General features: G+C 36.5%; 1 annotated feature.

The window, feature by feature from the left end:
- Nucleotides 101569-102110: an enhancer, noted in NCBI's record as "OCT4-NANOG hESC enhancer chrX:112963371-112963912 (GRCh37/hg19 assembly coordinates)". NCBI's record gives its function as "activates a minimal SCP1, AML or CMV promoter by ChIP-STARR-seq in primed H9 embryonic stem cells {active_cell/tissue: H9 hESC(primed)}" and the evidence as "EXISTENCE:reporter gene assay evidence [ECO:0000049][PMID:30033119]".

The following is a 144179-nucleotide window of genomic DNA, read 5'->3' on the forward strand; positions in this document are numbered from 1 at the left end:
GTTGAAAAGGGGTAATTCATATAAAGTATATATGTTAATTGTCAGTGAAATAGAAGAACAAATGAACTGAATCATCCAATTAACCACCCGGACAAATGAAGATTTATTTGGGTCAAATAAAGGTACTCAGCTCAGTTTGAGGAATCACTTAAAGGGAGTTTGCTTACTGTGGTGTAAACGAACATTTAATACTTTTAGAGGTGCCCGCCTGGGCTGATACCCAAGCTATCTCAGCAAGGTCCTATTTCTCTATTGCTTGACTCATATGACTAAAATCTCTAAGAAGTAATTTCTCCTGAATTTACAGAATATGTATTATCATCTATGTTAAAGCAAGGTTTTTAAAAACGGAGTTAAGATTTTCATTTCCTTCATTATATTATCCTGTTTTTTTAAGCATCTGTCAGCCTGTGTAAAGCAGGGAAAATGGTGTAGTATTTTAAAATGTATGTAGGACTAAATGTAAAATCAAATAATATCCCTTTATAGCCAACTGTTATGATAATCTCTTTACAGCCAACTGACTGTTATGGTAATGTCTCAAACTCTAAATAAATAAACAAACTAAAAGCAAATAAACATAGCATGAATGATTGATTGCAAATGGAAAATAATTTTTAACAAATTGACAAAACAATGCAGTTTAGGGAATTATCTTCTTTCATCTTCCTCAGAATTTATAGGTTGACAAAGAGTGATTACTTTCATGATTGAGTTATATAAAATAATTTTACCAGTCTTTGTACAAATCAAAAACTTGTCATCCCTCAGACTCACAGTGCTTTTTTTTTTTTTTTTTTTTTTTTTGTTTGAGATGAAGTCTCGCTCTTGCCCCCCAGGCTGGAGTGCAGTAGTGTGATCTCGGCTCACTGCAACCTCCACCTCCTGGGTTCAAGTGATTCTCCTGCCTCAGCCTCTTGAGTAGCTGGGATTACAGGCACCTGTGACCACGCCTGGCTAATTTTTGTATTTTTAGTAGAGACAGGGTTTCACCATGTTGGCCAGGCTGGTCTCGAACTCCTGACCTCAGGTGATCCACCTGCCTCAGCCTCCTGGGATTACAGGCATGAGCCACCGCACCTGGCCCATAGTACTTTTTAAAAATAAATATGTTATTCCAGAATCAATTCAAGTACTATGAGATCTCTTACTTTTCTGGCTATGGACTGAATTTTGCTCCCCGAAAATTTATATGTTGAAGTCCTAACCTACAATGTGATGGTATTTGGAGATGGGGTTTTTGAGAAGTAATTAGGTCAAAAGGAAATCACTAGGATGGGGTCCTCATAATGGGATTAGTGCCCTTATAAGAAGAGACAAGACAGCACTCTTTCCCTCTCTCCTTCTCTCTCCAAACCTCTCCCTCTCTTTTTGCCATGTGAGGACATGGCAAGATGATGGCCATCTGCAAACCAGGAAGAGGACTCTCACTAGGAGCCAAATAAGCTGATACCTTTATCATGGAGTTCCCAGCCTCCAGAACTGTGAGAAATAAAGCTTTCCTCTTCCCTGGTTCTCCCACTTTTTTGTTTAAGCCATCAAGATTAACAGGAAAGCCCTGTGAGATGATTGTTCTTCCCTGGAGAAAATGGATAAAATATAGAAATCCTACTGTATCTGATAGGTTCGTCTCATTTTCCACAGTTCCTGTTGATCCTTCTTGGACCAGTACAATAGACATTCTAGCTGAGTGTCCTCCAGAGTTTCAGAAATTGGTCAGTATAGGAACTTAATTAACTCTAAGGGCTCCCTATTCCTGAAGCTGAATGTTTATCTCTTATTTTTTAGTTCAACTAATAATGTGTAAACCTACACTGTCCTACCTAATTCTTCAGAAAAGGTTATAAAATGAGTAGCACATTGTAGAAGAGCTCATATCAGAGGCTGATATGGGCAGTTGGTATAAGGTAGAATGAAACCTGCACAATACTGTTCACTATAGCCATGGCTGGAATCAGAGTTCAAGTTGAGATTATGTGAGGTGACACAAAAGAGATGACTGACACTACCATGCCCTCCATTAAGTGGAATAAATCTTGAAGTTGATGGCCAGTCACAATCTTTATGATAGTCTTAATACAGAAAGGTTAGTGGAAGAAGGTTAGTATCTGCTTGCTATTACTGATTTGGAGGCATAATTGATATTCATCCCCATCCTTCAGCATGTCACTTTACATGGTGATTAACAGTAAATAAGAGGGTGCATTTTCCAAACTCTTACCAATAATAGATATTGCTAGTAAAAACAAAAGTTACAATATCAGATGAAAAATTGAATCTTGTTCCTTTAATTTTGTTGCTTGATTTACATTGAATTTAAGCATATTTTACAGTGTCCTTTTACATTTCTTCATTTTTGAGGAATATATTCTTTTTTTTCTTATTTTTCTGTTGAACCTTTCTGTAAATTGTGTTGATTTTTAAAAGCTCAGGTACTAAGTTATACTGTAAGTCTGGAAAATGTGAATCACTCTTGGGAAACAGATGTGGGGCAATGGCAGTTTCATATTGGCTTTTAAATTGTACTGAATAGGTTGTTACTTATTCCTCTGCACTAATTGTAAAATAGACTGATATAATGAACCAGTTTGAATCACTAAACTTGAGCTTTAACCTGGGATTATGGTGAGTAGGTCATTCTGCCTACAAAAATTAAAAGAAGGGTACTTTTAAAGTGTATGCTATATTGATATTTCTGGATTCAGGTGTCATTAATTATTTGAACATATTTTCTAGCTCTGTTTAGATAATAGTGTGTGAATGAGATATGCTCATGCCCATTACTCTAATTTTCCCAATTGGTTATTACCAAGGTAGGGTATCAATTGAGTTTGCAGGTTTATCAGTCACCTGCAGCACTGTTTATATTATGTTGGCTTCTTTAAAACTCATGTCATGGAACCAATTTAATTTTCTACTCAAGAGCGCTGTTTAATTTACATTCAGTGTGTTCTGTTGTTTGAGATTTAGGCTTTTTCAGAAAATAGTTTTAGCAGAACACTTCCTGAGGCAGGTAATAAATTCTAAGTTGCAGAATGTCACTGAAGAAATTTATACAAGTGCCTGTTCATTAACTAAGCTCATTATGTAAATTAGCTTTTGAGTGGAGGTTACAGAAAGGCAAGTTTTGGTTCAAAACAAAGAATATTTAATAATTTTTACTGCTTAAAATTGGAGAACATTATTTCAAGATAGTGAGTTCTTAGTCATTATCAGTGTTAAATGTCCAGAGACTCAATTGTTTTAGAGGGAGACCCTGCTAGGAGTGAGGATTGACTGACTCACTGGTGTCTGTATAAGGATGGTCTAGGTTCAGCCACATTAACAAATAACCCTAAAGGAGGTTTAGAACAACCACATTTTCTCATATGCTAAAATCCAAAGAAGTTGAGAGGTGGAGCACAGCTGGCTCTGCTCATTCCCCTTGCTTCAGGACTCAGTTTGACAGAGGCTTCATCTTGAAATGAGCTTCTGTTCTTACTAGTGTATAGAAAAAGAAAGGTGGTGAACAAAATAATGGCTCTTAAAGGTTTCTCCCGTAAATGACACTCTATTTTTTTGGCCAAATATTATTCAGCCTTGAAAAAGGAGGAGATCCTTTCATTTGCCACAACATGGATGGACCTGGAGAACATTATGTTAAGTGAAATAAGCCAGAAAGAAAAAGATGGCATGATCTCAAAAAAGGTCAAATATATAGATAGAAAATAAAATAGTGGTTAGTAGGGTCAGGGAGGGGGTGGAAGGATGAGAATGGGGAGATGTAGATCAAAGGATACAAACTGGCAAATATGTAGGGGAAACAAGTTGAAAGATCTAATGTACTAACTATATCTAATAGTAGTGTATTATATTCAAGATTTTTTTCTAAATGAATAGATTATAGCTGCTCATGCCATGGGGGTGGATGGGTAACTATGGGAGATGATGGATATGTTAATTAGTTCCACTACAGTAACCATTTTACTGTACACATATGTTTCATAACATCATATTGTATACCTTAAATATGCACAGTAAAATTTATTTTAAAAAAGACAAACAAATAAAAACACATCGCTTAACTTCAACAGCTGCGAGTGCCATCCTACCACATTCCCATACGGAAACCAGATTTGTGAACAGCTCTACAAGCAACCAGAGTCTCCAATTGTCATTCATTTGTGAAATGACTTTGAGTCCAAATAGCAGAAAGCCAATTATAGGATATGGAAATAGATCCTCCTTTAATACAGCAGACTCAACTTTTCTGCATTCTCTGTGCCTTTGAAAGGGTTTCATAAAAGCAAACAGTAAGTACAAACAAAAATTGAATGACTGTGGTTTATTGCCATATATCATATCTGCATGAATATTGCCTTTTAAATTTTTTATTTAAAATTGTTATGGATACATAGTAGCTGTACATATTTATGAGGTACTAGATATTTCAATACAAGCATACAATGTATAATGATCAAATCAGAATAATTGAAGTATCTACTACCTCAAGCATTTATCATTTCTTTGTATTAGGAACATTCCAATTCCATTCTTTTAGTTATTTTGAAAATTACAGTAAATTATTGTTAACTGTACTTGCCCTATTATGCTACTGAACACTGGATCTTATTTCTTCTATCTGTATTTTTGTGTCCATTAACCATCTCCTCTTTATCTCCCTCTCCCCACTACCCTTCCCAGCTTCTGGTAACCAACATTCTACAGCATAAGTCCATAAGTTCATTTTTTTTTTTTAACTCCCACATATTATGGAGAAAGTGCAAAGTTTCTCTTTCTGTGCCTGGCTTATTTCACTTAACGTAATGACCTCCAGTTCCATCCATGTTATTAAAAATGACAGGATTTCATTCTTTTTTATGGCTGAATAGTACTCCATTGTGTATTTGTACCACATTTACTTTAACCATTCATCCGTTGATGTTTGATTCCATATCTCGGCTATTGTGAATAGTGCTGCAATAAACATGGAAATGCAGATATTACTTTGATATACTAATTTCCTTTCTCAGTGGGATTGCTGGATCATATAGTAGCTCTATTTTTACTTTTTAAAAAAATTTTGAGGAATCTCCATACTGTTTTCCATAGTGGCTGTACTAATTTACATTCCCACCAACAGTATGTAAGGGGTTCCCCTTTCTCCACATTCCCCACAGCATTTGTTGTTGCCTGTTTTTTGGATAAAAGCCTTTTATTTCTTTAGAGACAGGGTCTTCCTGTGTTGCCTCGACTGAATTCAAACTCGTGGATTCAAGTGATCCTCTCACCTTCACCTCCAGAGTAGCTAGGACAGTGCCTCGCCTAAAAAGCTATTTAACTGGAATGAGATTATAGCTCATTGTAGTTTTGATTTGCATTTCTCTGGGGATTAGTGATGTTGAGGTTTTTTATATACCTGTTGGGCATTTGCATGTCTCCTTTTGAGAAATGTTTATTCATATTTTTTGCAAATTTTTAAGTTGGATTATTTGGTTTTATTCTTATTGTGTTGTTTGAGCTCCTTATATATTCTAGTTATTAATCCCGTCTCAGATTAGTAGTTAGCAAATGTTTTCTCCCATTCTGTAGATTCTCTTTTCACTTTGTTAATTGTTTCCTTTGCTGTGAAGTAGCTTTTTATCTTGGTGTGATATCATTTATCCATTTGTGCTTTGATTGCCTGTGCTTTTAATGTCTTACTCAAGAAATCTTTGCCCAGGCCAATGTGCAGGAGTGTTTGTTCAATGTTTTCTTCTAATAGTTTTATAATTTGGGGTCTTACATTTCAGTCTTTATTTTTTATTTGATTTTTGTATATGATGAGAGATGGGATTCAGCTTCATCCTTCTGCATGTGGATATCCAGTTTTTTCTACACAATTTATTGAAGATGCTGTTCTTTCCTCAGTGTATGTTTTTGGCGCTTTTGTGAAAAATGAGCTGACTATAAATGCATGAATCTATTTTGGAGTTCTCTGTTCTATTTCCTTGGTCCCTGTGTCTGTTTTTATGCCAGTACCATGTTGTTTCGGTTACTGTAGCTTTATAATATAATTTGAAGCCAGGTAATGTGATTCCTCCAGTTTAGTTCTTCTTGCTTAGGATAGCTTTGGCTATTTTGGGTCTTTTGTGGCTCCACATAAATTATAGGATTGCTTTTTCTATTTTTGTGAAGAACATTATTTTGATAGAGATTGCATTGGATCTGTAGATTCTTTTGGGCTGTATAAACATTTTAACAACATTGATTCTTCTAACCCATGAACATGGAATATCTTTCCATTTTGTTGTTATGTCTTTAATTTCTTTCATCAACATTTTATAGTTTTCATTGTAGAGATATTTCACTTCTTCGGTTAATTCCTAAGTATTTAATTTCATTTGCAGCTATTGTGAATGGGATTACTTTCTTGGTTTCTTTTTCAGATGGTTTGTTTATGGCATACAGAAATGCTACTGTTTTTTTTGTGTGGATTTTTTATCCTGAAACTCTACTGAATTTGTTTATCAGTTCTAACAGTTGTGTGGTGGAATCTTTAGGTTTTTCTAAATATGAAATCAGATCATCTGCCAACAAGGCTAATTTGACTTCATTTCTAATTTGGACGTCCTTTATTTCTTTCTCTTTTCTAATTTCTCTAGCTAGGACTTCTAGTACTATGTTGAATAAAAGTGATGAAAGTGGGCATCCTGGTCTTGTTCCAGATCTTAGAGAAAATGCTTTCAGTTTTTTTTTCCTATGCAGTGTGATACTTTCTGTGGATTTTTCTTATATGGTTTTTATGATGTTCAGGTATGTTCCTTCTATACCCAGTTTTTTGAGAGTTTTTATCATGAAGGGATGTTAAGTTTTATTGAATACTTTTTCTACATCTAATGAAATGATCATATAGGTTTGTCCTTCATTCTGTTGATATGATGAATCACATTTATTAATTTATGTATTTTAAACCATGCTTGCACCTCTGGGGTGAATCTCACTTGATCAAGATGAATGATCTTTTAAATGTGTTGTTGAGTTCTATTTACTAGTATGTTGTTGAGGATTTTTACATCTATGTTCATCAGAGATGTTGGCCTGTAGTTTTGTTGTTGTTGTGTCTTCATCTGGTTTTGTTATCTGGGTATTACATCTGTCTTGTAGAATAAGATTGGAAGCATTTCCTTTGCCTCAATTTTTTGGAATAGTTTAAACTGGATTGGTATTAGTTCATCTTTAAATGTTTGGTATAATTCAGCAGTGGAGTTGGTGAAACGCTGGTATGGACACTCCTGTGGCCAACACAGCTGGCACTCCACATTGCTGCACCTGAAGCTTTGCAGACCAGCACAATACTGGCCTGTGGCCACTGCTGCCTGGCTGCTGCTGCTGTTTATTCAAAGTCCAAGACCACTTTAGTCAGTGGATGGTAAATTCTTCTGAAACTGGGTGCATCTCATCAAGGCAATGGATTCCTTTCTGGCCACAGTGGGTCTGAAAATGCTGTCCAGGAGCAAAGATCTGGACTCTGGAGCTTCAGGAATATGCCTGCTGCTTTTTATTACTATTACTATGGTACCCAGGTTGCAAGACAAAGTTATCTGTATTCTTCCTTCTCCTTTCCCCAAGTGGAAGGAGTCTCTCTCAGAGCTGTACTGCCTGGAGTTGGTGGAGGGGCGATGCAGGCACTCCTTTGCCTGACACAGCTGGTGTCACTCTGGGTCATGCACCAAGTCCACTGCCTCCAAGACTGTTGTAGCATCAGGGCTTGCCCTAGGACTGCAGTCCTTCTAACCTGACTGCCACTCAAATTTATTCCAAGCCCCAGGTCACTTTAGTCAGCTGGTGGTGAAGCCAGCCAGAACTGTTTCCTCCTGCTGGGGCTGGGAATTTCTAGCCCAGGGCTGGTCTAAATGCTCCCTTCATGGGTGCGAGCAGAATTCTTCTCTGTATTGTGTTACACTGTGACAGGACAGCACTGAGTTCCAAAGGTCCACTCTCACTTTGGTCTTTCTTGCCTAAGTACACAGATTCTGTCTTCATGCTATACTACATGGGGTTCAGGGAGGGGTGCTGTAGGCAATGCAAGACTGTCTTTTCTACCCTCTTCAATGACTCTTTCCTTGATAATATAGTCAAACCAAGTACTGTGGTTGTCACCTATTTTGGTTTCTATGAAGGTGCTTTCTTGCATGAATAGTTGCTCAATTTGGTCATCCTGAGGGGAAATGATCACTGAAGGGCTATATTCAGTCGTCTTGCTCCAGCTCCCAAATATTGCCTCTTTTAAGTATCGAAAAAGAGGAAAAATACATTAACCACTCCCCACCCAACTCCCCTCTATAGTGACATAAAACACAACAGATAATGTCAGAGTAGCAGAAAAAAATATAACCCGGGCCACCTCAATGGAAACTATCAAAGTATTTTTATAATCTATGTACTTATTTTTATATTTATTGTTACCTTTCAAGTCCAAGCCACAGTAATCTCTAGTTTGAAGTACTTCAGTAGTCTCTTAATTGGTCTTCCTGGTTTCTCTTTTACTACCCCAACTACTCTTATTACCAAACTGCAAACATACTGGTATTTTAAAAAATGCAAACCTCATTTTATCAGTCCTTAACACACGTCAAGGCTTCCAATGGCACTTAGAAAAGACCCAAACATGTATATATGAAAATGTATGCACTCACACACATATTTTTACCATAACCTACAGGGAAATAAGTAATTTTGTCTTTATCTGACTCTCCAACTCCATGCCAATGGGGTATACTTACTTCACTAAACCAAATAATGGGGTTTCAGAGGAGATTAATATGTGTTGCTTTGGGGGGATATCTTGAGGACAAAGGTGCTGGTAACTGATTCATGTCTGCGAAATCTAAAGGTGAAAGACTGGATCACGCATTTAAGTAGTAGAACAGAAAGACACTGCTATTTGGAAATAGTCTTCACCTTCAGAGATTGGCTTATGTATATAGGTGTATGCTTCCAATGTTTTCCATGGACTGGATGTGAATCCCATATAAAAAAAAGTTCAATTTGTGTTGTCTTCAGGGAAATGCCTGTAGAAGCAAAGTAACCACAAATTTAACAGTGATATGTATTTTTCCTCCCTCTGACTGCTTTTAAAATAAAAAATTCAATTTAATGAGTTTTATTATGAGGAGCCTACCTGCATTTTTCTTTGCATTTATCCTACTTGGGGTGTGTAGTACATCTTGAATCTGTAGCTTGATATTACCTATCAGTTTTGAAAAATTCTCAGCCATTTCTCTGTAATTATTGTATCTGCCCGATTTTCTGATTTCTCTCCCCTTCCATGATGCCAACTACACATATATCAGAATTTTTCCCACGTCCCATATGTTTCTTGAACCTTTTTGTCTCAGTGCGTCAGTCTAGACAGTTTCTCCTCAGTCCTCACCCATACTTCGGTCTGTTTTCTTTTTTTTTCCTTCATCTCTAATATGCTATTAAACTCATCCATCTATTCTTAGTTTCAATAATTATATTTTCTGATTCTAGACTTCCTATTTGGTTGTTTTAGTTACCAGCCCTCTGCTGAATACTTCACCTTATCACTGAATTTCTTAAACTTGTTAATCATTTTTAAAGGTTCATGTCTAAAAACTAAATAGCTAGATTCTACATGAGTTTGTTTATATCGTCTGCTTATTTTTCTTGGTTTTCAGTTAATTTTTGACTTTTTCCATGCCTGATGGTTTTTTTATTTGCTGCCGATTATTGTATATGAAAAATAGTTGAGATTATTTGAAGCTCTGGATATTGTAATACTTCTGGGATAATTTAATTTTGCTTCTGGCAAGCAGTTAGGCTAAGGACAGATTGTATTATTCCAATCAAGGATTTAACTGATTTAAAGTTGGCCTTTAGTTTTGGTGAGGGCTATTCTATTTCTCATTCACCCTTACCCTTAGAATATAACCCTTCCAGGTCCTAACTTAAAGCCTCAAGTGTTTACCAAGTCTTCTCCTTCTTGTCAAGTTTTAAACTCCAATTTTTCTCCTGTAGATCTGAGATCCTGAAAACAGCTCTCTTATGTTTTCGGTCTTCAGTCACTGCATTTGGCTATGTCTGCATAAATCCTTTAAGGGACTTAGAGGTGCCAAATTGGTCTCACCTTCTAGGTTTCCCTTCTCTGAGATATCATGTCTCTACAAATGCGAACTGTCTTGGTAGGTTGCTTTGCGCTCAAATAGATGTTATTTTATATGTTATCCAGATTTTCTAGGTTTCTCAGAAGTATAATTGGTCCAAACAAACTACTCCACGACTGCTGGAAGTGGTAGAGTGCTATAAATCTTTTACCTCTAATATTCCAGTTGATTTTATAATTAAAATTTGTCTTGGCACGAATTATAAATATCTGCATAACACATTTTAAAAACAATCTATTTAAATATTTATAGGTGCACAATCACTTTGGCGTATGAAATTCCTTTCAAAATTAATTCCCATAATTATCTATTGTAGATTAGTTCAACCTAGATATCCTCAGAAATCTGTGCTGTCGACACAAACATTAATTTATTTTTAGCTATGATACTATAAATAACAGTTCTTGTTTATAAATTATGGCCACTGAAAGCAATACTTTTTCCTTTGATTTCTTCTGCTATTCTGAGAATCAATTGAAATTGCTTTAGTAGTGTATGCTTCCTTAAATTAAGATCTCTTGCTTGGCTATCATTATTTAAATACCTACTGTTATGGACTGACTGGTTGATTTATTGATAGATTTAGCCATTCAACAAATATTTTTTGAGCATCCACTTTGTATTAGTCACATTTCTGAGATAATGTGTGTACAGAAAAGAGTGAGATGGGCAGACAAAGGACTAAAATGCAATAATGTAATAGCCACAATTGAGAAATGTACATAGCACAAAAGGAGCATAATTCTGCCTGGAGAAGTCAAGGAAGGAGTCACAGAGTAGTTAACCTTTTAACTGATCCGTGAAATATTTTTAGCAGTTTTCAAGTCTGATAAGTCCTATGGGATCATATAAAGTGGTTACCAAATCCGGCCTTGAGAAGTCTTGAAAAGATTATTAGTTTTCAGCAAATGGTGCCAGAATAACTGGTCATGCACATAAAAGAAAATGAATCAAGACAAAGAGCTTACACCCTTCACAAAAATTACAAAATACTTCGCAAAAATTTAACTCAAAATCCTCATGGAGATAGAGAGTAGAATGATAGTTACCAGAGGCTGGGAAGGGTAGTTGCCGGGAGGCGGTGGGGTGGAGAAGAGTGAGGATGGTTAATGGGTACAAAAAAATAGAATAAATAATATCTAGTATTTGATAGCACAACAGGGCGACTATAGCCAATAATAATTTTATTGTACATTTTACAATAACTAAAAAAGTATAATTCAGTTGTTTGCAACACAAAGGATAAATTACTGAAGTGATGAATACCCCATTTACCCTGATGGGATTATTATGCATTGTATGCCTGTATCAAAATATCTCATGTACCCCATAAATATTTACACCTACTGTGTACCCATAAAAATTAAAACTTAAAAACAAATGAACTCAAAATGGATCACAGACCTAAATGTAAATCACAAAGTACAAAACTCCTAGAAAATAACATAGGAGAAAATCTACATGATCTTGGGTTTTGAGATGACATTTTAGATATGGCACCCATTACAATCAATAAAAAAAGAACTGACAGCTGGATTTTATTCAATTTTCAAAAATTCTTTTCTGCAAATGACCCTGTCAAGGGACAAAATGCAGACTGAGAGAAAATATTTGCAAAAGAGATATCTGACAAAGTGTTGTTATCCAAAATATACAAAATACTCTTAAAACAATGATAAAACAAACAGCTCAATTAAGCAATGAGCCAAAGGCCTTAACAGACATCTCACCAAAGTAGATAAAGTAGATGCACACATGACAAAAAAGTATATGAAGCCGTGGTCCACATCATATGTCATAAGTGAAATGCAAATTGAAACAATAATGAGATACCTGACATACCTATTAAAATGGCCAAAATCCGTAACACTGACAACACTGACTACTGGTGAACATGTGGAAAAACAGGACCTTTCATACATTTCTGGTGGGAATGCAAAATAATATAGCCACTTTGGAAGATAGTTGGGAGTTTCTTACAAAACTAATCATACTCTTACCAGATGATACAGCAGTGACGCTCTTAAATATCTACCTAAAGAAGTTGAGAATGTGTCCACAACTGCTTTGGGTAGATATTTAGGAGCGTCACTGCTGTATCATCTGGTAAGAGTATGTCCAAATCCATAGAAGGTACAACACCAAGAAATAACCCTAAAATAAACTATGGTCTTTGAAAATAATGTGTGTCAAAATACATCCATCAATTGTAACAAATGTGTCCCTCTGGTGGGGCATGTTGATAATGGGGGAGTCTGTACATGTGAGGAAAATGGGGGTATATGGGAAAATGAGAACTTTCCATATTTTCTGCTCTATTTTTCTGTGACCCTAAAACTGTTCTAAAAAATAAAGATTATTAGAGACTTAGCATGTGAAAAGAGCCCAAAGCTAATGAGAAAATACAATGACACTGAGGAATTCTGATTATTTCAGCATTACTGGCTCTTGAGGATAAGACAGTGACAGCAGTGAGCAAAAAGAGGAGGAGAAATGAGGCTAGAGAGAAAAACATAAGTGTGATGAAACTTAAAGGGCATTGTAACAAGCTTGGCATTCATTTTGAAAGAAATGGATTGTCATTAAAAGATTTTCAACAGAGGAGTATAATTCTGGTTGCATCACAGAGAATGGTTTGGATAGATGGAAGACTGGAGGCAGGGAAGCCAGAGAGGAGACTGTTGCAATGATCTAGCTGACACAGGTTTTGAGCATGGAATAAGGAATGGAGAGGGGAGATGATGAGATCACTGCTATCTTTGTTCTATATAACCTCCACTTCTACCCATAGTTCTTTTTCTTTTTCCATACATAACCAGAATTTGAGGCTACCCTCTTTCCAACAAAAACAGTATTTAACTGGCAACCATATTTCTCTATTGTTCTCTCAAATTCATTCCTATCAGGACACCATTTCTTTTCAAATTTCCTAGATTTCACTGAAAGTTTCTTATTTAAATTTCACCAAATTTTAAATTGATCATGACTTTAAATATGTTAACTCACATTTCAACAGTACAGATTTTATAAAGTGTTGTACAAAATGGATGCCTCATAAATATTTTCAAACTATGATGAGGCTTAATTTTATTAATCTATTTTAAGTTCTGCAGTATGAGCACAATTAGAGTTTTGTTCTCTCTCAGCCACACATATATTTCACATGAAAGACATTTCAAAGTTATTTGATAATATGAACCAGAGGAATAAGTGAATTTAATGAAAAAATGTGAAACACTGTACTGCCCTTAGAAGGGAAGAAATACATGACCGAGAAAAGCTCACATTTCTTAAAAATGTCATTTGTCAACTCATTAATTATATTAATAGCTTGCATTTGTAAGGTACTTTAAAATTCTTTCACATTTATTATTCAATTTTAATTACAATAAAAATAATTGTAAAAATTTTAGTTTGTAACAGGCTGCATGGATCTTAATGTGGAACTAACACTCATTATCTCCAGGATCCTGTAATGTGTGCAGGGATTAGGAAGACATTAGCTGAATACCTACTGTGTGTTCATGATTATTCTCAAGATTATTCTCAATGCACTGACAAATAGTAATGGTTTGCATAAAGTCCCTCCCTTGATTGTCTAACAATTCCATCTTTCCCACTGGCCAGGGACAAATTGTTAAATAAAATGTATCATTTACTATTAGCAAGAAAATAGCCTGAGTATACAGAGACACACTTTTTATTAAGTCTGGGATTCTGAGTCACAAAGAAGTCGAGATTTGCATTATAGATTTTCATTTCTAAGCAATTCCTAGGGGGAAAGACTCTCTCAAAATTTAAAGGAATTGCTTTAATGTTAATGTATAAAATTGACAAGACAAGATTTTCCTACGTTACAGTGTACATGACAATGTTTTTTATTTCTAAAATAGTTACTTATTGTTATACTGAGTGGAAATGTTAAGTCTCATATGACAGACAAATCTTAGTTTGTTCAGGAACTGATTAATCAGGTAGGATTTTCTTTTGAACTTTCAATTCCTTGATTTTGTCCATATTCCTATTTCTTATTATTTCTACAAGTAGATGGCTAACAACGCAGAGAAAAGTTGTAAGAAGTCAATTGTATTGAATGCCTTCCTAAATTTTTCCTTCGATTTTTTCTTTAAACTAAGTATATTTCACTGAGAGGTGAAAAGATTTGTGAACATCTGGGTCCTAGTCTGCTGCCACCTGTGACGATCTGCATTAATCTTTAGATCCTTTCCCTGTTCCCTAAAAAACACAGGCAAAGTTAATCAGTGACAAAGTTAATTAGAATTTAGTTCTCCTAAAATGTCTCATCATCAACAGCAATTCTATGTACCACTGGAAGATGCACTTAAGAGAGAGTGTCTGCAGTGATGCTTATCAAAGTAATTGAAAAAGGAGGGTGGGGGTGTTTCAGAATTAATCACTAAAAAAGTGCAAAAATCATCTCAAGTTTGTAGTGTGTTACGAATTGAATTGTGTCCCACAAAAAGATATGTTAAAGTTCTCGCCCCTGGTACCTGTAAATGTTAACTTATTTGGAAATAGTCTTTGCAGATAGAGGTCATTACAGGGGGCCTTCATCCAGTATGACTGATGTATTTATAAGAAGAGAAGAGACACCGACAGAGACACACCATGAGGCCATTATGTGATGACAGAAGCAGAAATTGAAATGCCTGCAGCTGAAAGCCAAGGAATACTAAGGATTGCCAGCCACTACCAGAAATCAGAAAGAGGCAAGGAAGCATTTTCTGCCCAGAATCTCAGGGGGAGTATGGCCCTGTTGACACCTTGATTTCAGACTTTCAGCCTCCAGAACAGTGACAAGATAGATTTCTGTTGTTTCTAGTCACTCAGTTTGTGGCACTTTGTTACAGCAGCCCTAGCAAACTAATACAGAATGTAAACAATACTTTTTTCAAGAGAATGAAAAACATGCAGGCATGTAATACAAGTCAGTAACTCCATGCTTCTAAGACACAGACTCGTTCAGATGGAAGAATGGTTGCTATTTTTTAATTAGCTGCCAGGAGACGGCTGCTCCTTAAATTTTTCTGACTCACTTGTTTTTAAAAGTAAACTTCAGGCCGGGCGCGGTGGCTCACGCCTGTAATCCCAGCACTTTGGGAGGCCGAGGCGGGCGGATCACGAGGTCAGGAGATCGAGACCATCCCGGCTAAAACGGTGAAACCCCGTCTCTACTAAAAATACAAAAAATTAGCCGGGCGTAGTGGCGGGCGCCTGTAGTCCCAGCTACTTGGGAGGCTGAGGCAGGAGAATGGCGTGAACCCGGGAGGCGGAGCTTGCAGTGAGCCGAGATCCCGCCACTGCACTCCAGCCTGGGCGACAGAGCGAGACTCCGTCTCAAAAAAAAAAAAAAAAGAAAAAAAAAAAAAAAAAAAAAAAGTAAACTTCATTTTGACATATTTGTAGTTCCACCCGCAATTGAACTATTTGGATATTGCTATATTTCTCTGAACTTCAGAAAGAGAGAGATCAACGGGTTAAGCAGAAAGGTATGCTTGATCCCATTATACGAGATTCTAGAATACAAGATAATGATTAAAGAGTGTTGAATGTTCTCACAAATAGAATTATGTCGATGATAATATGAATAATGTAGAGAAGAAAAAGAGGAAAGTACCCAAAGCAACCAGTGAAACTGAAAATTAAGCTTTTTGTTGAACCTAGAATTATAAAGTTTTATGATTGTGTCCAAGGTAAGTATGAGAAGAATGTGTAGGCGGGTAATGGTCAAAGTGAATTAAACTCTTAAAGAGATGGTAGAATTTTCATAAGTGACAAGAAAAAGCAGAAAATCTCATTCTTAAGTTGCGTTTTTTCAACATATGTCATAATTGCAGAGCATTAAAAATATTATTTAAAATAACTGAAAAAAAAACATGGGTGTATAAGGTGGCAAAGAGGATTGACCTGCCCTGAAGAAATCTGTCAATGGAATCACCAAACTTTACTATTCATGTATGAGGAATCATAGGGAACTATATGGATGTTGCCAAATTTTAGAGAATAATTGAAGAAGGTGGTGATATCTAACCTAGGAAATAGAAGGTGACAAAATAGTTTTCAAAATCACTGCCTTGGAATTTGGAGTGACGTCAGAAACATGGCATAAAAGGAAACTCCATGCACTTGTTCCCCCACAGGAAGGTATGTAGGTAGATAGATAGACAGACAGACAGATAGACGGACAGACAGACAGATAGGCAGATAGATGATAGATAGATATAGATAGATAGACAGACAGACAGACAGATAGATAGACAGACAGGCAGATAGGCAGATAGACAGACAGACAGACAGACAGATAGATAGACAGACAGATACATAGACAGATACATAGATAGACAAATATTGGCTAAAATAATTTTTTTCGGAGCTCCGAAAATAGTCAAAGGTCTATAGTGGTCAAATGAATGCCTAATCAAGAAAAAGCCACATTCAAAACATTAGGAAATGTGATGTTTTTACTCACTTTTGCCTCACCCATTTCCCAACGTGGCATAATGCAGCAGTGAAAAAGCAACAACCCAGTTCCCAATTCCTTCCCTCAAAATAGAGGGAGCAGAGCAGACATTTTTTCATTGTTCTAACTTGTCTGGGGGTGGCCTGAAAGACTGATTGCAGGACACAAAATCAATGCGCAAAAATCAGATCTCTTTCTGTACATCGATAATTGACATTCTACAAAGGAAATCAAGCAAACAATCCCAGTTATAAGAGCATCAAAAACATAAAATGCTTTGGAGTAAACAACCTAAGAGGTAAGACTTGTACACTGAAAACTATAAAATTCTGCTGAAGGAAAAAGAAAAATAAATAGAGAGATCTCTCATGTTTATGGATTAGAATACAATTTCTATTGTTATGATGTCAATACTACCCAAAGTGATCAACAGCTTCAGTACAATTCCTATCAAATTCAAATTTCTGATGACATTTTTTGCAGAAATAGAAAAATCCATGCTAAAATTCATATGGACTCTCAAGGGATGCTGAGTATTCAAGACAATCTTGAAAAAGGAGAACAAAGTTGAAGGTGTCAGATTTTCTGATTTCAAAACTTAATACAAAGCCACATAGTAATCAAAAGTGTGATACTGGCATCAAGACGGACACATAGGCTAATGGAATAAGGTAGATATTTCATAAATAAACCCTGCATATATGGTCAAAAGATTTTCTTCAAGGTGCAAAACATCTTTTTTGCACCTTGCAACACCTTGCAAAAAAGGTGTTTTGCACCTTTGGGAAAAGTGTTTTTCACCTTTAAGAATGGGGAAAGGAGGATCTTTTCAACAAATGATGCTGGGAAAACCATATCCACATGCATGAAGATGAATTTGGACTTTTACTTTATATCATATACAAAATTAATTCAAATAAAGACCTCAATGTATGAGCTGAAAATGTAAAAGCCTTAGAAGAAAACATATGCAAAAAGCTCCATGACATCGAATACAGCAACAATTTCTTAGTTATAGCCCCCAAAAGCACAGGCAACAAAAGGAAAATAGATAAATTGGATTTCATCAAATTTAAAACTTTTGTCATCAAAGGAAACTATTAACAGAGTGAAAAGGCAACTCACAGAATAGGAGAACATATTTTCAAATCAGGTCTCTAACAAGAGATAAATATCCAGAGTATACCAAGAACTCCTACAACTCAACACAAAAAAACAATCAATGCAATTTAAAAAATAGACCAAGAACTCAAATAGATATTCCCCCAAAGAAGATATACAATGGCCAGTAAACACATTAAAAGATAGTGGGTATCATTTATCATTAGGGAAAGGCAAATAAAAAACACAATGAGTGGCCAGGTGCAGTGGCCTATGCCTGTAATCCCAGCACTTTGGGAGGCCGAGGCGGGTGGATCACCTGTGGTCAGGAGTGTGGCAGTTCCTCAAAATATTAACCATAGAATTACCATATGATCTGGCAATTCTATTTTTGTGTATATACCCAAAAGAATTGAAAGAAAGGATTTGAAGAGATATTTGTACACCAATGTTCATAGCATCATCATACACAATAGCCAAAAAGTGGAAAGAACACACATGTTGATTGACAGATGACTGAATAAGCAAAATGCAGTACATATGTACAAAAGAATATTATTCAGCCTTAAAAAGGAATGAAATTCCAGCACATGCAAAAACCTGGGTGAACCTTGAAGACATTATGTTTAGTGAAATAAGCCAGACGCAAAAGGGCAAATATTATGTGATTCCACGTACATGAGCTATTCACAGCAGTCAAATTTATACAGGCAGAAAGTAGAATGGTGATTGCTAGGGATTAGGGGGAGATGGCAATGGGAAGAGTTTCAAAAATTTGGAAAGATGAAACTTTTCTGGATACAGATGATGGTGGTGGTTGCACAGCAATGTGAATGTAGTTATTGCCACTGAACTATATACTTATCAATGTTTAAAATGGTAAATGTTATGTATGTTTCACTACAATGCAAAAAATTCAGTGGAGACTGAGGGTAGAGAAAAGATTGACCGAAAGGTGCCATTAGGAAAGTTTTAGTAGTGATAAAAATGTTCTACATGTTTACTGCAGTGGTAGTTGAGGGTGTATGCTTTTATGTATTCATTGAGTACATTTTATCTGGTTTAATTTTATTGTATGCAAATTATACCTGAGTAAAGTTGATTCAAAAAATTCTTAAAAATATCACTTGCCTTTAAATTTAAAAAAAGGATTAGACTGAATCAGGATAGGAGTTGAGAACAGAAGTGGACAGAGGCTACAGAGAGGCATATGTCTTCTCTATATACAGGATGCATTGCTTAATAATGGAGCATTGTTAGGAGATATCATCATTGTGGGAACATCACAGAGTGCACTCAACACAATCTTAGATAGTATAGCCTGTCGCTTCTAGACTACAAACATGTACAGTATGTTACTGTACTGAATATTGCAGGCCATTGTAACACAATGGTATTTGTGCATCTAAACATAACTAAACATAGAGAAGGTACATTAAAAATATGTTATGAAAGATAAAAAATGGTACACTTGTATAAGGCACTTACTGTGAATGGTGCTATCAGGATTGGAAGTTGTTCTGGGTGAGTCAGTGAGTGAGTGGTGAGTGAATGTGAAGGCCTTGGACATTACTGTACTCTACTGTAGAATTTATCAACACTAGACACTTAGGTTACACTAAATTAATAACAAAACTTTTCTTTCTTCAATACTAAATTGCCCTTAGCCTACTGTAACTTTTATACTTGATAAACTTTTAATTTTTTTTTTTACTTTTTGACTGTCTTGTAAAAACTCTTACCTTAAAACACAATCATATTTTACAGCTGTACAAAAATATTTTTTTTATATCCTTATTCTACACAATTTTTAATTTTTTAAAACTTTTTAAACATTTTGCTAAAAACTAAGACACACACACACATTAGCCTAGGCCTATATGGGATCAGGATAATCAATGTCACTCTCTTCCACCTCCACATCTTGTCACACTGGAAGGTCTTCAGGGGCAATAACACACACGGAGCTGTCAGGTCCTGTAACAATGACTTTTTCTGGAATAACTCCTGAAAGTCTGTACCTGAGGCTGTTTTACAGTTAATTTTTTTAATAAGTAGAAAGAGTACACTCTAAAATGATAAGAAGTACAGCATAGTAAATACCTAAACCAGTAGTATAATCATTTATTTTCCTCATCAAGTATTATGTGCTATACGTAATTGTATGTGCTATACTTTTATATGACTGGAAGCACAGTAGGTTTGTTAATACAATCATCTAACAATGTAATTGAGTTCTTGCTACAAACCAAGCATTGTTCTAAACCATTTTATATATTATCTAAACTAATACTCACAAAATAGCTCTAATGTTAGGTACTATTATTGCCCTCATTTTTAAGATGAGGAAACCAAAGCTTAGTTTCAACAGTTTCCCTAATGCCTTATATAGATAAGTAGTGGATTCTAATGTATATATTCCATTTTGAGAGCAAAAGTTATTAATCAGTATACTACAGTGCTAAATAGAGATTTTCGTAAATATAACTGCCATGCCAACGAATTGCCTCCAATTCCTGGAAGTATCTGGGCAGCTATTGAGGAGCTATCAGTCAAAGAAATTATAGAGCAGGCATCAGCAAACTAAGGCCAGCTATGAAATCAGGTCCCGCCAGTTTTTGTTGTTGTTTTTTAATTGTGATGTAATTAACATGCCATAAAATGTAGCCTTTTAAAATGATGTTATATTTAGTGGTTTTTAGTATATTCACAAGGTTGTGCAAATATCACCACTATATAGTTCCCGAATCTTTTCATGACATCCAAAACGAAACGCTATATTCACTAGTACTCACTCTTCACTATCCTCTTGCCTTACCTCCTAGCAACAATTAATCCACTTTCTGTCTTTTTGCCTATTCTGAAAATGTCATAAAAATGACATATGCTATGTCTTTAAGTTCACTAATATTTTCTTTTCTGGCTTTGAGTCTGCCGTGAATCCTACCCAGTGTATTTTTTGTCTTAAATATTGTAGTTTTCTTCTTTAAAAGTTTTATTTGGGTATTCTAATATCTTCCATGACTCTACTTAACACCTGTCTTTTTGAATATATAAAAAATTATTATAAGTGCCGGGTGTGGTGGCTCACACCTGTAATCTCAGCCCTTTGGGAGGCCAAGGCAGGCGGATCACCTGAGGTCGAGAGTTCGAGACCAGCCTGACCAACATGGAGAAACCCCATCTCTACTAAAAATACAAAATTAGCTGGGCGTGGTGGCATGTGCCTGTAATCCCAGCTACCCAGGAGGCTGAGGCAGGAGAATCGCTTGAACCTGGGAGGTGGAGGTTGCGGTCAGCCAAGATCACACCATTGCCCTCCAACGTAGGCAACAAGAGCAAAACGCCATCTCAAAAAAAAAAAAAAAATGAAAGCACACAATAAATGACTTTTTGTGACTGGCTTTTTTCACTTGGCATAATGTTTTTAATGTTCATCCATGTTGTAGCATCAGTATTGTATTCTTTTATATGGCTGCATAATATTCCATTGCTTGTATATACATTTTGTTTATCCATTTATCAGTTAATGGACATTTGGGTTGCTTATATTTTTGGTGTTATGAAAATTAAAGCTATGAACATTCATGTACAAAATCGTGCTTGAACCTGTGTTTTCAATTCTCTTGGGTATAGTCTAGGAGTGGAATTGTTGGATCATAAGGTAACCCTTATGTGTGATACTGGCAGTTTAACAAATGAGGAACTGCCGCACTGTTTTCCAAAACTACTGCACTATTTTGTATAACTCTGGGCAATATGTTAGGGGTCCAATGCCTACAGATCTAACATTTGTTATTGTCTATCGTTTTGCTTATAGCTGTCCTAGTGGATGTGAAGTGATATCTCATTGTGATTTTAGTTTGCACTACCCTAATTTATAATTATGTCGAGCATCTTTTCATGTACATATGGACCATTTTATTTGTATAAATGTTTATTCAAATATATTATTATTTTGAGTTGGTTATTTGCTTTTATTGATTTGTAAGAATTCTTTATAGATTCTGAATATTTGACCCTTATTAAACATATAATTTGCAAATGTTTTCTATAATTCAGTAGTTTGTCTTTTCACTTCTTTGAGAATGTCCTTTGATGCACAAACACTTTTAATTTTACTACCGTCCAATTTATTATTTTTTGATTGTATGTTTTTAGGTGTCATATGTAAGAAATCATTGCCTAATCTAAGGTCACAAACATTTACACCTATATTTTCTTCTAAGAAGCTTATAAATTTAGCTTTTACATTTAAGTCTTCAATCTAGTTTGAGTTAATTTTTGGATATGGTAGGTGGAGGTATCCAACTTCCTTTGTTTGTATGTGGAGATCGTTTCCCAGCTCCGTTCTTTAAAAAGACTATTCTTTATTCATTGTATTTTCTTGATACCCTGGTAGAAAAACATAAATGTCCATTTCTAGACTCTATTCCATTGGTCTATGGGTCTATCTTTATGCCAGTAGCACAGTGTTGATTACTGTGACTTTGTAGTAAGTTTTGAAATCAGGAAGTGTGAGTTTTTCAATTTTGTTATGTCTTTTCAAGGTTGTCTTTGGTATTCTGGATCACTTGAATTTTTTGACTTTTAGAATCAGCTTGTCAACTTCTGCAAAAAGCCAGCTGTAATTTCGATAAGAATTGCATTCAATCTACAGATCACTTTGAGGGTTATTGGTATCTTAGTAATATTAAGCCTTCTTATTCATAAACACAAGATGTTTACCATCTATTTAGTTTCTCTTTAATTTCTTTCAATGATGTCTTTTAGTTTTCATTGTACAAGTCTTGCATTTCTTTTAGTTAGAGTGATTCTTAACATTTGACTCTTTCATACTGTTGTAAATGACTTAATTTTCTGATATTTCGTTGCTAGTGTACAGAAATTCAACTGACAGGTATATTGATTTTGTATCCTTAAATCTTGCAGAAGTCATTTATGAGCTCTAATCCTTTGTTTTATAGATTCCTTAGGATTTTCTATATACAAGATTATGTCATCTGCAATAGAAATAGATTTTTTAAAAATAATTACAACTTTTATTTTAGACTCTGGGGGTACATGTGCAAGTTTGTGAAATGGATGTATTGCATGATGCTGAGGTTTGGGATATGAATGATGCTGTCACCCAGGTAGCGAGCATCGCACCCAGTAGTTAGTTTTTCAAAACTTGCCTGCCTCTCCCCCATATGGTACCCCTGAGTGTCTATTGTTTCCATCTTTATGTCCATGAGTACCCACTGTTCAGCTCCCACTTATAAATGACAATATTATTTGATTTTCTGTTCATGTGTTAATTTGCTTAGGATAATTGCCTCCAGCTGCATCCATGTTGCTGAAAAAAACAAGATTTCATTCATTTTTATGACTGCATAGTATCCCACGGTGTACATGTACCACATTTTCTTTATCCAATCCACTTTTGGTCTGTGCCTAGTTTGATTCCATGTCTTTGCTATTGTGAATGTAGGTGTGATGAACATACAAGTGAAGGTGTCTTTTTGGTAGAATAATTTATTTTCTTTTGGATAAATATCCAGTAATAGGATTGCTGGATCGATTAATAGTTCTGTTGTTAGTTCTTTGAGAAATGTCCAAACTGCTTTTCACAGTGGCTGAACTAATTTACATTCCCACCAACTGTGTGTAAGTGTTCCCTTTTCTCTGCAGCCTCACCGGCATCTGTTATTTTTTGACTTTAATAATAGCCATTCTGACTGGTGTGAGATGGTATCTCATTGTGGTTTGGATTTGCATTTCTCTAACGATTAGCGATGTTGAGGCCCTTTGCATATGTTTGTTGGCCACTTGCGTGTCTTCTTTTGAGAAGTGTTTGTTCATGTATTTTGCCCATTTTTAATGGGGTTGTTTTTTGCTTGTTCAATTGTTTGTTAAAAATTCTGGATATTAGACTTTTGTTGGCTGCATAGTTTGTGAATATTTTCTCCCATTCTATAGGTTGTTTATTTACTCAGTTTATACTTTATTTTGCTGTGCAGAAGCTCTTTAGCTTAATTAGGTTCCATTGGTCAATTTTCATGTTTGTTGCAATTGCTTTTGAGGATTTAGTCATCAATTCTTTCCCAAGAACAATGTCCAGAATGGTGTTTCTTCAGTTTTCTTCTAGAATTCTTATAGTTTCAGGTCTTACATTTAAATCTTTAATCCATCTTGAGTTAATTTTTGGAAATAGTGAAAGGTAGGGGTGCAGTTTCATTCTTTTGCATATGGCTAGTCAGCTATTCTAGCACTATTCATTAAATAGGGAGTACTTTCCCCATTGCTTATTTTTATTAACTTCTTTAAATGTTTGGTAGAATTAACCATGGAAAGCCATCTGGTTCTGGGCTTTTCTTTAGTAGGAAGTTTTTACATTTCTAATTTAATCTCTTTGCTTGATATAGTTCTATTTAGGTTCTTCTTGATTCAGTTTCAGTAGTTTTGCATTTCTAGGAATTTTTTCATTTTATCTAAGTTGTACAATTTGTAGATATAAAATTGTTCATAGTATTTTCTTATAATCCTTTCTATTTTTGTAAGGTTGCAAGTAACATCTCTGCTTTCATTCCTTATTCTAATAATGTGAGTCTTCTCTCTCTCTTTTCTTGGTCACTCTTAGCTATAGCTTTGTCAAATTTGTTGATCTGTTTAAAAAAACATGTTTTGAGTCATTTCTTTTCTCTATTGGTTTTTTTCTTCTGTATCACATTTATCTTCTCTCTAACATTTATTATTACCTTCATTCTGCTTCTTTTGTGTTTAATTAGCTCTTTGTTTTCTAGTGTTGTAAGATGGGAAGTGAGGTTATTGATTAGAGATTGTTCTTCTTTTTAAATATTGTTTTCAGCTATAAATTTCCCTCTAAGCACTGTTATAAAACCCTGCTATAGTTTTAGTTTTTATTTATCTCAAAATATTTCCTAATTTCTATTGTAATTTTAATTTGACCCATTGGTTATATGAGAGTGCATCATTAAATTTCTGCATATTTGTGAATTTATCAAATTTCCTTATTTTTATTTCATTTTGGTCAGAGAATATGCTTTGTCTGACTTCAATTATTTTAAATTTATTGACTATTGTTTTATGGTCTATTCTTAAGAATGTTCCATGTGCACTAGAGAAGGATGTCCGTTTTGCTGTTTTTAGAGTGTTCCACAGGTTTCTATTAGGCCTAGTTGCTTTGTTGTCTTGTTTAAATATGTTTTTCTTTATTGCTATTCTGTCTAATTGTTCTATCCATCATTATAAGTGAGATATTGAAGCCTCCAACTATTATATTAAATTGTCTATTTCCCCCTTCAAAGAATGAAGTTTTTACTTCATGTAAAAACTTACTACATGTTTATAATTATTACAACTTCTTTGTGGGCTAAACTTTTTATCATTATAAAATGTTCCTTATTGTCTTAGTAACAATTTTTGTCTTAAAGTCTGTTTTGTTTGATACCAGTATTGCCATTCCAGCTCTCTTTTGACTACTATCTTCTTGGCGTATAATTTTTCTTCCTTTTACATTCAACTTATTTGTACCTTGAGTCTAAATTATGTCTCTTATGGAAAGCATATCATGTTTCTAAATTAACTCTTTCAACCTCTGGCTTTTGATTGAAGTGTTGAATTCATTTAAATTTAGTATAATTACTGATAGAATTTACATCTTCCATTTTGATATATTTTCATGTCTTATGTCTTTTTTCGTCCCTCTATTCTTCCATTGCTGTCTCCTGTTAAATAGATATTTTTTATTGCATCATTTTAATTCCCTTGTCATTTGTTTTAATATGTTTTTAAAAGTTATTTTACTAATTGCCCTGGGGATTGCAATGAACATCTTAACCCATAACAGTCTAGTCAAATTAATACCAATTTTAATAATATATCAGAACTTTTATCCTATACCTCTCTATTCCCACTGCCTTTCATTGTGCTATTACACAGAAATTAATTTTTATAATTCTGTATCCATCAACATGGATTTATAATTATTGGTTTATGTGGTTGTCTTTTATATGAGATAAAAGAAGAAAAATATAACAAGCAAGAATACGTTTTGTCTCTTATGTTTACCTATAGCTACCTTTAGCAATACTACTCATGATTTCATGCAGATTCAAGTTATTGTCTAGGGTCCTTTCATCTGATCCTGAAATTACTGTCTGGTGTCACTTTCTCTCAACCTGAAAAACTACCTCTGGTATTTCTTGTACAGCAGGTCTACTAGCAATGAATTATTTTCCTTAGGAACGTCTTAAGTTTTCACTTATTTTTTGAAGTATGGTTTTGCTAGCTATAGAATCTTTGGTTGAAAGTCTTTTTTTCTCAGTACCTTAAGTATGTCATCCCATTGCCTCTGGCCACATCATTTCCGATGAGAAAGCAGCTGTTAATTTTATTGAGGATCCCTTAAACATGAGTCACTTCTCTCTTGGTGTTTTCAAGATTCTCCATGCCTTTGGCATTCGACCATTTGACTAGGATGTGTCTCTTTGTAGATTTCTTTTTTTTTTTCATCTTACTTGAGATTTGTGGAGCTTCTTGGATAAATTTATTAATGTTTTCTATCCAACTTAAAAAGAGTTTGACTATTATTTATTCACATTTTTTTTCTGCCCAGTTTCTTTTTCTCCTCTATGGTTTTTCATTACATAAATGTTGTCCTTAATGTTGTGCCACAGCTCTGTAAGTCTCTATTCACTTTTCTCCATTCTTTTTTCATTCTGTTCCTTACACTGAATGCACTCAACTGACCTTTCTTCCCACTATCTTATTCTTTTCTCTGCCTGCTTAAATCTGGGGTAAAATTCCTTTAGTTAATTTTTCATTTCAGTTATCATATTTTTCAACTGAAGAATTTCTACTGATTTTTCAGAACTTCTTTTTATTGATATTCTCAATTTGATGGGACATCATTCTTGTATTTTCTATTAGGTCTATAAACATGTTTTATTAAAAGTTATTTAGATATACTTAAAACAATTGAAGTCTTTGTCTAGCACATACAATGTCTGAGCATCCTCAGGGAGACATTATATTAATTGCTTTTTTCCTTTGTGTATGAGCCATATTTTCCTGTATATTTGCTCATCTCATAAGTTTTTGTTGAAAACAGGACTTTTCAAATAATCTAATGTAGCAACTTTGGTAATCAGATTTTCTCCATTTCCCAGGGTCTCTTGCTGTTGCTGTTAGTTGTTATTTGTTTCTTCAGTTACTTTTCTACACTAATTCCTTAAGCCTATATTGTTTATTCTGTGTCACGACTGAAATTTTTGCTAAGTATAGTGGTCATATGGCACCAATAATTTTCCTAGTCCTTGCCAAAGGGCTTTTGTGCATGTTTGGGCCCAAATTCAACACTCAGCCAGGCAATTGAAAACTCCATTTTATCCCTCACTGCCTGCTTGTGTAATGTCTTAAGTTTAGCCAGAAGTGAGAGCTTAAGACCTTGTCATATCTTTCTTGGACATGCAAACAGCTTTACAAAGGCATGTGGCCTTCTACATTCTCGGGAACACATCTGAGCTTTCAAAGCCTCTTTGGTCATCTTAATTCCTAGATTTTAAGGTTTTTGGATAGTTTACCTCAGGCAGCCATGAAGTTAATCAATTTCCTCTCATTTTTATTTTTCGGAACAAATGTCCCTAAGAAAAAGGCTTTTCAAACTGTGCAAGCTCCATGTCTAGTCAAATAAAGAAGGCTTTGCAAGTAGAGTCTTCCAGTTACCAGAAAGATCAAATAATGACAGTGGGATAGAACTTTGAAGAGGCTTCAGATCCATTCTGCCTCCTGGCTGTGAGGCTGTCTGTTTCCAACAAGATTGAGGACCTTAGATTTTCAAGCCTACTGTGGAGGTGGAGGAGGGAAAGATAGGAATAGGGTGAGTTAAAATGGCACAAACTTACTGTTCTTACTAAGACTCAGCTTTTTTTCTCTCAAATAAAACCATTCTTCAGATTGCTGCAAGCTTTCGGTGAATCTCCATTGTTCTGAGAACGTTGATTCTGCTGTCTCTGTTTTCTCATTGATTTTATGGAGGAGAAAATTTTCAGAGATTCTAACTCCATCATTTTTACTGACCTCCCTCTGTTTTTATAAATAATATTTTATTGGGACCGTGAACTCAAAAGTATCTGAGACAGATCTCAATTTAGAAAGTTTATTTTGCGAAGGTGAAGGACATGCGCATGACACAGCCTGATGACATGTGCCCAAATGTGGTTGGGGCACAGCTTGATTTTATAGATTTTAGGGATACATGAGACATGAATCAATATGTGTAAGATGTACATTGGTTCTGTCCAGAAAGGTGGAACAACTCGATGCAGAGGAGGCGGCTTCCAGGTCATAGGGAGATAAAGACAAACGGTTGCATTTTTTTTTAAGTCTCTGATTAGCCTGCTACTGAATACACAATTTGCATGTGAGAGGAGGGTAAAGACATAGTCACTTATGCCTTAGTCTGGCTTAGGGAAACAATAGGGCAGAGGAAGTGATCAAATACGCAAATACGCATTTGTCTCACATGAGCAGAAGGATGACTGTTTTATCCATCCTTTGTCCACAAGGAATTTTTTTTTTTTTTTTTTTTTTTGAGACAGAGTCTTGCTCTGTCGCCCAGGCTGGAGTGGTACGATCTCGGCTCACTGCAAGCTCCACCTCCCGGGTTCACGCCATTCTCCTGCGTCAGCCTCCCGAGTAGCTGGAACCACAGGCGCCCGCCACCACGCCAGGCTAATTTTTTGTATTTTTAGTAGAAACGGGGTTTCACCGTGTTAGCCAGGATGGTCTCGATCTCCTGACCTCGTGATCCGCCCCCCTTGGCCTCCCAAAGTGCTGGGATTACAGGCATGAGCTACCGCGCCCGGCCTGTCCACAAGGAATTTCTTTGTGGGCAAATTGTGTGGGAAGTAGGTAGCTTTTTCACCTTTGTAGCTATCTTATTTAGGAATAAAATGGAAGGCAGGTTTGCCTGATGTCGTTCCCAGCTTGGATTCCCTTTGCTTTAGTAATTTGGTGGTCTCAAGATGTACTTTTTTTCAAGGGCACGGTAGTGTTCATTCATTTTGTGTATTATTTCGCATTACAATGGGAGAACTGAAGAGTCATGACAGACTGTATGCCCTCAAAGTCTAAAATATTTACTATCTTGTCCTTTACAGAACAAGTCTTCCAACTTCTATTATATGACATTTTTATATTGTTTTGGAAGTTAGACTAGTTCAGTTGCTCCTAACCTAGGTTCCCATCAAAATCATTTGCGATGCTGGCTTAAAACTCAGATTTGAGGGCCCCACACTCAGAAGTCTGATTCAGTGGGTATGGAGTACAACCAGCAAGTCTGTGTTTTTTAAAATGCCTCAGGAATCCTGATGCAGATAATTATATTATTAGGAACAAATGAAGTAACTGGTTTCTCGTATTCTTTCTAAATGTATGATTCTGTATGTTAGATTTCCAATAGCAAGCCCTAGTAACATCAAATGGGGAAAATAGTCATATGCTCATTATCAAGCATTGTGTTTTCACTCCTATTATCAACAAAAGTTCCATTTTGTTTAAATGGATTCATCTCTAGTTTATTACAGTCAATAGTCCATGGAGGAAGAATTAATGGACCTGAAAGCCTGAATTTTTCCAAGTGTGTGTGAATTGCCCTTTACTGACATTTTCTTTCAAGGACCCAAACTTACTCAATTTTCTTACTTGACTGACAGATCTCAAGAAGGCTCAGGGCCCTATCTAAGATAATAAACTGTTCTTTTTAAATAATATAACATAATTACAAGTAAGCCTCTAATTAATACAATTTGCAGTAGAGGCTCTCTTTTTATAAATCCATTTCATGTGTATGAAATACACATAGTTATGAATACTTTATTTGATGAATGGGCACTAACAGAGGGACTTACTCATATATGAGAAAAGGCCACTCAAGTTTATGTATTCTTGCTCTGAAGCCCTTTTCCAATACTCCCTGTTCCTAAAAGTCTTTACTAATAAAGTTGACTGATTTTAAGGTATTATTTAACTAAATTTATCCCTTGAAACAGATAAGCAAATTATTTAAATATGTCCTTAAAACCCCAGAATTACTCTTTAAGTTAAATATCAAAAATCTCTAAGAATAAATACTTTTATGTGGGTGGCTAGGGAGTTTAATGAATTTTGATTCCCTAGGCCCACAATTACTAAAGGATTAAAGTGGATTAATTATACACAAAGTTTCATTTTTTGCTTAACAAAAGATAAATAACCAAAACTACCTAAAATTGTACTTGTCTCAGAAGGATGCTTAAGCCAGTTATGACATCGAAGGTAACTTTCGTTTGGCGAGTAATAAAAATTATTACCAAGAATTATGGAATAGCCCGTAAGTAATTCAATAAATCACTAACTTTCTAATTTGGGAAAATTTTTCTTCATTGTAAATACAACTATTTCTCACTATTTAATGAAGAAAAAGTGGGTCCAAATAAATTGTATTAGTTTGGTAGGGCTGCCATAACAAAATACTACAGAATGTGTGACTTAAACAACACAAATTTCTTTTCTTACAGTTCTGGAGGCTGAAAGTCCAAGATCAAGGCATTGGCAAGGTTGATTTCCTCAGAGGTCTCTCTCTTTGGCTTGCAGATGGCTGCCATCTTGCTGTCTCTTCACAAGGTTGTTCCTCTGTGGACACACACCCCTGGAGTCCCTTCCTCTTCTTATAAGGACCCCGGTCATATTGGATTAGGGCCTTACCCTAACGGCCTCATTTTGACTTAATCCCATTTTTAAAGGCCTTACCTTCAAATACAGTTACATTCTTAGATACTGAGTGTTAGAGCTGCAACATATGAATTTTATGTAAATATAATTCAGCCCATAACATGGCTGATGACATAGTAAACTATAATTTACAAAATTAATGTTTATCTGGGCCTGTGAATCTTCTTAAAAGTCACGTAAATGAAAAATATGTAGAAAATAGAGGAAAATGAGGTCAGATCATACAGGAATGATGGAACCAGTAAAGTGAATATTTACAGAAAGTTAGAGTGGAAATCTACTTCATGCAATAGCAGTAGGACCAATGTAGAAATGATAAAGTTCATCACCTAAGTAGTGCTTTAACTGTATTCTACAAGCTAGGTGTAGTGTTTTCATTATCATCTACTCCCAATTATGTGCCCACTTTCTTTCTGATTGTCTGTGGTCCATTAATTATTTGAGAAGTGCCTTTTAAAAAACTTCCAAACAAACGAGATTTTAGCCATCTTTCCATTACTGATTCTAAATTTTAATACACTGTGGTCATAGAATGTGGTCAGCATAGTATTTATGTTTGGTATTTATTAAAAACTGTCTTAGGAATAGGCTATGTGTGCTTGAAAATAATGAATATTTGTAAATTATTGGGGGCACAGTTTTATATATATATATATATATGCACACTAGACTAAACTGTTTAATTGAATTATTCAAATATTTTAGGCTATTATAAATTATTGGTGTACTTAATCATTCAATGTCTGAGAAAGACGTTAAAATTTTTTCCAGTATGACTGTGGACTTAACAACATCTGCATATATGTATAATAATTTTTCCTTATACACTTTGAGGCTATACTGTTTAAGGAGAACAGGCCCAGAGTTTTACAACTTCCTAGTGAAATGTTCCTTATGATTTTTAAGTAAAGATGATCTTTATCTTTTAAAATGCCTTTAATCTAAAAGTCTATTTTGATATTTTTGCTGGGCCGATTTTTTTTTTGGATTGCATCTATCTAGTGTATTTTTTCTTATTCTATACTTTTTTATTTTTGTATTTAAATTTTATTATGAAAACATTCAAGCTTGCAAAAATCAGATAGGTCTAATAAGCTGTCATGTAATTATCTCCATGCTTAAATAGTTGTCCACATTTTGCAAATCTTGTTCTGTCTGTCTCACACCTTCATATGTATCTAGGCACCTTATACATTACAGAAAAAACAGGATATTTTATCCCAGATCATACTCTTTCCAGCTTATTTTTTTCTAGTATTTTAGTCCCTCCTGGTTAGACAGCCACCAAAGTAATTATTATTAAGAGTGGTTTTCACAGTCAGTGCAAAGTTAACATACACATTTACTAATTTCTTTATTCACCAGTGCTTCTTACATTCAACTCATTTTTTTTTTCTGGGGTTCAGTTTTCTTCTTCCCAGGGTAAAACACTGGTAGCTTTAGAATAATTTGAGCTGAGGTATTGGCTATTAATTATAGAAGAGAGAGAGTACAAGCAGATAAAAGGTTTTTACACTATTCCTGTTGTGAAACCCTACGAGTCTGAACTATGGTGTTGCCAATGGAAATGAAAAAGAAGTGGTGAATCTGAGAGACATTACAGGAGTGACTGATTAGATATAAAGGGGGCTGTCATCTAAGGTAAATTTTTTTTTTTACTATATTTTTGGTGAAGTCTCAACCTCTATTCAGAAACACATGAAGAATATTTTTAACCGTGGACATACTAAATTTGAGCTGTTTGGGAGACATTTGGGTAGTAAGCGTTCTATAGACATTTGAAAATGAGCCTGTCTTAATGTAGAAAGTTGAATATGGAGATACACAATTGACAAAAGGAGAACATTGTTGTCCAATATTCTAAATTCACCTCATCTTCTCCACCACCTTCTGAACATGTACATACATCTGTCTTTACTTCCCTGGGGAAGGCGGGGTAGGGGGTGCTTCATTAGATTATCTCTGGTCATCTAATATATCTTAATTTGACAATGGTTTCAAATATTGTTATTCAAAATGCTGTCTGTAGACCAGCAATAGAACTTGGAAGCTTGTTAGAAGTGCAGAATCTCAGCCCTGTCCCAGGCCTTGTAATTCAGAATCTGTATTTTACCAAGATCCACAGGTAATTCAATATGTACATTGATTGTTGAGATTCACTATTTTGAGGTAGTCTTAGAGCTGGCCTTGTTTGGGCATATGACTAGCTCCGAACATATCTCTTCACCTGATTTTACTTTTGAATGAGAAAAACAGATAAAAACATTCAGCCTGAAGGGTCAAAAATTGACATCATAGTTTTTCCTGAAAGTAGATTTGGGTAAGAATTAGGAGACATAATAGTAGATGCAGAGAATAAAAGGTAACTTTGAGGTGCCTGCAAAAGCCGACTTGTGGAAGCCTCTTTGTTAGATTACACATTAGCATTTCAGTTGTTGGATCATGAGGAGGTCTGGAAGTCCAATGGGAGGGGCCAAGCAGGCAGGGTAAATTTGTGGTGGAATATAACACCCAAGGGACTTAAACAGTTATTTGCTAAACCATGGGTAGTATTTCAGTATTGTAACAAATAGTATAACCTTACCCTGGGGAGTCAAGAAGGGAGCGGCTCAGGGATATTCATTTCATAGCCTAATGGCATATATTTCACAAACAGAGATTATCCAAGATAAAACTCTTGGTAGCAAATTTGTAAGGAAGAAATAGAGATATTTGGGGAACTTTTTGGAAATACCCCTTCAATTTCATATTTGAAGCAGCTACTGCTATTCTTATGTTTTTTTATTCTTATGTATGTTTTACTCCTGGAACTTTTATGCTACTGAGGAGGAGATATAATTTTCCCTCAACCCTCATAATTTAGTAGTGTGGAAAAACCCCTGTAATTAAAGACAAATTAACAAGAGAAAAACAAGCAAGTTTATTAATGCATGCAGTGTACATCACAAGGGAGGAACCTCAATAAAAGGTAACTCAAGGCAGTGGCTTAGAACTCTGGCTTCTATAGCATCTCCAATAAGGAACAATAAATTTGTAGAGAAAATACAGGATAAAAGAAAACAGCTTTATGCTTCCAAAGACAGGAAACTGTGGGAAGGTAAATGCAGTACATGGGAAGAAACTAATGGAATAAAGTTCATTTACAGATTCCCCGGGTGTCATTTCTGGGCCGATAAGAATTGTTCCCAATAAAAGAGAATTTACATCCTGTCTTTAGGATAGGGAGAGTTTTTCCTCTGGTTGCTGCTTCTTAATTGCCTTTACCTCAAAAATATTTTTATGCCAAAGAGGTATATTTTGGGGTGACATAGTCTGCATTCCTTTAGTACTATCAATTACACATCTTAGGGACTAAATATATTATAATTGGTTTTGACTTTTTGCCATCACTAAAATGAAAAAACTTCTACTCTCTATCCATATCTATATGCAAACACTTGGCACAAGGCCTGAGAAAACCAATGGGATATAATTACATCTGTTATATTCTCTCCTTATTTCAGGTGAGATACTATCATTGATTTTATGCCATGGGTATTAAAAAATAGTATTTTTCTTCAAAAGATATTATTTCATTTAAATTGGACAAATTACAACATGATTAATATTTTAAATTGCAAGACTAAATATAAAAACCAAAAATAACGTAGTAAACATAATCTAATCTACAAAAATTCAAACTAGAAAAATGGGCAGGAAACATCAGCTCTATGTTTGTTGCAGTGCTTGAAAGTTACTAAATAACAGAGTCAATTTGTGCTATTTACAAATTTACAAGTTTCCTTCTAGGCTAAATTTAGATGTTGTGCTTTAATGGATACAGTTCATAATGAAACAATAACATTTAATAAAATTTATATAATTGAGTAAATCATTGGTGCTTACATTTTTTGCTTAATATAAGTTGGAATATATGGCTCAGTGTAACAGACATTAAAACTGCAAACTAGGTGAAGTCCTCAATATATATACCAGAAAGGAGGAAATGAGGAAGAAATAAAAGTTGAATTGGGGCCATCATTCTAATCTTTACCATCTGCAGTAGATAGATGTGAGCCAGTGAAACATAAAGGTAGCCATTAATAGATTATAATATTAGTTCATGTCAGTTGGTGTTAAAATTGTCTGGAGGAAGGCTTGTGGTTTCAGCTCTAATGTGTAAAGAGCTTAGAAGTCATCACTACATTTCTTATAATAAGAAAAAGCTGAAAAAACTGAAAAGGACTTATTAGAGAGATGAATTTACAGGGCAAACACTAGCCCAAAACTTGGAGTGACAGTTGAACCCAGAGAGTTATAGCTGAGATTTGCTTACCTGGAGTAAAAGCTGCTGTAAGCCATAAACTCATAGAAACACTTAAATGGTGATTTTGATGAATTGCTAGAGACTGAATGTGGTATAGTGTAAAAATGAAAAACTCCTGGCGGCAGCAGTCTTAAGAGAGACACCTACACTTTTGTGGGCTTTATGTCTAGCAACCCCACAAGATTCTCACAGTATAGATTTAAGGAAGATCTCCTCAAGGGTCAAGCAAAGGGAACAAAAGAATAATCCTCATAAGATACTACAGAGCATTCTCCATAACAAAGTCCTACTCTCCAGAGGTAAAGACTTTACCAGAACATTTTCCCAGAGCCATGGGGGTAGAGTCATTCTCTGGCCTTCCTGTTTCACTTAAATTTGGAGATGGGATAAACATTTAAAAAAAAAACAATAAAAAACCACTTGTGAAGGTCATAGGCCAAAGACATAGGCCCACTAAAAACTGAGATTTAATTGGAAGATTATAGAATTCTTCCACTTCTCCATACCTTACCACCATTACAACAGAAATCCAGTATAATAATAATGACTACAGTTGAAAGAGTTGTAATATACAGAATCTCTATAAGGAAGAATACTTAGAAAAGGCCAAGGCAAGACTGGATGTGAAAATAAGGGCACTACAAGAATTTGAAGTCTTTTCACTTATAGATATAATGACTATTAAATACAGCCCAATTTTTAGCTACATTACCATCAATCTTCACATTAGAGACAGATTTACTTCAGTTCCTATTACTTAAAACATCATGCTCAGTCCTCAACAACAACAAAACTCAACAACAACAAAACACAAGGTACACCAAAAGGCAAGTGAAAACAGTCTGAAGAGGTGAAGCATTAGAATGGGGTTCAGATATGACAGAAATGTTGAGCTTATCATACAGAGAATTAAGATAGCTATGATTAGTATGTTAAGGGCTCTAATAGAATAGATAGCATGCAAGAACAGATGGATAATGTAAGCAGAGAGATGAAAACTCTAAGAGAAAATCAGAATTGTTAGACATCAAAAACACTGTAAAAGAAATAAAGCATGTATTTGATGGGCTCATTAGTGAATTGGACGAAGTGAGGAAAGAATCAGTGAGCTTGAACATAAGTCAATAGAAACTTCTCAAATGGTAATGCAAAGAAAAAAAGAATAAATAATAGAACATCCAAGACATGTGCAACAATTACAAAGGTATGATGCATGGGTAATTAGAAAGAATTGAGCAGAAGTAATATAACATAATTATATACGAGAACTATCCAAATAGGACAGACACCAAAGCAAAGATCAAGAAAGCTCAGAGAACACAAAGCAGAATAAACATCAGACATACTAGGCACTGAAGTATCATACTCAAATCGCAGAAAACCAAATATAAAGAGAACAACTTGAAAGAAGGTGGGAGCATGAAACACATTACTTATGTAGAAAAAAGAATAAAAATTATAGCAGACTTCTCATAAAAAAAACATGCAAGTCAGAAAAGAGTGGAGTAGGATATTTGGTGTTCAAAGAAAGAAACTACTAACCCAGAATTCAATATACAGTAATATAATTCTTCAAAAGCTAAGAAATAAAAGACTTTCTCAGACAAACAAAAACTGAAGGAATTCATCACCAGTATACTAGCAGACTTGCCCTGCAAAAAAGTTAAAAGATATTCTTCAGGCAGAAGGAAAGTGATATAGTTCAGGAACTTGGATCAACACAAAGAGAAAGAGTGTTGGAAAAAGAATAAATGAAGGTGAAATAAAATCTTTTCTTATTCTTATTCTTAAATAATTTAAAATATAAGTCTTTATTGTAATAAGAGAACAATGCATTGAATAATTTTAGCATGTAAATAAGTGAAATAAATGACAGCAACATCATAAGGAAAAGGTGGGGGAAATTGTGGATACTCTGTTAGTATGTATTGGCAGTACATGTAATATAGAATGGTATTATTTGAAGGTTGACTTAGATATGTAAATATATATATTATAAACTTTAGGAAAACTTCTATTTTTAATAACAATGATTGTTACACCAAGAGAGATTATACATAATCATATAAAATGTTCAATTAAAGCCAGATAAAGCAGAAAAAGAAGCCTCTGTCACGAATAAAAGCAATTACAAATGCATTTGATGTGAATCCACAATATTATTTCAAATATATCAATAATCATTTTAAATATTAGTGGTTCAAGTGCACCAATTAAAATACAGAGATTACCAGAGTAGGTTAAAAGACAAGACCGTAAGATATAATTCAATAACAAATCTGCTTAATTAGAGTGAGCCCTATGTGTTAAAAGTAGTGGGATGAAGAAAGATATATCATGCTAACACTAAGCAAAATAAACTTGAAGTACCTACATGAATTTCACAAAAACAAAATTCAGAGCAAAAACAAGTAATCAGTGATAAAAAGGATAGTACATAATGATGAAGGGATCAATTTTCTAAAAAGATATAACTATCCTAAACATGTATGCACCTAATAACAGAGCATCAAAATGCCTGAGGCAAAAACTGATAGAATTGAAGGAAAAATAAACAAATCTTTTATTAAAGTTAGGGATTTCATCAGCATACTTACAAACATCTCCATCAGTAATTGATAGATTATACTGGCAGAAAGTGAATAAGGATATATTTGACTTGAACAACACTATCAATGAATTGGATCTAATTGACTTTTATAGAACAACCCATTATCTTACAGAATTAGATGTCATCTTACCATACAATTTAGCAATCATGTGTCTAAGTATCTACCCAACTGATCTGATAATTTATGTCTGCAAAAAAAACCTTCATGTGGATATTTACAGAAGTTTTGTTTATAGTCATTATATTATCATACTCACCAAAGTCAACAAAACCTAGAAGCAACCATAATATCTTTCAATGGGTGAATGGATAGACAATGGATTAACATTCAGTGATAAAAAATAAATGAGCTATCAAAGTATAAAAAGTCAGGGATTAAACCTAAATTTATATTTCAAGTAACAGAAGCTAGTCTATAAAAGTTACATATTGTATTATTCCAATTATGTGACATTCTGGAAAAGGTAAACCCATTGAGATGGTAAACATTTCAGTGATTCCCTGCCATTTCAGTGATTCCCTGTGCAGACAGGGAGGTGGGGGATTAAATCACAGGGCTTTTTTTTAAGGAGTGAAACTGTTCTTTATGATACTATAGTGACCAATAGCACGTTAAACATCTTTGAAAATCCGTAGAATCTTCAAGTCCAGTACTACTATAAAGACACATGCACACATATGTTAACAAATGATAGTGATAGTGTATACCCTTAAAATGATGTGATGGGAGTTGTACTTTATTGCTGTGGTCTTCTTTCCCCAAAACTTTAATCTAATAATGAGAAAAATGCCAGATACATCCCAGCTGAGGGACATTCTACAAAGTACCTGGCCAGTACTACTTGAATTCTCAAGGGCTTCAAAAACATGGAAAGTCTGAGATGTCAGAGTCAGTAGAAGTCTAAGGAAACATGACAACTAAATGCAATAGGATCTGCTGGATAGGATTCTGTAACAGAAAAATAACCTTTGGAAAATTTGGAAAAATCTTAATAATGTACTTTAGTAACATTAATATATCAATATTGATTTATTAATTGTGGCAAATGTACTATAATAAGATGCTAATAATAGGAAAAACTGTGTGAAGGTGTACAAGAACTCGCTGAACTATCTTTGTAATAGCTCTATAAATCTAAAGCTGTTCTAAAATAAATTTTTTTAAGTTTATTTTAAAAATGTGACCTGAGACATATATATGTATCTGTGCCAGATTTAAACTTCACGGCCCCTCACCTGAACAAACACACTTTCCAAGGCCCTAAAATCAATATGCTTACATGGTCTCATATTCTTGTAATGTTTTTAAAACTGAGACATTTTAAACACAATTGGTTAAATAACTGTTCTTTATACTTCAAATCTCTCTCCATCATTTTTTCTCTCATGTAGTTTTGGAGAGGGCACAGGCACTTTGGGGATCATGGTGAAAAGAGGTTGTGTTAGAAATACATTTAGTTTGGCTGTGGAGTAATGTGTGAAATTTTGGTTCTCACTTATTGTCATCTATAATTATAGCTAGGATTACTGGCATAAGAATGGCTTCCAAGTATACTCCTACAGCTCACTGTGCTAACTTACCTTGCATTATGACAGGAAAGTGTAAGGTCATGTTATGTTATGAATGTGTGCTGCAGTGAACAGCCAGAAACATAAGGGTAGTGGGGAATCTAGATTGAAATATACATAGCTAGAAGGTGGTTTTCACATATGCCCAGTTTGCCAATGTCTACCTTTTTATTGGTGTCGTTAGACACTTAATTTAATTATTGATACGGCTGGATTAAAATCTATCACATTGAGAGTTGTTTTTTATTGTTCTCTGTTATAGTTTCTTTTCTTTCTGCCTGCTATTGAATTATTTATTTCATTTGCTTCCACTATTGGCTTATTATTTAAATTCTTTAAGAAAAATGGAATGTTTCTCCCAGCTTTACGTTATGCATTTTTAATTTATCACAGCCTACCCAAATAATATTTAGAGACTGAATTAGTCCATTTTGCATCGCTGTAAAGGAATACCTGAGGCTGGGGAATTTATAAAGAAAAAAGGTTGATTTGGCTAATCATTCTACAGCCTGCACAAGAAGCATGGCACCAGCATCTGCTTCTGGTTAGGACTTTAGGAAGCTTTTACTCATAGCAAAAGGCAAGGGGAAGGGCAGTGGCATGTCGAGAGGGGGAGCGAGAGAGATGCCAAGCTCTTTAAGACAACCAGCTCTCATGTGAACTAATAGAGTGAGAACTCATTCATTACCATGGGGAGGGGACCAAGACATTCATGAGGGATCTGCTCCTATGACCCAAACACCTCCTACCAGGCTCTACCTCCGACATTGGGGGTTACATTGCAACATGGGATTTGAAAAGGACAAACATCCAAACTATATCAGAGCTCCATATTTACTATAAGAGCCATAAAAATGTATACTTAAATTTTTCTCTCTCCTCTTTTGTGCTATTGTTACATAGTTTACTTCTACATATATTATAAACATACAATGTATTGTTACTATTTTTCTTGTATACAGTAAATTACACTTTGGAGTTACTAAAGTAAAAAAATACATTATAGTTACCTTCATTTAAACTATATGCAGTTTTTCATTGTTTTGTCTATGTATGTATATCCAAGTTATTGTCTGGTATCATATTCTTATGCCTGGAGAACCTGCTTTAACCTCTTTTTTTGTTGTAATGAATTGATCCTTTAACCACTCTTTTGGTCTATAATAAATTCTCTCAGCCTTTTTTTTCTGGTTTGCAAAAGCATGTTTTCCCTTTATTTTGAAAAATATTTTCACTTGATATAGAATTTGAGTTGATGGTGATTTTCTTTGATTACTTTAGAGACGTCATTGCATTGTTTTCTTAGTTGCACAGCAGCTGATGACATAGTGAATCTAATTATTTTCTTTCTTCTTGTATATAATGTGTTTTTTCAACTCTGGCTGCCTTCAAGATTTTCTCTTAATCATGGGTTTAAGCCTTTTAACTAGGATGTTTCTAAGTCTGTTATTCTTTATTTTGTTTTGGGTTCTCTAGGACTTTTAGGGTATTATGACTTGATTTTCAGAAACCTCTATGACACCACTTAAATATTTATTCTGCCCATTTCTTTCTCTCTTATTCTGTGATATCACTACTCAGATGTTAGACCATTTGATACTGTTCCACAATTATAGGATATTTTATTATTTTATTCTTTTTTTCTCTTTGAATAATAATTTGGGTAATTTTTGTTGACACCTTCTAATTCATTCATTCATTCCTCAGCTAGATGAAGTCTACCTAAAAAACTGTTTAAGGCATACATCATCTCTATTACCATGTTTTTTTTAGGTCTAGTATTTCAATTTGATTGTTTTATATAGTTTCAATCTTTTTGTTGAAATTCTACCTCTATTCATTTATGTTGCCCTCCTTTTCCACTTGAGCCTTTAATATATTTAACAATAGTTAATTTTAAATCTCTATTTTATATTACCAATATGTAGCTCATCTCTGAAGCTGGTTTTGTTGATTGTTTTTAGAAAATGTTAGTTTTTTCTGGTGTCATCATTTTTAATTGATTATTTAATATCGTGTGTACAATACAGATGGTAGAGTATATATTTTAAATGAATTTTCCTCTATTTCTATTAGGCTTGTATTGTGTAGCATCTAGTCAATCTTCTCAAGAGTTGCACTGGGCTTGGCATTTGTTGTTGCTTGATACTGGGTATGGAAGAAGGGTTTAACTACAAAGATCATGAGAGAAATTTTTGAACTGATAGAAAATATTCTGTATCTTAATCTTCATGGCAACTACACAATAGTATGCATTTGTCAAAACTCATGAAGCTGTACACTAAAATTTTTGAATTTTATTATGCACAAATTATACTTCAGTAAGCATTTTTTAAAGTACCATCTATGTACCTAGACCTTGAAAAACACTACTAAGTGTTACAAAAAGTGTAAAAAATAAAATCTAGAAAGTTCTCAAATCAACACCCAACATCACAACTAAATGAATTAGAGAAACCAAACAAATTCAAAAGCTAGCAGAAGACACGAAATAACTAAGATCAGAGTAGAACTGAAGGAGATAAAACACGAAAACCCCTTCAAAAAATCAATGAATCCAGGAGCGGGTTTTTTTTTTAAGAAATTAATAAAATAGACCAACTGGCTAGACTAATAAAGAAGAGAAGACACAATAAAAAATAGTAAAGGGGCTATCAGCAATGACCCCACAGAAATACAAAAAATCATCAGAGAATACGATAAACAATTATACACAAATAAACTAGAAAATCTAGAAGAAATGGATAAATTCTTGGACACATACACCCTCCCAAGACTAAACCAGGAAGAAGTCGAATCCTGAATAGACCAATAACAAGTCCTGAAATTGAGGCAGTAATAAATAGCCTACCAACAACAACAAAAAAAGCCCAGGTTTAGACGGATTTACAGCTAAATTCTAACAGAGGTACAAAGAAGAGCTGGCACCATTCCTTCTGAAATTGTTTCAAACAGTTGAAAAGAAGGGACTTCTCCCTAACTCATTTTATGAGGCCAGCATCATCCTGATACCAAAACCTGGCAGAGATACAACAAAAAAAAGAAAACTTCAGACTAATATCTTTGGTGAACATTGATGCAAAAATCCTCAATAAAATACGGGCAAACCAAATCCAGCAACACATCAAAAAGCTTATCCACCAGGGTCAAGTCGGCTTCATCCCTGGTATGCAAGGCTGGTTTAACATATGCAAATCAATGAACATAATTCATCACATAAACAGAACTAAAGGCAAATACCACATGATTATCTCAATAGATGCAGAAAAAGCCTTCAATAAAATTCAACATCTCTTTATGTTAAAAACTCTCAATAAATTAGGTATGGATGGAACAAATCTCAAAATAATAAGAGACATTTATGACAAACCCACAGCTAATAGCATACTGAATGGGCAAAAACTGGAAACACTCTCCTTGAAAAATGGCACAAGACAAATGCCCTCTCACCACTCCTATTCAACTTAGTATTGGAAGTTCTGGCCAGGGCAATCAGGCAAGAGAAAGAAAGGAAGCAAATTCAAATAGGAAGAGAGGAAGGCAAACTGTCACTATTTGCAGACGACATGATCCTATATCTAGAAAACCACAGTGTCTCAGCCCAAAAGCTCCTTAAGCTGATGAGCAACTTCATCAAAGTCTCAGGACACAAAATCAATGTGCAAAAATAACAAGCATTCCTATACATCAACAATAGACAAGCAGAGAGCCAAAATGACAACTCCCATTAACAATGGCTACAAAGAGAATAAAATACCTAAGAATACAGCTAAAAAGGGATGTGAAGGACTTCTTCAAGGAGAACTGCAAACTACTGCTCGAGGAAAACAGAGAGGACACAAACAAATAGAAAAACAGTCCATGCTCATGAATAGGAAGAATCACTGTTGTGAAAATGGTCATACTGCTCAAGGTAATTTATGGATTCAATGCTATTGCCATTAAACTACCATTGACATTTTTCACAGAATCAGAAAAAACTACTTTAAAATTGATATGGAACCAAAAAAGAGCCTGTATAGCCAAGACAATCCTAAGCAAAAAACAAAACAAAACAAAAAAACAAAGCTGGAGGCATCACACTACCCAACTTCAAACTATACTACAAGGTTAATGGTAACCAAAACAACATGGTACTAGTACAAAAACAGATACATAGACCAATGGAACAGAATAGAGATCTCAGAAATAAGACCGCACATCTACAACCAACTGATCTTTGACAAACCTGATAAAACCAAGTAATGGGGAAAGGATTCCCTATTGAATAAATAGTACTGAGAAAACTGGGTAGCCATATGCAGAAAATTGAAACTGGTCCCCTTCCTTACACCTTATACAAAAATTAACTCAAGATGGATTAAAGACTTAAATGTAAAACTTGAAACTATAAAAACCCTAAAAGATAATCTAGGTAATACCATCCAGGACATAGGCACAAACAAAAATATAATGACAGACACCAAAATCAATCACAACCAAAGCAAAAATTGACAAATGGGACCTAATTAAACTAAACAGCTTCTGCACAGCAAAAGAAACTACCACCAGAGTGAACAGACAACCTACAGAATGGGAGAAAAATTTTGCAACCTATCCATCTGACAAAAGTCTAATATCCAGAGTCTTCAAGGAACTTAAATTTACAATAAAAAAAAACCCCATCAAAAATAGTGCAAAGGATATGAACAGACACTTCTCAAAAGAAGACGTTTATTCGGCCAACAAACATACAAAAAAAAGCTTAACATCACTGATTATTAAGGAAATGCAAATCAAAACCACAATGAGATATCATATCACACAAGTCAGAATGGCTATTACTAAAAACTCAAAAAATATCAGATGCTGGTGAGGCTGTGGAGAAAAAGGAACACTTTTACACTGTTGGTGGGAATGTAAATTAGTTCCACCATTGTGGAAGACAGTGTGGCAATTCCTCAACGACCTAGAGTCAGAAATACCATTTGACCCAGCAATCCCATTACTGGGTATGTACCCAAAGGAGTATAAATTATTCTGTTTTAAAGACATATGCACGTGTATGTTCATTGCAGCACTATTCACAATAGCAAAGATATGGAATCAACCTGCATGTCCATCAGTGATAGACCAGATAATGAAAATGTGGTACATATACACCACAGAATATTATGTAGCCATAAAAAAGAATGAGATCATATCTTTTGCAGGGACATGGATAGAGCTGGAGGCCATTATCCTTTGCAAACTAACACAGGAACAGAAAACAAAATACCACGTGTTCTAACTTATAAGTGGGAGCTAAATGATGAAAACACATGGACACAGAGGGGAACAACACACACTAGGGCTTTTTGGAGGATGGAAGGTGGGAGGAGGGAGAGGATCAGGAAAAATAACTAATAGATTCCAGGAATAATACCTGGGGAATGTAATAATCTGTACAACAAACTCTCATGACACACTTTACTTATGTAACAAACCTACACATTTTGCCACGTACCTCTGAACTCAAAAGTTTAAAAAAATCTATATTTATTCACATGCTTTTATCCACATGTGCAAACATATTTGGCACATAAGCATTCCAACATGACGACCACCACACCTAACATGAAGCCCACATAGATTGCTCTCTTCTATTTTTATGACTTATTTTCTACTTCAAGAAAGGCATTACCATTTCTGTTATGCTAATTTTATATGTGTGTATGTATCTATCTTTCTTTCTATGGCTATATAATATTTTGAAGTATTAAACAATATATAATGCTATTGCCCCAAAACATGATTTTAATACAGTATTTTCTAGCCAAGGAAACTAAAGCACTCCACCTTCATTGCCCCAGGAAAATGAAGCTACAACAAAAATGTTCTTGAAAGGTATGTTAGTTTATAAAAAAAATTTTTTTCAAGTTTTAATTACTAGAATTTTTGCAGTTCGACTCTCTAACCTATGAGAGTTTGGAAATAACATTTATACCACAAATAAAAAAATTTTCAAACAATGCATAAAAAATACTATACTCCCTTAGACTTAATGAAGATTCCACAAAAACAAGAAATGAAGGTAGGAGGAGAGTTGCAAAAGGAAAGAGTGGAAAAATAGAATGTTGAAAGGCAAGCTACAGACTTACAAGTTTGTGTAATATCTGGATCCAAGAATCCATGAGTAGACGATTTCTGTGTTCTCCCTATTGGAACCCTGAGAAGCAGCACGAGAACAGCAGATAAGAAATAGCTGCATGATAAGACAGTACCTGGGGATAGCTCCACTGAGTTTTCTTCAGATCCAAATTGGAAAGATAAAGAAGCCAGCTTTTACCATGCTTGAAGATAGCTGAAAGAAAGAAAGAGTAAGTTGACAGACCTGATGGGGTCATGCAGTTGTAATTAGGGAATGCTACAGAGGAAAGTTGTGTGGAGCATATGGGAATGAGGACATCTTGACACATGTCAATGTGGAACAATAATGACAGCCAAGAACTAGAGACTGGATGATCTGAGGATGCAGTGTGAAAAGATGCCATCTTGGAACCAGACTTCATGATGTTACATAAGCTTCCTGGAACGTAGGTGTTACTAGGAAGAGGCGGAAAAAGTTCTGAATTAACTGATGTTAAGCAATAAATTAATCGGTTTAGCTAGAATTGACTGAGATTATATTTTATATTCTCAACAGAATGAAAACTCAGAATATAGATCACTGTGAGCCACAAATTAAATCCATTTTTGCATACCTTAGCTCTGTGGCTTAAGAAATGTGTATTCTTTCCCAGTATTTGGAGGGATATGTTTACAGAGGGAGAGTAGCAGCATAGAGCTCACACTGATTTTCATTGGTGAGTGTGGCATCCCCTTAAGAATGTCTATGACCAAAATTAGAAGAGCTGAGTAAATTTGGAGCCGTGTTCCTTCAACCAGCTAAGCTCAGTATAGTATGTTTCACTGAAATGTATTTATTCACTCCAAAATATTTATTAAATGCATACTATGTACCAGCACTGTTTTAGAAGTTCAGCATATGCCATGAGCAAACAGACAAGGAAGGTTCCTGCCATCATGAAACATGTATTTCAGCTGAGGCAGTGTACTAAAACTGCTAATTGATTACCATATCTATCTTTTCTTCTTTCTGTAATATAGCTAGACTGCATTTTCCAGTCTCTCTTGAATTTATAGGAACATGTGACTGAGTTCTAGCAAAGGAAGTATAAATAAAAGTAAAGTGTGATAATTTCAGGTCTGGTTCATAACACCGTTCATATGTGTTTTTGCCTCATGCTCTTTCTCCTCTTGCTAGCTTGATGCAGAAGACAATGAGGCTCTACGGGAGTACAAATCCATAAGATGGAAGGTGCTATTGAATAGAGATGAGCCAACAGTGAAATCTAAACAGCCACCTGGAACTGTTAGGTGAACAATAAATAAAATTCCATCTATTGAGCTATCCCAAGTTTGGGTCTATTTTTATCAGTTAGCCTACTCTTAACTACCATGGGGAGAGAGACAATAAACAACAAAAAGGAAATATATAATGTAGAATGTCAACATGCGCTTCAAAAAAATAAAGCAGACCAAGGGGAGGGTGGCTAGGAAAGACCTCTATGAGAAAGTGGCATTCGATGAGAAACCTCAATTAAATGAAGGAGTCAATCATGCAAATATCTGGAAAGAGTGTTTCAGGAAGAGTGAACTAGGAAATGCAAAGACCCCAAGAAAAACAAATCAAGCAAAGGAAAGAATATTAGAAAAGGAAGACAGATATATGGGAACTAGATTATGTAGTTTCACAAGCGGTGGTAAGGCACTTGGATTTTATTGTAAATATAGTGGCAAGCCATAAATAATGACACTCTCTAATTAACATTCTTTTTTTTTTTTTTGCAAATAATACTTTACTGAAAAATTACCTAGAGTAAAATGCATAAAGCTTAAGTGTATAGCTCAGTGAATTTTTACAACTAAAGTAGTCCCCCCTTATTCTTGCGGATACGTTCCAAGATCCCTAGTGGATGCCTGAAACCTTGAATAGTACCGAACTCTGCAGGGGCCCTCAATCCCTGGGCTGCCAATCAGTACAGGTCTGTGGCCTGGTAGGAGGGAGGCCGCAGAGCAAGAAGTGAGCATCCAGCAAGCTTTACCTCCTGAGCTCCACTCCCTGTCCGGTCAGCTGTGGCATTCAATTTTCATAGGCGTGCGAACCCTATTGTGAACTGTGCATGGGAAGGATCTAGGTTGGGTGCTCCTTATGAGAATCTAGCTAATGCCTGATTATTTGAGGTGAAACAGATTCATGTCAAAACCATCCCTGCCCGCCACCCCCATGGAAAAACTGTCTTCCATGAAACCCATCCCTGGTGCCAAAAAGGCGAAAAGTTTGGGGACCACTGCTATATAGTACATACTATGTTTTCTCAATCTGATAACTGAGATAGCTACTGACTACTAGACAGGTAGTGTATACAGCGTGCATATACTGGATAAAGGGATGATTCACATCCCAGGATGGCATGAGATTTCATCACACTACACAGAAGGGAGGACAATTTAAAACTTACGAATTGTTTATTTCTGGGATTTTCTATTTAGTATTTTCAAGACTGAGGTTGATCTCTGGTAATTGAAACCAAGGAAAGCAAAACTATAGATAAAGGGGGACCGCTGTATATCTACCTATCACCCAGCTCAAAATAAATAACATTCCCATTACCCCCAGAAATTTCCCTCACAACTATATCCAGTCAATCACCTCACCCCGCCACCCTCCACCACCCTACAGGGACATGTTATTCCAATGTCTATCACCAAAGATTGAATTCGAATGTCAACATGGTACGCTGACAACCTTCACGATATACATTGTGTTCATGTTTTTACACAGCTGAACAAAATGATAATGTGCAGATTGGGTGGGAGGTAAAATTTTGGACATTAAGGAGAAAGCACTGCGAAAGAGGTATCTGAAATTCAGCAGCAGCCTGACAAGCAGATGGTAGGAGCCTTGAAGAATTTGAACACCTTCTTTCTCTAATTTGCTTCTATGAGCAACCTCTTTTCTCTCCCTCTGAGTTCTGCAATCTTTGACTCTTTGTTTCCTGGTAAATTGATTTCAAATGTATGACTCAGATTGGATGCTGTGCTGTTTAATTTGATGTTTTGAGTTTTCCAAAAGAAAGGCACTTGATTTTGCTCTGTGAGGAAATCAACAGAAGTACAAGCATTAGAAATACCATTTGATTAAATCAGATAGGATTTTGTAAATGACAAGACCCATCTTCAAGTTTTGAAAATGATAATTTCCTAGAAATAATAGCAACAATAATAACTACTTATTTTCTCCTTAGGATTAACTTTAGAAAACTAATATAAATATCAGAGAAAGCATGATTCATTTGATTTACTCTCAGGTATATTAGTGGGACAATTTAGAGACATGCCTTTGGGGATATTGTTGCAACTTAGTATTCCAAAGGACCTTTGAATCACCAAAGCTAACTTTTCAGGACCAGTTGGTAGGGAATTGCTGGCTTGCATAATATCTCTTTCAAACCTGATTTCCGCTCACTGGAAGAACAGATGAAGTAGCTCTTAGTAAGGAGTGGTAATTATTAATTCAGTTATTTGGATATGCCTTGACATACATGAAGAAACATGAGAAAATTAAATAAATACACTATTTAGCATCTCTGTGGCAAGGTTTTTACCAGCTTTTTGGTTCAGTGACTGTGAAAATATTGTCTTACCCTTAATCAAAAAGGAAATTAATTTCAAACAAAGTTTCCATTTTGGGTCAGAATGAAAAGGAAAAAACATGTAGGTAGCTGCTTGTGTGGAACACAGTGTGCTAAGTGTCATCTTCCTTTTCAGCTTGGAAGCAACAGTTCATGCATGGTAATTGCAGACATATCTTACTGAACAGGACTAACAGATGAACACATTATTAGCAAAAGGAGGGTGGTCACTTTAGAATCAGCTCATACAATAATCTCTTAATTTTCCAGCATCCATTTAACATGTATTTGCTAGGAAACAGCACCTACCAAACATTAAGAAATTTGAAGTGAACTATGGAAAATCCTGATATTACAGTTTATGCTTTATTTTTATTTTGGTATGAAATAACTGAAACATTACTTACAATTTGTGAAAAAAATTTCTAAAAAGAGCACAGTGTACCTAACACACAGCACACAAAATATCATATTCTGAATACCTTTGATGTCTTCTGTGTACCCCTCCTTGATCTTATTCATCTTCTTCCCTCCCTGCCAGGGGTAACCACTGTCTTAAATTTTGTTCATTATTCCTTTGCTTTTTGCTAAATATTACCACTTGGGTATGTGCCCCAAAATATTATACTCTTTAATTTTGGACGTATGCAAATTATATAAATAGCATCAGACTATTATTTTGCAATCGTTTTGTTCATTCAACTTGGTGAGATTCATCCATATTGAGATAGCTATAGCTCTTTCAATTTCATTATTGTATGGTTTTCCATTGTATGAATACAAAATGATTTATGAGTTTTGTTCCTCATGTAAATTTGGTTTCCAGTGTTTTGTTTTCCAACATCACTGCTATCTGCATTCTTCTACATGTCATGTTGCCTACTTATGTGAGTTTCTCTAACATCTATATCTATAGATGAAATTGCTGCATCAAATGATATGTGTATCATCAACTTTACTAGATAATACCAAATATTTTTTTCCAAAATGATTGTGATAATTTATACTCCTACCAGGAGTACATGGGAGTTCTAGAAGTCTTACATTCTCACAAATCGGCAATGTCCAATTTATAATATTTGCCTATCTAGTGGGTGTGAGATGAAATGATTTTAATATATATTTTCCATGTTATTTAACAAGGGTATGCTTCTAGCCATAGATTTTTTATTGGCTATTACTTTTTCCTCATTCTGTGAAATAGCTAATTATATCTTTTGTCCTTTTCTATTAGGTTTTTAAAAATCAATTTGTAGAAAGTATTTATATATAATTGATAATGTGCTTTCCAGTTACATGTACTGCACTATTTTCTCCTATTTCATAGATTTTTTTGCCATTTATGCTATTTTTAATAAATAGTAGCTCTTAATTTTAATGTAGTTAAATTTTATAATCTCTTTCATTTTAGTTTTCATTGTTTGTGGCTTCTGTAAGAAATATTTTTCTACCCCAAGCTCATAATATTAACATTTTATATAACTTCCTCTATTTTTAAAATTTTTGACATTGGATTTAAGTATGTAACCTACTGGTAATTATTTGTGAATTTTATACTTATACTTTGGTCCTGTATATAATTACTAAGTTATGTGTTTGTGTGTATGTGTGCATGCGTGCATGTATTTTCTTTTTTCCTCCATCAATGTGCCTGAGGTTTCTTAATATTGTTAGTATGTTCAAAAATTTGGCCTTGTTGATTATCTTTATTAAATTTTTATATGATTAATTCCTGATTTTACCTTTGTTATTTAACTACTTTTGTTTTATTTGAATCTATTACATTGCTCTTTTTCTAACTTCTTAAATTATATACTTAGATAATTTTAACCTCTCTTTTATATTTATATATCCATCTCTATATATTGCTGAAGCTGCATATCCCAAGTTTTGATATTTAGCATTTTCTGTGGACAATCTAAAATATTTTGACTTTCATCATTATTTCAACCTGATCCAACTAATTATTTAGAAGCTGATGTGGTTTGGTTGTGTCCCCACCAAAATCTTATCTTGAATTGTAGTTCCCATAATCCCCACACGTCGTGGGAGGGACCCAGTGGGAAGTGATGAATCACGGGGGCAGTTACCTCCATGTTGTACTTGTGATAGTGAGTTCTCACAAGATCTGATGGTTTTGTAAGGGGCTTTTCCCTCTTTTGCTCGACACTTCCCTCTCCTGCCACCACGTGAAGAAAGACGTGTTTGCTTCCCCTTCCACCATGATTGTAAGTTTCCTGAGGCCTCCCCAGCCCTGAGGAATTGTGAGTCAAACCTCTTTCCTTTATAAATTACCCAATCTTGGGCAGTTCTTCATAGCAGCATGAGAGCAGACTAATACAGAAGTGTACTTCTTAATTCGCAAATGTTTTTCAGTTATTATTGATTTGGAGCTTAATATTTTTATTTTAGAATATGCTCTATTATTTTGGTTCTTTGAACTTTGGTAGGATTTGCTCTCTAAAGCTGTATATGTCCAATTTTCATAAATGTTATGAACTTATTTGAAAAAATATGCATTCCACAGTTGTACTAAATACTCTGTAGGCATTCGTTAAGTCAATTATTCATTTCTTTCAAATTTTCAAGTTTCTATCAAATTTTTGGTTACTTGTTTTATTAATTACTTAGACATGATGAATTTTCCTGTTATGGTTGTGGAGGATTCTTGCTATGGTTGTGGAGTATTCTATTTCTCCCTGGATTTTGTCAATTTTTGCTTTATATGTTTTGAAGTTTTACTACTTGCAATATACAAATGTAACCGTATTATATCTTTCCAGTGAATTGAAGCATTTATTATTATAAAATCACCTATTTACTTCTAGTAATGATTTTTATCTTAAAGCCTACTTCATCAGACATTTTTTAGCTACACCAAGTTTCTTATGGGGGTGATAGATACTCCTTTATTTTTTTTATAGGAGATCATTATATGCTACCTAAATATTAATTCTTTTTCTAACATTTAGTAGGTTTTTAACCCCAACTTTTACATTGCCTTTTAATTAGTATTATGATATCTTTATAAAATATTTACTTTGTATGATTAATATCTACTTTCTTTTTGATGTCTTATATTGGTTGTATGCACATAAAGCATTTCTCAATCTGGAAGTAACATAGGTATTATCATATAGGCTTTTCCAATGTTTTAAAAGTTATACATAAAACCTCTTATGTTCACCTGGAATACGTTTTATTTTGTAATGAGCAATCGTTTTTTTACTCATAGTTAACACATTTTATTATGTGTTATATCGTTCTTTGCCATTGATTTATCATTTTAATGTTTCATTTTGAAATAATTTTATATTTACAAAATCACTTGCAAAACCGTACACATATTTTCTCCCATTTTGTCTCTTCACTTTGTTGATAGTTTTCTTTGCTGTGCAGAAGCTTTTTAACTTAATGTGATCTCATTTGTCCATTTTGCTTTGTTGCCTGTGCTTGTGGGGTATTGCTCAAGAAATTTTTGTCCAGATCAATGTCCTGAAGATTTTCCTTAATGTTTTCTTGTAGTAGTTTTATAGTTTCAGGTCTTACATTTAAATCTTTAATCCATTTTGATTTCATGTTTTTCATATGGCAACACAGAGTTCCTGTAAACCCATTCCCTACCTCTCTCAAATATTAAAATCTCATATAACTAGTATAATTAATAATACCAGGATATTATTGATACCTGGCTCTCATTATTGAAAATATATTTACTTATTTGCTCAATCCTATTATATGCAAGTTCCAGAATTGCTAACTCATACCTTCATGAAAAACAAATTTATAAGCCAGCATATAATATTCATTTACAGTTCTTTTTTCTCCCAGCCTTAATATGTAATATCAAAAAACCATTTTCCTTATTTTCTTCCTTGACCCTGTCAATGTCACTATGTTATTAATTTGAAATGATGTTAGGCTCACTTATTTCTGTTTGTATTCTATTTCCCCCCTCCTCTGCATTCTCATTTAGTCTGTCTATCTATGTATCTACCTACCTATTTATTTATTGGTTGCATAAAATTTTACCATGGTTCTAAAGGTCAAAACTATTTTTAAAAATACTCATAGAAGCTTCATCACTTTTATTGTTTCATCACTTTTATTCGCATTACTTTGCTTTTCCCATCCCATTTTCCCCCATCTCCTATACATAACTAATCTCATTAGTTTCTTGTTCTTTCTTCTTGTTTTTGTTTTTGCAAAAAAAAAAAAAAAAAAAAAAAACTTGTACATCTTATAGTCCCTTCCTTTTAACATGAAAGGTAGTGCACTATAGATATATACTCTTTCACCTTTGCTTTTTTTCATTTAATATAGACTAGAAATCACTCCATACCAGTTTACAGATCTTTCTCATCACTGAATTTTTAAATTTTTAAATTTGTAAATTTTCTGGGTACAGAGTAAATGTACATATTTATGAGGTATCTGAGATGCTTTGATAGAGGCATGCAATGTGTAATAATCACATCATGGAAAATGGGGTATCCATCCCCTCAAGCATTTGTCTTTTATGTTACAAGCAATCCAATTATATTCTTTTAGTTATTTTTAAATGTACAATTAAATTATTATTGACTATAGTTACCCTGTGGTGCTATCAAATAGTAGGTCATATTCATTCTTTCTATTTTTCCTCATCATTTCTTAAACCTGCATAATATTTCAGTTTGTGCATATACCATGGCTTATTCAACCACTCTCCTATATATGGACATTTAGTTTCTAATATTTTGCAACTGCAAGCAATGCTGCAATGTATAATTTGTACATATGTATTTTCATATTGTCAGAAGTGCATCTTCAGGGTAAAATCTAGAATTGTAATTACTGAGTCAAAGGTAAATGTATATGTAGTCTTATTAATGTTGCTAAATTGACCTCCAGAAGGGTTGTGCCAATTTGCATCCCTATTATTAATACATTGAGATTGGCTGTTTCTCACAGGCTCACCAATAGACTGCGGTGTCATGCTGTTTAATTTTTACTAATCTTTTAGGTGAAAAATAATATCTTAGTGCTGTTTTATTTTGCATTTCCTTAGTGAGTTTGAATATCTTTTTATACATTTTAGAGCAAGTTTTATATATTTTTGGTAAATTGTCAGTTGATATTCTTTCTCAACGTGACAACTTCATAATTTATGACGATTTTTGCTTGGCTTTTTTTCAATGTTATGTAGTCAAATTTATCAATCCCTTCATTCACTTCCCCTGAATTTTAAGACATACTTGCAATAACTTTCCCTGTGCCAAGGTTAAAGAAGAATTTATTGACTTTTTTAGTATTTGTAGGGTCTCATTTTCTATATTTAGACCTCTGATCGATTTAAAATTTATTGATATGGTGAGAAGTATGAATCTAATTCTATCTTCTTCTTTTTATTTATTTTTTAGACAGAGTCCCATTTGTCACCCAGGATGGAGTTCAATAACATGATCTCAGCTCACTGCAACCTCCACCTCCGAGGCTCAACCGATTCTTGTGCCTCACCCTCCCGAGTAGCTGGGATTACAGGCCTGCACTATCACACTCAGATAACTTTTGTATTTTTAGTAGAGACAGGGTTTCACCATGTTGCCCAGGCTGGTCTCAAACTCCTGACCTCAAGTGATCAGCCCACCTCAACCTCCCTATATGTTGGGATTACAGGCGTGAACCACCATGCCTGGCCTCTAATTCTACCTTATTGCAAATTGTTACTAATATGTTCTAGAGCAATTTATTAAAGTCTATATTTTCCAATTGATGTGAGATGCTACTTTTATCAAATACATTTCTGTATGTAGTTTGATCTACTTCTGGACATTGTATTCTCTCTCATTGGTCTATTTGTCTATTAATATGCCACACTGTTTTAGTTATAAAAATTTCATAAGTTTTAATGTCTGTTAAGGCTAGCTTCACCACTTAATTTTCTTCAATGATTTCCTACCTATTTTGCATGTTTGCTTTTGTGTATGAATTTTATTGAGGTTGAATAACTCCATAAAACAGCTTGTTCCCTATCCAAGAATAAAAAAGTTTTGTCATTTATTCTACTCTACTTTTCTATCTTTGATAAATGTTTAAAATTTCCTTTACATATATTTGTTTCTTATTGTTTATTCCGAAGTTTTAGTCTGCTTTGTTGCTGTCTTAACTGAATACTTTCCTATCATCATTCCTATAACTGATTATTGTTTACCTATGTGAAGTATATTGATTTCTGTATGCTAATTTTATATCCTGTTAATAGCGCATTGTTCGTGGTTTGAGTTACTTTCATCATTGATTTTCTTTTTCGTATACTATCATATCGTCTGCAAATAGAAATAGTTTTGGTTTCTCCCTATGAATTCCTCTGCCTTAAAGTGATTCATATTACCTATTTGCATTGCCAAACACAACTAGTGCAATGTTGAATATAAGTGTCAATAGTGAGCATCATTGTTTCTTAACTGAGACATAAATAATTCACATAGTTAGTTAATAAAAAGTATATCCAGAACTTGGACCCAGTATTCCGGCTCTAAAATCTGTGTTATTGATTAGCATACTATTCATTTGTCATAATCTGAATTATTTTAGCTACTATGTCTTCTTCTCACATTTGTATTTCATAATTATTCTACCAAAACAACATTATTTAATTATATTGGCTTTGTAAAAATTATTTATGTCTTTTAGGACAAGTCTCCTTCTCAATAGCACTTTTACAAAGATCACTTGGATACTTTTACTCATTTCTTGTAGTTAACACATGCACGTGATGAGCAATCTAAACATTACAAAGCTATATGTAGAGGAAAGAGAAAGGATCCTGCTCAACTTCCTCTCCCAGCTCACCAGTAACCATTGTTAGCAGGCTCTTTGTTATTCTACTTATGAGAAAGTTAGATCCTTAAGAGTATAATAATTCTACTTCCAAAGTAACAAAGTAGCGTTTAAATTACAGGCTCCTTCCAGGAATGTGAGTGATATTTGTAGCTTTGAAATTATAATATGCTTTTCTTTCGGATATATATTCTAATAGGCACCATTTTCCAAAATAGACCAGTTTGAAGTTTTGATAATGCAAACAGTGTAGTTTTAATACTATTTGTAGGACACCTCAAAAATCAGCACATATACAGAATACATTTCATAAACTAGAAAACAATTTGACTAAGGGCAAAATATCTACAAACAACGATAGTTTTGATATATTTGGCGAACAGAGTCAACAGAATGTGCTGAAGGACAATGTGTGGGGTGTAAAAGAAAGAAAAATAAAGAATCACACCAGGATATAGATCTGACTAACTGGAATCATGGGGATAGCATTTGCCTAGATGTGGAACACTACAGAAGGTGCTCCTTTTGAGGGGTAGATTGGGTGGGTGTTCACTTCTTCTGCTTAATACCAAAAGGCAGATGTCCAGAATATAATTGAATGAAAGAACCTAAAGTTGCGTTAGTGATCTGAGCTGGAGATGTACTGAACAGATGACATTTAAAGTGAGATGACTGAGAGACTTGAATATAGACAGAGAAGATAAGGTGGCAAACAACTGAGCTCTGCAGTATTCCAATGTGAGAATTCAAGAAGAGGGTTGAGCAAAGGGAACTGTGAAGTAGCAGCTAGTGGGGGGGAAAAAAACCCCAAAAAAAACAAAAACAAACAACAACAAAAAACAAAAAAAAACTTGTAGAGTATATCTGGGACGTTATAGAAAAAGAACGTTTTTCCTGTAAATAGGAAAAAGTTACCAAACATGTTAAATGCTTCTGTTATGTCAAACAAAATAAGATCTGAGGATTAATTACCAACTACACTGAGAGTGGCGCTCCACTTTTAGTTATGCGGTGGAGAACCATACTGAAGTTGTCTGCAGTTGGTATGGTAAATGTCATGCAGGGAGCATGTGGAACATCTTTTCTGATTGATTCTGTTTCATTACGGAAATAAGAAACAAAAGGATTAGTGGTCTTAGTTGGTACCCTTCCTTATTTTTGTTTTTGGCTTCATGTTTTTTCCCCAATCACTAGACAACCAGGGAAAGCATCCCTTAAAACAGACCTTGATAGAAGGATTTGAATACAAGTAGTTTATTTGGGAGATGCAGGAGTCAACAATAGGAGAGTGGCCATGGAAAGGGAAGGAAGCCAGTAGAGATGCTTTAGTAAACCAGTTACCACAGTGAGCAACTGAAGTTTATTTCCACCAGTAAACTCTAAGTGCAAAACACACACCTCAGGATTATGCCATCTGAGTTGTGAAAGAGCTATGCTATTTAACCACTCCTGAGAGTCATAGGAATGCTGGGGTAGGGAATTACCCAACACTTCTGGCCTCCCTTGGGTACTAGAAGAGTTACCGTCTGTCTTTTTATTAAACTCATTTTTTTAAAAATTATAACATTTATTTTTGCTCTTATTCTAGTTATTCTTTCATCTTCAGAAACACCTATGTTGTTTAGGTTATTTCATTCTTATCTATCTTCCACATATCATATTTCATTATTCTCTTTGTCACTATCTGCATCAGTTTCTTAAATCTGTCTCACTCTATATGATGTGATCCATTTCAAAGGATATACATTTTGCAATTTTGCTAATTGTAATATTGGCTTTATTCCTGCTCTTGCATTTTAAGGTTTATTCCAAGCTACAAGGGCCCAACCCAATCGAACAAAAGTTAAAAAGGAGAGTTATTGGTTTACATCAAATGATATGATCAGCTCTTTTAGGACAAGTCTCCTTATTTATGTCTCTCCAACATCCAGTCTCTCTTCTTTTCTTTCTTCTAGTTGCTTGTTTTATGCTCCCTTACTGCAGATAGGCTCATGCCATGCAGCAGGCAATGTTGACCCCTGATGGACTCAGTTGAACATTGACCGAATATCGCAAAACAAAATTGTAAAAGAGAACTTTTCACATGCACCTGTATGTAACATTTCAGAACTAAACTGCAGAATAATCATTGAATTCAAGGAAATGCGTTATATGATTGGCCTGAATGTAGCAGCTACTGTGGAATTGGGGAAGAGCTGTTTCCTAAAGAAAGGGGAGATGAAGGTTGTTACCAGAGGGAGTGATTAAATACGCTAGACAGAAAATTAAAAAGCATTACCACCCTTCATTACATCTTGGAGCTTACTTGCCACTATGCAATTTACCATTGACAGATCAAACAGTCTTTCAAATCATATCATATTTACTAGTAAATTGTAGTATTAAAATATATGTGACATTAAACTGGGATGAGAATTCTACACATTAAAATTATAATACATTGAGTGTTTATTAAACTATACATACTCTGATAAATTATACCCACTATGTGTCTCTGCTCCCACACCTATCTTGGTGTGAATGACTGTTGTAGTGAATGGTTATTAGTGATTTTTTAGATAATATTTCTCAGGCATATTGCTTGGGAAGAAATTGATAATCATGGAAAACTGATGCAGAAAGCTCAACGTGAAGATAGGGAACAGTGATCTTATTGTGCTAGAAAACAGCGTTCAGGAAATAAGAAGGAAGATGTCCAGGAATTTTTTTAAATTCTTTTTTTTACTCCCGTAGGTTACCGGCGAACAGGTGGTGTTTGGTTACATGAGTGAGTTCTTTGCTGGTGATCTGTGAGATTTTGGTGCACCCATCACCCGAGCAGTATACACTGCACCCAATTTGTGGTCTTTTATCCCTCACCCCCTTCCTTCCCTTTCCCTCTGAGTCCCCAAAGTCCATCGTGTCTTTCTTATGCCTTTGCATCCTCATAGCTTAGCTCCCACATAGGAATTTTTTAAATTGTTGTTAGCACACATCCTGAGGAGAAAACCAAACTGTCTTCCCACCTTATTTTACAGGGATCTTTTTTCTTCTTCAAATTTTGGGAAGGCACTAAGATGAGGTCTAGATAGGTTATTTCCCAATCTAACTCCAGAGACTTAAGAAGCATGCCATAGAGTTGGAGTATCTGAAGAAACACCCTTGAAAAAGTCAAGTGTCAAATTATGTGCATCGGCTCAGTACCACAACTGCTCAGAAGAATAATATAAACTGCTAAACATAACTTTTATGAAAGCCTAACAATCTCAGGCTAAATTCACAAATAAAAAGTTAAAATTAATTAAGTGCTAAATTGCAGCCTAGGTATTTGTTTCTTTAAAGTACAATTAAGATACAGCTTGGAAGACAAGGGTGTGGTAAGTATAGTTGCAAATTCAGCTGCTTTAATAAAGAGGTATGTTTTTAACATAAACAATAAAAATCGAATGATGGAAAATCTTCCTCACAATAAGACATGGACTTTGAAAAAAGCATCACAGCTATTTTACTGATTTAATTTATTTATGTATTTATGGTTTAAGTATATATTATATATTCATTTAAATACAGTAAAATTCATTCTTTTGGGGATACCGATCTATGAGTTATAACTAATGCATGTGATTGGGTAACTGTTACAGCTGTTGCACAGGGAAGTTCTATTACCCTGCAATTAAAAAAATTTCCTTGTACTGACCGTTTGAAATTAAAATCTCCCCAGACTCTCAGATGCTGGCAACTGTGTTCTGTCCTTACAGTTTGCTTTTCCCAGAATATCATACACATGGAATCATACCTTTTGAGTTTGGTTTCTTTTACTGAACATAAGGCACTTGGGATTTATCTATGTTGCTGGGTGTGTTGATAATTTGCTCCTTTCTATTGCTCAGGAATATTCCAGTTGTATGGATATGGCACAGTATGTTTCTTAGCTTCCAAATTGAGGGATGTTTGAGCTGTTTCTAGTTTATGATTATTATGAATAAAGCTGCTATGAACATTAGCATCCAAGATTTTTGGTGAAATATGGTTTCCGTTTTTTCTCAGGTAAATACTTGGAGGAGGAATTTTTTTTCGTTCATATAATAAGTTTAACCTTTTGAGAAGCTGCCAAATTATTTTCCATAGTGGCAGTACTATTTTGCATTCCTATCAGCAAAATATGAGTGTTCTGCTTGTTCCATATCCTTCTCAGCTCTTGGCATTGTCAAATTTTTGGATTTCAGTCAATCCAATAGGTATGCAGCAATATCTTATTCTGATTTTAATTTGCACCTAACTAAATGACTAATGATTTTGAACATCTTTTCATGTGCTTATTTGCCATTAAAATATCTTCTTTTGTGAAGTGTCAGTTCATATTGTCTATTTTTTCATTGGGTTTTTTTTCTATAGTTAAGTTTTGAGTGACCTTTAAATATTAGGATAAAAGTGACTTGCAAATATTTTTCTCTGTCTACAGCTTTTCTTTTATTTATTTATTTGTTTATTTATTTATTTATTTGAGACAGGGTCTCACTTTGTCTTCCAGGCTGGAGTACAGTAAGTGACATGATCACCACTCACTGCATCCCCAAACTCCCAGGCTCAAACTATACTCCCATCTCAGCCTCCTGAGTAGCTGGGACTACAAGGAGGAACCACCACACACAGCTAATCTTTTTTAAAAATTTTGTAGAGACAGGGTCTCACTATGTTGCCCAAGATGGTCTTGAACTCCTCGGCTCAGGCAGTTCTCCCACGTTTACCTCACAAAGTGCTGGGATTACAGGTGTGAGCCACTGTGCCTGGCCCACAGCTTGTCTTTATATTGTCTTTCACAGAGCAAAATTTTAAATTTTGATTAAATACATCAATTTTTTTCTTTAATGGGTCATGCTTTTAATGTCATACTCAATAAATGTTTATCTAACCCAGGGTCACAAAGATTTCCTCCTTTTGTTTCTTCTAAAAGTTGTAAGGGAGGTAAAATTTCTCCTTTATCCTCTTAGGATCTCTGGCTGGGCCTAAGAATTAAACTGGCTTAAGACATATTAGCAGGAGAAATGATTACAAATTTTATTTCATAATGTTTGCATGTCCACAGGGGCTCTCACAAGAAAAATGAAGATCCAAAGAAGTAGTTAGGACCAAAAGATTATATACTAGGTTAGACAAAGGGTAGTAAATTGTGAAAATTTGACCAGCCAAAAGGTTTTGGGCAAAGGCAGTTAATTGTGGAAAGGTGACTGGGAAGATAAAGATGATTCTAATGTTTTTTCTGTACAGTTATGTCTCAGTCTCAACTTTTCATCTCTGGTGATAAGAATGTTCTTCCTAGTGCAGCAAGGACACCTTTCACATGAGTGTTTTATCTTCACCTGTTTTCAGGAAGAAAAAGGAAGGTCAGAGTGCCCTTCTTGCATCTCCTGTTTTCCAAGTGTCCTTAACTCAAAATGATAAATATGCCAAAGCGGCATCTGTTGGAATGGCATGCTATGAATGCCATCAAAGTTTTATAAATTTATGATTTAGTCTGTGGTCCATTTGAGTGAGTTTTTGTATAAAGGGTGAAGTGTTGATTATGATTCTTTTTTTCCTTTTGTATTTGGATAAAAAGACTATCCTCTCTCCATTGAAATTGCCCTTGCATCTTTGTCAAAAATCAATAGGTCATATACATATATGTCTATTTCTGAACTTTTTATTTTGTGGCATTGATCTATGTGTCTAATCTTTCACTAAAACCACAGTGTCTCAATTATTTTTAAAAGATATCTGAATATATTTTAATATTCCATTTTATCTTTTGGTTCATATGCATTTATCTGTTTTGTGGTTGCACTACAAATTTTAATATATACTCTCACAGTCTTTTTAGAGTAAGCAAAGTGTCTTATAACCATATAGATCTATTTATTCTCTTTTCTTTATATTATAGGTTTTTTTTTCAACCTTTAATATAGATTAAAGGTACACATGAAGGTTTGTTACATGGGTTTTATGATACTGAGACTTGGGGTCCCCACAATCCCATCACCGAGGCCATAAACATAGTACCCAACAGGTGGTTCTTTAACCCACACCCCTCTCCCTCCCACATCTAGTGATTCCTACTGTCTATTGTTCCCACCTTTACAATCATGTTTATTCAGTGTTTAGCTCCCACTTGTGAGAACATGCAGTATTTGGTTTTCTGTTCTTGCATTAGGTCCCTTAGAATAATGGCCTCCAGCTCCATCCACATTGCCGCAAAGGGCATGATTTCTTTCTTTTGTAATTATTACGGGTATTACATCTACATACATCAAAATGCCCCCCAGAAAGTGTTCTAATTTTTCCTTCAACAGTCATACATCTTACATCAAAGATCTTAAGAGGAGAGCTATTATCTATTAGATTTACCTGCATCTTTATCATGCCTATTACTCATCCTTTAATAACTTATGTTCCAAGTTTACTTCTGGTATTATTTCCTTTCAATGAGAAGAAGATCCGTTGGCATTCTTTCAGAGTAGGTCTGCTAGTGATGAATTTTCTGGGCTTCTGTTATCTAAAAATGCCTTTATGTTGCCTTCATTCCTTAAGGTTATTTTCTCTGGTTATACAATTCTACAATGACAGTTCCTTTATTTCAGCACTTGAAAAATATTGCAGCTTCCATGGTTTCTGATAAGAAATTGCAATTATTCCAATTGTTGTGCCCTTATATGTAGAGAACAATATTTTTTCTTTATTTTTGGTGCTGAGCAGTATATGATGTGTCTGAGCATGGCTTTCTCTGAGTATGTCTGGTTGTGGCTCACAGAGCATCATGAATATGTTAATTTATATATTTTACTGAATCTTAGACGTTTCATCATTAGTTTTTCAAATGCTAGCTTTTCAAATACTTCTTCTCTCTGTGCTAATCTCCTCTTTTTCAGAGACTCCAGGGCATGAGCATTAAATGTTTTGATGTCATTCTAGAAGTCTCTGAAGTTCCATTTAAGTTTTTCATTTGTTTCAGTCTGCTCTTCAGTTTGGATAATTTCTATTGATCTAATTTCAAGTTCATTGGTTCTTTCCTTTGCCATTTCCATTCTGTTACTGAGATCATTTAGTACATTTATTAAATTTCAAATATCGTATTTTTAAGTTCAAACTTTCTATTTGTTTTATGCTTTATATTTCTATATTGAGAATTTATCTCCTTACTACATTTGTTTTGAGATTGTTTGCTATTACTTAACGATGCATAATAACAGCTGCTTTCAAGTCTGTTGACAATGTTTAACTCTTTTATCTCAGAGCTGATATCCAGCTATTGATTGTATTTTTCTTAAGATTTTATGAGGCTTTTTGTTTCATGGTATGTTGAGTAATTTTTCATGGTATCCTGGACATTTTGAATATTTTGATGTGAGGCTTTGGTTCCTTTTAAAATCCTCTGGAGAATGCTGATTTGTTTTTGGTGCTGTTGCTATCAATGTTGTTCTTGCGGTAGGTAATCAACCTAGTTATGTTAAGACTCCACATTCTCTCTTGCTTTCTGTGTGAGGTGGTTGCAATGCCAGTTCATTTTTCAAAGACTTTTCAAGAATGTTCATGTGTGTCTCTTGCATATGCCACTTGGGGTTTGATCTGGGCAATGTTTATATTGCATCTCAGGTGTCAAATGGTTTATTATATTTTTTATGTGTATTTCATGCATAATGTGGTTTGGCTTTGTGTCCCCACCCAAATCTCACCTTGAATTGTAATCCCCACGTGTCGAGGGAGGGACATGATGGAAAGCGATTGGATTATGGGGGCAGTGTCCTCCATGCTGTTCTCATAACAGTAAGTGAGTTCTCATGAGATCTGAAGTTTTTAATAAGTGGTGGTTTCCCCTGCTCTCTCTTTTTCCTGCCACCTTGTGAAGAAGGTACTTGCTTCTCTTTTGCCTTCTGCCATGATTGTAAATTTCCTGAGGCCTCCTCAGCCATGTGGAACTGTGAGTTAATTAATCTCTTTCCATTGCAAATTTCCCAGTCTCAGGTATTTCTTTATAGCAGTGTGAAAACGGAGTAAAACAATGCATGCATAGCTTGGGGGGTGAGCCCTGAACTTTTGTTGCTTCATACTCAGAATCAGTGATCTTTTCTTTCTTCGCTCAGGGATTTTCCCCACACTCTCTACCCAGAAGGGGTCTATCTTCCTATTCGTCTGGCTAGAAAGATGGAATTTTCTCAAAGTTTTATCTTCCCACAATGATGTGCAGATCCTTGTCACTTGAGGTCAAGTGATAAAAGAGAGATATGAAAATGTGATATTTCCTCCACACTTACATAACAGAAACATCTTTTCCTAATTTCTCTATTCAGAGAGATGAGCTTTCTCTCCTGGTTTTAGGTGATCATACCATACCTCTGTGCCTCAGATGGAGCTGGTCTTGAGGCAGGGCTGACAGGAAATATTAGAAAGGAAGAAAAAAATAAATATTTCTCTTGCACTGAAAGATGAGCTTTTTGTGGAGTATTTGCTGGCCTGCCTGCCGTGCAATTACTGGTTTAGCCTGCCCTAGAGTTAATGCTGGAAGATAAAGGAAGAAAAAAATAAACCTCCTCTACATTAGCCTTTCTCCAGGTTTTGATTTCCTGCTCCAATATACTTATTGTTTACTTTTCAGAGTTCTGAAGTAAGTCAGTGTTTTGTATTTTGTGATGTCTTTAGATATAATTATTGCAATATAATAGGATTACTCATTGCGGCTACAACCATGTCCTATATTCTTATTTTTAAGTGATTAAGTTATTGTATAGGTTAACTCCACAAATAACACCAAGAAGTCATGGCAAATGCTAAAACATGACCTTTTTTCTTAAATTAATATTTTTAATTAATATAATTCTCTTTATCATCAACAATCCATTAGTTTAAAAAAATCATTATTAGCTAAATTTGAAGGAGGTAAAAATTGCATGAATTCCTCTGCTCTCTGGTTTTCCTTTTGAATGGGAAACCAGGCTTCATTTCATCTCAACCTGAATACAAAACAAAATAAGAATATTTCATCTTTAAGATAAATCACAGTCAACAAAGTAGACAGAGGAAGAAGAAGAAAGTTCTTATAATTTACTTCCAAACAAAGTTAGCAATGACTCTTCAGTTGTCATGTTGTCTTCAATTTCACAAAGACAAACACTTTTATAAACAATTATTTATATAGTGTATCCTCAATGATCTGAGGGGACAAGAGAAATGATGTAATTTCTTTTAAGCTGGATATCTCATAATAAAAAAGACACACCTCAGCAGGCATGGTGAAATTTCAGATAATCAAATAGCAGGTAGTCATATTCTGATTTTCAAAATATAACTGTGCACATTTTTCTTTGCAGGCAGTTTCTGCAAATGGACACATCCTCAAACCTATGTGCTTGCTACTTTTTGATGATCATCAGAGACTAATAACACTTCCTTTAATAACCCTGAAAATGTAAAGTAATAAGCCTGTGCTTTTTTCATCACAAAATGGTTTATAGAAATTGACAGAAGTTCATTTTAGTAGATAAATTTACTTAACCCAGTAGACCAATAAAACCAACATTATGTCCCATTTCTCCTACCTGCTGTCATGATCACTCAATATTTTGAGTTAAAATTCACATTTTTAAAGAAAATTAGACTTTATTTAAAAGATGAAAATATGTAAGTAAATGAGTAGCTAATTAATCCTGTTACATTTGGCTTAAATTCAACTCCAAGCTTCTGCCAAAACGTATGTAATTTATAAATTTTAATTTAAAAGAAAGTTTAAAATTCACAGACACAGAAAACAAATCCTTAAAACTAAACTCTATGAATAACTACAGATTGGCCAATATATAAAATATGTCAGACAAAGTAAAAGGCAGCTTTCAATCTCTGTCTTTTGGAAGATATTAAAGTTTTCCCCTAAGAAAAATTATTTAATTTACCTCTACTCCAAAAATTAAAGCAGGATGAATATTATTAAAATTCAGAAGAGTCATTTATGCAAGAATTGGAAATGCCTAATTGTACAGCAATCTAAATTGATTGATCGGAACACTTTCTCTTTCCCTTGACTTCCAATTGGCTTAATCCTTTTATAATTTTTTTATAATTTAGCTATTTAGATATCATATATCTTTGAACTTGAAGAAGTTAGATAAATGTTTGCTTGTGTGTTTAAGGTGCTCCCAAATGATGCCTATAATTCAGTATTGTTCATTTGTATCTTTGGGAATCAGAATATAAATGCCACACTCAGGAGTGTAAAATATAATTCTCTTGGGTCCTGTTTTCAGAAAACAGCAAAAATTACTAATATTTCAGAAGACATCAGATAGCTAAGCATGAAATCAATGACTATAGTAAAACTGCCTCATAGCCTCTACTTAAACAACACATAGCAGTGAAAGACTTTCCCAAACACAGGCTAAATATTCTTCCTTCTAAAATTTCTAAACTTCTCTGAAAAAAGACACAACATTTTAAAGTAGAAGGAGAATTTAGTGGTCATTCATTGTAAAGACTACAAATTCATTTCTTATATATCTACAAGTACATATCAGATGTGAACTCGAACTTAAGTATAACAACAGAAAGATTGGGGGTGATTTCCAGAGCAGAGTTTGGTCTGGGTCTTGGACAGTGTTTATATGGAAGTTTAGTTCCCAAGGCCTTTATTATACTTCTTCAGGTGTGTTCCATGCATGTGCCATTTAAGGGCAAACTGCACATGTCAGGGGACTTTGGCGAATCTGAGATTGCAGACTTACGTGAATATTTCTAATTCATTTCTTAATGCCACTCAGACCCAAAATGTTTTTATAAAATCCATCTGATATGGCATTCAAACTGTGATATTATAGTTTGCCACCTCTGATCTAGTCAAGCATATATTTTTCCAGAAGAGAAAATTAGAGTCCACAGGAAAGTTACTTAGTCTAAGACCTGCCTGTCTAATTAGCTAACAAAGTAAAGATTGGACCCTAGGTCACATAAAGCCCCAGTCAGTGCTTTTTTCACCACTCTCAAAGACTTTCCTTTCTCTTTTACTGTATTTTCAGTAGTAGTAATTTCCCAAATATAAACAAAGTATTTTTAAAGTGGAAACACATTTAACCTCTGACTAAATGAAAATATATTTATAGTTGTATTTATCTTTCTCAAAATTATAATGAAGATCATATAAATAGGAAAGGAAGGCATAATACATTGAGATAATTAGCAAAACAGAACTGAGATTCCCAGACTAACTCATGTGAAAGGAAAGACTAATTCATCTGAGAATCAAGCACCTTCTGATTAATTTCAGCACTCAAATTTCTTTCTCCACAATGTATTGCACAGACACCGTATTAGTCCATTTTTCATGCTGCTGATAAAGACATACCCAAGACTGGGTAATTTACCTAGAAAAAGAGGTTTAATGGACTCATAGTTCCATGTGGTTGGGGAGGCCTCACAATCATGGTGGAAGGCGAAAGGCACATCTTACATGGTGGCAGATAAGAGAGAATGAGAGCCAAGTGTAAAGGACTTCACCTTATAGAAAGGCCATCAGATTTGTGAGACTTATTTACTACCAAGAGAACAGTATGGGGGAAACCTCCAGTATGATTCAATTATCTCCCATCTGGTTCCTCCCACAATATCTGGGAATTATGGAAGCTACAATTTCAGATGAGATTTGGGTGGGGACAGAGCCAAACCATATCAGACACTATAAGTAATAGCACTGGATAAGCTATTTCCTACAAATCAGTGTTGGGAAATGTGGTTTATAGCTTGGGCTGCTTCTAGATAAGATTGCACATGTGAACAGTGCTGTACATGACCTTTCTCATTGACTGTAATGAGGTCACCTTGTAGGCTTTCCAACTGTTGACACATGGAATCACTTTCCATTAATTAAAACATAGCTACAAAATATAGCCCTTGAAATGAAATCCATTATAAAGATAACTGCCCAGTACAAATTATTTGAACATTACAAAACATACTTCTTAGTCTCCTGCCTTTTGTCTCAACTTGAAAATACTATGGCCCCAAAACACTTTCAAACTGAGTGTTGTGGAGGCTTTTTCTATTATTCCTTTTCTCTTCTCTGCTTTCCTGTTCTCTCGCCTTAGCTCTTTTACCCTAATTCACTGATTTCATCATTCATCCTTTCATTTAACAAACATTTTGACATTGCTTCTATGCACTACGGATAAAAATACTTGCAAAATATGCTAATATAACTTAGACTCTAGTCAGAGAGCAAGACGTATAAGTGAATAAAATTAGTACGGCAATAAGTATTGTAAGAAAAATGTGCACAAAGTATTAGGGGATGCTGAAGAGGGAGTGGCTATCTCTAATTGGTTTCAGCAGGAAAGGCTTCACAGAAGAAGCCATGTTTAAGCTCAGTCCAGATGAATGAAGAGAGCTTTCCAGACTGACAAAATGGGAAATGTATTACAAAGTAGAAATACTACGATTAAAGAATATTATTGAGGGCATGGGCTTAGCCTTATCCATCTTTTTATACATAGAACCTACTTCAGTGTCTGAAATATTACAGGAAATCAATAAATGGTACTTGTAAAAAAATGTTGTGAATTGGGAGCTAAAAATGCCTTGGATTATTAGAGCATAAGATTAATGTGAAGGAGTGTTGAGAATGATGCTATAAAGGTAAGTTGGGAATAGATCACAAAAGATCATTAATACCAAGCTAAGGAGTTTGACCTTTACATAATGATCAGATGAAAGGCATGAGCAGGTTATAATGTAATATTGCCTGATTTAAGCAGAGCAACAGTACGAGGAAAAAACAAATTAGTAGTCTCTAGAAGTAGTCCTAGTAAGAGACAATATGCCTTGACGAAAAGAAGTAGGATTTGAGAGTAGCAGTGTGAAGAACAAAATGGATAGGAACAAAACTTAGTGACAGTAGGACCAGTTACAAATCTATGACAATTAATAGTCCATGGAGAAGATAGGTCCTTAAGCTAACACTGTGACAGTGGAGACTAAAAAGAAGATGTGGATTTTAAAATTATTTTAAAAGGTGTAAATTCTAGGCCATGTTACCCAAAGGATGATTGTGTTTGAAAGAAAAAAAGAAGGTAGGAATGAAGGTCACTCACAGACAAACAAAAAGACAGCAGTTACTGCTGCAGACTTAAATGTCCCTGTCTGACAGCTTTGAAGAGAGCAGTGGTTCTCCCAGCACGCAGCTGGAGATCTGAAAACGGGCAGACTGCCTCCTCAAGTGGGTCCCTGACCCCTGACCCCCGAGCAGCCTAACTGGGAGGCACCCCCCAGCAGGAGCAGACTGACACCTCACACGGCCGGGTACTCCAACAGACCTGCAGCTGAGGGTCCTGTCTGTTAGAAGGAAAACTAACAAACAGAAAGGACATCCACACCAAAAACCCATCTCTACATCACCATCATCAAAGACCAAAAGTAGATAAAACCACAAAGATGGGGAAAAAACAGAGCAGAAAAACTGGAAACTCTAAAAAGCAGAGTGCCTCTCCTCCTCCAAAGGAACACAGTTCCTCACCAGCAATGGAACAAAGCTGGACGGAGAATGACTTTGACGAGCTGAGAGAAGAAGGCTTCAGACAATCAAATTACTCCGAGCTACGGGAGGACATTCAAACCAAAGGAAAAGAAGTTGAAAACTTTGAAAAAAATTTAGAAGAATGTATAACTAGAATAACCAATACAGAGAAGTGCTTAAAGGAGTTGATGGAGCTGAAAACCAAGGCTCGAGAACTACCTGAAGAAGGCAGAAGCCTTAGGAGCCAATGCGATCAACTGGAAGAAAGGGTATCAGCAATGGAGGATGAAATGAATGAAATGAAGCGAAAAGGGAAGTTTAGAGAAAAAAGAATAAAAAGAAATGAGCAAAGCCTCCAAGAAATACGGGACTATGTGAAAAGACCAAATCTACATCTGATTGGTGTACCTGAAAGTGACGGGGAGAATGGAACCAAGTTGGAAAACACTGCAGAATATTATCCAGGAGAACTTCCCCAATCTAGCAAGGCAGGCCAACATTCAGATTCAGGAAATACAGAGAACGCCACAAAGATACTCCTCGAGAAGAGCAACTCCAAGACACACAATTGTCAGATTCACCAAAGTTGAAATGAAGGAAAAAATGTTAAGGGCAGCCAGAGAGAAAGGTCGGGTTACCCTCAAAGGGAAGCCCATCAGACTAACAGCAGATCTCACGGCAGAAACTCTACAAGCCAGAAGAGAGTGGGGGCCAATATTCAACATTCTTAAAGAAAAGAATTTTCAACCCAGAATTTCATATCCAGCCAAACTAAGCTTCATAAGTGAAGGAGAAATAAAATACTTTATAGACAAGCAAATACTGAGAGATTTTGTCACCACCAGGCCTGCCCTAAAAGAGCTCCTGAAAGAAGCGCTAAACATGGAAAGGAACAACTGGTACCAGCCGCTGCAAAATCATGCCAAAATGTAAAGACCGTCGAGACTAGGAAGAAACTGCATCAACTAACGAGCAAAATAACCAGCTAACATCATAATGACAGGATCAAATTCACACATAACAATATTAACTTTAAATGTAAATGGACTAAATGCTCCAATTAAAAGACACAGACTGGCAAATTGGATAAAGAGTCAAGACCCATCAGTGTGCTGTATTCAGGAAACCCATCTCACGTGCAGAGACACACATAGGCTCAAAATAAAAGGATGGAGGAAGATCTACCAAGCAAATGGAAAACAAAAAAAGGCAGGGGTTGCAATCCTAGTCTCTGATAAAACAGACTTTAAACCAACAAAGATCAAAAGAGACAAAGAAGGCCATTACATAATGGTAAAGGGATCAATTCAACAAGAAGAGCTAACTATCCTAAATATATATGCACCCAATACAGGAGCACCCAGATTCATAAAACAAGTCCTGAGTGACCTACAAAGAGACTTAGACTCCCACACATTAATAATGGGAGACTTTAACACCCCACTGTCAACATTAGACAGATCAATGAGACAGAAAGTCAACAAGGATACCCAGGAATTGAACTCAGCTCTGCACCAACTGGACCTAATAGACATCTACAGAACTCTCCACCCCAAATCAACAGAATATACATTTTTTTCAGCACCACACCACACCTATTCCAAAATTGACCACATACTTGGAAGTAAAGCTCTCCTCAGCAAATGTAAAAGAACACTAATTATAACAAACTATCTCTCAGACCACAGTGCAATCAAACTAGAACTCAGGATTAAGAATCTCACTCAAAACCACTCAACTACATGGAAACTGAACAATCTGCTCCTGAATGACTACTGGCTACATAACGAAATGAAGGCAGAAATAAAGATGTTCTTTGAAACCAATGAGAACAAAGACACAACATACCAGAATCTCTGGGACACATTCAAAGCAGTGTGTAGCGGGAAATTTATAGCACTAAATGCCCACAAGAGAAAGCAGGAAAGATCCAAAATTGACACCCTAACATCACAATTAAAAGAACTAGAAAAGCAAGAGCAAACACATTCAAAAGCTAGCAGAAGGCAAGAAATAACTAAAATCAGAGCAGAACTGAAGGAAATAGAGACACAAAAAACCCTTCAAAAAATTAATGAATCCAGGAGCTGGTTTTTTGAAAGGATCAACAAAATTGATAGACCGCTAGCAAGACTAATAAAGAAAAAAAGAGAGAAGAATCAAATAGACACAATAAAAAATGATAAAGGGGATATCACCACCAATCCCACAGAAATACAAACTACCATCAGAGAATACTACAAACACATCTACACAAATAAACTAGAAAATCTAGAAGAAATGGATAAATTCCTCGACACATACACTCTCCCAAGACTAAACCAGGAAGAAGTTGAATCTCTGAATAGACCAATAACAGGATCTGAAATTGTGGCAATAATCAATAGCTTACCAACCAAAAAGAGTCCAGGACCAGATGGATTCACAGCCGAATTCTACCACAGGTACAAGGAGGAGCTGCTACCATTCCTTCTGAAACTATTCCAATCTTGGACCTTTTAGTAGGTTTATTTTAAGTGGTGGTATTAGATAATAATTTTGCAAATGAGAAAATGTATTTAAGTTTTGGGGATCCAGATTTCTCACTGTATGAGTATGGAATAGAAAAGTAGTATATGGAGATCTTCCCTACTTCTATAGAGAAAAATAGATACCTATACTTTATAAAAAGGCATATACTTAACAAAGGAAGACAGATAAGCATATATATCTGCTCTCTGTTATCATTCTTTTTATATTAACTTTTTATATTCTTTAAATTAAAAAAATTTATAGTTTTATTCCATTGTGATCAGAGAAAGTGCTTGATAGTATTTCAAGTTTTTTGAATGTTATAAGATTTGTTTTGTGACCTAACATATGGTCTCACCTTGAGAATGATCTATGTGCTGAGGAGAAGAATGTGTATTCTGCAGCTGTTGGATGAAATGTTCTGTGAATACCTATTAGGTCCATTTCCTCCATAGTGCAGATTAATTCCAATGTTGCTTTGCTAATTTTCCATCTTCAAGATCTGTCCAATGCTGAAAGTGGAGTGTTGAAATCTTCTCCAGCTTTTATTATATTGGGGTCTATCTCCCTCATTAGCTCTAATAATATTTGCTTTGTACATCTGGGTGCTCCAGTCTAGGGTACATATATTAATATATTTAAAATAGTTATATTCTTTAGCTGATTGACCCCTTTATCACTATTCAACGACCTTCTTTGACTCCATAGCTTTGTCTTGAAGTCTGTTTTGTGTGATGTAAGTACAGGTATTCTTGTCCTTTTTTGGCTTCCATTGGCATGAAATATCTTTTTCTATAACTTTGTTTTCAATCTGTTTGTATCTTTATAGGTGAAGTGTATTTCCTGATTGGATTGTTTGGTCTATTTACTTCCAATTTTATTATTGATAAGTAAGGGTTTACTCCTGCCATTTTTTAATTTGTTTTCTGGTTATTTTGTGGTCCTCTCTTCCTTCTTCCTTTTACTTTTTGTATACCCGTTTTATGTTTTCAAATTTGAGGTTACTGTGAGGTTTGCAAATACGGTCTTACAACCTATTATTTTAAACTGATGACAACTTGACACTGATTGCATACAGTGTCGAAAAAACAAAAAGAAAAAAATAATTAAAATGATACACTTTAACTTCATCCCCTTTTAACTTTTTGTTGTTTGTCTTAAAAAGTTGTTTTTTATTGTTTCATTGTTTAGTCTTTCTATTCAAGATATGAATAGTTTATGCACCACTTTCACAGTCTTATAATATTCTGTGTTTTTCTGTGTGCTTACTGTTACCAGTGTGTTTTGTGCCTTCAGATGATTTCTTATTGCTCATTAACATCGCCTTCTTTCAGATTGAAGTACTTCCTTTAGCATTCTTTGTAGGACAGGCCTGGTGTTAATGAAACCCCTCATCTTTTGTTATTCTAGAAAAGTTTTTATTTGTCCTCCATGCTTAAAGGATATTTTCACTAGATATACTATTCTAGGGTAAAAGTTTTTTCCTTCGTCACTTTAAATATTTCATGCCACTCTCTCCTGGCTGGTCATATTCTACTGAAAAGTCTGCTGAAGACAGATTGGACCTCCATATTATATTATTTGTTCTTTCTTTTCTCTTGCTGCTTTTCAGATCCTTTCATTATCTTTGACTTTTGGAAGTGTGATTATAAATGCCTTGAGGTAGTCTTCTTTGGCATAAACCTGCTTTGTGTTCTATAACCTTTTCGAACTTGAATATTGATATTTTTCTGTAGGTTTGGGAAGTTCTCTGTTATTATCTCTTCAAATAAACTTTCTGCCACTATCTCTTTCACTATCTCCCCATTAAGGTCAATATCTTTTAGATTTGGCTTTTGAGGCTATTTTCTAGATCTCGTAAGCATGCTTCATTCTTTTATATATTTTATTATACTTTAAGTTCTGGGGTACATGTGCAGAACATGCAGATTAGTTACATAGGTATAAACGTGCCATGGTGGTTTGCTGCACCCATCAACCTGTCATCTACATTAGGTATTTCTCCTGTTATCCCTCCCTTAGCCTCCCCACCCCAAAACAGTCCCCAGTATGTGATGTTCCCCTCCCTGTGTCCTGTGTCCATCTGTTCTCATTGTTCAACTCCCACTTGTGAGTGAGAACATGCGGTGTTGGTTTTCTGTTACTGTGTTAGTTTGCTGAGAATGATGGTTTCTAGCTTCATCCATGTCCCTGCAAAGGATATGAACTCATCCTTTTTTATGGCTGCATAGTATTCCATGGTGTATATGTGCCACATTTTCTTTATCCAGTCTATCACTGATGGGCATTTGGGTTGGTTCCAAGTCTTTAGTATTGCGAATAGTGCTTCAATAAACATACGTGTGCATATGTCTTTATAGTAGAATGATTTATAATCCTCTGTGTATATACCCAGTAATGGGATGGCTGGGTCAAATGGTATTTCTAGTTCTAGATCCTTAAGGAATTGCCACACTGTCTTCCACAATGGTTGAACTAATTTAAACTCCCATCAACAGTGTAAAAGTGTTCCTATTTCTCCATATCCTCTCCAGCATCTCTTGTTTCCTGACTTTTAATGATCACCATTCTAACTGGCATGGGATGGTATCTCATTGTGGTTTTGATTTGCATTTCTCTAATGACCACTGATGATGAGCTTTTTTTCATATGTTTATTGGCCACATAAATGTGTTCTTTTGAGAACTTTCTGTTCGTATCCTTTGCCGACTTTTTGATGGGGTTGTTTTTCTCTTGTAAATTTAAGTTCTTTGTAGATTCTGGATATTAGCTCTTTGTCAGATGGATAGATTACAAAAATGTTCTCCCATTCGGTAGGTTGCCCGTTCACTCTGATAACAGTTTCTTTTGCTGTGCATAAGCTCTTTAGCTTAATTAGATTCCATTTGTCAATTTTGGATTTGTTGCCATTGCTGTTGGTGTTTTAGTCATGAAGTCTTTGCCCATGCCTATGTCCTGAATGGTATTGCCTAGGTTTTCTTCTAGGGTTTTTATGGTTTTAGGTCTTATGTTTAAGTCTATAATCCATCTTGTGTTCATTTTTGTATAAGGTGTAAGGAAGGGATCCAGTTTCAGCTTTCTGCATATGGCTAGCCAGTTTTCCCAAGACCATTTATTAAATAGGGAATCCTTTCCTTGTTGCTTGTTTTTGTCAGGTTTGTTGAAGATCAGATGGTTGTAGATGTGTGGAGTTCTTTCTGAGGCCTCTGTTCTGTTCCATTGGTCTATATGTCTGTTTTGTTACCAGTACCATGCTGTTTTGGTTACTGTAGACTTGTAGTATAGTTTGAAGTCAGGTAGCATGATGCCTCTAGTTTGTTCTTTTGCTTAGGATTGTCTTGGCTATGCAGGCTCTTTTTTGGTTCCATATGAAATTTAAAGCAGTTTTTTCCAACTCTGTGAAGAAAGTCAATGGTAGCTTGATGGGGATAGCATTGAATCTATAAATTACTTTTGGCAGTATGGCCATTTTCACAGTACTGATTCTTCCTATCCATGATCATGGAATGTTTTTCCATTTGTTTGTGTCCTCTCTTATTTCCTTGAGCAGTGGTTTGTAGTTCTTCTTGAGGAGGTCCTTCACATCCCTTGTAAGTTGTATTCCTAGGTGTTTTATTCTCTTTGTAGCAATTGTGAATGGGAGTTCACTCATGATTTGGCTGTCTGTCTGTTATTGGTGTATGGAATGCTTTTGATTTTTGCACATTGATTTTGTATCCTGAGACTTTCTTGAAGTTGCTTCTCAGCTTAAGGAGATTTTGGGCTGAGATCATGGGGTTTTCTAAATATACAATCATGTCATCTGCAAACAGACAATTTGACTTCCTCTTTTACTAATTGAATACCCTTCATTTCTTTCTCTTGCCTGATTGGTCTGGCCAGAACTTCCGATACTGTGTTGAAAAGGAGTGGTGAGAGCAGACATCCTTGTTTTGTGCCGGTTTTCAAAGGGAATGCTTCCAGTTTTTGCCCATTCAGTATGATAGTGGCTGTGGGTTTGTCATAAATAGCTCTTATTATTTTGAGATACGTTCCATCAATACCTAGTTTATTGAGAGTTTTTAGCATGAAGGGGTGTTGAATATTGTCAAAGGTCTTTTATGTATCTATTGAGATAATCATGTGGTTTTTGTCATTGGTTCTGTTTACATAATGGATTACGTTTATTGATTTGTGTATGTTGAACCAGGCTTGCATTCCAGGGATGAAGCTGACTTGATCGTGCTGGATAAGCTTTTTGATGTGCTGCTGGATTTGGTTTACCAGTATTTTATTGAGGATTTTCACATCAATGTTCACCAGGGAGATTGACCTGAATTTTTTGTTGTTGTTGTTGTCTCTGCCAGGTTTTGGTATCAGAATGATCCTTGCCTCATAAAATGAGTTAGGGAGGAGTCCCTCTTTTTCTATTGTTTGGAATAGTCTCAGAAGGAATGGTACCAGCTCCTCTTTGTACCTCTGGTAGAATTCGGCTGTGAATCCGTCTGGTCCTGGACTTTTTTTGGTTGGTTGGTTAATAGCTGTCTCAGTATCAGAACTTGTTATTGGTCTATTCAGGAATTTGACTTCTTCCTGGTTTGGTCTTGGGAGGGTGTATATGTTCAGGAACGTAACCATTTCTTCTAGATTTTCTAGTTTATTTGCATAGAGGTGTTAATAGTATTCTCTGATGGTGGTTTGTATTTCTGTGGGATCAGTGGTGATATCCCCTTTATCATTTTTTATTGCATCTATTTGATTCTTCTCTCTTTTCTTCTTTATTAGTCTGGCTACTGGTCTATTTTGTTGATCTTTTAAAAAAAAACAGCTCCTTGATTCATTGATTTTTTGAAGGGTTTTTCATGTCTCTATCTCCTTCAGTTCTTCTCGGATCTTAGTTACTTCTTGCCTTCTGCTAGCTTTTGAATTTGTTTGCTCCTGCTTCTCTAGTTCTTTTAAATGTGATGTTAGGGTCTTGACTTTAGATCTTTTCTGCTTTCTCTTGTGGGCATCTAGTGCTATAAATTTCCTCTAAACACTGCTTTAAATGTGTCCCAGAGATTCCAGTACATTGTGTCTTTGTTCTCATTGTTTTTAAAGAATATCTTTATTTCTGCCTTCATTTTGTTATTTACCTAGTAGTCATTCAGGAGCAGGTTGTTCAGTTTCCATATAATTGTGCAGTTTTGGGTGAGTTTCTTAATCCTGAGTTCTAATTTGATTGCACTGTGGTCTGAGTACTGTTTGTTATGATTTCTCTTCTTTTGCATTTGCTCAGGAGTGTTTTACTTCCAATTACGTGGTCAGTTTTAGAATAAGTACGATGTAGTGCTGAGAAGAATGTATATTCTGTTGATTTGGGGTGGAGAGATCTGTAGATGTCTACTAGGTCCTCTTGGTCCAGAGCTGAGTTCAAGTCCTGGATATCTTTGTTAATTTTCTGTCTCATTGATCTGTCTCATATTGACAGTGGTGTGTTAAAGTCTCCTACTATTATAGTGTGGGAGTCTAAGTCACTTTGTAGGTCTCCAAGAACTTGCTTTATGAACCTGGGTCCTCCTGTATTGGGTGCATATATATTTAGGATAGTTAGCTCTTCTTGTTGCCTTGATCCTTTTACCGTTATGTAATACCCTTGTCTCTTTTAATATTTGTTGGTTTAAAGTATGTTTTATCAGAGCCTAGGATTGCAACCCCTGCTTGCTTTGCTTTCCATTTGCTTGATAAATATTCCTCCATACCTTTATTTTGAGCCTATGTGTGTCTTTGCATGTGAGATGGGTGTCCTGAATACAGCACACCAAAGGTCTTGACTCTTTATCCAATTTGCCAGTCTGTGTCTTTTAATTGTGGCATTTAGCCCATTGACATTTAAGGTTAATATTGTTATGTGTGAATTTGATCCTGCCTTTATGATGCTAGCTGGTTATTTTGCCTGTTAGTTGATGCAGTTTCTTCATAGCATCAATGATCTTTACAATTTGGTATATTTTTGTAGTGGCTGGTACTGTTTGATTCTTTCCATGTTTAGTGCTTTCTTCAGGAGCTCTTGTAAGGCAGGCCTGGTAGTGACAAAATCTCTCAGCATTTCCTTGTCTGTAAATGATTTTACTTCTCCTTCACTTATGAAGCTTTATTCGGCTGGATATGAAATTCTGGGTTGAAAATTCTTCTCTTTAAGAATGTTGAATATTGGCCGCCACTCTCTTCTGGCTTGTGGGGTTTCTGCTGAGAGATCTGCTGTTAGTCTGATGGGCTTCCCTTTGTGGGTAACCTGACCTTTCTCTCTGGCTGTCCTTAGGATTTTTTCCTTCATTTCAACCTTAGTGAATCTGATGATTATGTGTCTTGGGGTTGCTCTTCTCGAGGAGTATCTTTGTAGTGTTCTCTATATTTTCTGAATTTGAATGTTGACCTCCTTGCTAGGTTGGGGGAAGTTCTCCTGGATAATATCCTGGGGAGTGTTTTCCAACTTGGTTCCATTCTCCCTGTCACTTTCAGGTACACCAATCAAATGTAGATTTGGTCTTTTCATATAGTCCCACATTTCTCAGAGCGTTTGTTCATTTCTTTTCACTCTGTTTTCTCTAATCTTGTCTTCTTGCTTTATTTCATTGAGATGATCTTCACTCTGATATCCTTTCTTCCACTTGATCGATTTGGCTATTGATACTTGTGTACTCTTCACAAAGTTCTCTTGCTGTGTTTTTCAGCTCCATCTGGTCATTTATGTTCTTCTCTAAACCGGTTATTCTAGTTAGCAATTTGTCTAACTTTTTTTCAAGGTTCTTAGCTTCCTAGCATAGGGTTAGAACATGCTCCTTTAGCTCGGAGGAGTTTGTTATTACCCACCTTCTGAAGCCTACTTCTGTCAACTCATCAAACTCATTCTTTGTCCAGTTTTGTTCCCTTGCTGGCGAGGAGTTGTGATTCTTTGGAGGAAATGTCTGGTTTTTGGAATTTTCATCCTTTTTGCACTGGTTTCTCCTCATCTTCGTGGATTTATCTACCTTTGGTCTTTGAAGTTGGTGATCTGCGGCTGGGGTCTCTGAGTGGATGTCCTTTTTGTTGATGTTGATACTATTCCTTTCTGTTTGTTAGTTTTCCTTCTAACAGTCATGCCCCTCTGTTGCAGGTCTGCTGGAATTTGCTGAAGGTCCACTCCAGACCCTGTTTGCCTGGGTATCACCGTCAGAGGCTGCAGAACAGCAAAAATTGCTGCCTGTTCCTTCTTCTGGAAGCTTCATCCCAGAGGGGCACCTGCCAGATGCCAGCCAGCGCTCTCCTGTATGAGGTGTCTGTCGGTCCCTACTAGGAGGTGTCTCCCAGTCATGATACACGGGGGTCAGGGACCCACTTGAGGAGGCAGTCTGTCCCTTATCAGAGCTTGAATGCTGTGCTGGGAGATCTGCTGCTCTGTTCAGAGCTGCCAGGCAGGGACGTTTAAGTCTGCTAAAGCTGTGCCCCCAACCGCCCCTTCCCCCAGGTGCTCTATCCCAGGGAGGTAGGGGTTTTATCTATACATGTCTGACTGGGGCTGCTGCCTTTTTTTCTGAGATGCCCTGCCCAGAGAGGAGGGAATCTGGAGAGTCAGTCTGGCCACAGTGGCCTTGCTGATCTATGGTTGTCTCCGCCCAATTCAAACTACCCGGCAGCTTTCTTTACACTGTGAGGGTAAAGCCGCCTACTGGAGCCTCAGCAATGGTGGACACCCCTCCCCTCACCAATCTCGAGCATCCCAGGTTGAGCTCAGACTGCTGTGCTAGCAGTGAGTATTTCAAGCCAGTGGATCTTAGCTTGCTGGGCTCCATGGGGGTGGGACCCCCCAACAAGCCAGACCACTTGGCTCCCTGGCTTCAGCCCCCTTTCCAGGGGAGTGAACAGTTCTGTGTTACTGGCGTTCCGGGTGCCAGTGGGGTATGTGGGGGAAAAAAAAAAACAAAAAAAAACTCCTGCGGTTAGCTTGGCGTCTGCCCAAATGGCCACCCAGTTTTGTGCTGGAATCGGAGAGCCCTGGTGGCGTGGACACGGGAGTGAGTCTCCTGGTCTGCGGGTTGCAAAGACCACAGGAAAAGTGCAGTATCTGGGCTGGAGTGCACAGTACATTCCCTGATGGCTTCCCTTGGCTAGGAGAGGGAGTTCACCGACATCTTGCACTTCCCACTGTGCTTCAGCTAGCCCTCCTTGGGCAGCACCCACTGCCCAACCAGTCCCAGTGAGATGAACTGTGTACCTCAGTTGAAAATGCAGAAATCACCCACCTTGTGCATCAATCTCGCTGGGAGCTTTAGACCAGAGCTGTTCCTATTTGGCCATCTTGCCAGCAGTTCCTCTTTTGTATTCTTTATTCATCTGTCTCCTCTGACTGTGTATTTTCAAATACACTGCCTTCAAACTCACTAATTATCCTGCTTGATTGGTTCTGCTATTAAGAGACTCTGATGTGTTCTTCAGTATGTAAATTTTATTTTTCAACTCTAGAATTTCTGCTTGATTCTTGTTAATTATTTCAGTCTCTTTGTTACATTTATCTGATAGAATTCTGAATTCCTTTTCTGTGTTATCTTGAATTTCTTTGAGTTTCCTCAACACTGCTATTTTCAATTCTCTGTTTGAAAGGTCACATAACTGTTTCTCCAGGAGTGTCCCTGGTGCCTTATTTATTTGATGAGGCCATGTTTTCCTGGATGGGCTTGATTTTTATATAAGTTGGTCAGTGTCTGGGCACTGAAGAATTACTTATTTTGTCTTTGCAGTCTGGGCTCATTTGTACTCATCCTTCTTGGGAAGACTTTCCAGGTATTCAAAGGGATTTGGGTCCCAAGCACAATAAAGCTGTGGTTCTTACAGACCCCTAGAGTTATTACCTTTGTGGTCTTGGGAAAGATATGGAAGAATTCTCTGGCCTACCAGTCAGGTACTCTTGTTCTCTTTTCTTACTTTCTTCTAAACAGAGTATCTCTCTGCTGAGTTGCCTGGAGCTAGGGATGGGTGGATGCAAGCACCTCTGTGGCGACCACCACTGGGACTGTGCTGAGTCAGAGGTGAAGCCAGCACAACACTGAATCTCATGCAAGGCCTGCTATAACCACTACCTGGATATTGCCTATGTTCAATCAAGGCTTTAGCGCTCTACAATCAGAAGATGGTGAAATCATCCAGGTTTGTGTCTTTCCCGTCAGGGCAGCTAGTTCCCCCAGGCCCCAGGGAAGTTCCAAGATGCTATCTGGGAGCCAAGGATTGAAGTTAAAAACCTTAGAAATCTACCTGGTGCCCTATTCTACTGCAGCTAAGCTGGCACGCAAACACAAGACAAAGTCCTTCAGGCTCTTCCCTCCCCTTTCCGTAGTTAGAGGAGCTTCTTCCCATGACTACCGCCACCACCAGCCAATGCAGAATTCTGCCAGGCCACTGCTGACGTTCACTTAAAGCCGAAGTGCTCTGCAGTCTTCAGTCAGTTTGTGGTGAACGCTGGCAGGTCTAAGGCTCACCCTTCAGGGCAGTGGGCTCCCCTCTAGCCCAAGGCAGGTCCAAAAATGCTAAGAACCTAGGCTTAGAATTGGGGACCCCAAGAGCTCACTTGGAGCTCTCACTGTGGCCAAGCTGGCACTGAAGGTGCAAGACAAAGTCCCCTTTACTTTTCCCTATGCTTTTCTTAAGCAAAAGTATTTCACCAAAGCCACAATAAGTGGGAATGTTCTGAGTCTCACCTAAACTTAGCATGTCTCAGTCTCCCCCAAGGCCCATGGCATACTACCTGGGTATCGCTGTTGGTTCTTCAGGGCCCAGCAACTGTTTTTTCAGCAGGTGATTAGTCCTGCCAGGACTGGGTCCTTCTCTTCAAGGCAGCCAAGTTGCCTTGTGACCCAGGGTGTTTCTAAAAATGTCATTCAGAAGCTAAGGCCTGGAATGGGTTCCTCACAACTGTAACCAATGTCCTGTCTTGCTACTTCTGAACTGGTATAGAAAATGCAAAACAAAGTCTTCTTTTCTCTTCACTCTTCCCTCTCCTCTCCTCTCCTCAAGCAAAAGGAGTCACTTTCATTGCTGTGAGCTGCACTGTCTGTGGTTGGGGGGAGGGGTGGCACAAGCACTACCTTAGCCACAACAACTGGTAAGTCCTCAGGTCATGTGCCACCCTAGTCCTCTGGGTCTAAGCCCAGCGTAGCACTAGGAGTTGCCTAGGAATCACAGTCCTTGTGTCCCAGACTGGCTTTCAAGCCTAGGACCCCAGAGTACATTAGCCTGTGGTGTCAAGGCTTGCCCAGAAACTCAAGTTCCGACTGCCGGGATGGGTGACTCCCCTCTGGTTAGGTCTGGTCCAAATGCTCCCTCCATGGCAGGCACCAGCTGCGCCCAGCACAACCCTGCTCTTCACTGTGACAGAGCAGCACTGAGTTCAGGCAAAGTCCCCCAGATGCTACACTCTCCCTCCTCCATGTGCACGGATTCTGTCGGTGCATTACAAGGCTGCTGCTGGAGGCTGGTAGAGGAGTGGCATCAGAGATGCCAGACTGTCTTTCCTACTCACGCCAGTGCCTCTTTCAATGATATGAAGTTAAAACCAAGTACTATGATCGCTCACCTAATTTTTGGTTCTTATGAGGGTGCTTTTTTGTGAGTAGTTTGTTATTAAAACTTGGCATTACTGCAGTCGGGGGACAATCAGTGGAGGCTTCTGTTCATACATCTTGCTGCCAACCCAAGATTTCTTTATTGTCATTTTGGTGCTTAGAATATATGTGTTCAAGTTAACAGATTTATTTTTTGTCTGTGTTTACCAATTTTATATATTGCATTCATTTATCTCTGTGTACATTTTAGTGTTTGTTTTTTTCCCCAATCTTTTGGATTCACTTCAATTTTTGAATATGTAGAATAGTCACATGAATATAAGTCAAAATTATTACTCAATACTCATCATCAGTTCTTTTGCCTATCAGCAGCTATGTCTTGATTGAATAAAGCCAGTCTTCTACTAGATTCATCTGTAAGAATTTCTGAATGCAATATTATCTGAGTAAGTCAAATGACTGAAACTGGTTTTCTATAGCCTTGAAAGTGAAATGACAATTTTGTTAGATATAAAAGCTTTGTCTTATAGTTTATTTATTTAAGGTTATTTTTGTGTGTTTGTTTTTGTTTTTAATAAAGTTTCACTGTTGACTTGCATTGTGACTGGTGGTTGAGAAGACATACCAACTTGATTTTCTCTTCTGTGTAAATGACTCATTTTTCCCCATCCCCAAAAGACCTGAAGATGTAATCTTCATATTTAAGGTCTAAAAATTTTATTAGAATATCTCAATGTAGACAACTCAGTCATCACAAGAAGTCTTTTAAATATTTAGATTCATATTATCTTTTAACTATGAAAAAGCTATGTCTTATTGTCTTGTTTTTCTTCTTTAAGGATTTAAATTATAAGTATGTGGTATTTTCCTTGCTTATCTGCTACTTTAGTTCTCTCATATAATTTTTATCTCTTCATTATTATGTTTTAATTTTCTTGGTTGTTTTTCCACCCATTTTTATTGGGGTAAAACTTACATATATGTAAACATTTTATATATATATATACACATATATATATATATATATATGTATATATATATATACACATAAAACAAATTATAAAATAAATTACACCAGTTTTAGGTATACAATTGTATGCAATAATATAATGAGCAATGACCATAATTAAAATATAGACTATTACCATCCTGCTATTAAGTTTTATTATTACCCTTTACATTCAATCTCATCCCACAAACCACAGCCCTAGATGCCAACTAATATACTAATATGCTTCCTAATGCTATATTTTTGACTTCTCTAGAGTTCCATGCAAATGGATAATTTATATTTGTATATTATATATTATGTAATATATATTAGATGTAAATATTACATTATACATTTTATATAAAATACACAATATATAATGTTTACATATATACTATATACTATATATTACATATTTTATATAGTATGTTATATATATTTTAATATATATACTATATACTACATATATATTATGTTTACATATATTTTACTTATATATTTTATGTATGTATTTTTTTCCATTAGAACAAGATCACTCCATGTTGTTTTATGTATCAATGGTTCATTTCTTTTTATTGTTGAGTAATTGTAAACAGTATAGATTTACTGTTTTTAGAAATCTATTCACCAGTTCATGGACATGGATGTCACTTGCCATGTTTGGATATTATAAGTTATGCAGCTGTGAATAATGCAGTCTTAACTCACATACAAATCTTTTGTGAATATATTCATTTATTTCTTCAGCTTAAATACCTAGAATTCTCGATTGCATAGTAAATGTATATTTAACATTATAAAGAATTGCAAAACTGTTTTCCACTGAGATTTTACCATTTTGCTATCCTACCACCAGTTTATTCACATCTTTGCAAACACTAAATTTTGTCAGTCTTTTAAATTTTATCCTTTCTAGTGGGTGTATAGTATTGTAACATTGTGCTTTTAATTTTTATTTTCCTGATGCTTAGTGGTGACATCTGTTATGTGCCCATTGGCCATTCACATATCGTCTTGGCTGAAGTCTCTATTAGAATATTTTGCCAGTCTTTATTGGACTATTTCTCTTAACATTTGCTTTATATATTTTATTTACAAACCTTTGTCATAGACATGTTTGCAAATATTTGCAAATATTTTCTCCATGATTTGCCTTTTCATTTGTTTCACTATGTCTTTCAAATAAAAAAGATGTATAATTTTGATAGAGAATATGCTGGCCTTGCAGCCAGGTGCAGTGACTCACATCTGTAATCCTAGCACTTTGGGAGGCCGAGGTGGGTGGATCACCTGAGGTCAGGAGTTCGAGACTAGCCTGGCCAACATGGTGAAACCTTATCTCTACTAAAAAATACAAAAATTAGCCTGGCGTGGTGGCGGGCGCCTGTAATCTCAGCTACCCAGGAGGCTGAGGCAGGAGAATTGCTGGAACCCGAGAGGGGAAGGTCGCAGTGAGCCAAGGTCTTGCCATTGCACTCCAGCCTGGGCCGACAACAGCTAGACTCCATCTCAAAAAAAATAATAATAAATAAATAAATAAATAAAAAACAAAAACAAACTAGTTAATCCTAAATCTGTTTATGGCAGGTGTATAGTGACCTGGAAGATGAGAGCCTGATAAGGGAGATGCTTGGGGGTTTGGGCTTACTTGGCTACCGAAGAATGGGAACTGACTTGCTCCTAACCTGGGTCTCAAAACTGATCCAAGATAGTACTTTTAAAACTACATAAGAGGATTAAAGATACATTCTTAACATTTCACGATCCACCTACAGTTAATGTTGCATGACTTCAAATAAAATATAGAAACCTTGTAACCACAAAGCTCAGCTTATGTCCTTCCCATCTTTTGTGCTATAGTTGCTATATGCATTATATGAAAAACAGCAAGCAATCTATAAACTATATCATAGATTATACACCCTAAAATACAATGTTATAAAGCTTGCTTAAACTGTCATATGTTTTATGAAGGAATTTCAAGGAAACAATTGTCTTTTTATATTTTCCATCTCCTTCTATTCCCTTCTGAGGATCCAAATTTCCATCTGGTATCAACTTTCTTCCACCTGAATAACTTTCATTATTAATTCTTGTGATGCAGGTCTAACAGCAACATATTCCCTTATTTTTCTTTTATTTGAAAATGTCTTTATTTGTCCTTCATGCCTGAAGGATATTTTCATGGGATAAAGAAAACATGGTTGAAAGGTGTATTTTTTCATTCAGGACTTTACAGATATTTTGCTCTCTTCCAGCTTCCTAGCTTTCTAATGACTAGCCAACTATTAATTAAATCATGGTTCCTTACTACATAATACACCATGTTTTCCTTACTTTTAACATTTTCTTTATTTCAGCTTTCAGCTATTTGATTATGAAGTGTTCCGACAAAGATTGCTTAATGTTTGTTCTGCTTGGAGTCCCTTGAGCATCTAGATCTATAATTTTATGTGTTTCATCAAATTTGGAAATGTTGTAACCATTATTTATTCAAATTTATTTTCTACCCCATATTCTCGCTATTCTCCTCCTGAGATACCAATTACATGTACTTTAGCCAGTTTGTTATCATCCATCAAGTCTCTAAAGATCTGTTAAATTATTAAAATAAGATTATTCTTAAGAGCTGTTTTAGGTCCACAGAAAAATTGAATGGAAACTACACAGTGTTACCATATATTTCTGCCCCCTACACACACATGCATAGCCTCCTCCTCTATTCTTTGTTCTTCCGTGTGATGATCAGTCAGATACAGCCAGAAGAGAGGCTCAGGAAAACAAGGTCTATTGTACTCACAGGTTCTAGAAACAAGAGAAATGGCACATCACATAAGACCACACGGAAAAGTACCAGCATTGGTCAGGAGTCAAAAGGTGCAGGAGCAAGGGAAAAAGCCTAAGTCATGCCTTTATTGGAGTTCCCATGGCAAAGGCAAGGCAGAGCAGGGTGAACAGTTTGGGGTTGGCTAGCTTGAAACATCTGGGAAAGCTCTAAGCTATAAGGGTAGCTCCATACACCTGGTTGCCTGGTACCTGGCCCTGGAATGATTAAAGCAGAGAAATATTGCTTCCTGGGGTGTATGGGCCAGAGAGAGGAGGTATGACTCTAGATTGGTTAGTTTGCATATAGAAGGCATATTCCAGGCTGAACCTTTTGCTAGCTCTAAAGAATTAGCTAGCCCAAGAAGGGTCAAGCTTTCCTGAACCAGAACAATTTTTTTTTTTTTGAGACGGAGTCTCACTCTGTCGCCCAGGCTGGAGTCCAGTGGTGCGATCTTGGCTCACTGCAAGCTCCGCCTCCCAGGTTCATGCCATTCTCCTGCCTCAGCCTCCCAAGTAGCTGGGACTACAGGTGCCCGCCACCATGCCCAGCTAATTTTTTGTTTTTGTATTTTTAGTAGAGACGGGTTTTCACCGTGTTAGCCAGGATGGTCTCGATCTCCTGACCTCGTGATCCACCACCGCGCCCAGCCGAGCCAGAACAATTTTTAAGAGGCTAAACATCACAGTACATACATATACAATAAACCATATACTTATTCTTAATATTCTGCACTAGATAATACACTTGTTACAGCTAATGACCCTACATTAACAAATCATTATCACCCAAAGTGAATAGTTTACATTAGTGTGCATTCTATCAGTTTGGTCAAAGGTATTATGACATATATTCATCATTATATAGTAGTATCATACAAAGCAGTTTTGCTGCCCTAAAAAAATCCTTTGTGCTTCACTTATTCATTCCCTCCCCTGAAACCCCTGGCAACCACTGATCTTTTTACTGTCTTCATATTTTTCCTTTTTCCAGGGTGTCATGTACTTGAAATCACATAACATGTAGCTTTTTAGGCTCGCTTTTTCACATAGTAATATGCATTTAAATTTCCTTCATGTCTTTTCATGTCTTGATAGCTCATTTCTTTTTAGCACTGAATACTACTCCATTGTCTAGATATGCCAAAGTTTATTTTATCTATTCATCTACTGAAGAACATCTTGGACACTTCCAAGTTTTGCTAATTATGAACAAAACTACTATAAACATTCCTGTGCCGGTTTTTGTGTGAACATAAGTTTTCACATCCTTTGGGTAAATACCAAAGAGCATGATTGTTGGATCATACGTTAAGAGGATGTTTAGTTTTGTAGTTTTGTAAGAAACTGCCAAAATGTCTTCCAAAGTGGTAGTACCATGTCGCATTTCCACGAGCAGTGAATGAAAGTTCCTGTTTCTCCACACGCTCACCAGTATTTGGTGGTGTCAGTGTTTTGAATTTTGGTCATTCTAATGGGTTTATAGTGGTGTCGTATAGTTGTTTTAATTTGCAATTTTCATAAGTTTATTTGTTATCTGTATATCTTCTTTGGTGAGATGTCTGTGTAGTCTCAGGCCCATCTTCTTAATCAGGTTGTTTGTTTTCTTATGGTTGAATTTTAAGAGTTCTTTGTGTATTTTGGATAACCATTCTTTATCAGATATGTCTCCTGCAAATATTTTCTCCTACACTGTGTCGTATCTTTTCATTCTCTTGACAGTGTCTGCCACAGAGCAGAGTTTTTAATTTCAGGGAAGGCCAGCTTATCAATTATTTCATTTATGAATAATGCCTTTATTGTATCTAAAAACTGACCACCATACCCAAAGATATCTAGATTTTTTTCCTATGATATCTTCTATGAGTTTTATATTTGTGAAATCTTCTTTATTCTCCTTCAATATTGTGTTGACTAATCTGGGTCCTTTGTATTCATTTTTAAAATATCCTTTCCCTCCTGTTCTTAAGATTATGTAATTTCTACTCAAATGTCTATTATCGTGGTGTTTTTTTTTTTTTTTTTTTTTTTTTTTTTTTTTTTTTTTGACGGAGTCTCCCTCTATTGCCCAGGCTGGAGTGCAGGGACGCAATCTTGGCTCACTGCAAGCTCCGTCTCCCGGGTTCACACCATTCTCCTGCCTCAGCCTCCCGAGTAGCTGGGACTACAGGCACCTGCCACCATGCCTAGCTAATTTTTTGTATTTTTAGTAGAGACAGGGTTTCAGCGTGTTAGCCAGGAAGGTCTTGATCTCCTGACCTCGTGATCCGCCCACCTCGGCCTCCCAAAGTGCTAGGATTACAGGCGTGAGCCACCGCGCCCGGCCGTGGTTTTTTTTTTTTTTTAATTTTTTTTTTTCACTTCTTCAGCTTCCATTTAGTTCTTTTAAAAATTCTACTTATCTACTGAGTTCTTTATTTCTCTCTACCAAGCATTCAAGTGATGCACCCCTTTTCCAATTTGCCTTTCCTTTTTCCAGATACGATGTTTTCCCAAGTCTGCTACTTCCAGCTGTGCACACTTCTATGCCCATTTCTTGCAATTCATCGCTATCCTGCTTTGTGATCTACCAGTTTTCAGGGTTTTGTAAGCATTTTCTCTCTCAAAGAGTATCCCTCTTCTTCTGGAAGTGATATATTACTGGTTCTACCTCTCATAGTTCCCTGCTTCTTTCTCTTGTTTTTCGCATGTTCTACCTGCTTTTCTAATCTGGCTTGGGCCCTGGAAATGGTTGTACTGGTTTGGAATGTTCATTTACACTTGCAAGTACTTGAAATTTTGTTCTAGTCTCGGTGTCTTGGCTAAGATGTAGACATAGGATATGGGTAATTCTATTTGCTCTTCTCATTTATCTGTATGGTTTTCAGATGACATATGTAAAAATTCACATGTTGTTAGCTGAATTTATCCTATGGGAACGCAGAAGTCCCTGGACGTCTCTTTGTTACTGATGTACAAAAAGACAGTATTGTGCCTATAAAAATATATTTACCTTGTTTTTTAATTTTGTTAAAATGTGTTGCATTATTTTATGATGATGATGTGGTGATATATGGACATTTTACTGGCCTCCACTAAAAAAAAATTATTAACACTACTCAAATTCAATCAAACTCTTATTTCAATGTCTTACAAAATGGAAAAAAAATTAAGTACTAATTGTAGGGTCTGTCATTTTCAGGTTGTTAAATTATGCAATCTGCCTCTTTACATATTTTAAGTTTGTATTAAAGGTCTCTCCCCACATAGTAAACTGGAACTTAACTGGATGTGTAAACACAGACTGAAAGCTACTCTTGTACTAATCACTGAGTTTTGGCTAATCGCAGGTGGCCAACTGTTCAAACCATGTTCAAATGAGGCAAAGGCCAAGCTGTAACCAATTCAGCTGTTTCAGTACCTCACTTCCATTTTTTTTTTACATGACTTTTCTTTTTCTGTCCATAAATCCTCTATGACCGTGTGGCATCACCAGAGTCTCTCTGAACCTACTCTGGTTTGGATGCCAGGGAAGGGGGTTGGCAAGGTGCCCAATTTGCAAATTGTTCTTTGCTCAAACTCTGTTAAATTTAATTTGTCTAAAGTTTTTATCTTAACAAGGTAAAAAAAATATTTCTAAATATTATGCTTATTATGCTATTCTTTTTATAGGATAATTAAATGTAAAATGTATATAGCAAACCATTTTTGTAATCTCTATCATCATGTTTCACTATAAATCTGTAAAACTTTAATTATGTGGCACTTACATATTTAGAAAGAATTAATCTATTTTTCGTTAGTGTTAGGCCTTTTATGTAGCCATCTGTGCTCAGCAAATCTTAAGACCTGGAAAGGGTCTCTGAGCTTTTCTTACAGATTCCATTGCACTGAGACGATGGGGTTTTGTAGATATACAATCACGTCATCTGCAAAATCTCCTTAAGCTGATAAGCAACTTCAAGAAAGTCTCAGGATACAAAATCAATATGCAAAAATCACAAGCATTCTTATACACCAATAACAGACAGAGGGCCAAATCATGAGTGAACTCCCATTCACAATTGCTTCAAAGAGAATAAAATACCTAGGAATCCAACTTACAAGGGACGTGAAGGACCTCTTCAAGGAGAACGACAAACCACTGCTCAACGAAATAAAAGAGGATAGAAACAAATGGAAGAACATTCCATGCTCATGGATAGGAAGAATCAATATCGTGAAAATGGCCATACTGCCCAAGGTAATTTATAGATTTAATGCCATTCCCATCAAGCTACTGATGACTTTCTTCACAGAATTGGAAAAAAACTACTTTAAAGTTCATATGGAACCACAAAAGAGCCTGCATTGCCAAGTCAATCCTAAGCCAAAGGAACAAAGCTGGAGGTATCACGCTACCTGACTTCGAACTATACTACAAGACTACAGTAACCAAAACAGCATGGTACTGGTACCAAAACAGAGATATAGATCAATGGAACAGAACAGAACCCTCAGAAATAACACCACACATCTACAACCATATGATCTTTGATAAACCTGACAAAAACAAGAAATGGGGAAACGATTCCCTATTTGACAAATGGTGCTGGGAAAACTGGTTAGCCATATGTAGAAAGCTGAAACTGGATCCCTTCCTTACACCTTATACAAAAATTAATTCAAGATGGATTAAAGACTTAAATGTTAGACCTAAAACCATAAAAACCCTAGAAGAAAGCCTAGGCAATACCATTCAGGACATAGGCATAGGCAAGGACTTCATGTCTAAAACATCAAAAGCCATGACAACAAAAGCCAAAATTGACAAATGGGATCTAATTAAACTAAAGAGCTTCTGCACAGCAAAAGAAACTACCATCAGAGTGAACAGGCAACCTACAGAATGGGAGAACATTTTTGCAATCTACTCATCTGACAAAGGACTAATATCCAGAATCTACAAAGAGCTCAAACAAATTTACAAGAAAAAAACAACCCCATCAACAAGTGGGTGAAGGATATGAACAGACACTTCTCAAAAGAAGACACTTATGCAGCCAACAGACACATGAAAAAATGCTCATCATCACTGGCCATCAGAGAAATGCAAATCAAAACCACGAGATACCATCTCACACCAGTTAGAATGGCGATCATTAAAAAGTCAGAAAACCACAGGTGCTGGAGAGGATGTGGAGAAATAGGAACACTTTTACAGTCTCGGTGGGACTTTAAACTAGTTCAACCATTGTGGAAGACAGTGTGGCGATTCCTCAGGGATCTAGAACTGGAAATACCATTTGACCCAGCCATCCCATTACTGGGTATATACCCAAAGGATTATAAATCATGCTGCTATAAAGACACATGCACACGTATGTTTATTGCGGCACTATTCACAATCGCAAAGACTTGGAACCAACCCAAATGTCCAACAATGATAGACTGGATTAAGAAAATGTGGCACATATACACCATGGAGAACTATGCAGCCATAAAAAATGATGAGTTCATGTCCTTTGTAGTGACATGGATGAAGCTGGAAACCATCATTCTCAGCAAACTATCACAAGGACAAAAAACCAAACACCACATGTTCTCACTCATAGGTGGGAATTGAACAATGAGAACACTTGGACACAGGAAGGGGAACATCACACACCGGGGCATGTTGTGTGGTGGGGAGAGGGGGGAGGTATAGCATTAGGAGATATACCTAATGTAAATGACGAGTTAATGGGTGCAGCACACCAACATGGCACATGTATACATATGTAACAAACCTGCATGTTGTGCACTTGTACCCTAGAACTGAAAGTATAATAAAAATATATATATATATAAAGGTTCCATTGCAAAGTCCATGCTCCTTTTTAACTGCCTTTACCGTCAGCCTGTTCACTTAAGAATATTTACACATTTTTGCTTAACATATGATAATTTATTCAGTATTTGTCTGCTGAGCCTCTCCTGAAGTTTCTCACTAAGAAAAGAGTATAAACCAATTAAGAACCTAGATAACAAGAGACATTCTTAATTAACTCTGTGGAAATCATTTTAAAGCTCTCCTTAATGCAATAATTGTGACCAACCTGAAATTTATATTTGTTCTGCTTTTTACAACAAAATGATCTCAATTAGTTTGTATGCCTCCTCCTCCGGGGTCATGTTTTAACTCTATCTTGAAAGCCCTTGCTATGTTGTCAGTGGACAAAAGATGTCAAATAGTAAAGCAACGATCCAAAAATGGATGACATATTAGAACAAGGCACGAGGGTCTATTTTCTCATTAGAGTATAAGCTGAAGATAGGTTCATTCATTTATTTAGCAACCACTTATCGATTATCTAATGAAGTGGCAAGCATTAAGTCAGGCCCTATGAATACAGAGAGAAAAGACAGACTCTGCTATCAAATGGCTTGCCACCTAGGGAGGAAGAGGGACAAATGAACCCCCAGTTGGTATTGTGGCAGTGACAGAATGAGAAGAATGCACAGTGTGCCCTGCGAGCACAGAGGAAGACCACCCACCCAGCTCAGTCTCAGTGGTTAGCACAGGGCTTGGTGAGACAAACACCCTCTCTGCTAGGTGCCTTTATGCACAAGACAGGTTTCTTGACTAGATGTGGTAGCTCTGAAGCCAGACATGCTATGGGATTATAAAACTTGTTCTGTCAATATTATTTGTTCATCCACTTAGTGAATATTTAAGACTTGATGTGAAAATGAATAGTGGATTAATCTATCTTTAGGGAGAGTTTCACTTTTGTGCATGCTCTGTAATGGGGAACAAGAGGACTCGTACTTTTCTTAAGTCTTACCTTAAATGAGTTAGAGAGAAAGGCTTCAAGGGTATTATTGGGAAAGTTTTATGAAAAAGTGTTTATGTAATTTGTGAAACAGATTTACAATTGCCTGAGAAAGCTAAACGTAAAAGACTAGCTAGTACTATTGGTGTAGGGCAGATAAACAGAGGGCTCTGTTGACAGCAGGCTGAACTTCCACAGAAAGTAGGGCAAAGGTGTATGTTTTTAAGAAGCAAATGTTGACTTCCTTATAGAGAACAACTCTGGTGTTTCTCAAAAGGGACAACAGTGGGATGATCTGACTCTGATATTGTGATGAAACCCAAAACTCATGAGATAAAGGAGAAGATTTTAAGAAGTCAGTTAAGAAGAGACATTTTCTCATTAAAATATCTACATTGTGGTGGTCCTTGGTATGGAAACTCCATAAGGAACCTCTCAAGTGAAAGAACAAATAATATTACATTCTCCATATTCAAAAAACAAACATGCTAGTTTACCACCTTTTTGCACCTTGTGTTTCCCCCTTGCCAAAGCTTTGCAGAGGCCAGGACCTTTGGATAATAAGAAGGAAAGAGATGGATTAGAAAAGAGAGAAGTGATCTACTGTGCTATCCTTCCCAGCTCCACCAACTCTGGGCTTTTTGTTTGTTTCAGATCCCAGCTAGAAGAAGAGAAAAGATTTAAATTAAATGAAAACTTGGGGGAGGGGGGAGGGATAGCATTAGGAGATATACCTAATGTTAAATGACGAGTTAATGGGTGCAGCACACCAGCAGGGCACATGTATACATATGTAACAAACCTGCACGTTGTGCACATGTACCCTAAAACTTAAAGTATAATAAAAATAAATAAAAATAAAAAATAAAAATATTTTTTAAAAAAGAGTTTTAGCTATTATGCTGTACTGAACTAAAGTAACGTAACCATTACATTGGATTAGACTCTTAAATGTTAAAACAAAGGAAATATTTGCTTATGACTTAAGAGGAACAGAAAAACTGGGATACGGGTGAGTTTTCAGCCTGGGGTAGAAAAAAATAAAATCCCAGGGCAGGTTTTAAGGGACAACGGAATAAACAAATAAAATTGCTTTCTGCTGACATCCCGTTGAGTCCTGGTCTCTCAATAAACCAGTTAAGAAAGTATCATACGACATAAGTCAAATTGTTATCTATTTCTTGTGTGGTAGTGTTTTGATTGAGAATGATTTATATAAAAAGTCTTACACTGAATTGTAATTTCTGGATTTTTCTTTTGAAACATATTTATTTCTAAATGTGCTTTAATGTTCATAATAGTGTATACTCATTAAAAAATTATGGAGCCACAGAAAGATAGGAAGGAAGAAAACAGCCATGGGCCAACCCTTGGTTAATAGTTTGACATATTTCCTTTTAGTTATTTTAGGCATGTTTTCTTTACTTTTTGCTAACATTTTTGTAAATATACTACATTTTAAAAATTTGCATTCTGATTTTATTCCACCTAAAATTAAAATGAAAAGCATTTTCAGTGTTACCACAATTACTTTGAACCATCACTTTTTTCTTTTACTTTTTTATTATTAAGGTTTACGTTTGATATATTAACATGCACAGATCCTAATTACACAGTTCATTGAGTTTTTATAACATTAATTCATGTAACCATCAACCTAAAGAAGATAAAGAATAATTCCATTACCTTGAAAGTTCCCTTACGCCCCTTTAAAATCAAAACTTCCCACCCAAGAGCAACCATTGTTCTGATTTTTTTCTACTATAGTTTTGTTTGCCTTCAAATTTCATATAAATAGAATTACTAAGTTTATGCTCCACTGTATCTGGCTTTTTATGCTCAACATATTTTGGAGATTAATCCATGTTGTTGTGTGTGTCAGTAGTTAATTTCTTTTTATTGTTGAATAGTATTCCAATATACGACTACTTCACAATTTGGTTATCCATTGTCCTGTTAGTGGACATTTGGGTTATTTCTAGTTTGGGGCTATTTTGAATAAGGCTGTTTTAAACATTATTGTAAAAATCTTTTTTGTATATATATGTTTTCATTAATCTGGGACAACTGCTGAGTCACAGGTAGTTGATTATTTAATATTTTTAGAAACTACCAATTCTTTATTCCAAAGGTTTGAGAGTTTCTTTTACTCCACATCCTTTCTAACAGTTTTTCTGTCTTTTTCTTTTGTTTTTCATTTTTAAACACTTATAAATTCACAGTAAGTTGAAAAAAGAATACGTAGAGTGCTGTCAACTTTTTTCACTTAGCCTCCCCAAGTGGTGATACGTTACTTTAGTATAATTTGGAAGTGGACATTGCTACAATTCTGCTAAGTAGACTACAAACCTTATTCAATTTTCACCAGTTTCTACATGTGCTCATTTGAATGTGTCCCTGTGTATGCACCTGTGTGTGTGTGGCAGGGTTCGGGGTGGTCGTAAGTGGTTCTATGCAATTATATCCCACTTCTAACCACCACCACAAAGGAATACTCCAGTGCTATCCGTTTTTAGTTGCACCAACACCCCAAGATATCTTATATCTTGTCTGTGTGCTCTGGCAATCACTAATGTATTGTCAATCTCTACAACTATTATTTTGAATGTATTATATAAATGGAATTATTCATTAGGTGACCCTTTGAGACTGGCTTTTTTTTTTTTTTTTTTTACTAAGCATAATACTCTTGAGATTCATCCAATTTGATGGATGTATCAATAGTTTGTTTCATTTCATTGTCAAGTAATAGTCTATGAAATTAATATACCAGAATTTATTTAATCATTCAACTATAGAAGGACCTCTGGATTGTTTCCAGTTTTAATCTATTGTAAATAAAGGTGCTGTGAAAATAAATGTACAGGTTTCTGTGTGATGCTCAAGAATGCAATTGCTAGTTTGTATGGTGATGGCATGTTTAGTTTTATAAGAAACTGCCAAACTATCTTCAGGAGTGGTTGTATCAATTCTACATTCCTACCAGCAGTGTATGAGTGATCTGTTTCTCTCCATCCTTACCAGCATTTGGTATTAACCACTAATTTGTTTTAGTTCAGCTGTTTTTATAGGTGATATTGAACATCTTTTCACATGCTTATTTGCATTCCATATATCTCTTTAGTCAAATGTCTCTTCATATCTTTTGCATATTTTCTAATTCAATCTTTTGGGATATTTTTTAATTTTGAGCATCATTTATTCATTCTAGATACAGGTTCTTTGTTGTGTGTGATATTTCTCACAAATCTGGAGCCTGTCTTTTTATTCTCTTAACAGCCTTTCTCAAAGCAAAACTTTTAAATTTTGATAGAGTGAAATTTATCATTTTTCCTTTTGAAGGATCATGCTTTTGGTGTCATGGGTAAGGACTCATCACTTGGCCTCCAGTTCCAAAGATTTTCTTCTAAGAATTCTTCTAAATGTTTGATAGATTTACATTTTACATTTAAACTCATAACCTATTTTCAAATAATTTGTGTATAATGTGAGAGCTTTAGGCTGAAGTTCATATTTTGTCTATTACTCCACAAGTATTTGTTGAAAAGACGGCCTTTCCTCTTCTGAATTGTTTTTATACCTTCGTCAAAAATCAGCTGGGGTATTTGTGTGGGTCTGTTTCTGGTCTCTCAATTCTGTTGCATTGATCTATGTATCTGTCTCTCTGTCAATAATACACTCTCTTGATGCTATTAGCATCAGATCGAATGATTCATCCAGTTTTATTCTTTTTTTAGAAAATTGTTTTAGCTGTGCTAGCTATTTTGCCTTTTTATATAAATTTTAGTTTAAGCTTGTCAGTATCTACCCAAACTCTTGATAGAATTTTAATAGGCATTGCATTAAGTCTATATATCACTTTGGGGATAATTATCATCTTTGTTACGTTAAGTCTTTCATTCCATGGACATGTTATGTATCTCCATTTATTTAGATCTTCTAGTTCTTTCATCAGCATTTTATTATTTACAGCATATCATTCCTATATTACTTTTAGATTTATACCAAAGTATGTCTCTTTTCTATCAATTGTAAATGATATTGTACTTTTAATTTTGATTGTCACATGTTCATTGCTAGAAAATAGAAATCAGATAAATTTCTGTGTATTGATCTTGTATCCTGAGACCTTGCTGAACTCTCTTATTAGTTCTAGGAGGTTTTTGGTTTTATAATTTCCATGGGAATTTTTTACATAGACAGTTGTGTCATCTGTAAATAAAGAAAATATATTTTATAATTTCTAATCAGTATGTCTTTTTTTACCTTATTGCCATGGCAAGGAATTTCAGTACTACGTTGAATAAGTGTAGTGAGAGTGAGCATCCTTGCCTTGTTTACATTTTTTAACTTTTGAAATTCTAGCATGTGAGGGTTGTGGTATCTCATTGTACTTTTAGTTTGCATTGCCCAGATGAATAATGGTACTAAGAACCTTTTAATGTGTTTAATCTCCATTCTTATATCTTATTTTGGAAATTTTTTTCCTACATTCTAATCTAAAATCATTAAAATATTAGATTGGTATATTTAGGTGCATAATAAATAACAAACATCTAAATACTTTTTGGTACATAGCAGAAGATAGAGTTCCTTTGTTTTTCATGTGAATATCTTCTTGCAGCACAATTTGTTGTGAAACATTTTCTTTACCCATTGAATTGAATTTGAAATCAGTTAATATATGTATGTATTTATTTCTGACATTCTATTATTTTCCTTTAGTCCTCATGTCTACATTTATGCCAATCCCACAATGTCCTAATTATTGTAGTGATACGGGAGGGGACAGGGAAGTGCTGGGTAGAGAAGGGCAGGGTCCCTGGTGAGGGCTCCAATCTCGGACCTGTCCCACAGACCTAAATGTAGACAGACATTTCTGTTTTTACACCCAAAAAGTTGCTTTTTGGCCCACTATGCCTCCATCCTGTGCCCATAAAAACCCAAGACCCCAGCAGGCACACACACAAGTGGCTGGATGTCAAGAGGAACGGAAGAACACACTGACAGATACCAGCAGATACTGGCAGACCAGCAACAGTGGAATGACACAGACACCAAGGGGAATTCAGCCGGGGGCAGTCGGAGGACAGTCCAGGCACTGGGAGGCCCAACTCCAGGAGAAGACCACCTTCCCACTCCATTCCCCTTCCGGTTCCCCATCCATCTCACCGAGAACTGCCTCCACCAATCAATAAAACCTTGCACTCATCCTCCAAGCCCACGTGTGATCCAATTTGTCTGGTACACTAGGGCAAGAACCCAGGATATAGAAAGCCCTCTGTCCTTGCAATAAGGCAGAGGGTCTAATTGAGCTGATTAATACAAGCCATCTGCAGATGGCAAAGCTGAAAAAGCACACTATAAGACATGCCCGCTTGGGCTTCGGGGGCTATAAGCACTCAACCCTAAACACTGTCGTGGAGTCGGACCCTAAAAACACTCCCCACGACCTGCCCATTTGCATGCTTCTCCTAGGGGTTTGGGCAGTGGGGGAAGATAAGGGAACTCCCATTTCAGTAGCTTCATAGATATCTTGAAATTAGATAGTGCTAAGTCATCAAACTTTGTACTTCATAATGCAACTTTTTTTTGACTATTTCAGATTATTTTCATTTTTATATAAACTTTAGAATCATATTGTCAATTTCTAAAAGAAGGAAGCTGCAGAAATTTTGGAGGAAGTATGTTGAATCTACTGAAAAGTTTAGGGAGAATGATATCTTAAAATTTTTATTTTTTCCTATCCATGAAAATATTATATCTCTTCATTTATTTAGGCCATCTTAAATTCAGTGTAACGCCTTCATTAGTTTTTAGCTACAGCTCTTCATTTTATTTTTTATGGTTGCTTTAGTGATTACAGTAGGCATCCTCATCTTATTTCAGTATGACTTAAGTCCTTATTATAGCATTTCACACACAAAATAAGAAACTTAGAAGAGTATAATACCATTTACAACTCTCCAAATAGTTGTGTTAGTGTTGTTCAATTTTTCACTTTTACACACGATATAAACTCCAAAATACAGATTTTTAACTTGATTATTATTTTTTGGCACTTGGTTTCCCATTCATTGATATCAAAGCAAAATATTATCTTTTTTTTTTTTTTTTTTTTTTTTTTGAGACGGAGTCTCGCTCTGTCGCCCAGGCTGGAGTGCAGTGGCGCAATCTTGGCTCACGGCAAGCTCCGCCTCCCAGGTTCACGCCATTCTTCTGCCTCAGCCTCCCGAGTAGCTGGGGCTACAGGCACCTGCCACTACACCCGGCTAATTTTTTGTATTTTTAGTAGAGACGGGGTTTCATCGCATTAGCCAGGATGGTCTCAGATCTCCTGACCTCGTGATCTGCCCGCCTCGGCCTCCCAAAGTGCTGGGATTACAGGCATGAGCCACGGCACCCGGCCGCAAAATATTATCTTAAAAGGTTCAGCATTTCATTTTTCTTGGGTGAATACCTAGGAGTGACTTTCGATAGGAGAATATTCAAAGTTTTAAGAAAATACCAAATGATTTTCCAAAGTGTTGGTAGCATTTTACATTCCCACCAGCATTACAGAAGTGTTCCAGGGCTTCACAACCTTGCTAACTCTTACTATAGTCAGGGTTTTACATTTAAGTTGCTTAAGTTGGATTATAGTATTCTCTACTTGCAGTTTTAATTTGCATTTCCTTAATGACTAATGACATTGAGCATCTTTTCAAGAGCTTATTTTCCACTTGCATATCTTTTCTGAGTAAGTGTCTGTTAAAATATTTAACCTATTTTTAATTAGATTGTCTTATAACTGAGTTGTAGAAGTTCTTTATGTAGTCTAGATACATGTCCTTTGTCAGGTATGTTTTTTAAAAAATATTTCTCCTGCTCTAAAATTTTTTTTCTAACAGTTTTCTTAGAAGAATAAAGGGATTTTTCTAATTTTTAAAATGTTTAATTTGTTGATCTTTTATAGGTTGTGAGGTATTTTGGTATTGTTCCATCTTAAGAAATCTATTTTTAGATCTATGATGAATTTTGAGTGAATTTTATATATGGTGTGAGGCAAAGAAAAAGGTCTTCTTTTTTAATCACAGAGATATCCACTTATTTTATTTGTGTGTATGTGTGGAGTTGCTTTAGAGTTTACAATATACTTCTTTAACTTCTTATAGTCGGTCTTCAAGTGATACTCTACTAATTTATGAGTAGCATAAGAACTTTGCAAGAGAATATTTCCATTTTCTCCTTGTGGCCTTTGGTCAATTGCTATCCAATAACTTTATTTCAGACACATCATTAAAAATTTTTAGAATCACACAGTGGCAACTCCCTTTATATTGTATGTATTTCAGATAGCTATTGAACATAATCAAACAAGCAAGAACTCCATCCAAAATACAACAGAAATTTAATCTTCTCACAGCCTACTGACTACTGATTTCACCTTGAAAGCATCCTTATATGATTGTAACAACAGATTTGTGTTTATCAGAATAATGTCATGTAAATGGTGGTAAACTATATTTCACATATGGAGAGTTAATTACTACTGCATTATAATATAAAATTAAAAGAAAATTATACTTCTGAGATAAATGTAGACTTAATTGAATTTCTCAAATGCATTTAGGCACACAATAAGTATTAATAATGTTATTAAATATTAAATAGCAAATGATTATCTAGTTTCAAGAGCAAAGAAATTATTGTCATTTTTAAGCTAAATTCTCCACCATGAAAACACTGCAACTAATTTAAAAAAACAACAAATAGAAGTACAAACACATTCACGCCTGTAATCCCAGCACTTTGGGAGGCCGAGTCGGGCGGATCATGAGGTCAGGAGATCGAGACCATCCTGGCTAACACAGTGAAACCCCGTCTCGACTAAAAATACAAAAAAATTAGCCAGGTGTTGCGGCAGGCACCTGTAATCCCAGCTATTCAGGAGGCTGAGGCAGAAGAATGGCGTGAACCCAGGAGACGGAGCTTGCAGTGAGCAGAGATCGCGCCACTGCACTCCAGCGTGGGCGACAGAGTGAGACTCCGTCTCAAAAAAAAAAAAGAAGTACAAGGACATTGGCTCATAGGTATTATCAACCAATGAACCAATGTCTAATTGTCAAATTATGATTGTCAATTTCCTTCCACCAGACATTCCTTTGTAATAGAGTGTTTGCACATCTGTTGATAGATAACCACTCAGTCATCATTTGGGGCATTAGTCCACCAGGTGGTGTATATATTTGATACAAGGTAATTTTTCTAAGGACACACTGAAACTAGAATTTCCAAAGTAGCCATTTGTTTTATTTCATGTTTTGGCATGGAACACAATTTTATGTCATTCAAAACAGATTATAGCCATTTCATCACTGTTCCTGCCTTGTAAGTGTCAACATTATTGTATTGACAATAATTGTAATGTTTTGGAATGTATCTTTTGATAATGGTGATAACTTATGTTGGAAAATTCTAAAACATAACTAAATATTATAGCATCGTTGAATGGAAAAGGATTTTGAAAGCTCATTTATATTTATTCTCCAGCTTTTGAACTAAACCTCAGTCACTTTAATCTACCCCTAAATTTAATAAGTGTTTTAGTCTCCTAGAAAAGGAAATGTTCATTTCCTGTGAAATAATTTTAATATGTAGAAATTTTTAAAAGATATAACCCCAAGGCAAACAAATGAAAACTGTCATGTGTATATCATTTGCATTGCCCAAAACTTTACAATAATAATACAGTAATGTCTAAAATTTGATCAGCAGTTTAAATTTTACAAAGTTAATATTAGCAATATTAATATTATTCCCAGTTTATAGAATATTGGGGGAACCAGCCCCCCATATTTCAACATACGTTCTTTTCTATTTTCCCTAAGTGTCGGCCAGTCTGAGAAATAAAGAGTACAAGGAGAGAAATTTTACAGCTGGGCCTCCGGGGGTGACATCACATATCAGCAGGTTCCATGATGCCCACCTGAGCCACAAAACCAGCAAGTTTTTATTAGGGATTTTAGAAGGGGAGGGGATGTACGAACAGGGAGTAAGTCACAAGGATCACATGCTTCAAAGGGCCATAAAAGATCACAAGGCAGAGGGCAGAGAAAGATCACAAGGCAAGGGCGAAATTAGAATTACTGATGAGGCTCCATGTCCCACTGGGCATGCATTGTCTTGATAAACATCTTAACAGGAAACAGCGTTCGAGAGCAGACAACTGGCCCGACTAGAATTCACCAGGCTGGAATTTCCCAATCCTAGTAAGCCTGAGGGCACTGCAGGAGACCAGGGCATATTTCATCCCTTATCTCAACCGCATAAGACAGACGGTCCCAGAGTGATCATCTGTAGGCCTACCCCTGAGAATGCATTCCTTCCCCAGGGTTATCAATTATTAATATTCCTTGCTGGGAAAAGAATTCAGCGATATTTCTCCTACTCACACATTCATTTATAGGCTGGCTGTGAGAAGAAAAATATGGCTCTATTCTGCCCAACCCTGCAGGCAGTCAGAACTTATGGTTATCTCCCTTGTTCCCTGAAAATAGCTGTTATTCTGTTCTTTTTCAGGGTGCACTGATTTCATATTGTTGAAACACACATGTTTTACAATCAATTTGTACAGTTAATGCAATCATCACAGGGTCCTGAGGTGACATACATCCTCAGCTTATGAAGAAGATGGGATTAAGAGATTAAAGATAGGCATGAGAAATTATAACAGTATTGATTGGGGAAGTGATAAATGTCCATGAAATCTTCACAATTTATGTTCAGAGACTGCAGTAAAGACAGGCATAAGAAATTATAAAAGTATCAATTTTGGGAACTGATAAATGTCCATTAAATCTTCACAATTTATGTTCTTCTGCCGTGGCTTCAGCTGGTCCCTCTGTTCGGGGTCCCTGACTTTCCACAACAATAGAAGAGACAAGATCAGAATTATATATGCTGTACTCAAACTCATAGTAAAATAGCAATTGAAACGTATACTGTATATATAAAACTAGTTTGTAAAATGTAAATAGGTCCGATAAACCAGTTTTGAAGTACATGAAAAACATCTCATATTTGAACCTAAGTCTTCTGTCCCATTCTCTGTTCTTTTTTTCATTCGGCCACACTGCTTCTCTAGTACATATTCACTAAAGGCATTAAGTAACTCCTGTGATTATGTCTATGTGGGACTACAGGTCTGCTAAGGTCTGCTAATTTGATTGAAGTATCCAACCAATTCCTTTAAATAAATGAATTTTCAACATCAAATTTGACATTCTTCAGAACTCAGTTTAGACCCTTATTCTTGAAAGTTATAACTTAATCCTCCAAAACTGGGTTAGGTGGCCATTCTCCATCATTACACAGCACACTTTATTTACTCTATCTTAAAGTTTATTATATATAAGGCCAGGAGTGGTGGCTCATGCTTGTAATCCCAGCACTTTGGGAGTCCGAGGTGGGCAGATCACAAGGTCAGGAGTTCGAGACCAGCCTGGCCAATACGGTGAAACCCTGTCTCTACTAAAGACACACAAAAAATAGCCAGGCGTGGTGGCACATGCCTATAATCCCAGCTACTAGGGAGACTGAGGCAGAATTGTTTGAACCCGGGAGGCAGAGGTTGCAGTGAGCCGAGATCGTGCCACTGCATTCCAGCCTAGGTGACAGAGCAAGACTCTGTCTCAAAAAAAAAAAAAATAAAAAAAGGTTTATTATTTTCCAGTATTTGTAATTGTTCTATTATTTGCTTTCTGATCAACTGGATTGTATGTAACTAAAGGGTAGGCAATTTTTGTTCCCCTTGTTCATTTTATAGCTGTAGTACCTAACATAATTGTTAGTATGTAGTAGATATCATATAAAAAATCTAGGCTTAATGAAAGAATAAATTTAACTGTTGGTAGTGAAATTAGGGTAGGAATGGTTATAAAGAGTTGATTTGTCTAGCCTCTGTCAAGACTGGTTACAGATCTGAATGGATACAGATTTCTTAATGAATGAATAATCTGTTCTGTTTCTACTCCTACCTTAAGCCACTAGGTTGAAGCTTAGACAAGGAGGATGAATAACATTGTCCTGCCAGTTGTACAGATGTTCACCCAATATTCATGAATTACAAATTTAAGATCTAATCATTAGTGATGCCTAAGTCAATGATTTAGTCGTGTGCTGATTAAGTTTTCTGATGATTAATGATCAACAGTAGCATCCTACCATAGCAGAAGGCTCCACTTGCTTATTGGGCCACTGATTCTGCTCTAATCACAGCTAGCTGTCCAGAGGAACTTGGTTAAAGACCAAGATTCTGAAGAAAAATCAATCCTCATAGTTGAATATGTAGCTTAAATTACCTGCTCAAATGTTGATTGGTTGCCTAATCATTGCAGAATAGACTATAGACTCTAATTAGGGTGTAGCTCTGAAATTATGCGAAAAGGTCAGGAAACATCATTCTCCAAAGCTTACACTGATTAGGATCAATATTAAATGGATTAGATTGCTCATATGGAGAAATCTTCCACCATAAGAGATGAACTGTAAATGTTATTTCTACTGGGGTTTCTTCCAGAACTTGATCTTAGGCACTGTAACCCCACCTCGTCAAGAGGACTAAAATATACACTTTTTGTAAAACTTTGGTGGTGGAGCTGTTTGCAGAGTGTTTCAGAATTAAGACTGAACTGGTGTCTACACAATGCTCTCCAGGAGAGCAAGAGTCTATATTCAGCAGATGTTATTTTTCTGTTCACGTGCTCTCAAAAAGTGTTCTTTACGGTGCAATGAGGAGAATTCTCTATTCATATAAGATTCTTCAACTCCTTCCCACATTAAAGGGCCTCCTTTTGACTTATATATTGAATGCCACATGAAGGGTATATCATAGACAGCAGGAATTATCAGGAAAGTTATGCCTGTTCATTCTCTCTTTTTTAAGTGTACCCTTTCAGTGTATCAATCCATTTTAAGATGTTGGTTGGCATGATCAAGGGAAGAGACTGCCACAACCCTTCTCTCTGCTAGTTAATATGTGTGTGCATGTAACACTTTAGATAATAATGCACTTGGATAGTTTGGTCTCAGGTGGCTATAACTTTTTCCTTTTCCTTTTTACTTTCAAAATGGCATTTTTTCCTTAAGAGCACTTGAAAATAAAATATTTGTTATTGCTTAAAAACAAAATACCTTTTATAGAAATGTCTCTTTGTGTGTGTTTGTTTATTCTCTTCCTTGTCCAACCCCATTTTTTCCCCTTAGAAAGAACTACGATCTGTTATAAACTTTGCTTATTTATAGTAGATCAAATGAGTCTCTAGGTGCACATTACAAAAATTAAAACATAACTTCCTGGCCAGGAGTAGTGGCTCAAGCCTTTAATCTCATGTCTTTGGGAGACTGAGACAGGAGGATCACTTGAGCCCAGGAGCCCAGGAACTCACTCAAGACCAGCCCTGGCAACATAGTAAGACCCTGTCTCTCAAATAAATAAATAAATAAATAAATAAATAAATAAATACATAAATAAATTAGAGGGGCATGGTGGCACACACCAGTAGTTCTAGCTATTGGCAGGCTGAGATGGGAGGATCGCTTGAGCCCAGGAGTTCCAGGCTGTAGTGAACCATGATGAAGCCATTGCACTCCAGCCTGGGTGACAGAAGACTCTGTCAAAAAAAAAAAAAACCCAAACCTCATGGCTTCTTATGACTTTTGATTGATTTAAAAGAGAAGCTGCTCCCTGCCCCTCTGTGCCTTATTCTTACAGTCCAAGCTCGTCCAACCTGCAGCCCACTGGCCTCATGTGGTCCAGGACAGCTTTGAGTGCAGCCCAATACAAATTCATAAACTTTCTTAAAACATTAGAATTTTTTTCAACCCTTTTTTTTTAGCCTATCAGCTATGGTTAGTGTTAGTGTCTTTTACGTGTGGCCCAAGACAATTCTTCTTCTTCCAATATGGCCCAGAGAAGCCAAAAAGATTGGACATCCCTGTCCATCTGTGAGCACTCTCATATCTTTGCTTGCTATTAGGGATTTTCATTAACAAAATTGAAAACCTTATCCCAAATATTTTATTTTCCAAAGGTGCATGCATACCATTTAAATAACAAGGACATGTAAGTACTTGTGCAGTGTTTTTTGTAGAAAAATTCCCCCAAATTGTACATCTTATGTTTTGTAGTATTTGACTTGTATAAAGCTGGCTTTGCAGATGGACCAAAACTATTCTGTGGTCAAATTTTAGAGGCTCACTTTCTTCAGAATACACACACACACACACACACACACACACACACTTATTATAATGTTTAACATTACATTATTAGATAAGCATTCCTTTGGATTTAAAACATATTTATATCTTCTAAAGTTTTCTTTTTAAATAGAAATACATTTGGTTAGGGGAGCTCCTTAGGCCCTTATCAGATCCATCATTTGCTAAGAATCATGTAATGCAATAATAACAGCAAAGTTTTAAATTGGTGGGATTTCAGCAGCACAGCCGTTTAATAGACATGCTAACAAGGTGTCTGCAAAGAAGCGATAAACCCCAACATCACTCATTTCCAAATTTTTATCAGAGCCTAATGTAATCACATATGTAAGGACATTTGTTCAATAAAATATTGGTATAGGCCTTTAACATTTAGTAAAAATGTTGGAGCAGGAAGAACTCTTAGAGATCCCCTCATTCAAATCCTTCACATTACAGAGGAAAAAGAAAAAGGCTTAAAGAGTGGCTTGAGTCCTAATTCAGTTTTTCTTCCTCTAAGCCAAACTGATCTTGCCACTGTGCTATAGAGAAAGTGTTGGTACAAACTTACTAATTAAAGTTTTTTATGTGACAGAAAAGTATATATCCCTGCCTTTTGATAACATAAGCCATATGCTCTCACATAAACCTGATCTTCTAAAGCTAGAGTACACAGGCAAGACATATAATTTTCTTTTTCTTTTTTTTGAGTTGGAGTCTCGCTCTGTCACCCAGGCTGGAGTGCAGTGGTGTGATCTTGGCTCACTGCAACCTCCGCCTCCTGGGTTCAAGCGATTCTCCTGCCTCAGCCTCCTGAGTACCTGGGATTATAGGTGCCTGCCACCACAGCTGGCTATTTTTTGTTTTTTTAGTAGAGACGGAGTTTCTCCATGTTGGCCAGGCTGGTCTTGAACTCCTGACCTCAGGTGATCCACCCGCCTCAGCTTCCCAAAGTGCTGGGATTACAGGCATGAGCCACCGCGCCCGGTCAAGACATACAACTTTCTACACAAGTTAAGAGAAGATAAATGCCTTACTTTAGCACACACTGAAAGCTCATTTACACTACAAATGGTGTTCAAGGTGAAGAGTTAGGGTTAGTCATCATGCACAAGTAGAATAAGTTGTCCTCCAATATCTGATTCACCAATATTTCCCATTATACCTGAAATTTCACTATCAGAGAAATCATTCATCTCTACAAAAGTTTTTAGTTTAAAAAACATTCATAGTTGAGGAGCTCTTAATTTTTCTGACTGCTTCCCAAGGGTCCCGCTAGATGCTGGCAGGCCCCACAGGAATGCATGACCAGCAAGGTAAAGTATGTTAAAGAAGAATAAAAATGGAGGCCACAGTGTAGATATACCCTCAAAGCCAACGCCTGGAGCCACGTAGTTAAAATTTAAGTCATTCTGATTTCCCCCAAACACTAGCTCTCCTTATAAACCTAACACAGAATGTAAGCATCATGTTCTTTCAACATGATTCAGTGAAATAAAGCCAATCAGCTATAGACAAATCAATTTAAACATCTCTGCTTGCCGTAACAAGAATGTTAATGTTAGCAGCCAATCACAGAAAAGGTCAAAGTACTTTCTTCTTTATGCTTTATAAACTATGCTATAACAACTGTGAGCAGGGCTTCTCACCACTTTCAGCTTGAGGTCTCCCGGTTCACAAACTGATTTTTTGTATGCACAATAAACTTTAAATTTTTTTTCTAACTTGATTTCATTTTGGTTTTGACAAGGTTGATGGAGAAGTGAAACTACGTACAGAATGTAAGGCACCATTTATGAGGGTGACACTTGGCACTGCATTAGAGAACGTTGGACCATAATTAACACCTATGGGATTGTATAAATTGGGATGTGAATGCAGTATGTGGAGGTGATCAAAAAGTACTGAAACTCCTTCCATTTTGCTAAGAGCCAGCTATGGTTATGGGAAAAGATCTGGAAGAAAAGAGAGCAGTGACCCATACAAAAGATGGCTGGCATTTACTGGTGTTTTACATGTGGAGGGCTTTGTGCTAGGCTCCAGGGCTAGGCAATAATACATATTTCTTAAATTTTAAGGACAAAAAAATTTAAAACTTCTCAACTAAAGTGATTTCTTACATACAATAGCTATAAACTTCTAAGAAAGCATCTCTCTGTTCAGACCTGCACTGTAGCTTCTGTTTATAAAAGTACCAAAGTCTGCTCAAGCTTAGACATAAAGAAAGTGAAAGATCTAACATTTAGAGTTCTTAACTAGGTTCAATTCTCCAAGTTTATTATTCTGCAAGGCAAGTAGTTGCACATCGTTGAGAGACTAATGGTGCAAAATGAAGAGAAAGTTTCAATTCATTGAAAGTCGATTATATCATTCTCAGCGTAACACAGTACCCCGATGATTTCAATCTAGCCTTGCTACAAATTTTGCTAACTTCTGGCTACAGTCTGGATCCTTCTTTAGACTGGCAGCTTCAAGAGTAAATTAACCCAAAGTCAATAATATCTGACACTTTTTTCTGTCTTTCGATATATGTTTCAGCTTTTCCTCCACTTACTGTATCTTCAGCTCAGGTTTTGACTCTAAACTAGAACTTGACATTCAGTTAGACTGCTTTGATGGGCAAAGGAAGTACGTGCCTCATGAATGTTTTCTATTTTGAAGTGGTTCAACTGCCTGTGGTGAGCGTGGAATGTAAAACCAATGCCTCCTTGCTAATTGTGAAATCCTTCAGCTTTGTGCTGGGGGTCAAACCCAATCATTCCATTTGTTCAATAGGCATCTAATTGAGAGCTATGGAAATCTAACATGTTGGTTAAGACAAATGATCTGTACATACCAATATGGGTCCCCTTGTTCTGGAAATGCTGCTGTGGCTAACATGAGAAGAGTGCAGGATCCCTCCCCCAGGTGAGGACCATTACAAAATTTACATTTAGAGAGTACAGTGGGGTAGTTAAGTTCCCAGGCTATGGAGCCAGACTGCCTGGATTCAGATATTTGCTCCACTTTCTGCAGTTTGACCATGTGGTACATCTGACTTAACATCTCCATGTCCAGTTTTCTTATTTGCAAAACCAAGAAAATAATGGTACCTACTGCATGTGGTTTTAGTGAGGGTTAAATATATGTAACATACTTAGAACACATAAAAATCACTCATGTTATTTATTGTTACTATGGTTTTTAATTTTATTAGATGCCAAGCCTTTTGCTGGGAGCTGAAAGTATTTTCAGGGATGAAAATATGTTTTAGTAGGGGAGGCAAGCAATTATCATACATGTGATCATTGAGGTAACTAGCCAGCTCTCAGGGGAATCAGGGAAGGTTGCATTGGGGATATTATTCTAAAATTGTGCATGGAAGATGTGTAGGAGTTAGGCAGAGTGTGAAGGCACATTACAGGAGTAACAGTGTTATAAAAAGAGAGAACAGCCATGAGACTAGAGAGCATGTGGTGGGTTTAGGGTACTGAGAAAAGTTCAATATGGTTGATGGAGGCTCATACTGATCCAGACTGGGGAAAGATCACACAGGACCTTGAAATGCATCTCTAGAAATTTCGATATTACCATACAGGCAATGGGAAATCTTGAAGCATTTAAGCAGAAGGATGACTGGATCACATTTGCGTTTTAAATGATTACTTTGGCTGCAACATATATTGAGGGTAGGAATAGAAAGAAAAGTTAAGAGGCTGCGGGGAGAACAATAATCTGAACTAACATAGAGGCAATGGGATGCAGATAAGCAGAAGGAATAGAGAGATTCTAAGGAGGTAAGTCAGCAGCACTCGCTGATTGATAGGATGTGAGGGTGAGACAGAAGGATTCAAGGATTTGATTAATGGAGTGATTGTGGTGTATCCACAGCATGGAGACCAAGGCCATCTCAAGTTTTTACTTGATATTTTCCCCTTATCCCAGTATAGGAAACAGAAGATGAGGTGCATACTAGGAAGGGATGAGTAATAATTTGGTTTTAGACATTGTGATGTGAAGTGCCTGTAAAGCTACTAAATGAAAATGTCTTGGGAAGTGAATCTGGAGCTCAGAAAAGAAATCATGGTGTAGCCTGTGTGTTAATAAGGTCCATTGGTTACTCCCTGGAGCTGGATCAATTAGATAGGTTTCTTTTTAATTTTTTTTTTAATTTTTGGAAGTGCATAGTAGGTGTGTATATTTATGGGGCACCTGAGATACTTTAATATAGTCATACACTGTATAATAATCACATCAGGGTAAATAGGGTATCCATCGCCTCAAGAATTTATCATTTCTCTGGGTTACAAACATTTTAATTATACTCTTTTAGTTATTTTTACATGTGGAATAAATTATTGTTGACTGTAATCACTATGTTGTGCTATCAAATACTAGATCTTATTCATTCTGCTTTTGTACCCATTAACCTAGATAGGTTTCTTAAATTGACCTACAATGGATTTTATTTCAAGCTTTTGTCAGCTATATTCTAGTGGTGCTCTCAAATCTTTGAAGAGTTTATCTAAACAGTTTTCACATTTTTCCCTGAAAATGTGACATTTTAGTTTCAATAATAATTTAATTCAGCCTAAATCAGCTGAGAGCCCAAGGTATCACATAGTTAGCAACCATGCTAAGGTATTTTAGACAACCATATGGTGTCTATTCTTGGTTTTAGTTTTCATTCTAAGTGTGATATTTGCCAAAGCCATTCACTTTCTTGGCTACCAGCTTATTTGTTTCTAATGAGGGGATGGTAATAGTGGTGACATCTTGCCCTTCCTTAGCAGAAAGGTTTGGTAAACAGTGGTGACTTTCTCAGTTCAACATTCTATTTGTTAGTCATTAAGTACTCATTTAAAAATGTTCGGGCTCCTCAGAGTCAATCCAGTGCACTGACACGAGTTTCTAATACTCATAAAAACCTAAATCTATCTGATTGAAACAGTCAATATAGCAACTAAGTTGGGACATGAACTGATCATGTTGCTACTTAACAGAAGAGTTTCAGTGGGCCTTTACCACAGAATAAAAAATAATAATAAAACCTATATTTCACTTTGGATATAAGGATGTAGCTATATTTCCCTATCTAGAGAAGATTTACAATAAAGAGGACAAATAAAACCTTAAGTCAGATAAATTAGCCATAGTGAAACTGGATCCATCCCAGGTTGCCCAGATACAGCATCTCCAAACTTCAAGTAAATCATCTTTGAGTACTTTGTATCACAATGATAACTCTAAGCTCTAATATTTATTACATTTGTTATTATCTATTTTTGTATGGGAATGTTTTTTATTATACTTTAAGTTCTGGGATACATGTGCAGAACATGCAGGTTTGTTACATAGGTATACACGTGCCATGGTGGTTTGCTGCAACCATCAACCTGTCATGTACATTAGGTATTTCTCCTAATGCTATCCCTCCCCTAGCTCCCCACCCCGATAGGCCTTGGTGTATGATATTCCCCTCCCTGTGTCCATGTGTTCTCATTGTTCAACTCCCACTTATGAGTGAGAACATGCAGTGTTTGGTTTTCTGCTCATGTGTTAGTTGGCTGAGAATGACGGTTTCCAGCTTCATCCATGTCCCTGCAAAGGACACGAACTCATCCTTTTTATGGCTGCGTAGTATTCCGTGGTGTATATGTGGCACATTTTGTTTATCCAGTCTATCATTGATGGGCATTTGGGTTGGTTCCAAGTCTTTCCTATTGTGAACAGTGTTGCAATAAACATATGTGCAAATGTGTCTTTATAGTAGAATGATTTATAATCCTTTGGGTATATACCTAGTAATGAGGTTGCTGAGTCAAATGGTATTTCTGGTTCTAGATCCTTGAGGAATCGCCACACTGTCTTCCATAATGGTTGAACTAATTTACACTCCCACCCATGTGTAAAAGCATTCCTATTTCTCCACATCCTCTCCAGCATCTGTTTTTTTCCTGACTTTTTAATGATCGCCATTCTAACTGGCATTTGATTTGCAGTTAATGACCAGTGATGATGAGCTTTTTTTCATATGTTTGTTGGCCACATAAATATCTGTTTCTGAGGAAGTGTCTGTTCATATCCTTCACCCATTCTTTGATGGGTTTTTTTTTTCTTGTAAATTTGTTTCAGTTCTTTGTAGATTCTGGATATTAGCCCTTTGTCAGATGAATAGATTGTAAAACTTTTCTCCCATTCTGTAAGTTGCCTGTTCACTCTGACGATAGTTTCTTTTGCTGTGTAGAAGCTCTTTAGTTTAATTAGATTCCATTTGTCAATTTTGGCTTTTGTTGACATTGCTTTTGGTGTTTTAGTCATGAACTCTTTGTCAATGCCTATGTCCTGAATGGTACTGCCTAGGTTTTCTTCTAGGGTTTTAGGTCTCACATATAAGTCTTTAATCCATCTTGAGTTAATTTTTGTGTAAGTTGTAAGGAAGGGGTCCAGTTTCAATTTTCTGTATATGGCTAGCCAGTTTTCCCAACACCATTTATTAAGTAGGGAATCCTTTCCCCATTGCTTGTTTTTATCAGGTTTGTCAAAGATCAGATGGTTGTAGATGTGTGGCATTATTTCTGAGGCCTATGTTCTTTTCCATTGGTCTAGATATCTGTTCTGGTACGAGTACCATGCTGTTTTGGTTACCATAGCCTGGTAGCATAGTTTGAAGTCAGGTAGCATGATGCCTACAGCTTTGTTCTTTTTGCTTAGGATTGTCTTGGCTATACTGACTCTTTTTTGGTTCCATATGACATTTAAAGTAGATTTTTCTAATTCTGTGAAGAAATACAATGGTAAATTGATGGGGATAGCATTGAATCTATAAATCACTTTTGGCAGTATGGCCATTTCATAATACTGATTCTTCCTATCCATGAGCATGGAATGTTTCTCCATTTGTTTGTGTCCCCTCTTATTTCCTTGAGCAGTGGTTTGTAGTTCTCCTTGAAGAGGTCCTTCACATCTCTTGTAAGTTGTATGTATTTTATTCTCTTTGTAGCAATTGTGAATGGGAGTTCACTCATGATTTGCCTCTCTGTTTGTCTATTATTGGTGTATAGGAATGCTTGTGATTTTTGCACATTGATTTTGTATCTTGAGACTTTGCTGAAGTTGCTTATCAGCTTAAGGAGATTTTGGGCTGAGACGATGGGGTTTTCTTTTTCTATTTTTTTTTTTTTGACATGGAGTCTTGCTCTGTTGCCCAGGCTAGAGTACAGTGGCGCAATCTCGGCTCACTGCAACCTCTGCCTGCCAGGTTCAAACAATTATCCTGCCTCAGCCTCCCGAGTAGGTGGGAATACAGGCGTGTGCCACCATGCCCGGCTATTTTTTTTTTTTTTTTTTGTATTTTTAGTAGAGACGTGGTTTCACCATGCTGGCCAGGCTGATCTCGAACTCCTGACCTTATTTTCCACCCGCCTAGGCCTCCCAAAGTGCTGGGATTACAGGCGTGAGCCACCGCGCCCGGCCTGACAATGGGGTTTTCTAAATATACAGTCATGTCATCTGCAAACAGACAATTTGACTTCCTCTCTTCCTATCTGAATACCCTTTATTTCTTTCTCTTGCCTGATTGCCCTGGCCAGAACTTCCAATACTATGTTGAATAGGAGTGGTGAGAGAGGGCATCCTTGTCTTGGGCTGGTTTTCAAAGGGAATGCTTCCAGCTCTTGCCCATTCAATATGATATTGGCTGTGGGTTTGTCATAAATAGCTCTTATTATTTTGAGATATGTTATAGCAATACCTAGTTTATTGAGAGTTTTTACCATGAAGGGGTTTTTAATTTTATCGAAGGCCTTTTCTGTATCTATTGAGATAATCATGTGACTTTTGTCATTGGTTTTGTTTATGTGATGGATTACATTTATTGATTTGTGTATGTTGAACCAGTCTTGCATCCCAGGGATGAAGCCGACTTGATCATGGTAGATGAGCTTTCTGATGTGCTCCTGGATTCAGTTTGTCAGTATTTTATTGAGGATTTTCACATCGCTGTTCATCAGGGATATTGGCCTAAAATTTTCTTTTTTTGTTGTGTCTCTGCCAGGTTTTGGTATCAGGATACTGCTGGCCTCATAAAATGAGTTAGGGAGGAGTTCCTATTTTTCTATTGCTGGAAATAGTTTCAGAAGGAATGGTACCAGCTCCTCTTTGTATCTCTGGTAGAATTTGACTGTGAATCCATCTGTTCCTGGGCTTTTTTTTTTTAGTTGCTAGGCTATTGATTACTGCCTCAATTTCAGAACTTGTTATTCGTCTATTCAGGGATTCAACTTCTTCCTGGTTTAGTCTTGGGAGGGTGTATATGTCCAGGAATGTAGCCATTGCTTCTAGATTTTCTAGTTTATTTGCATAGAGGTGTTTATAGTATTCTCTGATGGTAGTTTGTATTTCTGTGGGATCAGTGGTGATATCCCCTTTATCATTTTTTATTGTGTCTATTTGATTCTTCTCTCTTTTCTTCTTTATTATTCTGGCTAGCAGTCTATTTTGTTAATATTTTCAAAAATACAGCTCCTAGATTCATTGATTTTTTGAAGGGTTTTACGTATCTCTATCTCCTTCAGTTCCACTCTGATCTTAGTTATTTCTTGCCTTCTGCTAGCTTTTGAATTTATTTGCTCTTGCTTCTCTAGTTCTTTTAATTGTGATGTTAGGGTGTCAATTTTAGATCTTTCCTGCTTTCGCCTGTGGGCATTTAGTGCTATAAATTTCCCTCTAAACACTGCTTTAGCTGTGTCCCAGAGATTCTGGTATGTTGTGTCTTTGTTCTCATTGGTTTCAAAGAACTTACTTATTTCTGCCTTCATTTCATTATTTACAAAGTAGTCATTCAGGAGCAGGTTGCTCAGTTTCCATGTAGTTGTGCAGTTTTGAATGAGTTTCTTAATCCTGAGTTCTAATTTGATTGCGCTGTGGTCTGAGAGACTGTTTGTTATGATTTCCATTCTTTTGCATTTGCTGAGGAGTGTTTAATTTTCAATTATGCAGTCAATTTTAGAATAAGCGCAATATGGTGCTGAGAAGAATGTATATTCTGTTGATTTGGGGTGGAGAGTTCTATAGATGTCTAGCAGGTCCACTTGGTCCAGAGCTGAGTTCAAGTCCTGAATACCCTTGTTAATTTTCTATCTCGTTGATCTGTGTAATATTGACAGTGGGGTGTTAAAATCTCCTACTGTTATACTGTAGGAGTCTAAGTCTCTTTGTAGGTCTCTAAGAACTTGCTGTATGAATCTGGGTGCTCCTGTATTGGGTGCATATATATTAAGATAGTTAGATCATCTTGTTGCATTGATCCCTTTACCATTATGTAATGCCCTTCTTTGTCTTTTCTGATATTTGTTGGTTTATCTCTTTTATCAGAGACTAGGATTGCAATCCCTGCTTTTCTTATGTTTTGCTTTCCATTTGCTTGGTAAATCTTCCTCCATCCCTTTATTTTGAGCCTATGTGTGTCTTTGCACGTGAGATGGGTCTCCTGAATACAGCACACCGATGAGTCTTGACTCTTTATCCAATTTGCCAGTCTGTGTCTTTTAGTTGGGACATTTAGCCCATTTACATTTAAGGTTAATATTGTTATGTGTGAATTTCATTCTGTCATTATGATGCCAGCTGGTTATTTTTCCTGTTAGTTGATGCAGTTTCTTCATAGTGTTGATGGTCTTAACAATTTGGTATATTTTTCCAGTGGCTGGCACCGGTTTTTCCTTTCCATATTTAGTGCTTCCTTCAGGAGCTCATGTAAGGCAGGCCTGATGGTGACAAAATCTCTCAGCATTTGGTTGTCTGTAAAGTATTTTTCTTCTCCTTTGCTTATGATGCTTAGTTTGGCTAGATTTGAAATTCTGGGTTGAAAATTCTTTTCTTTAAGAATGTTGAATATTGGCACCCACTCTCTTTTTACTTGTAGGGTTTCTGCTGAGAGATCTGCTGTTAGTCTGATGGGCTTCCCTTTTTGGGTAACCCGACCTTTCTCTCTGACTGCCCTTAACATTTTTTCCTTCATTTCAACCTGGGTGAATGTGACGATTATGTGTCTTGGGGTTGCCCTTTTTGAGGCGTATCTTTGTGGTGTTCTCTGTATTTCCTGAACTTGAATGTTGGCCTGTCTTGCTATGTTGGGGAAGTTCCCCTGGATAATATCCTTAAGAGTGTTTTTCCAACTTGGTTCCATTCTCCCCATCACTTTCAGGTACACCAATCAAATGTAGGCTTGATGTTTTCACAGAGTCCCATATTTCGTGGAGGCTTTGTTCATTCATTTTTATTCTTTTCTCTCTAATCTTGTCTTCCCACTATATTTCATTAAGTTGATCTTCAATCTCTGATATCCTTTCTTCTGCTTGATCAATTGGGCTATTGATACTTGTGTATGCTTCACAAAGTTCTCATGCTGTGTTTTTCAGCTCCATCTGGTCATTTATGTTCTTCTCTAAACTGGTTATTCTAGTTAGCAATTCCTCTAACCTTTTTTCAAGGTTCTTAGCTTCCTTGCATTGGGTTAGAACATGTTCCTTCAGCTCAGAGGAGTTTGTTATTACCCACCTTCTGAAGCCCACTTCTGTCAATTTGTCAAACTCATTCTTTGTCCAGTTTTGTTCCCTTGCTGGCAAGGAGTTGTGATCCTTTGGAGGAAAAGAGGCGTTCTGGTTTTTGGAATTGTCAGCCTTTTTGCACTGGATTTTCCTCATCTTTGTGGATTTATCTACCTTTGGTCTTTGACGTTGGTGACCTTTGGATGGGGTTTCTGAATGGACGTCCTTTTTGTTGATGTTGATGCTATTCCTTTCTGTTTGTTAGTTTTCCTTCTAACAGTCAGGCCCCTCTGCTGCAGGTCTGCTGGAGTTTGCTGGAGATGCACTCCAGAACCTGTTTGCCTGGGTATCACCAGCAGAGGCTGCAGAACAGCAAAGATTGCTGTCTGTTCCTTCTTCTGGAAGCTTTGTCCCAGAGGGGCACCCACAAGATGCCAGCAGGAGCTCTCTTATTTGAGATGTCCGTGGACCCCTGCTGCGAGATGTCTCCCAGTCAGGAGGCATGGGTCTCAGGGACAAACTTGAAGAGGTAGTCTGTCCCTTAGCAGAGCTCGAACGCTGTGCTGGGAGATCCACTGCTCTCTTCAGAGCTGGCAGGCAGGAAAGTTTAAGTCTGCTGAAGCTGCTCCCACAGCTGCCCCTTCCCCCAGGTGCTCTGTACCAGGGAGATGGGAGTTTTATCTATAAGCCCCTGACTGGGGCTGTTACCTTTCTTTCAGAGATGCCCTGCCCAGAGAGGAGGCATCTAGAGAGGCAGTCTGACTACAGCAGCTTTGAGGAGCTGCTGTGGGCTCTGCCCAGTCTGAACTCCCCCTTTGTTTACACTGTGAGGGGAAAACTACCTACTCAAGCCTCAGTAACGGCGGATGCTCCTCCCTCACCAAGCTCCAGCGTCCCAGGTTGACTTCAGACTTCTATACTGGCAGCAAGAACTTCAAGCCAGTGGATCTTAGCTTGCTGGGCTCCATCAGAGTGGGATCCACTGAGTCAGACCACTTGGCTCCCTGGCTTCAACCCCCTTTCCAGGGGAGTGAATGGTTCTCTCTCGCTGGCCTTCCAGGCAACACTGGGGTACGAAAAACCAAAAACCAAAAACCAAAAAAAACCTCCTGCAGCTAGCTCAGTGTCTGCCCAAACAGCCACCCAGTTTTGTGCTTGAAACCCAGGGCTCTGGTAGCATAGGCACCCAAGGGAATCTCCTGTTCTGTGGGTTGTGAAGACAGTGAGAAAAGCATAGCATCTGGGCTGGAATGCACTGTTCCTCACGGCACAGTCCTTCAAGGCTTCCCTTGGCTAGGGGAGGGAGTTCCCCGATGCCTTGAGTTTTCCGGGTGAGGCGATGACCCACCCTGCTTCGGCTCACCCTTCGTGGGCTGCACCCACTGTGTAACCAGTCCCAGTGAGATGAGCTGGTACCTCAGATGGAAATGCAGAAATCACCCACCTTCTGCGTTGATCTTGCTGGGAGCTGCAAACCACAGCTGTTCCTATTCGGCCATCTTGCCCACAACCCTGTATTATCTACTCTTATTTGGCATTTTATTATATCAATTACATAATATATCTTGAACTTAGACTTGTATTTTAATCAAGATTGCAAATTAATCAAGTAAAAGGGATTATATTTTAATGGAAGCAGGTATAATGTGCTTAGAAAAGCATAGGCTGTATATAGATTATATAAAACTGGTATAATAGTACACATATAGATCAATGAAACAGAATTAAGGGGCCAGAAACAAACACTTACATTTTTGATAAGTTGATTTTGCCAAGACAATCCAATGGAGAAATAATAATTATTTCAAAAAACAGTACTGGAGACAACTGGATATCCATATGCAAAAAAAAAATGAACTTAAGACCTTTGCCTCAGATAATATGCAAAAAATACCTCCATATGGATTATAGACCTAAATTTAAGAGCTAAAACTTATAATTTTTAGAAAAAAGGGGATAAAATCTTTATGACTTTGGGTTATTCAAAGAATTTTTAGATGTGATGCTGAAAATACAATTCATAAAATAATAATTGGAGTTTATTGAAATTGAAAACTTCTGCTCTTTAAACCATACCACTAAAAATGAAAAACAAAAAAGTCAGAATGAGAGAAATGAAACTATAATCCAAGATATCTGAAATATCAATCCCTTGCTTTTATAAAACATGATCACCCCAATATCCATGAGTATCAAATGCACTTTAAGTAATGAGGAAGGACTCAGAGAAATCATTACTTAGAATACATTGCTGGATGCCCTATGAAATTCTGATGAAATCAATTATTAGAAATTTAGTGTGTTGAAATGAAAATCTGACTTCAAATTCTGTGGCCTTACCGCAGATAATGTTCTTCAAATATTCTATTCCCTTTTTAATCAGTCTCTCTAAGCAAAACACATATTTCACCCTTCATCCTAACCCTTTAAAAGTTATATTAAGACCATAATAAAAGGATTGGAACTACTAAGCCATCATTTTACTGCTTCCCCCTCAGATTTCTCCTTCGTGCATTTCTTCCTGAAGGAATTGCACAAGGTTTGTCTTGAGAGAATTAGAGCCAGTCATAATGCAATTATTACCAGGTGCATGGACTTTGAAATAAGTGAGATTGGTTTCAAATTGATTGGATAAGGTGAAATGCTTGACCTCTCTCCAATCTTCAGTTTCTTTAGCTGTTAAATGGGACAATATTACCTATTTCTCAGGCACTACATGAAATTATGCACTTAAAGTATAGTTCAGTGAATGGTATAAAGCACTTAAGGAATAGTTGTTATTTTTATTGTTGGAAAATGGATTTATCTGACATGTTCACATTAGATATATTTTGAACAGCCCCAGGCACATATTTACAATTAAATTAGACACTACAACTCTGCAGAGATTAAAAACTAGAGTTAACGTTAGTCAGATTTTCTTAGAGCACAGATATACAAATAACAAGGTAGAAAGAATGCTGGATTATATTTTGGTTCTGGTTGTGTCAATAGTCATTCATTTTTGTATTAATAGTCATTGAGAACTTATTAGGTTATAAATATATATTGGGGAATAAAACAAATACCATGCCTAAATTTATGGAGTTCACATTCTGGTAGGAATGACAGAAAAGAAATAATTAAAGAATCAAGTAATGATATAAATAAAATTATTATGTTTGGTGAAGAAGATGAATACATAACAGATGGTGAAGTATAATGAGGGCCCCATGGTGGGTACGATATTAGGGATGGTGTCTCTGAAGAGCTAACACTTAAGGTAGTCCTGAAGAATGATAATGAGCCACTCGTGCAGGCAAGAGAAGGAAATCTATTCTAGATGGAAGAACAAGCACGTATGAAAGCCCTGGAGTGGGGAGGGGCCTGTCATGTGCCATGAACCGAAAGGAAGCCTGTGTGACTGTAGAGTGGTGAGCAAGGGCAGAATGGCCCACACTGAGTTGAAGTAGCAGTTAGGCGATGAACCACTCAAGGCCTTGTAGGCCATGGGAATTAATTTGGATTTTATCCTAAGAGTGAAGAAAAGTCATGAGTGTTTTAATCAATAGAGAAACATGATACAATTTTATATTTTTAAAAGACCTCTTTGACTTCTACATGTGGCAATGATGTGGAGGAGGCAACAGAAGTACAAAGACCATTTAAAAGACCCTAGAAATGGCCTCTGAGAGACATGCTGGTAGCCAAAACTATGTTGATGATAGTAGAGATGAAGAGAAATAGATGTGTTTGATATTTATATTTAGAAATTATAAACAGCAGTACTCACTGAATGATTGTCCACATAGAGTAACGAAAGAAAAATATTAAGGATGACTCCAAGCGTTCTGGTTTGTAAATCTAGGTTGCTTGTACTGCCATTTACGGAGATATGAAAGACTGAAACAGAAAAAGTGAATAGAGGTATGAGGTAAAGTTACATTTCAGATGCCCATGAGGCATCCAAGCATAGATGTCAAGTATGCAGAAGGAATATCAATCAAGAAATTTCAGGGATACATTAGGTATATATAGAGAGAGATTTCAGAAATTTAGGGTATAGATAACATTTGTGGTTATAAGACTGACTCAGAGCACTTAGAGAAAGAGTACAGGTAGAGAAGAGATGCAAGAACTAAGAACTGTGACACCCAACATTCACAGGTAAAGAAGAGGGGAGGGACAAGCAAAGAGAACTAAATGCAGTCCATCTCCAAAGGCTCCCTAATCTGCCTTTGTTTCTCCTTCCCATTGCCATTACTTCAGTTCTGGCCACCACTAGAGTTCTACTGAATCAAAAAGGTGTGATTTTTCAAGGTGTGAGAAGTATCTTGGAGCTTCATTTTCTCACTTCTTCCTATTTATGTAGTTTACACAGCCTGTGAAACAATCTGAGATAGGAACTAAAAAACAGATTCCAATGTTTTGCATCAGCACAACCACTCTCTAGATTATGCACTTCTGTTACTATGTGAGTTTATTTACAAAGGTCTTGATGACTTTTTTGAAGGAATGATATCTGTTTGGTGAGTCTTTACTCAAGGTATAGCTCCACATGCAGAATAAAAGATTTAACAAACACATTAAGTGTATATGCTCCTTTTGCTGATGACATCTGTGAGGTTTTGACAGATTACAGAGCATTCCCCATTTGGACACATTTGCCAACCTGAGAAAATTACAAATTGCAGCTGACTTTCAAAATAAGTGACAAGGAAAAACTGTGGTAAACTCTTCCATCATTCTTGTTTTATGGCCTCTGCCATTTCTCTAGAAGTTAAAAAAAGAATTATAAGGGTAGGACTGAGTGGTTTTTGTTATTCTTGAGTTTAGGTTTCTCAGGAATTGGAATAGATCAGAGTGACAGGAGATTAACGTGCCAATCCAACCACCAGTGTCTGGATTTCCATTCACTCAAATACCTAAGGATATTAACACATATTTGTTTTACAGGTTGGGAATTATCTCCAGAATTATCCCATCATTTGAGATGTGCCATTAAAAATGAGCCTTTTTTCCTTTTCTTTCAGAGAAAGCAAGAAATATTTTATTCAAGGGGAATTACAACAGTGGGGTTTTGTAGTAGAGGGAAGAGATTGGATTCACATCCCTAGTCTCTTTTCTTAACATTGGGATTTAAAAGTAGGTCTGAAAAAGATGGTCTTTTAACTTCTGCCATACTATTAATTTATGTTGAAAAAATATCTTTTCCATAATACTTTCTTCATGAGGTAAATACATTGCAAAGAATTTTACTGATTTCCAAGATAAATAATTGTTGCTAGCCAAGCCAGTAATGGGATAAATTCCCCCCAATACACACAAACTCAGTTACCTGCCTTTGATTTTGCTCATTACCAGTAAACAAGGTAGGAGGATATATAAACTTGAAAAACTGAGACCCAGTTTCACCATTTGTGAATCTTTAACCAAAATTCACTAAATCTTCTCTGATAGTGTCTATTAATGTTTGAGACAGAATTTTCTAAGCACCTAAAAAATGTCTGGTTGCGGCCGGGCGCGGTGGCTCACGCCTGTAATCCCAGCACTTTGGGAGGCCGAGGCGGGTGGATCATGAGGTCAGGAGATCGAGACCATCCTGGCTAACAAGGTGAAACCCCGTCTCTACTAAAAATACAAAAAATTAGCCGGGCGCGGTGGCAGGCGCCTGTAGTCCCAGCTACTCGGGAGGCTGAGGCAGGAGAATGGCGTGAACCCGGGAAGCGGAGCTTGCAGTGAGCCGAGATTGCGCCACTGCAGTCCGCAGTCTGGCCTGGGCGACAGAGCGAGACTCCGTCTCAAAAAAAAAAAAAAAAAAAAAAAAAAAAAAGTCTGGTTGCAAAATTTTCCGAGTGTCTATCCCTTCTTAAAAACATAAATTAAAATAATTATTTTAAAAATGTGTACATGTTTGTTTATATCTTTTTATCTTAACTACAGATTAAACTTCAGGTAGTGGCCACAATAACAAGAGTCAATAATATTGAGATCTGGTTTTCTTTTTAGAGGAGGCAGAGAAAGAAAAAGAATTTGTATATTCCTGGTGCCTAGCATGGTACAGATGCATTGTCAGTGCTCAATACATGATTGTATAAGGAAATGATACTAGTTGCTTTATTTGGATCTTACTTTTGTTTCGTTTTGAGACAGAGTTTCACTCTTGTTGCCTAGGCTGGGGTGCAATGGCACAATCTTGGCTCACCACAACCTCCGCCTCCCCAGTTCAAGTGATTCTCCTGCCTCAGCCTCCCGAGTAGCTGGGATTACAGGCACGTGCCACTAAGCCTGGCTAATTTTGTATTTTTTTAGTAGAGACAGGGTTTCTCTATGTTGGTCAGGCTGGTCTTGAACTCCCGACCTCAGGTGATCCGCCCGCCTCGGCCTCCCAAAGTGCTGGGATTACAGGCGTGAGCGACCGCGCCCAGCCTTACTTTTGATTTTAACTATAAGCAAATGAAGGGACTTGCTGAGCAAATTATCCTACCTACCTGCACCTCCTCCAACATATCTGTTTTACACAGGTTGTTTTCACATTATGAAATGGATATTTTTAAAAGTATAAATTGATTTCCCAGGTCATATTCATTACTGAAAAAAAAAATTAGGGTTTGAATTATAGTAACAGATGTATTTGGTTCTTGATGCCACCTAATTTAAATTTTACTGAAATTCTGACCCCAAAAATGCTCTATCCCCTGTTCCTACTTTTTATCTCCCTCTGAAAAAAGGAATTGGTCAGAAAGGAAACAGTCCTCTGTTTTCCTATAGGTACTTCATGCTCAGAGCATGGCCACTTCTCTCTGCTGCTGCTGTAGCATTGGTTGTGTTATATAGCTGCTTCAGAGTCAACCACCAACCTCCAACTGCTTAAACAAGATTCACAGTGATTTCTGTGCTGGACAGAAAAGACCTTTCCAGTCAAGAGACAACCTGGCTTCTAAAAGCTCACAAATATTTGGTACCTCTTTCAGGTTTACAGCACCCTCTGTTGGGAAAAGTTTGCCAAATCCAGAAACTGTGCAATAGCCTTAACGTTGCTCAACCAGTCCTGAAATTGTGCCACATGGAAGTTCTACTGCTTTTTAATAGAAATGATTCTCAGACTTTCCAAGACCCATGCCCATAGAGCTCTGGCCTGAATCAAAGTTGACAGTTCGACATCTGCAGCTCCTAAAGAACAGGGCAATTTCCCAGTCCCTGAATGAGCCTGTATGAGAGGCTTTGGAGACACTTGGCCAAAATGGTGGGAAATGTGAGTTGTTGGACAAGTTATAATGACAAAGACAGATTGAATATTTAAATATTATATACATTCCTATTAAATATGAATGGCATATAGTATATCAGGGAAATATTCTCAAAGGTTCAATTTCGGTTTACCATCTTCAACATATGTAAGTTCTCTTAAAAGTGCTAAATCACTTTCTGCCACATTTTGAAGAGCACGTCCATGCCAAGAAAAGGCGTAACTCAGATTGCATTTTAGCCTAATTTCTGAGACACTGGGCTTTTAAAATAGAACCCAGTAGGTATTCATTAATGTGCTACGTCTGCCATCCTTTAAAATAGAAAATGTAGCTCATTTCTTTCACTGTTTACTTGCATCACATTGATGTTTTTGTTAGTTCCACGATACTTAACAGTTTTAGATTAAATCATCTTGATGCGTTCCCATCCTGTATGTGTCATACATGTCCTCTGTTCACAGAGTAAAATGTGTAGTTACTGTGAATTCCATGAAACACAAACTACTATGCAAAATGATTTTTTCCCTAAAACAAAATCTAATTTATATCTCGAGGCTCCATTTTCTGTTGTTGAACACTTCATCTTAGGTGATTCAAGCTTAACTCAATGAATATAAGCTTTTCTCAGTTAAGTTGTGTTTCTTCCTCATACCCTGCATTTTTCCCAGCATATGAAAGCTCCAAGGGTCTAATACCACGGCATTGTTGGGAAGGGGTGTCTATTTCTTCGTCCTTGGCCAATATTCCTGTTAGCATCTGCCGAAATCCATATAATATCCCGCCAAAGGTCCGTGTGAGACACACTGTATCCGCTTAATTCTGTTATCTTTTGGTCTGTCACTCTTTTCTTAGCTACCACGTTCTCCACTAATAACAGATAGAAAATATTTAGATACCCTCCCCTCCCTCTCTTGGGCCTCAGAAAACTACTGGAACTGTATCAGGCCCTCTATCATAGACCCACCACACCACCATTTCCATGGTACTGCTGCTGAACTATGGTGGCACCAGAGACCTTTCAAGGTCTATGACCACCGTGGACTTCACCTGAAGTATAAAGCATGGGTGCTTCTCTCTTTCAGATCCCCAAATCTATTTTCAGTTTCTATTTCCCCCACCCCAACTCAGGGACACAGCTTGTGAAGAGGAATTCTCAGAATCACTTCTGAGAAGTACTAACCAGAGCTTCCTCTCTTGCTTCTTAAATATTCTCTGTTTTCCTCCAGTTCAGAGGATCTCTTATTTCCTCTGGTGTGGGAAAATTTGCTTATACATCATTATGCATTCTTCCAAATCAATTTTTTATGACTTTGGGTTCTGACTCTCAATGCCTAGGCTTCTGAAAGTTTTCTCTCTAAATTGTTTCTTTACCACTAGTTCCAAAATAGACTTTAAATTGATTTTTTCTCTGCATTTCTTCCATAACCTTTATGTCCTGAGGCAGTGAATGTCAAGGTCTAGTTTGAAATGGAGAGAGCTTCGAGGTAAAAGGACATTCAAGAAAATTGGAAAACATATTGGTTAATACTTCTAAATGTTATATTGTAACAATAAAATTTCCAAATAACACTGTTATGAAAGTTTGGGGATATGCCCTGGGATTGCCAACTGGAGCATATAAGAATTAAAACATTTCTTTTCAGCATCAACAACTATTACAATTACACACATTTTCTTAAGCCATTTACCTGTCAACAACATTGTTCTTCTCTGTGCATTGAAAGTGGAAGAGACCCACTCCATAAAGAATGATGCCAAACGTTGTGAAAACCTGCCCTTCTCTACGAGTCAACAGGTTGCTTCTAGTTAATGAATGAGGAGAAAAATAGAACAAGTGTGCTCCACTCTAATCTTAGAAACTCAAACCCTTGAGCAGGGGAAGTCTTTTTCAAGCTGCTAATTTTCTGTTCTGGTTCCAATTTGTTGGTTGAGAGATAGAGGATATAGAAATCTCCTTCAGATATACAACATTTCTTTTAAAACTTAAGATTTACTGCCTTTTTTATTTCTCCTTTTCACCTGAAATCTTTTCTGTTATTTGATGTTGCCTCCACCTGCTATGTGTACTCACATAAACATGCCTTGTCAGGATAGTATACAAGGATGTCACCAGCACCAAAATGAATCTTTCTGGTAACAAGTATCACAACAACCCATCCCCCACTTAATTAAATGTTGCTCCTCTGATGGCCATGTTGTTTCATCATGGTGATGTATCAGCTCCCAAAAGCTTTACTACCTTATTCTGGGACTCTTTGACTAATATCACTGTTGCCCCTTATGCTCATACTAGGTTGGTGCAAAAGTCATTGTAGTTTTTGCCATTCCTTTCAATAGATAAAGAATAGAGACTTTCTAGTAGAAAAAGAAATTCTGTCATTACCTACATCTTAATAGGTACACTATATTGTCTAGTATTAACTCTGTGTCAACCACCCTCATAGTCTCCTATGCAATACAGTGAAGCAGCTGAGAACCACATTTCCCAGAGTATCCTTCCTCATGTTAAAATTTGCCAATGAAAGACATACAGAATATGGGAAACAGAAGAGAAGGAGGGGTCATTACTCTCTGGAAACAACTGCAGTCAGACAAGTGGGCAGACATGACGTTTGAAGGAACTTCTTAAGAATCACCGACATCCCTGTTTTGTATATCATACTTGTATAGTTATAGTTGGTTAGAGTCCTCCAAACATTTCTGGCATTCACAGCAGCTTCAAGGGACATTCTTGAGACCCGCTCACTTCACTGCTGCAGATTGAAATAGTTAGGGAATCTTCTAAATGTTCCTGGGATTTGCTGTGGCTTTGGGATGACCTTAGGAGAACCACCTGCTTCAATGCTGAAGGCTGAATTCACTGGCTGTGGCTTCCTTGACCTTTGCTCCGCCTGTTTTTTCCTTTCAAATGTTGAATAACTTTCAATTCCCCCAACTAAAACTTTCATACTTTCCATATATAGAGTGGCTCTGATTTCTTGATCTAGCCCTAATTAATACATTAAACTTTATCCCTCTCCACTTTGTGAATTTAGTGAAACCCTTAATAAGATTTCTAAATTCCAATCTCTCCCTATTTGGGACAAATAGAAGCATCCTCTAAAGTGTTCACACTGGTTTGAATTAGTCCAAGTAGAGGTTGTAAGTATCTTTCTTTTTCTGTAGTAACTTCATCATTTCACACGGTAAGATGAGATCAAGGTGTTAAAACATTTACATTGAGATGATTGTTGCATCCACAGAACCTCATACTTCCTAAATTTCTGGAACATGTAGCACTAAAGCTCCCATTGTCTTTTTTATGGGTAGATCCTCTTTGAGCCTTGAAGACTAGGTTCAATGGCCTATAAGTTATTCATTTGCTTCTTACTAGTTTTAGCATTTGTGATTGCAAAGAATAATTCATTAGTTGCATAATTACTACCAAAAATAAATTATTCAATATATATACCTAGAGAAATTTTCTTCATAAAAGGTTAATTCTGTGTATCTGTTAATTCATGCCCATCTCAGAAAGTATACTCTGTCTGTTTGAAAGGACCATTTTGAAGATTTAATGAATCTTAAAATCTTCTTAAGTTCCTGAATACATTATTGACCAATCAAAACTTTGCTGAAATGTCCACTTACCCTCTGATACACTTAGGTACTTATCATACTTCAACAGATCTGATTGATCAAGATTATAGCTGAGACTTGGCTAAAATATTGGCAGATGTTTCCTTATAAAAGTTCACTTCTGAAGACATTACAGTCTTAAAAAGCTGTCATTGATATTTGAAAGACTACCTTATATAAGTGATGTGCTATTCTGATTTAATTATGAAAGCAAATGGAAAGCTAAGGGGTTTATACTCTGGAATGTGAAATAATGGTGTTAAGCCATCATGTCTCAGTTTTTTGGATATAAAGGAGTAAAAGTTTGTCTTGTTAAGCATTAAATGAATGTCAAAAATATGGAAACAGAAATTGGAATTTGGGGTTTGTTTGCTGCACCAGGTGGACTCCAGCTATCAGAACCAATAAAACACCTGTTGAATCCTTTAGAATAGGCATGTTATACATTTGTTTTGACCATTGGGACATAAGAGGCAAATACGACAATCAGCAACTTCACTGAAGGCATCACCAAGTTACACACTCCTATGAATTCTTCATGTAAATCTAGAATAAAAATGAACAAATTCATAACTGTTCAAGGTATGCAGAATTTCCAGACTTCCACATTGTCTCTTATTTGGCCTATAATCATCTTAGAAATACTCATAAAGCTCTGAACAAGTACTACAGTATAAGCTTTGGGAAGAAAGTTGAAGGTTAAAGAGTGTGTGTCAAGCGAACGTGCAAAATAGGTATTGTACCATAGACACTCCTTTTCTCCTGCTAAAAACATCCTTTTTGTCTCTAGCCATTCAGTATCCTCATGTTCCCTCAGCTACATCTGTGATAATAAATAGTCTGATAAACTCATCCATTCCAAAAAATCACTGATGTGCTGTTCAAAGGAAATTTTTAGCTAAAGAGAATTACTGGACAAGTAATGATAAAACCTAATCATTGCTAATAAATATTATTGGAGCAACTAAAATGGTACAAAAAGACATTTGGAGTCAGGGACACATTCCTAGTATCCTTTAAATCACAGCATATTTTACTTCTATGTAACACTGAGCTTGTTTATTTTTCTATTTCTTTTTATTTATTAATGTCTATGTTCTATTTATCTGAACTCAGATTTGGTATCAGCAGCCGACCTAGGCTTTCCTTACCAAAATAAGTTAACACAGGTGAGTGTCCAGATACTCAAGATTTACATACCAGGTTCACACATTGCTAAATCTAAACTAATTTTCTTTTTATTCTATTTCAAACTCCACTACTGAGCCACCCAGTGAACTCCATGTTTCCATTACAAAGCCAGTACTAGTAGAAAAGCCGTGACCTGTAAGAAGAGCTCAAAATAATGGTGGAATAAAAGGGAAAAAATGTCAAAAGAATTCATTAGGTTATAATAAAGTTGTGTAATAAGGACATCACTAAAATTCCACAAGAAATTCTTACATAAGAACATTCAAGGAAACACCTGTACACTACCTTCCTATACTTGTTCTTATGAGAGAAATAGTGATCCATGATTTATAAATCCAATAGTACTTAATACAGTCAGAAAGTTGTATTTATCCCATTATTCCCTTTGTAACTTTTTAATTCTCTCACTGCCTCTATCAGCCCTCAGGGGATACCAGCTGTGTTTCAGGACCCATAAAGAACCTGATTAGAGAAACAGGATATGAGAAAGCTAATTATAGATGAAGGCAATTCAAACTACAAAATAGCTACAGGAAAGAAAACATTTGGCCAAGATGAATTTGGCAAAATGAAAAAGTGCACAGCCATCTTCTGCTAGGCCTATCCCTAGGTAAGAAGAAACTAGAACCCACCCCCGACTACCTGCAAAAGGAAAATTCTTTGGGAAAATATTTTTAAATGTGTTTTCTAAGTCACACACAGAGAGATATTGTAATTACCCAGAGGAAATCTGGTCACTCAACTTCCTGTTTCTTTCTTATCTTTCACTCACAAAGTTACATAAAGGTAGGTGGAACTATCCAACAATAAACCAGACTGATAATTATTACAGTGTGCTTAATGACAAGTAAAAAGTGCACTTGCTCTAAGTCAGAGCTGCCAACTTGAGAATAAAGAAAAGATCTGAAGACAAACATAATAACTCAGTGATTAGACTGAGGGCAATGATGCTATTGCCATGGAAACCATTGAAAAGTACCCAAAATGTATTGTAAATACCATCTCTTTGTTGTATTACTTATTTATTTGTCAAAAAGCTCTCTAATGTGTTCAATAATATTAATTGAGAAGAACAAATATTTTAAAGGTTATGTCTCAAAATATTTTGTAGCCAATATTCTATGAACAAAATAACATGAAAAATTGGCAACAGGATGGCAGTAAATTCCGAAGTTTGGAGGTATGCTTAATTGACTTTGGTTTTGCCTGGAATTTCTTGACAGAGATATTGTGCCCTGGCAATACAAACATGCCTTATATATAACATGAAATAGTCTCTATGATTTGCATGTGCCAACATAGTATTTTCTAATGTCATTTAATTGCTTTTTTTTTTTTTTTTTTTTGAGACGGAGTCTCTCTCTGTCCCCAGGATGGAGTGCAGTGGCACTATCTCGGCTCACTGCAAGCTCCACCTCCTGGGTTCACACCATTCTCCTGCCTCAGCCTCCTGAGTAGCTGGGACTACAGGTGCCCGCCACCATGCCTGGCTAATTTTTTGTATTTTTAGTAGAGACGGGGTTTCACCGTGTTAGGCAGGATGGTCTCCATCTCCTGACCTCGTGATCCGCCCACCTCGGCCTCCCAAAGTGCTGGGATTACAGGCGTGAGCCCCCGCGCCTGGCATTTAATTGCATTTTTAACATTTCATACCATCGGCCTCCTTTCTTCTGTTTCTAAACAGAATGAACGTCCTAAAACAAGAAAATTAAGCAAGATATCTTCTGTTGCACAACCTGTTTTTGTTCATTACCAATTTAAATTAACTTGACAATCATTGAATAATCCCAACAAAGTGGTATTAGGTGCTGAAATAGCAATGGTGCTATTTAAAATTCATAGATGATGACACACAGTAAGTACTAAATAAATATTTTGGAATGAATGAATCTATTATTAAAAGTCCCACAATTAAAACATCTTTTCACAAATTCCAAATCTGCTCTTCTAGATCCATGAACCAACCAAGATTTTTTTTTTTCTTTTGGTCTATTTCACTACTCCAATTTATAAACAGACATGAAAACCCCAAACAGCTTTCCTCTCTTTCCCTAGGAGGGCACCTATCACAAATATCAAGGATTTTATTTGATTTTCACATTATGCCAAAGTAACACCAATAGCTTAGACTCAGAATTTCTACCTAACTTTAGTTGCACATAATGTCTCTTCCTGTCTTAGAGAAAAAAGATCGATGTCAGTATTGATTCACTTAACACTAAGGCCTGACAACATAACGTAATTGTAAAATAGCCTCTCCATCATTTCAACAAATTGGAGAGAAACATCTTCAAAAACACAGTTCATGAACACATTTAGGAACTCTATAAAAGAGGCACATATGTGTGGAGACAATTTTTGGAACTACAATTTTGTGATTCCATGGAAAAAATAGCTAAACTACGTTTCAACACTTGCAATTTTTAAATAATTACAGTTCCCACCTGTGTGCTAAGATTTCTGGTTGTAAAAATGTGGATGCTGGCTTATTCTGCAACAAAACTGAAACATAATAATGAGGACAATGGATTCTACTTCTAGGATTCCCCTCCCTTAGGGATTACAACTTCTTTTCAATGGTTCACTCCATTAATCCTTATACCATCCATCCAAGTTGGGCAGGAGGTAACCATATCATCCTGGTTCTATACACAGAGGAACTGATCTGCTGAAAGATTAAGTGATTTGCTTGCAATCAGACAATGAGCCAGAAATGGAGTGGGGCAAAGGAACATGGTGTGACAAAAAAGACTAAGGATAAAAAGCAATAAGGAAAGTAGGGAACCTGGTGTACTAGTCAACCCATTGCACTCAATTGGAGTTCTAAATGTATAACCAAACCACAGAAAAAAGAAAAAAAAAGTAATATTTGATGGAGAAGCAGTGCAAGAAGGTCTCATGATTATGAATTTTCAAAACTAAAGACAGCAATTTTAAACCACAATAAACATGCGGCAAGATAAGCTACCTGGCTGACACTGAGCTGCAAATTCAGACTCCCAATGCTTTATGTTTATGTCTCTTGTAAAGTTACTTACTACATATTCTGGAGGACTTTATAATTCCATCATCATGTCAACAAGTGCTTTCATTTGTGAACCAAGGCACATAAGACCTCTTAATCCCCAAACTGAATGTTTCCCTGTCTCTTCCATTTTATACCTACTTAATTGTTTCACCTCTTTCTTAGTCACCTTGGCTAGGCACTATAGATCTCAAAGCATTTTGGAGTTAGATAGAATAGCTTAAAAAATCACTTAGTCCTACGTTCTGCAAAGGATTAAGTAAATCAAATATCCCTCAAAAAAAAGTGTGTGGTCAAGTAAGTATGTAAAACACTTCGTTTTCAACTCCTTTTTAGAGTTTTACAGTACATGTAAATACATTAAGTGTTCTGACATGTTAACCTGTAAATAAACTGTTTCATTTGTTAAAGTCAAATTTTCAAAAATATTTACCCATCAAACCATTATTGTGCAAGTGTATCACATCTGTATAACACCTGTGGAACGTATTTGGGAACACATATAAAGTCTAACTCATTTATTTCACATTTTACAGAACACAGAGGGAGAAATAAATCATGCGCCCAAGGTCACAACAGCTAACAGGAACAGAGGCAGGATGTGCAGTGAGGTCTCCAGAATCCTAAACCTGTTTTCTTTCCATTAAGTCATTCTGTCTTTGACTCTTTCCTCACTTTTAACATATAAATCTGGCATTGTATTTTATCTATTATATCATGAATAGGTTTTCTGAAGAAAATATCCTCTTTCCATTCTCAATATCAATTAATTCTTTCTGTAGTTCTTAAACTTGGAAAATTATCAGAATCAACAGAAGGGCTTTTTATTTTTATTTTTGCCCCAGAACTGAGCAGATGGAGGAGCTTTTCAGAAGTAAAGATTCCTGGGCTTCAGATATATAGAATCAGAATCCCAAGGGTGGGAGCCAATATCACCTAGCTATGCATAAGTGATATTGGTGAGCCCTAAAGTATGAGAATTTATTCCTTTAGAGCAGAATTTAGTGGGTCTAACATCTTCCTTGGGGTATTTTTGAAAAAGTAGATTAAGCCTTGTGCCTAGAAATTCTAATTTTGTAGATCTGGGATGGACCCTGATAATTGGAAGTTAACAATAATTTTCCCCTTTGCCCCAGGTAATTCTGATATACATGGACCTTAGATGATGACTGCATTTGCCTGGACTTCTACATTGTTATCTTCTACATTCCATCCCATTCTACATACCATCTGGGAGTTATTTTTATCAAATATGAACATGGTGTCATGTCTCTGCTTAAAATCGTTGGCGAGGCTGGGCACGGTGGCTCACACCTGTAATCCCAGCACTTTGGGAGGCCAAGGCTGGTAGATCACCTGAGGTCAGGAGTTCGAGACCAGCCTGACCAACACGGTGAAACCCTGTCTCTGTCTCTACTACAAATAAAAAATTAGTCACGCGTGGTGGCACATGCCTGTAATCTCAACTACTCGGGAGGCTGAGGCAGGAGAATTGCTTGAACCCGTATGGCGGAGGTTGCAGTGAGCCGAGATTGAACCACTGTACTCCAGCCTGGGCAACAAGAGCGAAACTCTGTCTCAAAAAAAAGAAAAAAATCACTGGATAAATGCTGACCTACTTAATAAGGCATTCAAGTCTTATCTCTGCAGACTGATTGCAACCTCCCAAAGAGACATCTTACACTCTAACCCTAAAAAGTTTTGTGCTGTTCCTATACATGCCTTGCTTAATCAGGCATCATTTTTACTTTCTAAAGGGTTACCAGTTACTGTGTGATTATGTTCACTACCTGATACTTGAAAGTCCCTTGACTACCATTACACTGGATCCTCTGACACTCCTCCCAATGACATGAATGACGTGCTTCTAAAGATATTCCTACAGTACCTTCCTCCCTCCAGTTCTCTAAAGCTCATAGACAATCCATGGAATACTATGCAGCCATAAAAAATGATGAGTTCATGTCCTTTGTAGGGACATGGATGAAATTGGAAATCATCATTCTCAGTAAACTATCGCAAGAACAAAAAACCAAACACCGCATATTCTCACTCATAGGTGGGAATTGAACAATAAGAGCACATGGACACAGGAAGGGGAACATCACACTCTGGGGACTGTTGTGGGGTGGGGGGAGGGGGGAGGGATAGCATTGGGAGATATACCTAATGCTAGATGACGAGTTAGTGGGTGCAGCACACCAGCATGGCACATGTATACATATGTAACTAACCTGCACAATGTGCACATGTACCCTAAAACTTAAAGTATAATAATAATAATAAAAAAAAAGAATCTAACAATGGCAAGGATCCATTATGTTCTCAAATTTTTAAAAGTATATATTTAATATGAGCTTTCTCAACCAGGTAAAGCTTTCAGATTAATTTTGAGGTAGCCAACTTATTCCCTATAGCATCAGCCTTCTCTTTTATTTTATTTTATTTTATTTCATTTTATTTTATTTGAGATGGAGTCTCACTCTGTTGCCCAGGCTGGAGTGCAGTGGGGCAATTTCAGCTCACTGCAACCTCTGCTTCCTGGGTTCAAGCAATTCTCCTGCCTTAGCCTCCCAAGTAGCTGGGATTACAGGCGCCTGCCACCGTGCCTAGCTAATTTTTGTATTTTTAGTAGAGATGGAGTTTCACTATGTTGGCCAGGCTGGTCTCAAACTCCTGTCCTCAAGCAATCCACCTGCCTCAGCCTCCCAAAGTGCTGGGATTACAGGCATGAGCCATCCCACCCGACCAAGCTTTCTCTCTTCATGCTTTCCCTCTATAAACTGACACTGTCTTCTCCACAAGTATTGATTCCTTTCTCTTTTTCATTGATATGAGCTCATTCATGTAAACATGTTGCTTCTCCTGGGAGAATTTGCCTTGCACTTGGCACACATATGCCTAACAAATGCATACATAGAATCTGCAGTCAGGTTGCAGGGTCCTACTGGAATTTAAGTAGAATTTTAGGCTTCAACAGGTGGCAATGTTCTGGTGTGGGTGGTCTTTTTGGCAAACTAAATTCATAGTAAAGAGGGCAGCCACTCTCTTCATTTATGCACAATGATCATTATTCCCTGATACTCTTCTATCAAATTGAAAAATATGTGATATCATACTAGCTAATTTAACTTCAACGACAAAGTTTAAAGAGCAGAATAGAGCATTCCAGAGTTTTAGAGTTTGCTTTTACCAATATTAGGAGAAGAAAAATGCTGAGTTATTTTTACATTTACTTTTTAACTCTAAGTTTTGGCTTTATACTTTGTAATAAGTGAGTTTTAATCAATTTTTCTTCATGCAACCGAAACCCTTGTTAAATGAAAGGCAACTGATCTCTCTATAGCTAAAATCTTTGATATAAGTAGAATAAGATTTGCTATAATTTGAATGTGTCTTCCAAAGTTAACGTGTCGAAAACTTAACCCCAGTGCAACAGTATTGAGAGATGGGATCTTTAAGAGATGATTAGATCATAAGGGCTCTGCCTTCATGAATGGATTAATGCAGTTATTGCAGCAGTGGGTTTGTTACCATGGGAGTGAAGTCTTTACTCACCAAAGATGAGTTTGGCCCCTATTCTTGTTCTCTCTTGCTCATGTGATGCCTTCTGCCATGTTATGATGCAGCAAGAAGGTTCTCTCCAGATGTGTTCTCTCAATCTTAAACTTCCTAGCCTCTAGAAGTGTGAGCCAAATGCATTTCTGTTCATTATAAATTAATCAGTCTGTGGTATCTGTAATAGCAGCATAAAGCAGACTGAGACAGGATTGTTTTCTATGTGTTGTGTGATGGAAGGGGAATTAGACTAGATGCAGCAAACTTGGGAAGCTAATTTACCCAGTTTACTTACTGTCCTCTTCCTCCATCTAGAAAGAAACCTTCCCTACATTGAGAAATGGGTTATTCTCACAGAATATATACCACATATCAAACTGTATTTACACAATAACTTTAAAACTCATTCACTGACCAATCCACAAAAGTAGTAGCCTCAACCTGCAGCTTGGTAACAGTGACTATAGCTGTAAGCAAAGCTTTGCTCATGGTTGGAAAAGGCTTCACATAGAAAATGACACTTGTTAGTGTGTTTCATGTAGTTCAGCCGATACTTGTTGTGTGCCTCTATGTGAAAGGAACCATGGTGGACATAAAGAATACAAAGATAAATAACACTTAATTCTTGACTTTGAGAATGAAGTGGAAGACAAAGTTCAATAAATAAATGAGCTCACCATATAAGAGATCTGAAAAAGGTGCTATGAGAAAATTAAGAATGTATACTTAGCCTTAGCTGAGGATTTGGAGATGAGCTAAATCATGAAGGATGAGCTGGATATAATCAAGTAAAGAAAGGTGGTAATGGAATTCCAGGAAGAGAGTGGGCAAAATGTGAGCAACAGGTTAGTAGCTTGGTACAGTACCTTAAAATGTACAGAAACCTAAAAAAAAGATTCCCACTATTACTGATTATAAGGTATGAGTGAACGATAAATGAAGCAGAAGCTCATGTCAGAAGTCAAATTCTATATCATGGGAGAATGTGCCCATATGAATAAACTCACACTTATCCAACCTTATCTTCTGCTTTTCCTTGATCCAGAACCTCATGATCCAGTACCATACAGAGGTTAAGTACCCCTTACCCAAAATTTTGGGACCAGAAGTGTTTTGGATTTTACAATTTTTTGGATTTTGAAATACTTGCACTACTGGCTTAGCATCCCTAATCCAAAACTCTAAAAATCTAAAATGCTCCAGTGAGAATTTCCTTTGAGTATCATGTTGGCACTCAAAAAGTTTCATATTTTGGAGCATTTCAGAGTTTACATTTTTATATTAGGATAGTCAACATGTATATTTTCCCAGCTTCTGCTAGTAGGTATTGGCTGGGTCCCTCAGCTCCTTTTGAAATTTAGTCCCTTTTCTCCCTTAAATGGCCAGCCCAGGGACCAGGAGGGGAGGTGAGAGCATATCCTGATACAGATGCAAGTTGATTTGCAAGGCAGAAGCTTTTGCATAGTCTTCAAGCAATACTGGAGAGGCAGCCTGTAACAGGGAGAAATGAGCTACTTCAGGGGAATCTAGGCTTTCAAGGTTTTTGATGAATCAGTACAAATGTTTCCATCCCCCAGTATCAGGGTCCCACCCTTCCTAATAACCAGGCCTTGATCTTGGCAAGCAGATATTTTAGAACTGAGCATTCCTCTTTCTCAGCTCTTCAGTTACTCTTATGATCAGGTCCTGGACAAAATCCTTAGCTTTTCCTGCCCTATCACTACAGGAGATAACATTCTGTTTACATGATCCCAAACAGCTCCTATGGCTTTCACATTTGAACTTCCATTTCTGATTAATTACCCTTAGCCTTTCCTTCTTTTTCTCCAGTGAATTGATGGCATTTAACAAAAAACATTTGATTCCATTGCCCTTATTAGTAATATTCCACCCAAATATTTCAAAGGCCTATTTTACAACCTGTGAAAATGTTAATAAGTTTTTGTATGTCAGGGATTATCAGTGCTTTACCTACCCCTAGCAATGAAGACCCTAATTGCCAGCTAATTAGCAGCAGAACTAGCTGCAAAATCCCATTTTAGAGCCTGCTTCTTTCTATTATTTCTGAAACCATCCCTCCTAGATTGGGTTACCTGGGAAACAGACCCTAAGGTCAAGATTTGCATTCAGGAAGTTTATTAGGAAGTGACCTTGGCATCAAAACCTGCAGGGAAGTGAAAGAAGTAGGATTATAAAAGGGAAATAGTGATCTGTGAGGCAGTCTCAGCCAAGGCCTTTGCTAATCCCCCTGAGAAGATTGGAACCGGGTTGGAGAGAGATCTATCTTAATGGGAATAGACTTTTCCAAAGTCAGTCATTTGGGGGAAGAAGCAAATCATCACATAGAAAACTAAAATTTAAAACGTAAGTCTTCAAGGAAAAAAAAATAAAGTCTTGCATCTTTCAAAAATATTTGGAAGCAAGTTTCTACCCATCTCCTCTTGCCACTCATTCAACCTTATGCATGGGAGGAGGAATAACTTGATGAGATTCAGAAAAGGGTTATAATGGATAGACAGCCTAGGCCCCTCTTGGCTCTTGAGCTTATTCCACACAGCAGGGTGTGGAAAAGACTGCAGTCCTTCACTACCTGGCCTGCCAAACATATGCTATGTAGACTCAACTCTCTCCCCTCGGAGTGGGGGATCTGAAAGTCCTTAGATTTGTGGTAGAAATTCATTTCAGCTTCAGGTCCAAGCCACATTCTCCAATTCAGCTTATTAGCTATAAAGCTGATATTTATTTGTATTCTTTTTAAAAACTGTAATATATAAACTGTTTTTTAAAAAATAACATATGCCCATGGTAAAAAGTCAAACAATACAAAAAGGTATACAGTAAAAAGTTTATTTTCCTCTTTCCCACTCTTGGCCTCAATCCTCCCGTCAAATTTTCCAAAAGTAGCCACTGTTACCAGTTACTTATGTATCCTTCCAGAGATACTCCATGTATTTACAAGCATATTGTATGTAGGTATGTGGGAGTATCCCATTTTTTTGCACAAATGATGGCCTACTATACATGCTGTTTCAAATATTGCTATCTTCACTGAACAATATATTAAAGTTGATATTTTAATTCCCCTCCAAGATAAAAGGTGAGTCGTAAGCAACAACAGCAAGGAAAATAGAGTCCCTCTTTAGCACCTCATTCTAGGAACCCTTACATAACTGCAAACGTTTCTAGTACTGGTTACAATGGTCACATGGAGATATTCTGGGAGCATGGTCTGAATGTATCTTTTGGGAAATGACAAGCTGAGGATGAGTATCTTGGATTTTAGAAACAAGATTATCTAGTTACATGTTTTTGAGTTTGTTTCCCTCCTACTGTCTCTAAACATTTATTCATCTTGTAAAAAATAAGAGCCTGATTTCAGCTGTGCTACAGAAAATGATGATGAATACCTCATTATCTGTAATTTGTCCATCCACGGGGACAAAGGGGAAACAGCCTCTCCCCCGCTAACCATCACTACCTTGTAGCCAGCATGGAGATGGCAACATGGAATAGCAACACTCTCAAGAGGAAGGCGAGTCTAGGGAAAAAAAAGCCAGGTCCCGGGGTTCTAGCTATCTTTTCTATATGCAGATGCTGTTTTCATTATTATCTTGGAGACTTCGATTTTTAATTTATTAAAAGACACTGCCTAATTTCCTACCCCTTCCTTGGCAGCTGAAGTACCAGTTTCTTATTATGACCACTGATAAAGGCATTGCTGTCATGAGCTTCATCATCCTCAGCATTCCTTGCAGAGCTTGAAGGAGTCATATAACAAATACCAATCATAACATTTTGCACTTGCACCTTTCCAGGTGCTTTCAGAATCTTAACAGAAAGTACTATTAGAATATAAAAGTGAAACACAGGCACGGATTTCCTATTGTGTGACTTTAGGTAATTATGAATATCAGTGATTCTCTAAAATATCGGGCTGCTTTAGATGATTTCTAAGTTCTCTTTCTTCAGTGACACCATTTGATGTTCTTCACTAATTTGGTAACTGCTACAAACAAGTGAAACAGATAAGTGAGGCCTAATGAAACTGATTTGACAGTTGAGAATACTGAGGCACAAATAGGCTAAGTAATTTTTTTAAGGTTGCAAAACCAATTTGGAATAGGGTTGGAACTGGAAATTGGGATCTTTCTGCTATTTTAAGATCTCCCTAAAGAATATGGCGAAGGTGACTTTGGCCAGTAGCAGAAATGAGGGGTATAAATTTTCCTTAGAACTCAGGAGATTAAGCCTGCCTTAATGGATGCTGCTGGCATCCTTGTAGAGTATTGGGAATTGGTAAGAAAGAGCTAGGCCATATATCCTCAAGTGCTAAAGTCAGGAAGCCTGGGAAATTTTATATGAACAAACAACTAATTGTGTGTATATTTGTGTGTGCTTCTGTGGCATTCAATAAAAAAAAACAACAAACATCTATTTTATATCTTCACCTCTGATGTGAAAGCTCTCCAGAGTATACAAAAATATGACCCTTGTTTTCAAGAATCTTGAAACTTACAGAGAAATCAAATGCACAAATGTAAAAAGTTGACAACCCAGGATGGGAGCCAGAAGCTTGGCTTGGAAGGAAATATAAGAGGCAGTGTCTTTCTTCAATCCTCCACCCCATTCTAAGAGAGGAGGGCTGTAATCCAAATTGCTATCTCTCAGGACAGTGTATGTTGACATTCCCACCTTCATCCTTAAAATATTTTTATCTCTTTTTCTCTCTTTCTTTCTCTCTCCCCTCTCCTCACACAGAGAAAGAATGGGGACTTGGGGGTTCTATCCTTTAGCAAAGACATAAATACAGCCTACTTTCAAGGGAAGGAAATAACTTTTCCCTCGGCCCCAAACTAAGCCCCACTGAAATGTAGTGTTCTAGGAATTTATTCCTATGATCTACAAGATCTAGAATATTTGTGAGATTACAAGATCCTGGAGAGCACTTCCAAAATATGAAGTGTATGCAAATGAAAGGGATTTCAAAAATACTAATTATTATCATTATTTAAACAAATCTTTGTTGATCTGAATATAATACACTCTGCATAATGATTATCCCTGCACAAGGGCTCTCTCTGGTTTCCATCCTTGTAACAATTGTGCTCTCTATAATGAATGAACTAGACTATATTGTGCACTGAAAGGAAAGCTGAGTTAAACTAAATTATTAGCAGTTCTTTTGTTCTGCATTCAAGAAGCAATTACTCTTGAATTATGACAGCCAGCCTCCTTTCCCATCCCCTACATTTCAAAAAGCAAGCAACATCCCACCCAAAGTCCCTAGATTCAAAATACCAGTGCACAATCCCCAAAACCAACGGGACCTCAAAACATTAAATAACTAAATATAATGTACAAAATATGTATATTTTTACAAATATACATAATATATAAATTCTGTACATTATATAAAATTCAAATGTGTGTGTATTTTACATCTTTAATTCTTTATTGTCAGCCTAGCAGTTTTCTCTTTCAGACCTGCAAACTTTGATTTCTGACACGAGACTGGATCTGGTGCCGTGCACATAGTAGGAAGTCAAAATCAAATTTCTAGATGAATGAAGCAATTCATGTTAATTGAGTATTCAGAGAAACCTGAGCAAAGCCAATTGACTGAGTTAGTAAATTGGTTGCTATGGCAACATTTTCCTGATTGGAAAGAAATTATAGCAGGGTCAAGAGCAGATTTTACACAACTGACAATAATGGGAGAGGAGAGAACAGCATGATCTTTTCTTAATTTTTTCCTGTTTTGGAAATGAATTAATAGATATATAGAAAAGACAATTTGTGGTTTTCTCTTGGAGCTCTCTTTCAGGAGAGAGGCCAACTATTTTAATAACAAGCTGTTTTCTTGACTGAGTTCTGCCATTAGTAACTCTCAAAAATGCAGGTGGAAAAAAAAGTACTATAATGAATTTTGGTAGTAAGGTTGTAAGGGGCTTGCTGAAGGCTGTGAACAGGCAAAGGACATAAAGATTTCCATTGCCTGGAACTACTCTTGGTGAGAAACAGTAATGTTGTTTTTGTTGGTTTGCTCGTTTTGCTTTTAGTTTCATTTAGTTTTGCTTTGTTTGTTTCTCAGTTGGAAAAAGAACACTCAGGTCTTAGGTTAACAATATTAAAAGATAAACTTGGGCACATTAAAATTTTAAAGAGTTTATTTGAGCAGACAGCAATTCATAAATCGGGCAGCTCCACACCACAGGCACTTTGGGGCTCCACCCCAACAGATGCAAAAGGAAAACTTATAAGGTAGTCATGGAAGCATAATTTAAAAATATATATTTGATTGGTTAAAGTGAAAAGTCCCCAATTATAGGTTAGTGGGCAATTTCTGATTGGTTAAATTACTCTGAGATGAGTTTCAGTTTGGTTATTTTGGAACCCAGAATGCTGGAGCCATCTCAGCCTAATGGCCTCTCATTTAACTTTTACCTACTTACTTATTTATTTAGAGATGGGGTCTCACAATGTTGCCCAGGCTGGTCTTGAACTCCTAGGCTCAAGTAATCCTCTTCCCTGAGCCTCCCAAGTAGCTGGGATTACAGGCCCATTTAATTTTTTTTTTTTTAACAATAGTGATTGAATAACCATTGAGTTACTGACAGAATTTCAAAGGGATACCAATTTGTGGTCATTTTTACATGCTTATTATTTCTGTAATTGCATACTAACAAAGTGTATCTAATTAACAGGTAGTTACACTTTTGTGATGCTGTTTTCATAAAGAAGCAATGTAGTATAGTAGAAGGAGCAATGGAAGAGATGTTGGAAGGCCAGAGTTAGAACTCCATCACTGTGATGGTTAACACTGAGTGTCAACTTGATTGGATTGAAGGATGCAAAGTATTTATCCTGGGTGTGTCTGTGAGGGTGTTGCCAAAGGAGATTAACATTTGAGTCAGTGGGCTGGGGAAGGCAGACTCACCCTTAATCTGGGTGGGCACCATCTAATCAGCTGCCAGTGCAGCTAGAATATAAAGCAGGCAGAAAAACGTGAAAACACTAGACTGACCTAGCCTTCCAGCCTACATCTTCTCTCATACTGGATGCTTCCTGCATCAGACTCCAAGTTCTTCAGTTTTGGGACTTGGACTGGCTCTCCTTACTCCTCAACTTGCAGATGGCCTATTGTGGGACCTTGTGATCATGTGAGTTAATACTTAATAAACTACCCTTTATATATCTCCTATTAGTTCTCTCCTTCTAGAGAACCCTGTCTAATATAGATTTTGGTGCCAGGAGTGGTTCTAGAGGAACAGAATACTAAGGATGGAGTTCTTTAGTTTGTTTTGGGGTTTCTGGAGTTGGCTGCTTAATAAAATTAGACCCCCAAATCCTAAGGATTCTACTTCAAATAGTATGGAGAACACTGATAGTCCTTGGCATGAACTGCTTACAGAGTTATGCAAAATAAATGCATTTGACACTCCTGATTCACCACTCATGAGAGGCAAGGAGTTTAGTGACTCTATACATAATACCTTTGACCATATGTGGAGAACCAAGGAACACAATGAAGCTGGTTGGTTGTTTCTAAGTTCAGTGGACCAAGTGATGAAAGAAAAGGATAAACTCAGGGATTCTAACTCCCAGCTTTAGAAGCAGATACTGAGCCTCAAATCTATTAAGATTGCCCTGAGTGAGAGTCTTATCTCCTGTAGAGAAAGAACTGAAATTGTGGAAAAACAGACACAAGCTCTTATCATACGAGTGGCTGACCTGCAATGAAAGGTGCATGCACAGCCCCACCAGGTGTCTACTGTTAAAGTGAGGGAATTGATTGGAAAAGAACAGGGCCCTGAAACTTGTAATAGGGATGTGTGGGAGGACCCTGTTGAAGCTGGGGACACTGAGTTTGTAAACTCTGATGAATCTTGTTTGCCAGAAGAAACAGCTTCCCCATCCCCAGTAGTGGCAACATCCCCCCAACCCCCAACCCATGCTGCCATCAGCCTTTCCACCTTTGTCTGAGGAGATAAACCCTGTGCTGCCTGAGGCAACAGTAATGGCCTCCCCTGAGGCAGTTGCCAGACAAGATAGTATTGATTATCCTCAGGAGCCACCCCCAACACCCCTGTTTGCTTTCAGACCTATAACTAGACTAAAGTCCCAGCAGGCCCCTAGAGGTGAAGTTGAGAGTGTGAACCATGAGGAGGTGAGCTACACTTGAAAAGAACTGCCTGAGTTTTCTAATTTATATAAGAAGAAATCTGGAGAACAGGCATAGGAATGGATATTAAGGGTGTGGAATAATGGTGGAAGGAGCACAGAGTTGGATCAGACTGAATTTATTGATTTCGGCCCACTAAGTAGGGACTCTTCATTTAATGTTGCAGCTCGGGGAGTTAAAAAAGTTCTTATAGTTTATTTGCTTGGTTAGCTAAAATATGGATGACCTACTGTGAGTGAGCTGCAAACGCCTGATCTCCCTTGGTTTAATGTAGAGGAAGGGATCCACAGGCTTAGAGAGATTGGGATGGTGGAGTGGATTAGTCACTTCAGACCTATTCATCCCAGCTGGGAGGGTCCAGAAGATATACCCTTGACCAATGCCTTGCGAAATAGATTTGTGGGGGTAGCACCTGCATTTTTGAAGAGCGCTGTAATTGCTCTTCTCTGTATGTCAGGTCTAACAGTGGGAACTGCAGTCATTCAACTACAAAATTTAAATACAATGGGAATAATTGGATCCCAAGGTGGCAGGGGCCAAGTAGTGGCACTCAACAATCAAAGGCAAGGTAGGCATAGCTACCATAATGGACAGCAGAGGCAAAGCAGCAATCAGAATTTTCTGACTCATGTAGAGCTCTGGCATTGGCTAATTAATCATGGTGTTCCTAGGAATGAAATTGATAGGAAGCCTACTGCATTCCTACTTAATTTAGATAAGCAGAAAACTTCTAGGTTGAATGGAAAAAAGATTAATTTGAATTATAAAAACAGAGATTCACGGCCCCTCAATGAATTTCCAGGCTTCAGCCAGTTTACAGACCCAGAACCTCTTGAATGAAGGGGAGGCCAGGTCCACTAGAGGAAGGACCCCACTACACTACTGACAATTTATGCTGTTAATCTTTCTCCCATCATTC

Source organism: Homo sapiens, chromosome X (assembly GCF_000001405.40).
Source record: "Homo sapiens chromosome X, GRCh38.p14 Primary Assembly".
NCBI lineage: Eukaryota > Metazoa > Chordata > Mammalia > Primates > Hominidae > Homo > Homo sapiens.